The sequence below is a fragment of the Polyodon spathula genome, chromosome 8 (assembly GCF_017654505.1).
Source record: "Polyodon spathula isolate WHYD16114869_AA chromosome 8, ASM1765450v1, whole genome shotgun sequence".
Lineage (NCBI taxonomy): Eukaryota > Metazoa > Chordata > Actinopteri > Acipenseriformes > Polyodontidae > Polyodon > Polyodon spathula.
Genome location: NC_054541.1, coordinates 6,211,100 through 6,340,782, shown reverse-complemented (window position 1 = coordinate 6,340,782; position 129,683 = coordinate 6,211,100). Strand labels below are relative to the sequence as shown.

At 36.7% G+C, this 129,683-nt stretch overlaps 4 protein-coding genes and 1 pseudogene across 7 annotated transcripts; 4 read left to right on the top strand and 1 right to left on the bottom strand.

The window, feature by feature from the left end:
• The first annotated feature begins 14,358 nt into the window (after window positions 1-14,358).
• Window positions 14,359-42,204, top strand: LOC121319250 (stathmin-3-like). Of its 3 annotated transcripts, none has more exons than XM_041256472.1 (6): window positions 14,359-14,566; window positions 26,759-26,815; window positions 31,379-31,474; window positions 33,432-33,610; window positions 38,795-38,986; window positions 39,630-40,025. In XM_041256472.1, the coding sequence occupies exons 1-6, from the start codon at window positions 14,548-14,550 to the stop codon at window positions 39,663-39,665; spliced, it is 579 nt and encodes a 192-aa protein (XP_041112406.1). In that variant the 5' UTR covers window positions 14,359-14,547; the 3' UTR covers window positions 39,666-40,025. The 3 variants fall into 3 exon arrangements, with proteins under 3 accessions (XP_041112406.1, XP_041112404.1, XP_041112407.1); XM_041256470.1 differs by lacking the exon at window positions 39,630-40,025 and adding an exon at window positions 40,184-42,204 and having other exon boundaries at window positions 14,360-14,566; XM_041256473.1 differs by lacking the exons at window positions 26,759-26,815; window positions 39,630-40,025 and adding an exon at window positions 40,184-42,204 and having other exon boundaries at window positions 14,363-14,566.
• Window positions 42,205-44,685: 2,481 nt separating this feature from the next.
• LOC121319249 (glucocorticoid modulatory element-binding protein 2-like) lies at window positions 44,686-57,912 on the top strand. 2 transcript variants are annotated; one of them, XM_041256468.1, is made up of 11 exons: window positions 44,686-44,844; window positions 47,369-47,531; window positions 50,502-50,531; window positions 51,370-51,455; window positions 51,798-51,925; window positions 52,224-52,327; window positions 52,436-52,623; window positions 54,116-54,187; window positions 54,284-54,421; window positions 55,888-56,010; window positions 56,585-57,912. In XM_041256468.1, the coding sequence occupies exons 2-11, from the start codon at window positions 47,401-47,403 to the stop codon at window positions 57,202-57,204; spliced, it is 1,620 nt and encodes a 539-aa protein (XP_041112402.1). In that variant the 5' UTR covers window positions 44,686-44,844; window positions 47,369-47,400; the 3' UTR covers window positions 57,205-57,912. The 2 variants fall into 2 exon arrangements, with proteins under 2 accessions (XP_041112402.1, XP_041112403.1); XM_041256469.1 differs by lacking the exon at window positions 50,502-50,531 and having other exon boundaries at window positions 44,687-44,844.
• Window positions 57,913-65,666: 7,754 nt separating this feature from the next.
• On the top strand, window positions 65,667-76,668 carry LOC121320166 (annotated as a pseudogene).
• A 10,058-nt stretch (window positions 76,669-86,726) lies between these two features.
• Window positions 86,727-90,620, bottom strand: LOC121320287 (proenkephalin-B-like). Its single transcript, XM_041258540.1, has 3 exons — window positions 90,546-90,620; window positions 88,657-88,813; window positions 86,727-87,560 (listed from the first exon to the last, which is right to left on the bottom strand). The coding sequence occupies exons 2-3, from the start codon at window positions 88,783-88,785 to the stop codon at window positions 86,961-86,963; spliced, it is 729 nt and encodes a 242-aa protein (XP_041114474.1). The 5' UTR covers window positions 88,786-88,813; window positions 90,546-90,620; the 3' UTR covers window positions 86,727-86,960.
• A 22,158-nt stretch (window positions 90,621-112,778) lies between these two features.
• On the top strand, window positions 112,779-125,737 carry LOC121319248 (serine/threonine-protein kinase 35-like). Its single transcript, XM_041256467.1, has 3 exons — window positions 112,779-113,493; window positions 116,512-117,256; window positions 125,614-125,737. The coding sequence occupies exons 1-2, from the start codon at window positions 112,983-112,985 to the stop codon at window positions 117,222-117,224; spliced, it is 1,224 nt and encodes a 407-aa protein (XP_041112401.1). The 5' UTR covers window positions 112,779-112,982; the 3' UTR covers window positions 117,225-117,256; window positions 125,614-125,737.
• Window positions 125,738-129,683: the final 3,946 nt, after the last annotated feature.

The following is a 129,683-nucleotide window of genomic DNA, read 5'->3' as shown; positions in this document are numbered from 1 at the left end:
ATTAGAGGCTTTGATAAATGTGATAGTGATCCTGGCCTGGTGTTCTCCTGGTTATCACAGACCTCTTCACATCTCACGTAACCTTCAGCAAGGTTGCCAGCTTGTCAGAATATCCTTTAAGTATTAGATTTATTTTCTGTAGATGCCAAATGTGGGACATAACAGTCACAACCCTGAGTTCTTGATGTTTTATTTGGGGTTGAAGGGCCAGAAGCTCCTGAAAGGAATTGTGTTTTAGCACAAGTTAATGGATAGTGACATCTGAATGCCTACAGATGTATGCAAACAAAGTTCTAGGCTGCAACAACTAGCAGATATGGTGATTATAGTTGACTACTAGTCAGTAGATATCTGACAATTGAAGATGATTAAATGCAGGTAAGTATTGAAAGAAAGAAAACTATTTGTGTTCTAAGTATACAACCATTTTCAGGTAATACCTATATGTTTTAACATGGGCTTTGAAGTCAACAACCTTCACAAATATGTTAAAACGTATTTTTAAACCAAATAGGCAGTCAAAAAGGGGTTTACATGTAATTCATTGTATGGTATAAGAAAATGAGAGGGTAGTGATGTAGACATTTCGAATGGGGAGTGAACACTGCTTCACATTCCAAAGGGCATACACAGGTGGATGTTATTCACAAAACCATATCTTCTTTTGCAACCACTAGCAGCCTCAGCAAGCCTGTGAAGCTGCTTCGAGTCTATAGTTCATAAGACACTAAAAGTCACTACCCATTTTCTTATCATTCGTACATGAGAACTGCAGGCCTAATGGAGTGGGACTGTCCATCAGCTAAAGATTAATCCAGTTATCAAGAAAAATGCAATGAACACACAACCTGTAGGTGAAGCTGCTCTTCACAAAGACACCAAACTGGAATATTCTACATCCATTCTGAAAAGGCCTGGGGACATCCAAAATGAATAAGAAGTAAAACCTAATGAAAATTCTCATTAACTGTCTAGACTGATCCTGAAAAAGTCTGGATGAGAGTTTATAGATATAGTATTTACTAAAGAAAAAACAAAGCCAAACTGAAGCACAAATACAGCCACAGTTTTAAATATATAACATTTTACCTGTACATTGGATTTCAATAGCCATGTTGCATTTCTGACTGCTGCAAATAAAAGGCTATTTTTTCTAAGTTTTAAATCAATGTACTTGAGACAACATTGACTTGTCGTTAAGGTAATATAAGGTTTGTTGAGAACTGAAGATTCAGAAGCATCCTCTGGTGCAACGACTAAGCAAGTTCCCTGTTTTACACCCAGGAACTTAAGTGTGAATGTCAGCTAGCCAATGTGACACTTCCTCTGGAATACCTAATGAAGACTAGTGACTTTGCAGAGCCAGGACACGAACCTATGCTCCCCTGACTGTATGACTCACGCTGCCCACCACATGGCTGTGCCTTTGCCAGGTGAGCCACTCTGTGGTGCCAGATGATTCTAATCTTGATCTGTTGTTTAATACATCACTACTGCATGCTCCAAAAAAAAAAAAAACTCAAAATGTGAACAAAGTTCCTGGTTTAGTTACTCAGGAATACAGTGCTGATGGTAAGAGAAATCAGACAAACGTACTTTATACTGTATGTTTGACAAGACTAGACCTCACTCACTAAAGTAACAGCACTATTTTTCAATCCAGAAAGCTATGGAATGACCTCAATAAATGCATGGACCAGCAGACAGTATAATGTCAAGCAATTACATGGAGAGAAGTACATGGACTATATCCTGCACAGCTGCCCAGAAACATTATTAGAAGGAATGACCTCTCTCAATTAGTGATCACATGGGGGTCATCCTGTCAAAGACAGATGGCAAAGAACAGAAATGTTCTCTGAAATATTGGTGTTAAAAGAGAAACAAGGAGCAAAGAACCGAAATATGATTTTGCTATTTGTAAAGGCATTAAAATCATATTTCTTACCTCATATTAGCACTAAACATTAACATTATCTCTATCAACATCATCACTGCAAAATAAATAAATAAATAAATAAATAAATAAATAATGCAATGCTGGTAACTTCCTGTGCAGTTTTATTACAATGGTTTTGCTGCTGTTGGACCATGGAGCACAGGAAAAGATTGGGTGCCTAGAAGAGCTGTATTATTTGTGGTGGTGGGCAAGCATCAGAATGCTGTCAGCAGGTAATACATAAACTTAAAAAATATGGGTGCAAGACAAGATGGTTAGCCATTAACCTCAGGGTTAGAAGGCCAGCTGATGTCAAAAGTGAAAATGAGTTTAGTGGACTGAACTTAGCCCACTGTCATCCCCACACGTGTGAGGTTCTTTTCTGTCTGTCTGGGAGAGGACCAGGACTGGCCAGAATGATTCATGGAAATGGAGGGTGTAAATGTCAGATAGTCCTGACATTCTAAACTGTTCCTCACGAAACTGCTAAAGTCATTTAAGTCTTGTTTACAGAAGCACGTGTATCGGATGTTACTGTCCGGCACAATGTTTTTATTATGCAAGGGCAAGGCTAGCCTGAAGCAGATAATGGGATAAAGGAGGTGGGGAAAAAACAGAAGCAATTTTCTTAATTCTTCTTTATTTGACCCCCATCTGGCTCGAGCATGCTTAGAAAGCCTTGCAGCTAGCAAGGATTTATTATTCCATGTTTGCTGATGAATACCTGAGAATAAGAAAAAAAACCACTCAGGCACTCTTTAAAGCAAAAACAGTCAACAAGGCCACAGGGTTTTCTGTTTACTCACTGCTGTGGTTACTTACCAAATGTAATTTAACTTTTAGTATACAGATAGATCTACATACATTGCCCTCCTGCAAGTATCAGTATTCATGGGCGGCGTAGAGAAGCAGGCAGACAGATAAATAGAGATGTACACAGATCAAATGTGCTCAATTGAAATGCTGATTTTCCCATATATCAGGTTTTAGACTAACTGTATATGCTGGTGGGGCGGGGGCGGGTTTGTGTGTGTGTGTGTGTGTGCGTGTGTGTGGGAGGGGGAGTGGTTGGTGGAGGGGCTGTCATCCCATGTCGTGGTCAGTCTTCTCTGGAAGATTCTTTCTTTGCTCAGTGCTGAGTGGATACAGGATGTGGTGGGCAGTAAGTGACTAGTTCAGGACTTCTCCATTATGAGGACAAACATTAAAGGAGCGCTAACAAACACTCAAAAATCAATTTTCCAGTTACCTCTTACTGTATTTGCTTTATTACTGTTATTAATACCGGTCCTGATTTTATTGTGCTGAGAATCTTTTGCTTCTTTCTGTTTATTTTTTAACGTTAATTACAGATATGCAAATATTTCAAATACAACACAATAAATATACTGGTGCATCCTGGTATCTTTGGTGTAGTTCACATGGTCTGATTACAGCTAGACCATTGAGTCTGAACTGCAAAACAAAAAGTGATAATCTACCAGGATCATCAACTCATATACTTCACAGACTCACAAACATCTTTAGAGCTGATGGTTTTCACATAGTTCCCTTCTTTTAATAATTTAAACAAACAGCATTATTTAGATTTGCCACCATTTAGATCAATTGAATGGAGTCATCCAATAGTAATTTAAGCCATTTTGTGTATAATGCACAGACTGAGCATTTGATATGAGACCCTATGGCACCTTTGATTGTGCAGTGTACTAAACAATGATAGGTTTCCTTAATACAGAATGTTATGTTGCCTGGTAGAACCTAAACAGAACCAGGTTTACCCCTAAACCAGAAACACACGACTCTATATACTAGAACATAGGGAAACCTTATTTTCTAAGAGGGTAGATTATTCAGTTGTTCCACACAAATGGGCTGCTTGTTCCATGGCTTAGCTTTGAGTTAAGGTGCTCTTCTAAATGTTCTTTTAGATTTAAATGAAGCCTCAGCAGGAAATCAGTAAAGTATGGATTGTGGGAATTGTCAATTATCTTTGCATAATTAATTTTAAAATAAAAGAAAAATGATCAATTATCCAAAGATTGCGATGTTCTAATTGGGGAGTTTGGCATGTTTATGTATGTATTTATTATGTTTGTTTTTCTTGTTTGATTACCAGGATTGGTCCACTGCAATAGATCCCCAATATGTTACATAAAAACATCCCAGGGGAAATATACACTAATTCAAGCACCATCTGATAATAAATGGAGCTTCTTCAAAGAAAGACTGTCCGTCCAATGATAGTTCTTATGTAGAGGATCAGAGATTCTGTGTTAATAAATGCACTGTTAAAATCTGTTAATGAAATCCTTTGTTGGGATCACTTTAAGGACATCATTATTTGCTAAAAGGCTGTGTGGGGCTGTCATAGATTACTCCCTCTCCCCCTGGGGGATATGGAATGTAAATGCATACACTGAACAACCAATTATGATCCAATAGATGAGTTTCAATGCTGCATCTCAATGTCTTGATATAAAGGCTACTGGAGAGATTCATTAAGGCATTTTTTTCAAGGATTTCTAGATAGTTGTCTCATGTTAGCAGCTGATGAAAAAAACTGCTTCCATGTTTTGGCCGCCCCATCAGAAGCAGCATTCGGTAATGAATTCTGTTCTGTGGTGGGTTTCTCAGGTAGGGTAGTAAACTAGTAATTTATGGCATTGATATAGTAAAAGCTAATGGATTCTCACTGCAATCAAAATAGCATTTGTATACCAGAGTGCTGAATAAACAATGCCACTACAACAACTTGTTATTCACAAATAACATGCTAACACTGTAGTACATAATAGTCTGATCAACAAATGTAATTTATTTTTTTTTTTTTTTTTTTTTTAAATCTGAGTGAAAACAGAGTGCATTGTTCTAAAGTACAACGTGTCTTTTGGAAATCCGTTTCATAGTTCTTCAAAGTAACTTTCTGGAATAAACTTTTCTTTTGATTTTATAAGAGCAGTGAAACTGTTTTGTCATACCTGGATTCACAAAGCATTGTTTGAACTGAGTTACTGTGTAAACAAGCGGTATCCATCACTTCCACAAGTTTAATAGAATGTTTCAGCTAGTGTCTTAGCGATGATACACTGACAGCTGAAATAATTGCCTACTCGGCTTCTTTTAAGCTCAAAATGATGTATGTGTTGATCCCCAATGTCTTGGTATTGTTCCATTATTGGAGAGTGACAGATATAGAGAGACATATACAGGTACGATGTTTTCAATTGAAATGCTGACCTCAGGTTTTAGACTAATTATATTAAGTAGGTGTGGGGAGGAGCTGTCATCCCATGTCATGGTTAGTCTTTTCAGGAAGGAAGATTAATGTACTTACTGGTTCAGTTTTCTTTCATTTCTTTACATTTTCTTTTTAACCTCAGTTATGGATTTTCAGATATTTAAAATTCGATGCAATAGATACACTTGCATCCTGTAGTGTATTCATGAACAAGGTGCAGATTGATGTGTATCAAATGGTTTATTCTGCAGTCTAAATTAACTATTACAAACATGGAATACAATAGTAAGTGTTCACCCAGGCCTGCGCTGTTAGCAATACTTTTCTTGGTATTGAATCATGTTTGGGTCATTTTATAAGTTCACCATAAATTGGACTGCTTATAATGGTCCTTCTCCCTCTTTCTCCACCAGACATGTCATTCCTCATGACATACATATGACAAGCAAACCCGTAGCAGAATAGGTTCTTCATTAAGCCTGGCCATTTTCTTACCACACACCCTTGGGCATTTTGCATGAATTTTATACTGACAATGGCAATGCCGATCTGCTCCCACACAAAAGAAATCACTGGAGACACCCAGGTTGCTAGTCTAGCTAAAACCAAGCAAAAGGGGTCATGTCAAGGTTATAGCCAATGACTGAGCGTACAAGTTAATTCCTAAATAAATTAGATATTAGCAAACTCTCAATTCAATTAGGAATACTGTTTAATGTTCAAGAGTGCTCTACATTACAGATATACAATGTACTTATTCAGGAATACGTAATAAGTCCTCTTAATTGAAAATGATCTCTTAACATATGATTATTATTTTTATTGTAAAGCTAATTTCTTATATAATTTGCTTATCTTTTTAAAATTGCATTTGATGCCCAGGGATGCTTATACATAAAAGGTACTTTCGAAATGCATATTCTATTGTATGATATTACTGTATATACTAATGCACTGCAGTGGTCAGGGTTACAGCTGTTTGCTAATTAAGTTTTCAGCTAAATAGATGCTGGCAAATGGTACGCTAATTATTTTAGCATAAGCACATTTGCATATTCATTTTTAGATGTAGTGAATTTACAGTATACAGGATTAGGTCTGTTTATTTTTTAATTTTGAACCCAGGGTGCATTCCCATCTGGAAACCTCAAAAACTAAAAAACAACACAACCGTACCAGACTATGTTTGTTTTGTTCTATAATAAAATCTTTGTTCAACTGTTTCTGAGATTCTGATGTTAAAGGGAAGCTATTAAAAGCCATTCCAATTCAGGTGTTATCTTGGTTCCTGTCTGTGAGCGTTGGCCTAACCTTGCACTGCCAGAATTCACGTCAAAATAGAATATCGTTCTGCATCAGTATGTATTGCACCAGGAGAGCTTGCTAAAATGACCAAATCCCAAGAAGCTGACAGCATTGAGGCTGAATCAGGATTCCAGACGCTGTGGTGTAATGCTCTGAGAATAAATAACAGTGTTCAGGCCTATGCACGTCTTTGCAGTGGAATTAAGACATGTATTCTCAGGAATAGCTTGTTCTTAGATCAGCACAATATATATATATATATATATATATATATATATATATATATATATATATATATATATATATATATATGTGTGTGTGTGTGTGTGTATATATATGTATATGTGTGTGTGTGTATATATATATATATATATATATATATATATATATATATATGTGTGTGTGTGTGTGTATATATTGTAAAGTAGCAGGGAGAGGGGCAGATTCCTCCCTGCCTAAAACAGGTGGAAATGCATGTTTTGTTTAATTTCATGGTGCTGTTTAATTGTCAATTGTTTTATTATTAATTACCCCCTGCAACTGGTGATCATTGTAAATTAGAGCCAGGTGCAGGGTATTTAAAGAAAGCAGCCAGTATGTTCAGGGCTGCTGCAGTGTGAAGAGCCCGGTTGATGGTGTTTTCAACCGTAAGAAGAAAAGATATCGTGTAAAGCCTTGTTGGTGTGTTTTGTTAATTTGGGTTACAGGTAAACAGCTTAGCTGTCCTGTTTTATAGTTTACAATGTTTTTACAAATCTTTCGAGATCATCTTGGCTCTATCCACAAATAAAACAATAATTTTGTTATCGTGCGGCGTGGTATTAGACGTTCTGCAATTCTGTGACCCAGATGCAAAATTTTAAAAGTTTTCAATGAACCGTGTGAGTTGCAGAATCCTTCACTAAGTGATATATATATATATATATATATATATATATATATTATATATATATATATATCTATATATAATATATATATGGTAATTCGCAAGCACCTTCCTTGGTACACTGGCTAAACTTTTGTCTACTCAACTATATTTCTTGTAGTTTTTTCTTCAGCTCAAAACCATAAACAAAAATCCATTACATAATTCAAACTCTATATTCAAGCACCAGAATTCTTAGAATAATTGCAAAATATCATAAAACGCAATGGAAAGGTTAACCAAGAAAACAAAAAAACAAGCATTGAAGTTAAACTCTTTGAGAATTATTTTTATTTGTTAGTTTATAGTTTACAATCAGAGTGCAAGCTTTTAATGCATTAAATGTAATTGCATTATATTAACAGCCAACACAATTATACAGCCTCACATAGATGCAGTACACCAACATTTTATACACCTTTATAATGGACCCGGACAAAAACACATAACAGTATACCATAGTATTGACTTTAATCCTACAGTGCCCATATTTCTCTGTAATTAGGGGAATTAATGGGTTGCATTTTGGGATTGCTATTGAGTAATATCCATATTTATTATCACACTTAAAACAAATTCAATCAGATAAGGATTCACTAAGGTCTAGAGCTCCTCTAATCTCATTTGCCATATGCCCCATGAAAAAGCCATCGAAATTGAACAGGAAAAGATGAGAGGTTACGTGTGCTAGTGCAAATACAACAACCTTGGTTCCTGCCTTAAAGGTGCAGTGTCCCACAATCATGTTCAAGTGTATGCTGAATTGGAATTCCTTGGTTTTTAGCATGCCTTATTTTACTATAAGAAAGCAGGTCTTGCATTCACCAAAGACAGTACGGAAGCAAGCACCCCACCTTCTTAAAATCTGACTTCCACAAACCCCCTTTTGTGAGGCAAATTGGCCTGCTCCACCTTCTAGGGTTCTAAATGTGATTTGCTAGCTCTGCTATAGCTCAACAGATATTGTAAAATGGAGATTGCCTTTTTGAATACAAAGATCACTCAAATGGGCCAATTACCCTCTATATTAGGACCAGCTCTCTTTTAAGGCTATTTTACTCGGCCAGATTTGAGGAATTGTGTGTATATATATATATATATATATATAAATATATAATAGGTGTGTGTGTGTGCTGTGTACCAAAATGATCAATAAGAAAAAAGAAAAGGATATTCTAGGTATTTAAAAAGGTAGAATAATTGATTACAAATCAAATCAGTACTTTAAGACAGTACTTTAAGAAGTTGACAAAAAACAAACAAGTAATCTTTTAAACAAAATTCCAGAATGTTGAAGACGTTGATGATCTCAGAATAGAATATTCATTCCAAATGGCTCCAAAGTGCCCAGTTTGAAAATAAGTTCACATTCTTTTTGTGTCCTGGCAGCATTAGTTCCATAACAATGAACTAGCCCACAAACTGTGATGTCTTCTACAGTCTTCTATGGAATGTAGTTGCAACAAGCTTTGGGATATGAGGAGTCCTATCTTAGATAGGAATGAGAGCCTGTCTCTCCATTCCATACTCCCGATTACTAAGACTGAGACACATTTGCAGTGAAGACAGTGATTTTTTGAATAAAACAAATGACATGTGTGCATTTTTCAAAAACTGTGGGTTTCCAGACACTATACTTAGAGAAGCTCAGTTAAGTGTATCGACATTAAACTGAAAGGATGCTTTGTACAAAACCAAAACACAGAATACCAACAATCGTATTCCCCTTATTCTTACTTATAAGTTAAACTTAAAGGAAAAGTAATAACTTAAAGGAATAGTAGATTGCATTGGCTGCATCAAATGTAACAGGCTATATATTGCGGAAACAAAACGGTGCTTAGCTGATCGCTTTGTGGAACATCTGAGAAGTATACAAATTAACACCTCCACCTTTCCTGTCGCCAGACATTTTAACAGATACGACCACACTATAGAAGACATCACAGTTTGTGGGCTAGTTCATTGTTATGGAACTAATGCTGCCAGGACGCAAAAAGAATGTGAACTTATTTTCAAACTGGGCACTTTGGAGCCATTTGGAATGAACATTCTATTCTGAGATCATCAACATCTTCAACATTCTGGAATTTTGTTTAAAAGACTACTTTTTTTTTTTTATCAACTTCTTAAAGTTATCTTTTTTTGTATTCAGCCGATGAAGGACTTATAGTCTGAAACGTCCTGATAATTGATTGTAATCAATTATTCTACCTTTTTCAAGTACCTAAAATATCCTTTTCTTTTTTCTATTTTCTTTCTATCTATCTATCTATCTATCTATCTATCTATCTATCTATCTATCTATCTATCTAGCTATATATACACACACATACGCTACAAAGAAAGCAGATAGAAATGGATGTTTCTTGTGCAGTGTTTGACTTGAATATGTGTTGCATCCGTCCGCTTTCTCGATCCGAACCGGAGATTTACAACTGTGGTTTTCTGTGTTTGATGCCATTCCAGTAACACCAGGGAGACTGTCTTGATGTTAGTGGATGCACTCACTATGCTGAGGGACAAGCTGGTTGCACATGTCATGTGTAAGTTCATTGAGATCCTTAAGCGTTTGCATAATTGTTGCTGAATAGCTGCACACAACTCTCACACCAATAGGTGTGGTGGATCGCATGAAACAGCCCCCATTATGGTGGTACCAATTACATTAGGTCACAAGATGCTGACATTTCCATGTAATTACAGTTGTTGGCATGTAAGAGCAGGAACCACGGGTAGTTACCTGGTTATTACAGTGTAATGACATGGCTATTTATGTCCTGTAATCTAAAGTGCAACCTCATTTCCAACATTTTACAATACAGTATGTGAACTGGGTACTAGTCTTCACACCTTCAGCAGGGAACCATCCCATCTGCTATCAAGAAGCACCATTGAAAAGCCCATTAAGACCACCTAGGAGATCATTTATCTTCTTAGTAACTTGGGCTGTTTATCATACAACATGCAGTGAGGCAGTATATTTATGATTCACTTTTAACTTTCCAGACCCCCAGTTTGTATATTAAGAAACAGCCTTCCCGACATTCATGTGTAATGTACATGTTTTAAATCATCGTTAAAAGCAATATTTGATTTGCTGCAAGTGGTTAGACCTCACAACTAGGCATATTTATAACTATAACATTTTAGTTTGACACTAAATGCACAAACTAGTATCCCGTCAAGTCCAGCATACTAAATGCTGTACTATAGACAGCCAAAGGCCTAATATATAGTGGAACCAGAAAAATTATGTAATAAACATGTGATCCCCATTTATCACTAGGAGAATCTGTTTCAACTTTGGAGTCACTTAACATCTTGGTAGTTTAATAGCATTAGCGTTTTTATAGTTCAACATGACTAGTACTACGGGCTCCATTATAAAAGCTCTAATGCAAGAGAATTTATTTAAAGAATGTACAAGCAGTGATTTCATTATATTAATTGAATTCACAATTAACCAATAATGGTCATAGTCAACATGTATTTTATTATTTTTTCTGTGATAGATGCTAATTTGTGTTTTACAGATTGACCATGTTTGTTATAAACCTTTTTAATCTCACATTTTGCTGCCATTGTATGCAATCAATATTAGTAATAGACCTGTGGTCAAAAATCCCTTGTAGCACAATATACAGGTCAACAGCTATGAAGCTGCTAGGGTGTAATAAACCGACTCCCATGCCGGCACAGGCTTGTGCAAGTAGAATATCCATATGGGTTATATGCTTCTGACCAGACTCAAAGAGCACCTCTTTCAATCCAGGAAGCAATCAATCAATTCTTTAAAACTGAAGGGTTGTCAACCCTTCACATATCTAGTTAGACCACACCCTGTCTCAGGATTTAAAAAAAATATATATTATTGTAAGGTTTTTGAATGAAGGTAAATTGGAATTAACTGCTTTGTTACGCTAAAAGGATGAGACCAGACCATGTCTCAAATTTGAATAATGCTTGCCATTTATTAGTTCCAAATGCCCCCATTACATTCTGCATTGAATGTTATTGTTTAGATACAATACCTGCCACTAGTATTAACAGAGATAGACAACTGATCGCATTACCTGATCCTCAAGGTATTGAAAAGCTTCTCTGTCTGTGTCTCCTCCATGCCTTGTATTTATATCATAGTAGGCTAAAGACATACATAAATGCAGTCTGTTTTTGTTATCTTGCTAATTATCAATACAATCATTTAGCTGTTACTCCATTCCAGTGCAACCAATCACTGTGTGGTCCATGGTTAAAGAAAGTGGCTTGTAACAAGGAGGTCCCCCGTTCAAATTTCAGCTCACTCATTGTGTGAACTTGAGCAAATCAGTTTAAAAGTTACCGGTACTCCATTATGCCAAAGTCACCTCCAGCAGTTAGTTTTCAGTACATTTTGTTATATGATTACCAATACAATTTATCTCATATGATTACTAATACAATTTCACTCATATGATTACACTATGTAACACAATTTTTGTTCCTGGGTAGTAAGTGTTATTTCCTAATTGCTTATGCCTCAAAAGTATAGAAAATGGCTATTATTCCCCACAAACTTTGCTTTTGTGACCAGGACAGTGATATTTCAAAATATCACTATTTCCAATGGGAAAATGGGCAAATGTGTGTCTTTTCGTTCACATAAAGTCAGAAAAAAACAACATATGAATCCAAATTAACATGTATTTATACTAAAGTAATACAAAGATGACTACAAAAGATTTAGAAGTGAGTAGTTTTTCGAGATTTACAATTATACTGTATTTACTTTATTTGAACTAAAAGACACACATTTGCCCATTTTCCCATTGGAAATAGTGATATTTTGAAATATCACTGTCCTGGTCACAAAAGCAAAGTTTGTGGGGAATAATAGCCATGTTCTATAGTTTTGAGGCTTAAGCAATTAGGAAATAACACTTACTACCCAGGAACAAACATTTTTTTTTTTTTTTTTGTTACACAGTGTTATCAATACATTTTCATCCTACACTATAACATTGTTATTTCACTATGGGTCATTCCAGCTCAATTGAACCAAATTGTTCAGTAATGTGACACATGTAGCTGCATGCAATATAATGCCTGTGTGATGCCCCTTAACGGTTAGAACGTGCTGAAGGTGGTTAAAATGGCCAAGTTGATGACCTTTGACCTATTTTTTCTTAATGTGGAGATTACCAAGGGAAAAAAAAAAAAAAAAACCTGTAACATTTTAAAGCTTGTTTCAGGGCCTTTCCAACAAATAAAAAAATAATTGTAGGAAATTATATGAAAGTGCTATGCCAATAGCCCTGGACTCCATTGGCAATCAGTGTAATATCTTCATCATGCTGTCAGACCACTCCCCCCCAGGATACCACAACTCAGACAAGCTGCTGCAAATGCAAGTATGTTCTACTGTGCATTGTGGCAAGACATGGAAATAGATCCTCATTGATTCCATGCCCAGGCATCATCAGGCACTAAGGACTGTGAAAGAGGGATGGCCAAGCCAGCACTAAGTAATGCATCTGTTATCTTTCTCTAGTCCTGTAATGACTACAGCAGCCCCAGCTATGCCATTTGAACAGCACTGTTCATTCTGGAAGGGAAGCTTATTGTTTGACTATAGACCAGGTTCCTTATGAATGATAGTCACTGTATTCAGATCATGTCTGCCATCACAAAGGGCTACATGTGATTACGTGTTTAATTAAACTCTGCACCAGTCTCTGCCACATAGTATTCTACCCAACACGTTATTTCTAGCTAGGTCGAAATACAGAACACAGAACTGAATCCTAAGTGTCTTTAAAGGGTGACAAAAGGCTGTATTTCTTTGTGACCTCCCCCACCCCACGACAAAATCAATAATATTAATGAATTTAAAAGAAATGCAAATTACACAGTGAGTAAATTCTGTGTGCTGCTAAAACCAAAATGTGCAGATACAAAAAGGCTTTGTAATACTAAATTATATAACACAATTCTTTGAGAATGCTACTGTAGCTTTAAGCATTAATAGCTCAGATGTTTACCAGGAACAATTATATGTAGGTTATGTCTGCTCGAAAATCAACCTGTAATGGTTTAGTGATAAGATCTTTCTGCCAGCACAAGAATAATGTTTCCTAAAACAAGTGAGTTTAATTAAAAAAAATACAGAAAGTCTATCGATGACTCACACACTGTCTCATATATTTCAGTTTCAGGTCTACAAAGCAAAAAGTACAACCCATATTTTAAAGAGTCAGGCCTACAGCAGTATGGCAAACGATCACTGGAAAATAAAGCAGCAGCCAGTATATGAGACTTTGTATTACTTTTGTATTACAGCAACATCCATATCCTTTTCTAATAGCTGTCAAATCATAGAACCGACTTGATTTAAATAAAGACACAGCCCAGCCCTTCTTGTCTCAGACAGATCAACAATATTTCAGCCAAGGAATACCGTGCAAATGCAGGACCAAGAGGGTATGCATTTTACCTTCATACTCGCTTTAACAAAACTCCCTTTCTCCTTGGTAACATGAGATAAGTGCTGCTGATAAATCCTGTGAATGCGACAGAATTTCAGTAGGGCCTAAATACTACTACAATCGCTAGAATAAAAAAAAAAGAGTAGATAATTAAACATTAGCTTTCATTGTCGTGTCGCGTCTGTCATGCTAATAAGATAATTATTGGTGCTGAAAACAAATTACAGTTCAAGCACATACAGCCCCCCTTTATTTTTCAAACACAAAAAGTGTAGGGTGTGGTCCTTCACATCCCCCATCTGTAGTGTTAATGCCATCAGGCTACATATATTTCTCCACCAGGCTGGAGACAGACACTAGCTTTTTGGCATTAAAAACACAGCAGCAAGGCTTGTGATTTGTCAATTAATATTCAGAAAGGACGAGCTTCTCTCTCTCTCTCTCTCTCTCTCTCTCTCTCTCTCTCTCTCTCTCTCTCTCTGTCTTCCCCCACCCTTATTCTTGAGCTGGTTACAGCCCTCCTGAGCTGACCGTGTGTGCCTCATTGTTCATAAGGCAGCACTGCAGCACTTGCAAAGAGACAGACCCACCCCAGCTCTCTTGACTGCCTCACATTCTCTTTTCTCTTCCATCCAGTGACATCCTCCAGATCTCTTCACCACCAGCTACCATGGCTAGCACTATGTCAGGTAGGACAATCAGCATTATTCTGCAGTATTCTATAGCCATGTTAGTTAAAATGTACATACATTTCTTATGTATTTATTTTCGTGTCCATATCTAGCTGCGTACATTATTCTGGATGATATATATATTTATATATACCATAAATGTCTATTGTTTTAGTATGTCATTATTATTTTTTTTAAAGAAAAAAAAAAAAAGCTAGATATTTTAAATTTTGGTTTTTATTTTTTTTCTAATAATATTTTAAAAGCTTCTGCTACTAAAAAGGTTTGATCACGCAGTGCTGGTCTTGATTATGCAGTATTAGTAATTCCCTGATTGCTTTTCCTTAATTAAAATATTAATAAAGCATACAAAATGTGGATTTATATATGGGCTGGGGTCATTGCTGTGATTCATAAATAATGGACTGATTTGAGACAAGACGAATGTTTTCTGCGGTTGGATAATCTAAACATTTTGCTTGTGTATCTATTAAACAGATTTAAAAAAAAAAAAAAAAAAAAACATACTGTATATAGTTTTGATTCAATTATGATTCCAAGCTATTGATTCTCAGCAGTCTTTTAGTCTAAAGATGATTCTGGATGACAGGGCAGACGCAGAGCACAGCGAGCATTGTGAAAGGATTGTGGAAAAAAGAGCTCAAATCAAGACAAATAAATACTTTACTACAGTGAGCTACAGTCAATTACCATGTAATATAATCCAATAGCCAGTTGAAGGGGCCACCTTATTATATCCGATCAGTAATTTTTACATTTTGATTTTAAAAAATATTTGAATTCCCTTTAAAAGGTATATTTTGACACATATTAAATGCCTTAACGTTTTGTTTTTTTTTATATACCAGATGTAAAAATGATTCAGCTAGACTTAAATAAAATCTTATGACTGTAGTTCTAGGGATGCGTGTTATTTGTTGCTGCATTATAAGCCTGGATGTGCGTGTGTGTGTCTGGGTGTGTTTGGGTGTGCGTGTGCCGGTGTGGAAATGCAGAAGGTGTCTGTTCAGCAGCCATCTTTTCCACCCTTTCAGCAAAAGAAAGGGAGCGAGGGGATCAGGTGTCACATGTCACAGTGCAGTTGGTGACAAACCCTTTTTAATAAATCCATCCGAAATATTGACAGCCGCCACGGCAGGAGACTGAAGGGTGTGACTGCAGTCTCAGACAGAGAGCTTGCAGTCTGTACTACAGATGCTGCAGCAACAGACTGCCATGCTCCATCAAAAAAAAAAAAAAAACCTAAGAAAGAAAGAAAGAAAGTGGCACGCAGACTTAATTAAAAGAAAGGATGGATTCAGGCTTTCTATTTTAGAATAGTTCACTTTATTCATTTTTTTTTTTCTCCGTGTTTAAGTTTAAATTCTGGGTATTCTTAGAGGGAGATTCAAAAGTCGGGATTTATGAAAATATATTAACACTGCCCTGCAATGCATCTGATGCTATGGCTTGACTCTCATAAGCCTCACAAGTTAGACTAATGCCTACGCCATCAAATCTGGAGCTAGTGAAAATACACAATACAGTATATCCATTGGCCCAGTGCCCCATATCTTCCTATATCTGAATACATCTGGATGGCAGCATCCCCTGCAGTTTACAATGAGCCACGCCCAAAACAGTATGTGTCTGAGCAACAGTGCTGCTGCCTTTTCTCTATGGGTGAAGCACAATACCACCTGCTTGTGCAATACTTTCAGCCATTTTACTTTCTTTGTCCTCTGAAATCTAGACAGATCTTTTTTTTTTTTTTTTTTTTTTGCAACGATTTGGCTAAAACAAAACATTTTTAGAATTTTCTGAAACTGTTCTTTTCTTACTGCGGCTTGTTGAAAACCTTTTTTTTGCATTTTTCATGAGGGGCTAAAGTGGAGACTCTGATTTAAAGGCCCAGTAACAACCCCTTGACTGCTTATATTTAGGAGGCTAGTTTAATAAATCTGGAATTGTATAGGGACCGTCGATACAAAATATAACAAAGCTTTACTAATCAAATAACAGCGCAACATAATGTTTTTAATGCTGTGTGTACATTTACATAGGGGGCTGCAGTCACCATCTTGGTGCTTGTAATTATTTCAGTATGGGCTTGTCTGATTAGAATTTTTCAGCAGCATTTGGCTGAGGCTTGAAGAGGTTAAGTGGCCTGTCCAAGGTCACACAAGTCAGGCTGGCTAGGCTGTGATGTGAACCCCTATGACCTCTAGCATCTGACCCTGTAATCCAACCATTACCGAATTACCTCAGAGTTAATGTTAGCGCTTAAGCATGCCCAGCGTCAGTCAATCCCGTTAAAGAAGACTGAACAAAATCTTGTCATATTGTATAAATAAAGGCTTAAATGAGTAACCTACACAGTGTCTATTTCCTTTTTGTTTGCTATCTTTTAAATATTTAGTCTTTTTTTCATCCCAAGCTTTAAGACAGGCCCATAATGTTTGATTGAATGCAGGACGATGTAACACTTTACATTTTATTGGTTTAAAAATAGTTGCATATAGAGTGAAAACTGTAGGCTCTGAAGCTGCAAGTAGTGCCCGTGGGCCTGTATATTTCATCACCAAAGCCCCAAGCCATTTATTTGACCTGCTACATAATAGCTTGGATACTAATACCCCCTAGAGGAAACAGAGAGAGAGAGAGAGAGAGAGAGAGAGAGAGAGAGAGAGAGAGAGAGAGAGAGAGAGAGAGAGAGAGAGAGAGAGAGAGAGAGAGAGAGAGAGAGAGAGAGAGCTGCAGCCAATTAGATTGCCAGTTTAAAGCTTCATCAATGGTTCCTACTTTTATAAAGCAGAACACATGAGGAAAGGATGCATTTCAATGAAACTGTAAGATGGAAGGTTGTCAGAGATTTCATCTATACAGGAAGGAGCCTGTCTGTGCAATCAGTCAGGCCTGTGCTGGAGGACTCCTAGACATTAATTACTCATTTCGGTGCAGGATAATTTAGAAGGTCTCTCTGCACAGGAACTGACAATCATTTGATTCCTGGTTAATGACATGGGCTTTCACTTTAAAGGAAAGCCTGTTGATGGCTGCCTAATGATATCAGTGAATGCTTTTCCAAACGAACCTTATTTTTCAATACTCATCTGAAACCATTCTCAGTTTGTCCTTTTGGATTGCATGATGATCTAAGAAGTAGCAAGAGCATACATCACTGAGCAAATCAAATGTAATTATTAATGTTAATAATAATAATAATAATAAATAATAATAATAATAATAATAATAATAATAATAATAATAATAATAATAATTGAATTTGTTTTTACAAATTGATTTATTTGTTATCCAAATTTAATATTGCTGTCTACGTTAAATTATTTTTTGTTAAGAGTATGCATTTTAAAGGGATGTTTTTAAACAAGTCAGATCTACATTTTCTGCACATTCTGCACATTATATATAATGTGATAGACTCGTACAGCCAAAATGACAATCTAATCTAATAGTTTTAATTGAGGTGCGTACACCAATGGCACTCCAGCGCCTTCTGTTGGAGAATTGATGAAAGACCCCTGGTTATATTATTGAGCAGTATACAGTATCTACTGAACTGTGTCTGCTACAGGGTTGCCTTTCAGCTTACTTCACATTGAACTAGCAACTAAATCACAGCAGGTCTTCCGGAGGAACATTCAGAATCATGAAACATATGGGGGGGGGGGGGGGGGGGGTTAAGAGAGGGCAAGAAGAAATACAGAGCTTCATGGGATTCCAGTCAATGTGAAGGTAACTAGCAGACTATCATCCTCCTTTAGCTTAGACTGGAACCCCTGCGGACTGGTGCTACAGTGTTTCCATCTGGATCATTTCTAGTTCAGCAGGCATGGAATATATCTAAACGCACGACCCAATATAATAATCCATTGAAATGTATCATTGCCTGCCAGATGCAATGCTCCAAGTAAAAATGTGCCCTGCAATTACACTGTAGTGTCACATAATTGCAAACATGGTTATGTAGTTACAATGCAACAACATGCTTAATTACAAAATCTAAAATGTTGCCAATTAAATAAGGAAAAACAATATAAATTTTAAGGGGATGTGGTCTTAGAACGAACAATATATGTTTGGAAGCCAATTAATGGTATTAAGGGTATTTGTATGAAAAGAAAATATATAATATGACAAATATTTCTAAGATAATCAGCTTCCCAAACTAAATGCAATAATATTTTATCCAGCCCCTATTTGAACTATACCTTACCATCTCCTGTAACCATGCGGTATTAAATTATCCTTCTTCTCTCCAGTAAGCTGGTGGTTATTATAAAATGAACAGGATTTCACCTCCACTTTATGGGACACTCTCTAATAAAGAGAGTCTTCATTCCTTCATGCATTGCTGCAGTGCTGTTGCAGAGAGTGGACTCAGTGCAGTGAAATGTTGATGAAGCAGCACTGTGCTCTGCAGTCAGCATGTTTCTCAGTTTAGAGGGGGAAGAGTCTGTGCATTGTGCTTGATCAGCCAACCCCATAGCTCCTCTTAGGAATTGTGGCAGAGCACAGCTCTGCTCTTTAGAAATTGGCAGGGATGGGGTTAAATTCCCCTACCTGCCTGGGTTCATTGTGTTCAGGTGGCTGGGGTTGATTAGATGATTAGTTTAATTAACGATCAATCAGCACCCAGCCACCTGACATAAAAGGAGGCCTCTGCTTCCCATTAAAGAGGAGGGAGTTGAGGAAGCAGGTTGGTGGTTTGTTGTGGTATTTTTGAAAGTTTTGAATCCAGTGAAGGCATTGCCCAGCCTGGAAACCTTTATTTTTGTGGATTTTGTCTTTTGTTTTATTTGTGTTTAAGGATTTTTTGTTTCGCCCTTGTGCACCTGTATTTTTGTTTATTTATAATAAAATTAGTTTTTTTTTTTAACAGCAGACTGTTTCTGGGCCTCTATCCACTCGCCAGCCTGCCACAGGAATCTTTTTGTTTTGCCTTTTGTAAAATGACTTGCAAGCATTATTAGTTCCGAATGTTTTTCTTTCATTGGATAAAAAATATATATTATTTTTCTTTGGCAGGATCTCACGAAGGAATGTGCAGTTGCTTGTTTTTGCGCTATAATTAAAGACATTAATTGTCTAAACTGGCCCCTAATCTCATGCCAGTGGCCATCCCAGCTGCGCAGATGATTTTAAAGACCCTGCTTTTTGAAAACTATGGGCCTCATCTGCAATTGAAGGACAGAAACTATTTTAAAAAGGATATAGTCAGATGGGCATAAGCATTTGAATTTCTAGTTACACACAACCATTCCATTTAATTTGTTAAAGCTACACTTAAAGCTACCAGCACTGAACCCATTAAAGACTAACAGGGGTGGGGCCAATGGGCTAAGCAGAGGTTGAATCTGGTGATTCCTACATAGCTACAGTATCACTGTCTTTACTGGGTGAATCTACCTAAATCAGATTTACAGAAAGGACCCTAGATAATACAGTACAATAGAGCTTGGGAGAGCAGGAGAGGGTAGTGGAAGACCTCTAGGGCCATTTCATTCAAATTTTAATGGGTATAATTTAATATGGACCTACTTTAAGATCTGGATAGAGGTTTAATAGGTTTTTAATAGGGTTCCACAAATAATATATAACATGCATGGAAGAGAAACTTGGGTGTCGACCACGCCTTGTCTGCCATCTTGTTATGTGCTGAACGGATCCTCAATATAAAGAGACCGTATTTCCAAATGACAAAACCAAGATGGTATTTCTTTCAACAAGATGAGAAGCGTCATGCTGAGTCAGGATTTTTAAATCAGCAGTGAAGCTGAAAAACTCGACTGGAAATAGATCCCTGAGCAGCGGAACTGCCAATCGATTTGGCTCGGCGCATCCTTCCTTCACGGTTCATGCAAAACAGATTTCAGCTGGAAACCCACCACACTACAGCCCCCTGTACCGCATTCCAGTCCATACAAATCCGTGGCTGGTTTATAGAGCTAATATTCTCGTTAGCAGCTGATAGGATTTCCAGACAGCATTCACGGGCATAAAGCCGTCACACAGTAAACCTCATCTCTTTAATGGGATTTACAAGGCCTCTGTGCTGGTATAGCGTAATGATAAAGCCATCATCTAAGGAAATTGTCTGACTCTGTATTTATTAAATTCCTTGAAGAGTAATCTTTGTTGTTAGACAGTGGGAGCTGAGTGTTTTTTTTTTTTAAGCAATGATAAATTGCATCATCATTCAACTGTGGATTCCATTGATATGGCACTTAGATTAAAAATCTCATTAAGATTTACTATCCAAAGAAAATGTATCTGAAAATAAAATCTGCATTTTAAACTGAGGTAGGTGGTACCCTATGGGAGGTTTCAAGCATGAGGGAGGAGATCCTTACCTACTTGAAAAGGTGATAATTAGTGGTTAAATATTTCTGTTTCTTTAGTCAGCTGGTTATATATAATAAATAACATACCGTAAAAATGATCTGCTCAAACACCAGAGCCCCTAGCAATCAAACCTGTAGTGTTCAAATATAGGAAGAAAGAATGTAGGGGGGTGTGGTTCAAAAGTGGGGGGTATTCAATTATTTCTCTGTGCTAATTTAAATTGTGATACATCGTGCTAGCAAAATAGGCAATAAAAAGACGCCTGTGAACTGCCATATGATTCAATCCTTTTTTGTGAAATAGTATCTGAAAGCCAGAAGTGTTTGTTCAAAGACCTGTTTAGACTACAGAATTTATAATATGCTTTAGGAAAGTGGTTAGTCTTAGCCCACCTTTAAAAAAATGATATAATTTGCATCAGCATCCCAGCATTGGAGAAAAGGGCATTCAAACAAAATGTCCCAGCCAACATTTGAGGTAAGCAGTCTGAAATGTCACCTTGCAAGCAGAAGATGATTGGATTAGATTTTTTAGCTGCATAGAGCCAAACATTAAAAATCCTGCCCTGCTGCAGTCAAAGGGGAGGGAGGGGGAGGGAAGTGATAGTAGCAGTATTGGTGTCTATCTGAGTTTGCAATTTTAACAAGATTGTCCGCTAAATCACTGACATTAGCCGCCTGAAAACTAAGCCAAGAGAATCCCACTCCAATGCACTAAAGAACCATCTGGTTGTCTCTTTTCTTTAAGACTACATTGTGTTTTAAGTCAGCAACATCACTACACTGGATACATGTATGCCTTAATAAATGACAATCACTTTAATTTGGGATTCCAAATTGTATTAACCTGTGATACTGTGACACAGTATCAATAAGCCTGCAGAGGTATGTCTTCAAAGGGACACAATAAATCCCCTCAGTTCTGTATAAACCAGGGTTGACAGTTCTCAATTGAGAACAGCCTCTGAGTGTTATGGCCTAAAAACCTTATTTAACAAATGCCACACTCAGTAATGTCATCAAGTCGTAAATTAGGTACGGTGCTAATGACCTGCAGTGCTCTGGATGATAATACATCTTAAAGCAGATGTAAGAGAAAAGGACAAGTGTCCTTCAGCACTCTGTTACCATCAGCAGGTCTGGCTGGTATCAGTAAAAAACAACAGCGCTGAAGAGTCTCTTAATATCATGCATCATACTAATGTGCTTTCTGTGTTCAATAACAGGATGCTTTACCGGGCAGCTATGAGCATATGAACAGGCTGTCTCTAATTGCCATTTCTGGCAACAATGTATATCGTCCTGGCCACTAAATCAGCTTTTACTAGTTTTTTCACAGTGGCATAGTGATCTGGGGTGATAACAGATGGCTGATAACAGATGAGACTGAAACCTTGAACAGTGAAGGAATGGTGTGTAAAGTCTCTGGAATATGGAGATACATATACTTAGCATATCACTGTGACATGTTGCAGAAACTAGTTGGCCAATGTTGGTCCAGGGGTGAAGTTACATGGTTGAATGTGATCAGAAGGCATAGCATTCTTGGTGGATATTTTAATATGGTTTGTAATTTGTAAGGAATGTTATGGGTGCAGGCCGATCTTTTGGAAGATGTCTTCTAAATACTACTGTAACAGGATTAAGAATGCACTCACGGTTATAGAGCTTTCAACCTCCTCCGGGCAGGCACACAACTCCCTGCTACACTATGCTTGCTTGTCAATACCTTCTGCCCAGGCAGGACCTTTCAAATCGATCTTGGCAGTCATTAACAATTCTGAAAGTTTTTCAGCCTTATTTTTCTGATTTGTCTTTCACTAATAAAACTCAATCACTCAGCTGAACATAGGGAGCAAACAGTGATTTACGACAGTGAACTGGGTCCATACCTTATTAGTGCATGCTTTGCTTCAGGCAAATCTCAAGCTGCCATCAGCAGACATCCATTTGTAACCAATAATAACTCATCTATAATTTTTTCGCTGGGTTAGGGACGATTGATAGGGGAGATGCTGAGATCATCCTAAGCTAAGTGCATTGCTAAGTGACATATTTGATAAAGTGTTCTCCCGTTATAGCATTACAAAAAATAAAAATAAATCTTACAGAACAGTACAGAAAGCATATACTGTAATGCGGTTCTACCGTAGAGAGTATTATAATGAAATGATGTGACTGAAAACCTTCAGCTAGGCTGGGTGCTTCAGTATTTCCCTATTCTCAATGATTAAGATTAACAGCAATAACTTGCATAAAACACATATTGGGGAAAACGCAGCTAATACAAGTAATTTCCATAATGAAGTGTATCGAAGTTAATATAAATCTAATTTAAAGGTAATATAGCCCTGAACACGTATGCGCTCAGGTGCAATTCTTCTTCTGCATATGGTGACACCCTCCCACCATTCTCTCCATCTTTTACAAAATAGCATAAGTTGCTGTGAGCTTTGTAAAGTGAGCCCTTCAAATTTATTTAAATACAGTGTTAAAAGCATTAACTGGTTTGTAGGATGTTAATGCACTTGTTGGTACATTCTTCAGTTTATCCAAGATCACACAGTCTGGGATAACATTTTAACTATGACTCTGCCTTCCTTATGGTAGAAAAGAAAAGTGATAATTATGTTGTGCTAAAACATTTCTATTTACATAATATTTATCACAGTGGTTGTTGTTAGGCATTTCTTTAGAGCCGCTGCAAGGGTAAGTAGACATCACACTTATTGTTTAATCCCAGCCACACTTGGTTATAGCTATTACAGTATGCAATTCATTTCTGTAATTGAACAGTGAGGGTTTAGTGTTTTTAACTGAGGGTGTGATGTAGAATGTGAACTGCAGCTAGGTTTGCTTGATGAGATTTCTAGTTAACTGTAGTCACAGTCTCTAATACTTCTTGACATTTGGTTCTCTTGCCATTCTTATTATTACCACTTGAGTTTGGCAGGTTCTGATTGGCTAGTCCACACCGCATACCAACCATATTCAGGAAATGAATGCAAATGTAAATCAGTTTCAACATTAGACTGATTAATATTGTATGGTGTGCTTGACTGGGGGAATTGGGTTAAAGAGGCGTTATTAAGAATAAGAGAAGGTCTTAATTATGAAGGGAGATCATGATGCACAGGAAAAGCAAAATCAGAACCAAACATTTAACATTATATTAAGGAATGCATGTACATCATAACAGTATACTCACATTATTATTTACAATATCTGCTGATCATTGTTTGGTTACACATCTTGCTTGTCTCTTGTAGGCATTATTAACAAGCATTTTCTTTCTGGTAGACTGGTTTTATGAGTTGATGCTGAGAACTGTTTGTTTCCAAGCATAGCCTTGGTAGCCTGAGACATTGCAACAATGGCTGATTTTACAGCAGCAGATGTCAACTGGAAAGTGCATTGGAACTGATTGTAAAAATTGGTTTCCTGTGTTGGTTAAATCTACTGTGTTTGATTAACAGTAGATTTCACTGTGGTTAAATTTAGTGTGAATGGGGAGTTTTAGGAAGTGGTCAGAAATTAAATTGTGGACGGGGATGTCAACAAACGAAGGGTCATGAATCACACCCATGTTATATACCTTGGCAAGATACATTTACATTTTAAAAAAATTATAATAATCCAGCAATGGGCAGCATTGGCTTAGTTTATGCTGGTTCAGGAGACTGTACTATTGGTTTTCCTAAAACAAGAAAAACAAAATATTTTAAGTGCCTTTACTGTGAAGTCAAGAGGTTGAAATCTGCAGTCAATGCAGTGAACAGGGTTGGAGTTTCATATACTAGCTGTGTATCCAGCAAGAAGCCCTGTGGTCAAAAAGTATCTCTGGTCAGTTTACTGGTCTTAAACTCCCTCTGAAATGCCCTCTGACCCAGAATAACCAACTCTCGAACCAGCAGGACCAGTTGAAAACCCCTGTTTAAAACCAGTCCTTGACCAAATAGGGAGAACTCCTTTTGGGTCCATTGTAAATATTTCAAGGTGTGTTCTCTCTTCCATTCACTTGAGAACTATCTAAACCTGCCTTCTGTCACACTTTGCCCTTTAGGAAACATTAAGCTATGTAATGCATCACTTCATCAGCCCAGCCATGACATTGACAAATGCTCGCCCCCCCCGTTAGGACCTTCCCAATGCAGAGAAATGCATTAGCAATCTGGACACAGCCAGGAATACAAGCCAAAGAAGGTGACTAATAGCATTTGCAGCAGGTTGCTGTTTGTTGACACAGAGCCCCCTATTGACAACGTTAATTAAAGCAACTCTTCAGCAGCCTGATTATACCATTGATTTTTTTTCTTTCCTTGGCTGGTATCCATTTTGAAAAAGGGTGGATCCCTCCTTTCTGTTTGGTTTTAAAGTTAAAACTTTTCATTAATAGGAGTTTCTGAGTATGACCTTTGTTTTTGTGATTTTTATTTTTAAAAACATTGTGTTAAAATCCAACCTTGTTCAGTGTGCTTACATTTCCCACATGCCATTTTATCTGTATGGACATAAAGTTCCTCCCACTTGAGCCAAAAAGACAGGCCCTTGTCACTACTTGCAGTAAAAAAAAAAATTAAATGCTCTGTAATAGTCCAGTAAGCTAAACTAAGATAAAAATGATGAAACCCCTACTTTTCTCATAGCTTCACTGTTCAGAATGTAACAAGCACCTGCAATACAAAAAAGTTATTTAAAAACAAGCACAACATTTTAACATGGGGTCTTTGGTAGAACTCTTACTTGGTGTAGGCTGTCATAATAAATGTGTAAGACTGGACAGAGTGAATCTCAGTGAACCAGAGGTTGTAAATTCACTTTTAATAGAACCAGGCTGATAAAAAAAAAAAAAAAAAAAAGCCTAACTCTTTAAAAGGTTTGTCGGGAAAGATAATAATAAAAACTGACAGAGGTGTTCCAGTATCAGACATACGACAGATTACACACCACCTAATAGCAGGACATGGAAATGGCTTTTGAGAGAGTTGTAGACGTGCTCGAATATTGTTTATTAAAGCATTAAATCAGAGTGAAGAGAATATTTTTGAAAAAATGAACATGCACGTTGGTATTGACTCACTGTAATGTTCAAGATTATACAAGTCTTTGTTTAAAACTAGACAGACAACTGAACGCTCTCTCCACCTGCCACTGGGAGTTAAAAGTGATTTGAATTCCTATGGGCTGCAGAGCAATATCAGCCCTGTTTGAACTGGGGCTCTTGTACAGTGGTATTGATACAGTAGCACATGGTAGGTTCTTAAATGGATTATCAGTGTAAATTAGTTCATTATATTGTTGTATTAATACACACTGCTTGCCATTGCTAAAAATGAAAACAAGTATAATTATAATCCTTACTTATACATCTATTTCACGTTACAAATACAAAAACGTATTTTAAAAACGAATTCTGTGTAGCTTAATGAGGCACACCTGCAGCTAAACTGTTTAACACAGACCAACGAGAGTCACACGTCCAGCTTTTTAATGTGTAGTTCATCGGAAGTGACAGCGCTGATACAGCATCATAGACCAGGTGTAGAATGGTGTAGCTACTCTACAGACACATGTTAGATTTTGCTTGGGAAATGAATACATCATTGTAATGTTGATAGACCAGCTGCAGCAGGAAAATGTCTTTAAGTTGTCAGTTGTTTACCATTTGATTATATAATTGCTGCTTTTATGTGGCCCGCTTCAGTTAATACATTATTTTCTTATCATTTTTAAAAAGCTCTTCAGTTTATCTAACTCTTATTCAATATTCCTGCTTAATATCCGCTCTTTCGTTTCTGAATTGCTCCCTGATAATGATGCTGGCTCTGTGGTGTTTACTTTTCAGTTCACGCTCAGCCTCAGATGTCTGGGAAGGATATGAACTCCAACAGAATTGTGGAAGGTGAAGTAGAGACCTATTACACTTTTAAGCCTGGGCAGAAATGCTGTTGGCATTTCTAATCCCATGCATCAAAAGTAAAAGATTTAAAAAAAAAAAAAATTACAAAGCATCAGTAAGTTAATTATAATCATTTATGAACAAACATATTCTTATTGATTCCTTATAAAGTTAGGACACATTCAGTTCTTACTGATGTTGGTGGTGGTATTTTAAAATGGTTGCTTATTAATAATTCATTATGTTAATGTTAAGGTTAAGTATGAATTATAGTTAACTTCATTTTAATGTTGTAGTTTACTATTATTATTATTATTATTATTATTATTATTATTATTATTATTAATAGCGGTAGCAGTAGCAGTAATAGCAGTAGTATTAGCAGTAGTATTAGCAGCAGTAGTAGTAGTAGTATTTGGAGTAGCAGTATTAGTCATAGTAAAAGTAGCAGTAGTAGTAGTAGTAATAGTAGTAGTAGTAGCAGCAGCAGTAGTAGTTGTAGTAGCAGTAGCAGCAGTATTATTATTATTATTATTATTAGTAGTAGTAGTAATAGCAGCAGTGGTAGTAGTAGCAGTAGTAGTAGTAGTATTAGTAGCAGTAGTAGTAGTAGTGGTAGTAGTAGTAGTAGTAGTAGTAGTAGTAGTAGTAGTAGTAGTAGTAGTAGTAGTAGTAGTAGTAGTAGTAGTAGTAGTAGTAGTAGTAGTAGCAGCAGTAGGAGTGGTAGCAGCAGTATTAGTAGCAGTAGTAGTAGCAGCAGTATTAGTAGCAGTAGTGATAGCAGTAGTAGTAGTAGTGGTAATAGTAGTAGTAGTAGCAGCAGCAGCAGTAGTTGTAGTAGCAGTAGCAGCAGTATTATTATTATTATTAGTAATAGTAATAGCAGCAGTGGTAGTAATAGTATTATCAGTAGTAGTAGTAGTAGCAGTAGTAGTAGTAGTAGCAGTAGTAGTAGTAGTAGTAGTATGAGTAGTAGTAGTATCAGCAGTAATAGCAGTATTAGAAGCAGTAGTATTAGCAGCAGCATTAGTAGTAGTAGTAATAGTAGTAGTAGTAGTAGTAGTGATAGTAGTAGGAGGAGGAGTAGCAGTATTAGTCGTAGCAGCAGTATTAGTAGCAGTAGTAATAGCAGTAGTAGTAGCAGCAGTATTAGTAGCAGTAGTGATAGCAGTAGTAGTAGTAGCAGCAGTATTAGTAGCAGTAGTGATAGCAGTAGTAGTAGTAGCAGCAGTATTAGTAGCAGTAGTGATAGCAGTAGTAGTAGTAGCAGCAGTATTAGTAGCAGTAGTGATAGCAGTAGTAGTAGCAGCAGCAGTATTAGTAGCAGTAGTGATAGCAGTAGTAGTAGTAGCAGCAGTATTAGTAGCAGTAGTGATAGCAGTAGTAGTAGTAGCAGCAGTATTAGTAGCAGTAGTGATAGCAGTAGTAGTAGTAGCAGCAGTATTAGTAGCAGTAGTGATAGCAGTAGTAGTAGTAGCAGCAGTATTAGTAGCAGTAGTGATAGCAGTAGTAGTAGTAGCAGCAGTATTAGTAGCAGTAGTGATAGCAGTAGTAGTAGTAGCAGCAGTATTAGTAGCAGTAGTGATAGCAGCAGTATTAGCAGCAGCAGTATTAGTAGCAGTAGTGATAGCAGTAGTAGTAGTAGCAGCAGTATTAGTAGCAGTAGTAGTAGTAGTAGTAGTAGTAGTAGTAGCAGTAGTAGTAGTAGTAGTAGTAGTAGTGTAAAGTGTTACTTTAGCATTCAACCTTTTAATGTATAATACGATCTGCAACTCAAACTTCTTACCTCCAAATTGTCAATAGTATATTTTTCTTTTTTCAGAAAGCAGAAACACACACTAACCAATTCAGAAAGAAACAAATGAAGACATTTAATTTGGGGGTGTAGCAGTCTATATAATAATCTCCTTTTCATTATAAAACTATAATGTGCTAATGACAATGAAAAGCTTTGAACTATTTTATTAAAACACAATGAACTGCACAACAAAATACATTTTAACTGTTAGAGGGGAAAAACCTCAGTAGCCAACACTTAGGAGCTTACCCTACTGCTCCGCCCTGCCATTGTCTCCAGTCAAACAATGGAGCGAAACATTTGAGCCATTATTTTGAAGCCTTTCCAAGGTACGGCAGTTCTGCCAAGCTAAGTGATATCAGCCACTTGTTCATTCACTCCAACACAATGCTGTTATTATTAAAAAGATAATTCTGTCGCTTTGCAGTAATTTCTTCAATCCTAAAACACCCCTCTGGTGCCTCTCACTGTATTATATTTCTAAGCTGATTTCTTCTTTCCAAACACGCACAACTAAACTAGTCAAGTGTCAAGGAGCTCAACTCAAATGCCACTACCATCATGTAATTGTGCTTAGAAGCTGGTTGTTTCAAATTCCATGCAGAATTTAAAAGGGCGCTGTATCCTATTTTAAATGGTGGAATAAAGAGTTTAATATGTGTGTTTTGTTTCTGGTTAGATCTGTATTTACCAGGCTTAAATAATGTTCTCTAACAGCTGGATTTCTGAAGTGACGTGAATTTGCAATTTGCAATGTATTTGAAAATACATATTATAGAAATGTAGAGGATATAATTACATAATTTGTTCTATGCCATTTAGACGGTGACTTTGCATCAATAAATACTTTAAAGAAAGTGTATTCTATGGATTCCTGTACACATCGGAGGCTGTGTGGTCCAGTGGTTAGATAAAAGGGTCTGTAACCAGGAGGTCCTCGGTTCACATCCTAGCTCAGCCACTGACTCACTGTGTGACCCTGAGCGAGTCACTTCCCCCTTGTGCTCCGTCTTTCAGGTGAGACGCTATTGTAAATGACAGCAGCTGATGCATAATTCACCCACCCCCAGTCTCTCTGTAAGTTGCCTTGGATAAAGCTGTCTCCTAAATAAACAAACAATAATATTTGCAGGTAATCAGCAATATTTTCGTAATGTTGTAACTCCAGTCCAGATAAGCGACTGTCCCAGTTCACAGTTGCCAAGCAGCATTGTTAGAAAAAGAATGCACATTTATTATTACAGCAATACATGGGCCTCACCCTGGCAGCACCAAGTGTGTCTGTCTTTTATTTTATATTGATATACTGCAAGCCTCATCCTTCAAAAAATGATTTATAAACCCCCTTCATAAATATTTCACGTGTTATATGTCTTTGGTACTAGTTCATTATTTAAAGAAATAAGATAGTAACGTTCTTCTGAGAACAATTGTTAACATCTGTACACTGTAAACTTCCTGGACAGAATATTCAGCAGAATGTATTGATAACGACAAAATAAAATAAAATCCATTCCCTTTTCTCTTTGTTTGCTCTGGAGGTCGACATCGATGGTAATGTGATAGCTTAATGCTTTGAAAATGCTGCGTACATGTTTGATGGTGTTTGAGAGCTCTAGTTAGGGTGTGTACTGTATCTGTGCAGTTTCTACCTTTTATATTTCTTGTGTGGGTTTCCATTAAAGGTGCAATCACAAACCAATTTCCAAATTGAATATCAGATAATAATCGACAATAATAAATTAATTAGAACACTTTATTATTCAAAAGCAGAAACTGCACAAAAGCCATCAATAAACTGATGATATGCACCTGTGTATTGTTATACATAGTAATATCATATTTGCAATGAGAAAACTTTATGATTAAGTTGCAAGACATCAGGGGTAGATAGCTTCCTGTAGGGCAACCTGTAGGACAGTTTGGAACAGTTCAGACTTTTCAATTCACCCCAATGCATTCTGTTAAGTGTAATCCTGCTGTGAAAGGTACCTAAGACAGGTAAAACGTACCAGAATTAATTGGGGTGTGACTTAAAAAACCTGGACTGCCCTATGGTAACCCCAGTTACATGTGGCACTAAATAGGAGTCCAAGGTGATTAATCGATCAATAAATGTTTAATTGAGGCTCGCAAAATAAAACACCATAGACGTCAATAACTGATGTATTGTGTGTTGCCTTTGGACTCATCTTCAGTTTGTTGCCTATGTACTCTTTTTTGTTTGTTTGTTTGTTTGTTTTGTTTTTAATTATTTCATTTTTTAACTGATTCTTCCATGGCTTACCAGCCAACAATAATGAAAGCTAGCTCAAGGTTTTATAATATAGCATTCTGTGTTTCCCCACCATTTTTCATAGTTTTATTGCTCCCTGGCTTTTCTCCCTGCCCTGGAAACTGTTGCCATGGAAACCAGGCAATTAGAGATCAGAGAGCTGAGACAAGACCTGTGCATGCACACACAATGAGGGAATAACTGTTGGGGAGAAAATTATAACTGAGCTTTACAAAATGGTCGGTATACTGAACAGGCACCATCAAAATGGCACTTGCTTCATCAGAACAGGAGTACATGTGCACTTGCTTAGAGTCATTAGCATAACAGCAACTCTAATGGGGCCTGGATCTACTGAAGCATTGTAAAATATCTAGCTTGAATCTCTTTGTGTCTGAGGGGAATTGTTTTGCCTTCCATGTCTGCCTGTCTGCTGGTCTAATATGGCTGCCTGGCAGAACCATTGTTCTGAATATCTTATGTTTCTTTTCAGCTTACAAGGAGAAAATTAAAGAGATGTCCATGCTGTCTCTGATCTGCTCCTGTTTCTACACCCAGCCACATCCCAACAGCATCTACCAATATGGGGGTGAGTACAGAACCCTCCTGGAGTATAGGGCTCTTTATCTGAATGACTCCCAGCACTTTGGAGTGAGAAATGTTGTGAGCTGTTTTTCAGTTCAGCTCACAACAAAGACTTAAGTAAAGCAATAATAAAAGATGAGGTGATCTTACTTTGGCATCTAAATTGGAAGCCAGTAGACACAGTTTAATGTAGGCTTAGATTAGTCAGTCATACCCAGGGCCAAACCCCCTTATTCTACTGGGAGCTGTTTAGGGAAGCTCAGTTTACACTAAGTAGAAAGTGTGGTGTAGTTTGCACTGGGGGCTAGTAGTCTGTAATGTATTTTATCTTCTAGAAGTCCTGGTCACAGGAGTTGGATAGTCTTAGCTTTGTCCACACCAGTTGGTACAATTGGCTGTTGATTTATTGCTCTATGTATTAACATTACTACATTCAATAAAAATTACAGTGAAATTAGGTTTATACATTTTAGGGTGGTGTTAAGATTTGGCACCTTTTAGATCAGGAGTGCCAAATTCTGGTCCTAGAGTGCCAGTGTCCCTTTTGGTTTTTGTTCAAACTGTATACTGAATTGCTTGATTGGTCCAATTAAATGATTTAGGGGACAGTTAGAACAAAAGCCAGAAGGACACCGGCCCTCCAGGACCAGGACTGGGAACCCCTGGTTTAGATCATTAACATATGCCCCTCTAGAGTAGGGTGTTGTCTATTGTGGTTTACAGAAACAAAGACAACCAAGAAACAATCTGTTCTTCAGCAGCACCCATACTGAACAAAAATATATATATATTTTAATATATAATAAGACATGTGTGAATCTTATATTTTCCCAACATCATTCTTGAATGAAATAGAATATATAAAAAATATATTATTAATATATTTTATACATTTTTCATACACCAAAATTAGCCCCTTTTCTAGTTATGAAAAAATATGTGATATATGGTAAATATATGTTTTATGTATTTAAAATATATAAATGTGCATATAGGTTAAATATATCATTAATGCTTTTAAAATATAAAGAAATTTTATTAAGAAATAGAAAAAAATGAATATGAGAAAACTACATGAGGTATACATTTGAAATATTTAATTTAATATATGTACTTGTATATGGAGCATAATAAAAAACAAACAACATTGTTGCCAAAAAGGGGACTTAAAATCACCTTCCTGGATTATTAATGGAAGCAACACCTTCAGCTCTTTATAAAACACCAGAGGTGTTTATTTAGAAGAGATTGCTAACAGCAGTGACTTTTCGCTCACTAACACAAATACATCCACAGAGGCACCTCCCCACTCTTGTGGACACACACACCTCTCAGGGTGATTTTCACCAACTAATAACAAATCACAGAAATACTCCCAAATGAGCAATAAACATGTAAAACAATAAGAATTACAAAATATCCCAACCCCCAGCATCCTTTGCAAGCAACTAATTTACATGATTCCACTCAGGCAATATGTATGTATGACAAATACATATTTAATGCTTTGTAGAATAAATTAATATTAAATACATTTTAAAAAAAGGTAAATACATGTTTCAATACAATTAAATATATACTTTGTGTATTGTATGGTATATATTAATGTTTAATCAATGTCTTAGGTCAACATCACATGTTAGCATCATTATACATTCAAAGTTTGGTAAATTTGTTGCAAATATATATTTATAACAATGTACTATAAATATATATTTTTGTCAGTTAAATAAAATGAATTAGTAATGTGTAAAAAATATTGCATTTGGGGTATATTTTAAATATAATTTAATTTGTGAGCCATGTATTTATTGTATTTGCTGAAAATATATGGTAAGGTTATAAATATAATATTTAAATATATTCATTATTCATCATTCATGGTTCCCATTCATAAAAAAACATATATGTTAAAAATATGTTTTCTTTCCGTATCACGTGTGTCTCTATTTCACACCCAGATATGGAGGTTAAGCCCATTAACAAGAGGGCCTCTGGGCAGTCCTACGAGGTGATACTGAAGGCCCCAGCTGACCTGTCTCCAGACCGCCCCCAGCCCCTCTCCTCCCCCCCTAAGAAGAAGGACATGTCCCTGGATGATCTGCAGAAGAGGCTGGAGGCTGCAGAGGAAAGGAGGAAGGTGAGGGTTTACTGGCAAATTTATTTGAAGGTTATTAGTTAGCCCTGAAACTCAAAGATTAAACATATACCTTCCAGTGACCTTCTTTACAAAAATTTATTAAAAAACATGTCATCAAAGCCTCTGCATATTAATACACCAGATACTTATGGGTCCTGTTCCTGTTCCTGCCTAGTCCAGGGAGCTTTGCTGTAGACAGGTCTTCAAATCTTTCATTGAACTAATGATGTTTAAATAGCACTGGCGTGTTTAAAAGTGGTTTTAAATGTGCCAAATTGAAAACTGGGTTATAAAAATATTTTTCTTTACTCTCCAAAACCCTTCATATTTGTTATTGCATTTGAAATTAATGATTAGTTCATAAACAACAGACCCTGTTAAGACTTTAGGAAACTGCTGTGTTTGATTAGTTACCAGAAATCTGTAATGCAAAAGCATACTTAAGTGTAAGAAGGGAACGTGAAATATATGAGGCAGATGGAGAAGAATTAAATACTGAAGTATTGATCACTATAAAATAAGTCTTGGCTTACATTTTGTTACATCTACTTAGCTTCGATAAAACTTACATATTATATAAGTTATATATAAGGTTATAGCATGTGTTTTTAGAAACCAGAAAGACCAGAACATAAATTCAGGAAAATAACAGGTTTCCAATTTCTTAAAACTATAATACTTTTAAATAAACAACATTACTTATTATCAAGCTTGAACCGTCAGTTTAAAGAAAAATTTGAGGAGATTTGTCATAAAAGACGGAATTATCTGAAGTTTTTTTTTAAAACCGTGCTCAAAGGAAATCTTCTGTTTGTTTGACGTTCAGAGCTCTAGTGGAAGCTTGATCCCCCCCGCCACCTTTGCTGCAACATCTTTCTGCTTTAATGAACACATTGACGACCAATTACCCCACTTGTGTGATATTACTGTTCTGCTTTTCTGGATAATAAGCATGGGCTCTGTTTCAATGCACATTGGTTCCCTAGGGGAACACTGCATATTACAACAATTCCAGCTTGAAGAGGCAAAGGCTAAAGATCTCATGTAAAAGGAGATGATCCTACATGAAGGCACCAAAAAAAAGATGTTTTTTCTTAGTTTGTTTCTTATTTATTTAGCATTTAAAAGTGGCCTGTACACGGGTTTGTATATTTACAGACAAAAAATGGTGTGGATTCACTACAAGAAATCTATTAAAATACAGGGAAGAGATTCCCTTGTGGCTTATTTGGTAAAGCACAACTCCATGGTTTAGAAGGTGAGTCATACTGTCAAGGGAGCACGAAGTTGCTGGGGATTCTACAGATCACCACACTGCACCATCACTCCTACAAATTAAATGAGCATATGAGATAAATGTAATAGCCACTTAAAACTAAACTGCAAAATACAAAACAGTGGCTTACGTGGTACTATTTTTCACATTCAATGTGAAAAAACTAAACCTAGACATGTAATTTTATCTACATACCGTAAAAGAAGTTGATCAAGCAGACAATGAACACTGATAAATGGAATTCAAATACAAGGAACATGCATTGATATTTCTGTATCAATTCTTTGTTTTTGCTGCAAAGTTATACAAGAAAAATAAATAATATGAAAGAAAAACAAAACTGTAATTAATTACATTAACTGTATTTTTTTGATACCATAAATCTATAGCGATGCACTTTAAATCACTTCAGATAAAGTGATTGATGAGTTATTTAAATGTGTATGCATCTTCAGTTCAGTTTTAATGAATACAATCACCTGGCTTTCAGCTGTATTGAGCTTGTTTGGAGTGGCACAGTTGAATGGTCACGTTGTAAGAACTCAGTATGAAAAGAACAGACTCCAGAACCACTCACAATGATAACAAACATGTTCACATATTAAGGGGGAATGCAAAAAAATATTTTTTTATAGAACCCATCAGAAAGAACTGAGTCAGATCATTCCTTTACAAATCTTTATTACACACCATTATTAGTCATTAGTAACTCGCTATACAATACCAGACCCACCTACATGACAAATGGCATTTGACAAGGTTTAGAAAAATTATAAAGCCAGGGACAGATTTTAAAGCCTTCATCACATTGACCAGCAGAACAATCTGCATTACATTAAATCCTTATTTAATTCTATGGAAAATAATGGCACATTCTTAGAATACACACATGTTTTTCAATTACACATGCACCCACTTCAGTATTGATCTTTAACACTGAAGACTATTAAAAACTAGTTCAAGGGCTATTGATAAAGATAACTACATTTAAACTAACAAAAAAACAACTTTAAATCCTTCTAAAATCCTTATCCCAAATTAATATTTCATGAAGGAAACCCATCAAATATTCATTCAGTTCCTGCGAGCACTGAGTTGCTCTGCTCTTTTCCCCAAACTCAACAACTGAGATAGAGAACGTTCAGTGTTTAATGGATGCCATTTCCTCCCATGGATTATCCCCAGCAGGATCCGTTTTGGGGGTTTGTCCCATTTGTCCCTTCATTCTTGATGCATTCTCTAGCTCACTTTTTCTAGTCCCTTCTTAGTCATTAGTGTCTATTGGCCCCTTGTGAGGTTTATATCCACAAAGATACCATTACTGTAAACTGTGGCTCTCAAACCACCACTGCCAATGAGAACTCCCAAACCGAATGCCTGTTGTCTAAATAGTGTGTCGCAAACAGAGATGTTCGGTCGACCGTAGAAAACAGTAGTTTATGAAGTGACCTTGGTATATGTTGGAGCACCATGAAACAATGCAGTGTAGTGTATGTCGTAAACAAGCAAATGTTCAAATCCATTGCCTTCCACACCACAATTTACATTTAACTCTCCTCAACTCCTCACATCTGTGTTGCTATTATCATATGAACCTACTTATTAAAGAAAAAACAGCAGCAAGATCATGCTAGAGAGACATATATAATATTGTCAACTTAGTGACTTTCCCAGAAGAGCACCATGCCCTTTTTGTAAATGAGAAAATAACAGCTATACTTGGAAATCACTCATACTGTGTATAAGCTTTTCATATCACACAAGATCATTTTGCAAAATTAATTACAGAAAGAAAACGGAGTCCGTCTAGGGAGAAGCCAGGGGAATACAGGTTTGCAGCCTGGATATGTCAAGTTGCTGATCTTGGCAGGGGATCCCACCTGATGCATTGCAGTGGCACTGACACTGTCATGGGATCTATAAGGTCAAATCTACCAAGCGCCTTCTCTTACTGTGCTACAGTGATCGCTTCTGGCCGGACACCAGTAAGCTCGAGCTGACATCTGCTCTGCAGGTCTTTGTCCTCAAGGTGCCAGTAGCTCAATTACATTTGCTGTTGAGCTCCTGTGTGTACAGTGGCGATTGGCTTGGCAGTGTGATTGGAAGACGCACTGAGCTGCTGTGACAATCATTTATCCTGGTGATACTGCTCCAGCGTACAGTATCATGCAGATTCTGTTATTACCCCAGAAGATTTAGCAGTTTTAGAAGATTCCTCTGAGTGGTACAGTATCTCTGGGCAGAGCCTCACACGAGCCACAACTGGAACTACAAGAAAATGAAAATAAATGAGAGTCCCAGGGAGGAAAAACTACTTCAGCTATGATGAATCTCTTCCATCAATCATAGAACATTTTAGGAAACACTTAAACAGGAGAAGCTTCATCCAAAGAGATTTAACCTGACAAAATAATTTATTTACCATGCTGCACAGGAGGCATGTTCAAAGGTTTTTATATATTGAATGCTTTGTTCTTATTATCGTTATTTATGCTATTGTATTACTCTATATATGAGATTCGTGGTAAACCCCATTTTGAAGACATTAAAAAAGACTGAGTAACCTATGGGGGGGTAAGAGCAAATATACCCTCAGAATGGTATTTGGTGGAGTAAAACCAAAAGTATCTGACTTAAAAACAAAAAAATATTAATTAATTTCAGGCTTCCTGTTCTATACTGGAATTTAAGCAGCACTCTTAAAACAATATTAGGTGGCCCTGCGACAAGTATAATGATATATTATAGACTGTATTCCTTTTATACATTTCCGTTTAATGTTGTCCTTGTAGCAATACAATGCACTTGGTAAAAAACTGGAATTTGTCCTGACGATCTCCAGCTTTGTATTTCTCCATAAACCCAAGTTATAGGATAAATTATTGAACATTTGACCTCTGCACTGTGACAGTTGTAGTATGGCCTGCAGCTTTTTATGAAATGGACAAAAATATCTTCTTGGTTCCAGGCAAATTAACAGGGCTGTCAGTTCTTGCTGGCTGTTTAAATATGAATATGTTTCAGTAAAGCTTTGCACCAAAGCCGTCTGAATCTGTGCTTTTGTCAAAACGATGGGGAAGATTTTTAATTCAAAATGCCATGGAGGATTTTTATTGGTGCCTGTTTTTTTATTAAATAGTCCCATCTTAAATTAAATTTGGAATATTTTTCATACCTTAGTTTTAATATATTTTCTGGCCATAATTTGTACGTCAACACGGAATCTGTTTTTCCTTCAGTTTCCTGCAGCAAACGTTTAATGAAATGTGTGATAATTCTTCTAATGGATACAGATTTAACAAGCCTCCCAATGTCTTTGTGAAACAGAACAATGGTCTATTTTGCCACAAAATCTCCTGGGTCGTTGGAGCAGCTGCCATGTGCTAATGTATTCTGAATAATTTAGACTGGATGGGGGTCATGTCTCATGAGACCAATTCTAGTTTTACAAAACAAATCCTAAATACCATAATTGATAACAGTAGTCAGGGCAAGATAAGTCTAAAGAAGTGTATTGGGTGTCACTTTCACTTTTTTACAAATATGCATTTTTTTTTATTAAAAACAAATACATTCAATTTTTATTAAATCAGATGAGAATTTCAATAGTGTCTGTAATGTACTTGCCACAAAGGGATTACAATGGTATGCAGTAGAAACTATCAATTTAGAAGAAGAATTCACCAGAAGGCCTGTATTGTATTGATATAGTGCTCCAGGTGCTTGAAGACACATCCTCACAGCACTCCTGAGGGGTTGGTTACATGTTTATTATGAGGTTCAGTATTCTACTGTGAGGTCTTTGGACTGTGTTGCCCTGTGAGGGAGTGTGAGTGGAGGCTGGCAGCTCGATCCTGGCCTCAGTCCAGTTTAATGAGAGGCCGGTCTGGTGTGTCTTGTCTCTGTAGTCCCAGGAAGCTCAGGTGCTGAAGCAGCTGGCTGAGAAGCGTGAGCACGAGCGAGAGGTTCTGCACAAGGCCCTGGAGGAGAACAACAACTTCAGCAGAATGGCCGAGGAGAAACTCAACTACAAGATGGAGGTCAACAAGGAGAACCGGGAGGCCCTCCTAAATGCTCTCAAGCAGCGACTCCGTGATAAGGCAAGTGATGCTTGATGACGTTACTCAGTGATGAAATTGTAAAGGCATGCTGTAGATAACACTATCCTGATATGTAGAAAAATAAAATAATAATACTGTACATTTTATACTGTGTATAGAATGGCATCCCATGTATATAACACCTGGCACAATTCTAGTAAACAGCACAACTTTTATGATGTTTAATTCCTGAATATAATCATTTTTTGCGATACATTGTGTGCAAGGTAAAATGTCCTCTAGCCGAAACTGCATGACTGAAATAAGAGAAAAATAAATAAATCTAACCAACATTATAATCTTGCCTCAAAGAAAGAGTAAGAAAGATTGCATAAGCAACAAATTAATATTGAATATGCATTCTGTTGATTCTTTGAATAGAGCTGTTGTAATTTTGATATCAGGCATCTGTTCACAAACAGAAGCATAGTGTGCATGCCAATTCAATTATTGACCTTGACAAAGAAGTCATTTGTGAGTACTGAATTATTGGTATTTTTTAGAATCTATTTCACATTGCCTCCTAAAAGAATGATTTCCTTACTTGCACTTATTAACAGTCTATAACTTGCTATACGCATTAGTGGTGAGCAAGAACCACTAAACACCATTTTATTCATTTGCTCATCTTTGTCTCTTTAAGGTGTCTGCCATCACTGTGAGCCATTCTGGGTTCTGAAGCTCCAAAATTCAATTGTTACTATTTTTCTTAATATCCGTCTTACCAGCCCTGATCTTGTCTAGAGAATTCAAACCGCCCAGCACTAAACAGATTTTCTCATTCCACTCCAACAAATCAATGTGACTTTTCATCTCTGCAGGCCCAACCTACTCTTCTTATACAGAGCAATTGAGTAGGTGGAGCCAGTCAAGGTGAAGGGCCAGTTTGTCACATGACTTGAATGTAATGAGGAAGTCTATTCAAACCTTGGCAGAATTTTCCAGACAAGCCCACAGACTTGACAGATATAGAGAGAAATGACTCAACATTGGATCAGCAGAAGCCAGACCCACTGAACACAATTGCAGCCATCTTAAAAAGGGAAGTGACAGGCGGACAAAGAAATGCAATGAGATTTGAAACGACCTGCTCTTTTGCTCAATCTACTAGGCATCTATGCTATACCTTGTGAGGGGGTTACAGTGGGGCATATCCTAGCATCTTTCTATCTCCCAATTTCACTTGTGTCTTTTCAGGAAAGGCATGCAGCTGAGGTCCGTCGAAACAAGGAACTGCATGCTGACCTCTCTGGATGAAGACATTTTCTACAACTTTATCAAGAAATTCCACATCTCAAGAGTTTTGGCTAGGAAAAAAAAAAACTGCAACTTTTTTTTTTATATTTCTGTATCCAAGCTCCTGCATTGTTCTCCATCTACAATATTATAATTAGAAACAATTGACGATTAGAATATTACTGCTAGTCTATCCACAATTTATTGCTCTGTATTCTGCTTATGAACATTTTCCTAAACTAATGTTGATTTATTAGGTCAACCTTTAGGTTTTTATTATCAAGGAGGTGGTTTTGAAATGTGCATTACAAATATTGCTTCGGAAAAAAAAAAAAAAAAATCAGTCAGGGTGAATGAAATGCAAAACCAAGGTTTAAATTCAATGTGTTTCCCATTTTATTGGATTAGGTTAAGGAAGACAGAAAGTATACGTTTGTGGTTTATGCCTCTCTTTAAAATATTAAACACTGGTTTGATCACACTATATAATGGTTTCAAAGTTTTGTCAATTTAAATTCTGCACTTGCGTAAAGGAAATATTAACATCTGTACTTAAACTGACAAGCAAATTGAAGCACAATATTACTCTTTATACATCTCACAGTAATCCAAAATCTAAAGGTTGAATGTCATGATTATTAAAAAGACTGTCATCGACGTCATTGTATATTATAATTGTGTGTTCCAAATATCTACTGATCTTATGTACGTGTGCAAGAATTGCTTGAGCCAAATTATTTTGTCTTCTTACTGCAGTAGTGGTAGTACGACATAGAAGAGACAAAATCTGCAAGATATTACGCTGTACAAGAGTGTTTGCTTGACGTGGAATTCTGACTTGAAGCTTGTTCTTTCTTTCTGTAAATATCTTTTGTTATTAATATCAGGATTGCATTTTACAAGATAGTACTTAACCTAGTCATTCATTATATTGCATCTCACCGCTGCATCACCTGTCAGGTTAGTCCTGCAGTTTGTATATACCTGTCAGAAATGTTACCACGATAAGGCTGATTATGGTGCTTTGGAGTGCTGCAGTTCCTCTCTTAACCAGGGGAGGGAGTGTATTAACACCAGTACGCTGCAGCTCGCTCACCAGAAACTTACTCAATTAGTCAAAAGGGGGTTTCAGTGGGTTAAATAACAATCCAAATTTAGAAAATATACAGTATTTTGACCAGGGAATTTGAGTTAACAAATTGACAAATTATTCAGCTTTTACACTGAAGGTAGAAAGGAATTTGTGTTTGTCTACATGAGTTTGTTTAATAGTTAGAATTGTTTAATACAGTTAGGATTTATGTTTAGTGTTTAAAGATATGCCTATGGTATTTGAATAATTTGTGAGAGGCTGAGAATAATTTTAAGGAACGCAAAACAGTTCATGGTCATTTTACGAAACATGTAGCAAAGTGATCTGTCTTACATTAATTTTCTGTAGAATGTTTTTATTCTTAAAAGGACATTAATGTATTTAGACTCGTTTTTTGTTGTTGTTTTAGTTAACGCTCCCTGAATTCTTTAAAATAATTATAATAAAAGCTAAATACCACACAAAACATCTAGGTATTAGCTAAGAAGTGCCAGTTTTCATAAAAACCGTAGTAACTTGTCTGTTGGTGGCCAGTTATGTTTATAACCTTGCCTTAACCTTGCCTCCTGTACACTGTTCCTTGTGCTGTATCTTCTTTGTTTGCCGAAGTCTGTGGAAGGCCCTGTTTGACACAGCTTTGGATAATTCCCTGCTGAATTATCCTAAACTCCTTAAAAATACTGATCATAACTTTACCACATTACATTTTGTAGAGGATTAAAATGTGCCATCTTCCATAGTCCATAATGATAACAGTCAAAGGACACCCTTACAGCTACCTGTATAACATATGTTAGGATCTCTCACCTGCAGTTCAGTGTCAACTTGGGTTTGTTATTGTGAACAGAAGTGATAATGAATAATAATAAAGTTGGTAATACACCATGAATCTTTCTGTGTGGCTTTCTTTCATACAGAGGGTTGCCAGTAACATACAGTACTGTACATACTCTCCTCTAGATATAAATAACACACATATATGTGCTCACCCTTACCTACAGTATGTATAATAACTTATTTCTCAAATTTGGAGAAGCGGTTCTGATAATACAGCCTACATAATAAACAAAACAAAACAAAACAAAAAGATTTTGAAAACTGCAACAATATTTACTTAAAAATAATTCAATTCTCATCATCTAAGGGTGCATGGTCCTCAAGATATAGCCAAAATGCAAGGGTGACATATGGTGTATCTGCATATGTAGATACACCAACTTGAGATGTTAGAATTATTTATTTGCCTTTGTTGAGATCAGTTGTTGTCCTGTAGAGCTGTAAAAGGAACCTTGATACAACCCGAGCTGTCCCGAACTGTCCTGGAGAACCAGGACCCAATTGGTTTTGAGACTAACAGAAGTGCTATCTCTAATACTGCCATGGAGGTCATACCAGCAAGTCTGTGTATGTCATAAGTAAACAGTCATAAGATGCAAAATTGTGGCTGGTATTGTGTAAGTACAAATGTCAGCATGGTCTTTAAGATACACTGTAAAAATAAAAACTTGCAGAAGTCTGATTCACACTGAAAGAACTAGTTTCAATGCCCGCAGAAACTAGTAGCATTTTTTGAGAAGCTGAAAAATACTATCATAATTGCTTTCTAAGGACAGCCACTCTAGGAACTAATCTGGACTGTATGTTTCAGCATTAAAGTCCTACTGTACAGAATTGCACACGTCCGGAAATCACAACAGAAACACACAACACACACTATTATGCTTCAAATGTGGCCTTGTTTTTCCTGTTTCTGATATGGGAAAATCATCTTAGCTGTATCTTAACTATTCAAAGCAAGAGGCCAAGTGGAGTGAGAATGGGTTTGCCTTAGACCCTTTGCAATGCCACAGTGACATATTACTGGAGGGCCATGTTGTTTCATTAACTAGATTATTATTATTTTATTTTGTTTAAGTAAACAAAGTTAGATTCCTCAATATCAATTTTTAAGCAGTGTTGGAAATATCTCATATAAATGTATTGAAGAACCAGAGTCTGGCTTCAATATCAATTAAACAGGGAAGGTAATGTTTAAGTCTTACACTACTGTAGATATCAGTGCAGGCATTCAGAAGATGCCATGGCAGGAAATCAGTGCAGGGGAAGCAGTGATATCTGCGTCCTCAAACATATTTTATGGGATTATAGCCACATGCAATCAGAAATGTGATTCGGAGTCTCGGAGTGCATGTTATACATGGTAGATTGGTGCAAAATCAAGCCATGTGACAGGCAGACAGACAGACAGAAACGATCAGCCCAAAATGTTAATGTTAATTTGCCAAACACTGGTAATGAAAGTGTTTAGATCAATGTGTATTGTACTGTACACAAATACCCACCAAACAGGTTTTTTGCTTTGTTTAAAAAAAAACACTAGTCTATTGTGTGGTATTTATTTTCTATTTTAACAGGTGCATTTACATTTAATTTAAGCCCTAGCAGAGTTTCCATTGAAAAGAAATACCACATAACCCCTACATTGTGTGTCTGCCCATAGGGCTCCTTAAAACAGCAACCAGGCTGTTTCAAGGATGTTTTAAATGTTATCTAAAAATGGAAGACCTTATGAGATGTCCTAATCCATAATGACACACACACACACACACTTTCCATGATTCTCTTTTACAAAACACATTCAGTTAAAACCAATCACAAATGAATACTAGTTGTCCTTTTTCCATATCAGTCCCTCCAAGTGTTCTTGCATATTAATTTTTTTGTGTCTTGTTTAGTAATATGTCACTACTATTTTAGGCACATGCATTAAACTAAAAAGCAATGTTTAAAGACAATTTCCCAAGCCCTGTTCTTTTACATTAGGCACCCGTAATTGTAGCATAACAGTAATGATAATTAAACTTCTGATATACAAATCCCAGGGTTACCTATCATAATAGTTTCTAAACAACATAATCCCAGCTGAAGAGTCCTGCCTGGTATACACACGAGTGGTATAGCTACAACCATAGCATCGTTTTTTATTCATTATTATTATTATTATTATTATTATTATTATTATTATTATTATTATTATTATTATTTCTTATCTTTCTGGCTGCAGTAATGTGTCCTCCTGTTGGGATTCTGTTAAAAAAAAACAAAAAACAGTATGGTGAATTTGTTACAGGAACAAATGTTTAAGGACCCTGCAAAGGTTAATTCTTTGGACAATTTCGAACAGAAGTAATTAAATGTGCCGTTGTGGATCTTTATTTTTTTATTTTTCTGTATTGTAATTAAACTTCTTTTCCACAGCTTCGATTTTTAACAATTTACTATTTTACAACGCTATGGCAAAGCACAAATCAGAACCTGCCAATGCAAAACTGCATGGAGGAAGCAAAGCAGCTCCCTGCGACGAGATAACGAGTGACGTTTCAACGACGTCTCCGCCCCCGTGCCTGCTCTCTTTTCAGCTCTGCGTCCCCATTACTGCTTACAGGCGCGCACGTCGCCGCATCTTTTTTCAACCTCTTGCCCACCATTGAAAGTTAAAACCACTTCTTCTCCTTCTCCAAATTCAAAGGTAAGAAAAAAAAAAAAAGCCGTTTATTCAGAACGCCTAGTCTCTCGGTGAAGGGTTGGGGGGTGGTATCAGTGGCAGAGCGTCAGGACGCACACCCTGGAAGTGCCGTACGGACGATACGGCCCACCGCGCCGTTGATTGTTAGGCGTCAACACGGCACTCCTCGGTACGCTTTGCGTCTGGCTGGTGGCGCTCCCGAGGCAATTCACCCTAGCAACTGTGAGCGTGAACGCGCATTTGGACTAGGGCGGAAGAAACCAGCTTTTCATATTGGAAGTTGACCAATGTTTTCTCGTAGTGTTATTTTCTAAAACTGTTTTCCGCTACCACGTTAGCAGACACATCACACGCAATTTTGGTTGTTCGATTTGGCTGATTTAGTGTTCAAAACGTATACATATTTAAAATGTTTTATTCCTGCCAAAGGCGTTTAGTTGTAAACTTGTGAACAAAGCATTTTCGCATCTTCCTGAATACAGTGAGATGTGTTGAACTGTACTTGCACCTACATGTCCTGGGTTTGCCGTCTCGTTTTGTGTTTGTGTGAGAACTATGTAATGCTACTTTTGTACCATTGTATTTTTGATGCACGTGTATACTTAAATGACTTGACAGTGGGATTAAAAAACTTTAGCATAACAAAAAACCTGCGTTTACTTGCATGTATACTGTATATAATAAGGCTTCTTGTCAGCCTAAAATAATAATAATAATAATAATAATAATAATAATAATATATAATAATAATAATAATAATAATAATAATACAAAATAAAGACAAATGCAAGTTAAAGTCCTTTGTTGAGTGTTAGTTGGGGGAAAAAAAAAAGAATGACAAACACCACCACCAACAACACAAAACCTTTTTGTTTGTGATTTGTGAGGCTATTCCCCAGGCCTATTTTTTTAATTTTTTTTTTAATTTTTTTTAATATGGTCAGAATACCTTCTACCCAGAATTGATTAATACAGTGACCCTGGTTACTTACTGCACTAGATTGTAGACTATAATGTAGTCATGGATTGAAAATTACTTTTGGAATTGTACATCTTGGTTCAGTAGATAATTGATTTTTTTTTTTTTTTTTTTTTAGTATGGTTAATAGAACCATTTTTTTATAGTCATAATTAGAATAATATTATTTAATATTTGTCTTCTAAATTAAATGTTTCAGATTATAATACAATATAGATACAGTAGTGTACATGTTGTGTGTTTTAAAAAAATCACAGCGAGGAACAAGAAAACCGCATCCCTTGACATTTGACTTTTTAAAACTAAAATAGTATAATTCTGATGGTTTCTCTTCTACTTCTGGAACATCTTAAAATAGCACAACGCAGTAACACCGATGGGAAATTCCATGTAAATATGTGATATATTTACATATATAACTGTTAAAGTAACTTTTAAAAAGGGTACAAAGTAATCTGGTAGTTTTCGAAGGAGGCTAAAAACAGCTTATGGGGGGGCACATGGGGGGGGGGGGGGGGGGGGGGGGGGGTTGGGGGGGGGGGGGGGGGGGGGGGGGGAATACAACAGAAAGAGGTGAGTGTGACAGCGGCAAGATTTATATTAATACTACCTAGGATCATTGTCACCTGAAGAAGAGACCTTTGAGGTCTTGAAAGCTTGTGGTTATTATTTTTTTAGTTAGTGCATTAAAAGGTATCGCATCTCCTTTGTCTGTTGTCTCTGGACTAATACGGCTACCATTGCATCTATCAACTACTAGGACCATTAAAGTTCACCCTTTTGACTGGTGTCTTGTTATGGTTGGTAGACTTTAACTAGAACTATTTCTCCTGGGCCTGTGTACTGCACTGTACAGTACTGTAGTTAATTTGTCGACAGAGTTAAGATACTTTGAACATCGCTTATGCTGGTTGTGTTGTGTTGTAGCTACAAAACTAAATGAAACAAGTTTAATACTTTTGCTGTGGGGATTATATTCAGTGTATACAAAGGCAAAGTCCAGCCCTTTGCTGTCAGTTGAGCTGATCAGACCTGGCACTCTTCAGTTATTTATATTGACAGTTCTGGTACAGATCAGCTCTTGACAGTGACAGTGGGGTGCATTTTGTATTTTTTTTTATTTTAAGTGGTAGGTTCCAGGGCTAAAAAAACCAAAAAAAACATGAACCGAGGTAACCTGCCCTTTCCGATATTCAGTAGTATTTCAAATTAATTCCAGTAGCCTTGCATTGCAGAAGTTAAATAAGGGGTCCTCAGGCCTATTTTTTTCAGGATTGGGTGGAATTGCCCTCAAGATAAACTTTCAGCCTATCCCAGACTACTTGCTGTCTGGGCTGAGTCATTCCTGTGTACCACTGAGCCCATTGCTTGGTTGAATTGTAATACAGCTTCCCTATAATGAAAAAATAAAATAAAAATAAATACCCTGGCTTTGTCTATTTTTTCTTCAAAATTGCAGTTCCCTTACCTACATAAAGTATTTTGTACCATTCCAATTAACAGTAGTATCAGTGTGACTTATAATGGTTCCTTCTGTTGTCTTCCCAGTGTCTTCGGCGCAGCTCACAGCAGCTCCTGCCATGGCATCTTCTGAAGTCAGTGTGCACGTAGAGGAAGTGGTTGTCGTGACAACGCCTGACACTGCAGCCGATGGCAGTGCCGGGGAGGAAGTAAAGACAGTGCTGGTAACAACTGATTTATCACAGCAGAGGTAGGTGCCACCCTCAAAGAACTCTACAAGAATGCCTATTTAACAGAAGTCGCACCCATACATTCACATACATCTAACACAAAGAATATCCTTTATACATTGCTGTTCCCTTACACAAAATACTATAAACCTTTACAACACAGTTGCTTTGTTGACCGTAAAGCCAGTACATCACACACGGGGGCCTTAAGTTAATTTATACACAAGCATTTTGGGATGATCTCCAAATGGTGTTATTCCTATCGTAGTTTGTTTAGAGCAAGGCCATATCAGACAAAAGATAGAACTGGGGCTTGACTACTAAACACAGCAAATCCTCTGGGAACATTCATTTATAGTTGGGCTTGTGCCCTCTACTTTGTTGTCTTCCTTTGGGGCTCTTTTTAACTGTCTGCTACAGTCTAGTCTGATGGCGCCAGACACAACAGATTCCTCAAAGCAGCCTCCTACACCTTCTTACCATGGCAACATGCTGTGCTTGGAGACGTTCCTGCACATTAGGAGCAAAAGACAGTGGATACAATGTAGAAACTGCATAAGTAAAAACAAAACAAATGGCAGTTTTATTGAATGAAGTTGCATCGTTGCAAATAGATGTTTCAGAGCCTGCACAGCGTAATAAACATGCAAAGTGAAAGATTCAGCTGTAAAATAAGTTTGTAACAGACCCAAGACAGTATATGGGGAGATGTTCAACAATATGAATATAATTTCAAAATATGCATGGTTGGGGATTTCTCACAATTCCTTCATTTATAAGCTAATAAATGTCAGATTCTTTTGTATTGATTACTACTCTCCACTCTCCTAGCAACATGTCAGAATGTCTGTATAAGTATCTCATCAAGGGGATGAAAAGCAGCATAAATGTTTGACCATGTTATGAGGTGACGAAAGACATTACTCGAACATGCATTAATAAAACCTGTGCAAACTAAACTGGTATAAAATGTTGATTTCAATTGATTTTTTAAATCCATTTTTAATCAACTACTTTTTTTGCAGAAAAAATGTATCTGTCATTTTAAATAACATGTAGGTGCATTAACTGAATGTAGTCTGTTTTCAAACAGCCTATTTTTAATTATGATTTGAAAAATATATACAGTACCAGTCAAAAGTATGAGTACACTTGCTGGAAACTAGGTTTTTTTCATAATTGACAATGTTTTACGTTGTATACGTTTTTGTAAACACTTGAAAATGAAAACACATGCTACAGTGTACAAAACAAAACATAAGGAGTATCAAAGCAATGTTCAAGAAAATTGTCTCTAAATCTTGGATTCCTCAAAATAGCCACCCTTTGCCTTAAAAACTCACAAACATGAGTCATTCGGTTAACAGGTTTCGGCAGGAAATCAACGACATGTCTTCCCAGCTCTTTTGCAGCAATTCCAGGAGATGTAGGGCACTTGTGGGTAGCTTTGCTTTGACTCTTCTGTCCAGTTCTTCCCAAACAAGTTCTATAGGATTGAGGTCTGGAGACTGGGCAGGCCAGGTCATTAGATTGAGTTGTCCTTCACTTTCCTTTTTCACCAGATAGTTCTTGCACAATTTTGAGGTGTGTTTCGGGTCATTAGCTTGCTGAAGAATGAAGGACTGCCCAACTAGCCATAATCCTGATGGAATGGCGTGCCTCTGAAGTATGCTATGATAGCCATGCTGGTTGAGCTTGCCATGGACTTGGTAAAGATCACCAACTCTGTCACCAGCAAAGCAACCCCAGACCATGACACTGCCTCCTCCATGCTTGACAGTGGGAACCACACATGCAGAACTCATGCGCTCACCCTGTCTGCGTCTTACAAATACTCGGCGGTTGGACCCAAATATTTTAAATTTTGACTCAGCCGTCCATAAGACCGACTTCCACTCCTCAAACGTCCAGTTTCTGTGTTTTTTGGCCCAGGCAAGTCTCTTCCTCTTATTCTGCACTCTTAACAATGGTTTCTTTGCTGCAATTCTTCCAGTTAGGCCACCTTCATGCAATCTCCTCTGAATAGTTGATGTTGAAACATCTGTACTTCTAGTAGCATTTAGCTGAGCTTGTATTTCAGGGGCAGTTAATCGCCGGTTTCTCAGACTCAAATAAACTTGTTCTCTGATTCTGAGCTCACCCTTGGCCTGCCTGACCTTGTTCGGTCCTCATGAGTGCCAGTTTCTTCAAATCGTTTGATGGTCTTGCCCACAGCAGTAAAAGACACTTACAAAGTTCTTGCGATTTGTCTTGAAGATTGACATTCATTTCTAAAAGTAAATTTTTTCTTTGCTTAACTGAGCATATTTTGCCATTTTCTGCACCCTTACGTTCAGGAATCGCAAGCTTGTGCCTACGCTACCTATATTTATAGTAATCATGGACCCTCACCTATTAACAATAATTGGTGACAAAAGGTTAATTAGGTAACATGCTTGTTAACATAGAGAACATCTAATGAAGACACTTTTATACTTAGGCCAGTGTTCTAAGACTGAAATTCCCTTGCTTTGGATGACCATTTCATTGAAATTGACAAGATTTACATTTTCATTTAAAAATTAAATTTTTGACTGCAATTCACTTAAGATTATCAGCATATAGAAGTACGAATATCATATAATGAAATATTAAGTGTTTATAGACAAGTTTATACAGTTAAAAGCATAGATACAACGTCCTACATGATTTGACCAAAACTTCGTCCAATGATTGAATATATTATATATTATATATGAATATATATATATATATATATATATATATATATACCACCGACAGTATATATTTAATTCAATATGCACTGGGACAGTACATATTTAATTCAATATGCACTGGTTATTAAGAAATCAGATTACTTGGGGATCTGTAGGGGTTAAAGCTGTGAGAAGATCTGACTAGATCATATCTGACCAGATCAATTGGAAACACCAGTAATGATTCACATACAAAAATATTTGGAAATCTGTTTTCTTCATTTCGGGGGACAGAATGAAGACAGGAACTTGTTTCTTTGTATGGTACAGTATGTTTCTTTTTATCAATGTAATTGATTGTATATAAACAAAGATCCCTTGAATAATGCAAAATCGAGAAATTCCTGTGATAGACGTACCTGCACACTCACACTGTTACAGTTCAGATCTTTCTTTTATTTACATGTGGTGGTTTTGTGATTTGGACTAATGTCTTCTGAGGGGGGGTGAGGTTGAGACCAGAATCACTAAAGAATGCTGCTGCTGTTTTCAGATATTATTTAAAAATAAAAATAAATACAAAAATTCTAATATTGAGTGGTATCAGGAAAAAACTAAAACTGTAATATTTGTATGCACATACAGTAGAAATAAATATATAGAGTAAATATATATATAAATATATATATATTATATATATATAATATATAATATATATATATATATATATATATATATATATATATATATATATATATATATATATATATACTAATGGGTTGAGTAAAAAGGGTCAGGGTCTTGGGTCACATATTTAATTTGTTGCTCTAGAAACAAAACCACATACCCTATCTGATTAAGGCAGCTCATTCATGTGCTTTAGCATTGTAATGTATTGGTTTAACTTACTACTACTGAAACACACCTATTGCTGCGCCACAGAAAATATGGGAAACCGTGGGGCACAGTTTCATTCCATGCAGTACAGTGGAGTGTGCTTGCATTGCTCTTTGTATACCTATCCTTTGTTAGTCACTGGTAATGACGGTTTCCTTTGTAATAAATATCATGGCTTTGTAAACACTGTTAGGTGACTTGTACCGCTTATAATAACTGCAGTAAATTTGGCTGTAATAATAATACCTGTATTTTGCTCAAACAGTGAAGGTTTAACCGAAGAGAGCATGGAGGCTGAGACTGAAACCACATTCACAGAATCCACTCTTTTAGAGAAAGAAGCAGTAATAGGTATGCTTCAGACTTATCAAATGTAATAGTGATGTTGTAATGTTCTGTAGTACTTGCCCACAGCCCCGTACCAAAATCTTGAAAACTGTGTGCACATAAAATAATTTTAACTATAAAGCAACTGTCTCTCAGCAAGCCCTATAACTTAAAAATGCTAATAGAGAAGTGTGTTTGATAAAATGGCTAACTGTGAATGATATTTAATACAAAAGGTTAATTGTGTTATGGGAAAAAAAAAACAAAACAGAAATGGTCAGGAAATGCTATCAGAAATAAATGTGATGGTATGATTTCTCATATTACATCTAGTAATAATATGACTTGTGTGCCTGCTCAAAACAGTAAAACTGTCAGAAGAAGTGGAGAATCTGGAGCCTGAAGTTATTTACCCCATAACATGCGGAGACATCAGAGGAAACCTGATCTGGAAGAAGTTTGTTTGTCCAGGGATTAACATCAAGTGTGTCCAGGTGGGTCCAGTGTTTCCATTTGTCATCCCTTCTCATTGTTTTAAAAGTGCTAACTAAATGTTTTAAAAATAAACATTTACCTGAAATAGAGGTAGAGAGTAGACAGGGAGAAACATACTGTGGGTTTTAAGACATTAGTTTTGATTGTCCGTTTTCATACACCCGTGAAAAACAAAAAATCCCATCACAATCTGCAACCCAGTTCCTATGTTTTATGTTCCTTGCAACATATTGCACAGCATATGACATTACTATGAGTGACCCAATATACTGAAATGTCATTGTTTATTTATTGCAGTATAATGAGCACGTGATCAGCCCTAAAGAATTTGTGCACTTAGCTGGGAAGTCCACACTGAAGGATTGGAAGAGAGCAATTCGCCTGAATGGTATCATGCTAAGGTATGTATGTACGAAGCATATTATATGCAATAGTATAATAGTAATGATAATTGTGATGATGAAAAACAACTAGTTTCCCTCTTGACAAACTGCACTCCATTCTTTCAGGAAAATCATGGATTCTGGAGAACTGGATTTCTATCAGCATACAAAGGTGTGCTCCAATACCTGCCGCAGCACTAAAATTGACCTTGTGGGAACCAGGGCCTCTTTTAGCAGCCAGCAGTCAACTGAGTTCATTCCCATTACCCCTGCGTCAGCAGACAGTAACTGCCTTTCAAACTTTCAAGCCCTCCGTGAGTGATTTATTTAAAATTAATTTTGTTCAGATTCAAATCTTTTCAGTCATACAATATATTTTGTCTCTATTATGCTAAACTATTGAACAATTGAATTAAACCCGTGTAAATTAAACCTGAAGGCTTGTTAAAAGATGTTGATTTGTTTTTGCTGTGGTGATAGGGTCTTGATAGGGTCAAGTTGTATTTATCTCGCATACCGTATACAATGCCTATAGAAAGTCTACAGCCCCTTGAACTTTTTTAACATTTTGTTGTGTCAGTGCCTCAGAGTTTCATGCATTTAAATGATTTTTTTAATACTTATCTACACACCATACTCCACACTGTTAAGGGGAAAAAAGTTTTCATTGAGAAAAAAAATTACATATTAAAAGTACACCATGCTTTACAGTAGAGATGGTGTTCTTTGGGTGATGCACTGTGTTGGGTTTGCGCCAAACATATCGCTTTGCATTTAGGCCAAAAAGTTCTATTTTAGTTTCGTCAGACCACAAAACTTTTCACCATATAGCTTCAGAATCTCAGAAGTTTTTTTTTTTTTTTTGCATACTTCAAATGGAATTCAAGGTGGTCTTTCTTGAGTAATGGCTTCCTTCTTGCCACCCTACCATACAGGCCAGATTTGTGGAGTGCTTGGGATATTGTTGTCACATGCACACTTTGACCAGTCTTGGCCATAAAAGCCTGTAGCTCTTGCAAAGTTGCCATTGGTCTCTTGGTAGCCTCTCTGATCAGTCTCCTTCTTGTTCAGTCATTCAGTTTGGAGGGACGGCCTGATCTAGGCAGGGTCTTGGTGGTGCCATACACCTTCCACTTCTTAATAATTGTCTTGACCATGCTCCAAGGGATATTCAAGGCCATTGATATTTTTTATACCCATCCCCTGATCTGTGCCTTTCAACAATTTTGTCCCAGAGTTCTTTTGAAAGTTCCTTGGTGATCATGGTTGAGTCTTTGCTTTGAAATGCACTACCCAGCAGAGGGAACCTACAGGAACGGCTGAATGTATCCTCAAATCATGAAAAACACTACAATTTAACACAGGTGGAGGCCACTTAACTTGGTGTGTGATTTTGAAGGCGATTGGTTACACCTGAGCTAATTTAGGATTGCTAGGAGGGTGGACACTATTTTTGATTAGTTTTCTACAAATCTCTAGAATATTTTTTTCACTTAGAAGTTGTGGGGTAGGATGTGTAGATATATATATGTCTATATATATATATATATATATATTATATATATATATATATATATATATATATATATATATATATATATAATGCATTTTAATTCCAGGCTGTAAGGCAATAAAAGGTAAACATTTTGAAAGGGAGTTTTGACTTTCTATAGGCACTGTATATGTCTCATGTGTTCAGTATTTGCTTTTTTAACTGAAACATTGTTTGATTGTCCTATATGCTTCATATGCATATTATCTGTAATTTCAGACAGCCATATTTACTTATGATTATTCTGTTTACAGTAAATGGTTCGCCTGCTACTTTTACAGTGGAACCATCAGACGACAGTGCTGAATGGATAACTACAATTGGAGGTAGGTGCCTCTGACAGTAGTGTATCAAGTTACACATTACCCAATTGTTGTTGTTCAATAGTCTTTTTCTGTTTTGTTTTTCTGTTTCTTTTGCAGAGGACACTGTAACTTTCTGGCGTGGGCTGAAGGATGCAGGGCTGTTGGATGAAGTAATCGAGGAGTTTCAGAAAGAGGTGAAGGAGAACCTGAAAGGGTTACAAGACAGGATTCAACAGCCTCCCTTACAGATTACTGGTCAGTATCAAACAGGGGTGGCCAAGCTGTGTATGTTCTTGGAAGGAGTTTGTTGTATTACTTTAATATTAACAGGTTCCCTACTTGATTAAGACGAATATCAGAAGTAGGGGATGCTCTCACTGTACTAGCCCATCACTGTGTTGAAAACTGCAGGGGAAAGAAATACAGTCAGCACTCACATATCCGACCCTATAACATTTTTATTTCAGTGACAGTTAAACGCGTGTGACTCATATCTGATTATTTCATTTTGGCCTGTTCCAACCCTTGTATCTTTTTTTGTGTTCTCTGAAAAACTGACAGTTTCAAAAAATATCTGAATGGACTGTGTTTTAAAATAAGTAGGCTTCTATTTAGATATACTTTATTGGTTTTGTTGGTACAGTACTATATTTTTTTGTCAAAATTAGTATTTTAATATAACTAATACAGTAGAAATCCGGTACGTATTGTAGCGGTATGTAAAAATTCCCATTAACGACCTAACAGCAAAATTTAAATCTAAATGTTACCTATGCACAGAACTGCATAACACGTAAAAGGCAATGCAGTTTAGCAAATTCAAAAAATAAAAAATAAGTTTCCAGAATTAACACAGTATCCCAAGTCAGTATTTAGAATTATACAATATAGTGCTCAATAATTCTAATGTCACAGTTCATGTGCAAATGAAAATGCACAAAAGCAACAAAAATCACAGATAAAAGAAAACAAAAAAAAAATACATCACAGTATCTAAAACTGTTTTAATGATTATCTGTTACATTACCCTAGCTTGTTTTGGTTGCATTTTCGTCAGGTGAAACTAGAGGAAGCGCTGTGTAACTGCACAATACAGGACAGACTAGTTTGACACTAGAGAGAATTAAAAAAAAAAAAAAAAAAACATGCAGGCTTTGCATCAAAAAACTGGTGATGGAGTTGTAAATCTTGTATAACAGGTAAGTGCATTATTTTGTTACATGTATATAATGGGGATTGATTTAATTCCTAATACAAGGATGGTAAAAGGCGACCTGAGTAACGAATATCTGAGTGCTGACTGTATTCTCTAAGCAGGACAACAACAGTTTAATATTGGACTTAAGACATTTACAGAATAAGTATTTGACTTGTCCAAACTTCCCTGCAGTAATGTTCCTTTTTTAATCTCTTTAACTGGATTGATAAAAGCAGTTTTCAAGATAGCACTTTCTATTTAGAAAATCAGATACAATTGCAGCGTAATTGCAGTGTACAAGTTAGCTCCGTTAGTCAAAGAAATGTCCCTGTAGCTCTTATAACTCACTTTTTGCTAAGCAATTACTTTTCACCCCCTGCAGGGGACGCACCTTCATGGCATGCAGGTTCCACCTATACGTAATCCAAACATAAGCCTATTACCAAACTTGACTCCATAGATGTAAACCAAGCATTGCACATATTGTAATAATTCATCTGTTTGTTTTTTTGTTTGATTGTAGATGCTGCATTGTTAAATAATATTGTGCAAAACTTTGGAATGTTGGACTTGGTAAAGAAGGTATTAACAAGTCACAAGAGTCAGATGGATCGTTACAGAGAACAGTATACTCGTAGCTTAGTAGGTGAGTAAAATCCACAGGGTCTGTTCGATTGATCTAAACTGTTGTGGATCTAAATACTGCGACAGCTTAGATCTGAGCTAAAAGAACCATGCTGACAAAAGAGCCAGACACAGACACAATTTAAAAAAAAAAAAGAAAATGTAAACACTTTAGACTGAAATACGTTTTGATTTACTAAAACTACAAAGCTGACAAAATGTTGGAAAAATGTTACCAGGTTAAGCCAAGACATGGTCCATTTGTCGTCTTTTGACTGTTCAGCTTATCAAAGACATCGATGTAACCGTGCAGTCCTACTTTGTCTGCATGCCAAACAAATACATTCAATTTCATGACTGTAGATGTTAAAATGGTGGTATTGTTGGTAAATGTCAATCCTGTATAGTTGAGCAGCATTTGGAAATACTTCTAAATGTTATTAATATCAGTCATAGGTAAGCTTTCAGAGTTTAAAATATATCTGTTTTTAATGCTTGTGTACTCCAAGTACCTATTTATGTGTTTCGTTGTTTGAAAATGTAGAGAAGCATGTAGCCTGTGGTTTAATAGCCTATGGTTTAATTTTATTTTGCAGCTTTGGAACAGCAGTGTGATGAGCACCGCAAAAGAGCCAAAGAACTGAAAAGCAAATCTCAGCACCTGAACAATGTTCTGATGACTCTGACTCCAGTCTCTACTACTCCCACTCCCAAACGACCACGGCTAACACGAGCCACGTCAGGACCTGCCTCTGTGGCGGCTCATGTTTCAGCACATCCAACCCAGATTACACTGACTTCCGCTCTGCCAGTGACACAATTAACAAACCTGCCTTTGGGGAAAGTGGTGTCTGCAGTCAGTAACGCCCCCCAACAGACCGCCACATTCACTACCACCAACTCTCCTCTTCTGGGAGGCTATACAGTGCTGGCTTCACCGGGCACAGCCATTCCGAACGCAGTAGAGATCCAGCCAGATGCATCAAACTTGACTGTCCTCAGCACTGCAGCCATCCAGGATGGCAGCACTATTGTGAAAGTGATGAGCCCTTTCCAGTTACTCACATTGCCAGCTTTGGGAGCGACCCTGCAAAACATGGCAGCTGCCGGAGGTACTTTAATGGCTATGCCGACAAGCACCATTGAAACTCCAGTCACCCAGGCAGAGGAGTCTGCTGTGGTTGAAGTGAAGGACGCACAAGGAGAAAAGCAATAGGACTGAAAGAAAAGGGGATTGTTTCTGTTTTTTGAAAACCTTGAATGCTCTGAATTTGCATGGATTGGTGAGCTGATTTTTGGCAAGAAGTCTGAAGCGTCTATGTCATGTTACATATTTTGATGCTGAAAATATAAGCGTGTAGTCCTAATTGTATTGATGCATTGCAAATTGTCTTTTTTTTTTTTTTTTTTGTAACGAAATGCAAATTCTTTAAACATTGACCTTGTTGAGATTGTGTGTGTATATTGCTACTTTTAGAAGATATTACCAAACCATCAATAAGTAATTTGATCTATCCAAAGTCATTTGTTTATCCATCAGTTTAACTGTAGATCAATTCTAAGTACCCTGGCAAATTGCAACATTTCAAATGGAACGGTTCTCATTAATTACTCACTACATTTACTGGCAAAGGTATTCTGAAAACTCCCAAATAAATGCACTCTGTATTCTGTTTGCTAAAACCAGAACACAAGGCTAAGCACATACCCAGAGATACTCAGAATATGATAAATTTGTTCCTAGCTAGAATAAATTGCAATGCAGGAATACTCTTTTGAGGTACTCAGAAATGTATTTCGCACTCAACAACTGTGTGAGTTTATTATTTCATTGTGGTACAACAAACTTCTTAATCTTTCAGACTTTTATTTGTCAGTCCTAAATAATTGTATGTACAGTGGTCATTATTCAGTTTATTTATTTATTTTTAAAACCTTTTTAAAATATATATATATATATATATATATATATATATATATATATATATATATATATATATATATATATATATATATATATATATATATATATATATATATATATATATATTTTTGTAATTTGCGATTGCTAAATAATTTTAGTCACAGCTTTAATACTCTAACTTAAACTTTTAAAAAACCAAATCAAACACCTAAGCACAGGAATTATTTTCAAATGCAGAAACAAACTATAAACCCCAACCCCAAATTGAATTGCAAAAATGTGTCACAAAAGTGGTAACAACCGTTTGTCCTTTTTTCCAATTAATGATTGAACTGATCATCAAAGCTTTGTAAAATGGCACGTTGCTCAGTGCATTGTTGTTCTTGTTTTCACCCCACATCGTTTTTTTCACTAAATAAATTGGTCAATCTTAATTTTTTTAATGATACACATCAGCCCTTTTCAGTGATTTACTATATTTATTTCCACTTTAATATTATTCTAATAAAAACACACAATGGCTACTAAAACTGATAATTAGTAAATATATTAGTACATGTTAAAAGCTTGTTATTTCTTGTGCATAACTGTTCAATAAGTACAGCTTGCTTTACTTTTCAGCTGTGTAACATAGCAAAACTATTAATAAAAATACAGTATTTGCATTTGGTTTACAAACAATGTGTACATGTTACAGCTTATAAAAAAAAAAAAAAAAAAAAAAAAAAACATTGTGCTTCTACAAGAATTGTGTTGTCAAAATGTTCGGAATGCCTTAAAATATGTTTTTAAAAAATGACATTAAAAATGACAAACATTCTTTATTTAATGTAGGCTTTTGTTTTACAGTTTAACAGATAGTGAACAACATTGTGTTTTGTATTTGGTACCAGTTTCACAAAATGGATTAACAAAGTCTGATAATAAACTAGACAGTTCTTACAACATCTTGTATTTGTTTTTTTTTTTTTTTTTTTTTTTTTTTTGTTTTTTTCTCCACAAGAACAAATGCAGTAAATAATATTGGTTAATTTAGATAAGAATATACATGCACTAATCAATAGTTTTGAGGCTGTACAATACAGCAGTGCCTCTCTTATGTGGAGACTGACTGGTTGTCTTATATGACGCGTTGACCGGTTTAAAAAAAAAAAAAAAAAAAAAAGGTTCGTGGCAACTTGGATTGTTTCACATTTATCCCATTTATCTTTTCAAATGATAACACAAATATAACAGTCTCTGCATTCTGAATTCTCTACCTCCCGTCTGTCAACATTCTGTCAAAGATATTGCCTGCTTCTGTTGTCTGAGGAGTAAGAATCAGAACTTCCTGTATGCTGTCTGCCTGTATGACGCTGACAATGGGGGCGTTGACCACAAATGTATGTGGCAAATGTGAGCCGTCTCGGGGGACCTCTGCATTCACAGAACAGACCAAAGCCATCACAGAGCCTGCTTTGAAGTAGGCCCCTATTAGGATGGCTGGACCTGTGCTGAATCTTAGAGTTGGCTTGTAAGTGGCTAGTGTAAATGGGGTATCACAATTGTTTGGCCTACACAATTTTGTGTAGAGATCCATTATTCCAGTTTATTAGAAAGCCCTTTGTTGCAGTCCCAACTTCAATACATTCACAAAAGGTTGAGCTATATGCTTTAATCATACAATACAGTGGGGTATGTGAAAATGGTTTATTAATAGTTACTGATTCATTTAACTAGAAGTCAACGACAACATACTCGGCAGCTTTTAATATTCATGGCTTGTAAAAATTATTTCAATACTATCATGCAGGCAACTTATGTTTGATACCTATGCTGGAAAAACTTTAGTTTAGGGATCCGATATAAGTGATTATAAATCATTTATAAACATGTTATTAATTATGCTATTAGCAGTTATGGAATATGATTAGAAATTATGAGAATATTATTATACACTTTTGTCATTGTATTTTGTGCTATTGTTTATAATCGCTTATAACAGATGTAGTCTGACTTTTCAGGTCTTTTTGTATGCTATGCCTGTCTCACCAATTGTATTCGGTTGCTTTGTTTTTGCTGTACAGTTATTATACACTGTGTGGTGTTTGCAAGATGAGAAGGTTATTCTGCAGGGATGTGATTATTCCTCAGTTACTGCCTCTAATTCCTTTGTGGATGTTGGGGTGGAATTGTTTGCAGTGGCCTGTTTTCCAGAATGGTAAATAGACTCATCGCGTTCAAGGCTGTTTTGTGCAGTCTTGGAGATACAGAAGTACATGCAAACCAAGCACTTACGATATACAGTATACCTGTAAGCTGTTTTGTGTTGAAAACTGAATTGGAACAGGGATATATATGCAGCTTTTATAAACTATAGAATACTCCTGTATAAGCAGTACAAAAAACATTACCTCCACAGCTCACAATATTATTATATATTATTATTACAGTAATAAAAAAATATATTAATAAATCAAAATGGTAAAGTTATGGAAATCTAAGGGAGAGAAATCCAGGTGTGAACTTAGAACATTAATTATGGTAACTGAAACTTCTTGATTTTATTTCATTGTTGTCAGTCCTAGAAAACTGAGTATGTCGAAAAAGACTATATCTAAAATTTCGTGGCTTGAGAATTATTTAAAATATGGTTAGTAAAAAAAAAAAAAAGTACAGTACTATATCACAACAATGTGTGCATCTGAATTGAAGATAAACATGCTTCTGAGCAAGGCTTCAAGTAACGTTAGCTGGTGTTACCTAGCTCTTAAGTTTTGTCAACAGTAATTCAAATGCAATTGATTGTAAAGTATGTGTGGTTCTCATATTAGCGGCACTCTTTCTAGTTTGCAGAAAGTAAGTGGCAGTGACAGAAAGTGTTGTTTGTTTTTTTATTGAACTCAAGCTGTAAGTTACGTGGCCTGTTTGGATGCTTGCCATATAATGACATCAATTTCCTTGTCTCACTTTCACTTTCTACACTTTGATTAGCATTTCGTTTCTTATACTTTTTATTCAAATGCACTGTAAGTCGAATATTCAGTTAAAGGCGTCCGAACCACGTCTTTTTAAATTGGTCCTTACCGTGTGTCGCGATGTATGGTTTTTGCTTGTTTTATATCATTTAATTAAGGATCTTTCAGAAATACATTTTGTGTAATAAAAACTTCCTGGCATTTAGTGACTTCTTATATGTAGGTCACATGGCCTGATTGCCAAGAAGAGCCAGCAGCTTTTACTTGTGTCCCAAATTGAAGTATAAAACGCAATGAACAACTAGATCTTCAATAGAAGGAAATGGGATCTGGTCATAACAGTGCTAATGTTAATAACACAAAAGAGCTTTATTTGGTTAGTACTCCTTTAACGCAGTAACATATGATTAGCTACATAATCAATGGCTGAAGCTAACAAAATTGATAACAAGCTAATAAAATAGATAAGTCCTGTTGTGAGCTTCTTTCTGATCCATCAGTCTCAAATGTTGTAAAATGTTACAGCATGTATGTACTGTATTTTCATTTGTAAACATTATGACTGGCACTGTATTAGGTTTGCTATGTTTTAGAATGTTCCAAGTTTATACAGTGCTCAGTGAGGAAAGCATGGCTGTATGTGGTACAACAATCTGAACTTTAGCAGGTAGCTGCTACTCTGCCCTCTTGTGGTTTGTATATGCATGCACAAGCATGCTGTCAAACAGTCACAAATAAACCAAGTTTCTGAGTCATGTGCAGACAGGGTGGACATTTTACAACCTCAGAAATCAAAACAGTCAACAAGTGTTTTCTGAAACACATGACCATACTTAGAAAGAATAAAACTGTATCAAAACTACTCATTGGTCCAATAATGACAGTACTTTAGATTAGATTAGATAACATTGTACATACTGGTAACTAGCTATGTTTTATCTTACTATATGGTAACTACTGTTGGAATAAGTGTGTATTAAGTAGAAATGACCCATGCTATGGTGTTACCATGTAATTGCATCAGGTAACAAAATGGGCCATGGCTATTTAACTGTGCAGAGTTATACGTTGCTAATTACCAGATTATTACAGTGTAATTACATAGTTATTCATGTCCTGTAAATTAAAGTGCTACACACAAAAATAGTAAAACATAGACTGGGAGATGTTTTATTAAAATGTTAACACACTGCCTCCAAGAAACAACCTTCCCCAATACACTAGACATATGTTTAGATGTTATATGAAGCCAACTGTGAATGTTTAAAAGCATGTAATAATCTATTGAAACATGCAGAATGATAATGCTCTTGTGTGTGCTGTCCATATGTGTAACCGTCTCTGCTAATCATAATGTTGTTTCTTTTTAGAGACCACAAACCGTTTTTTAGCTCAGGGATCAAACTGAATTTTCACCCTCTGCTTTATTTGATAAAATCAGTGTTGAGATCAACAGCCAAAACAACATATTTCTGCAACTGAACCAACCTGCCTTCCTTCGACATTTTTATTTTTTCTTTCTGCAGTAGGTGCATGATTAAGTACGGGCTTCTCTCCTACCAGGACAGCTTACTGAAGGAGTACAGGACTTGCTGCAGTGAGGTTCTCATTGTAAGTCATGTGCTGTTTAGAGACAACCATGTGCACACTTTTACAACACAGCTTTATCCTTATGTGCAATGAATGTTTACCCTGCAGTCTCACTTTGGTGTGTTTTATCAATTGTGCTGCATCAGTTTCTACAAAAAGGTAAAATGACCAGATTTAAAAAAAAAAAAATTAAAAGTTCAAAGAAAAGTAAAGTTTGGGACGCTTATAAGCAACAACTCGTTTATATGTGTCCATCCAAGTTAAATTTAGGATTTGTTTGTTCATAGTTTTGACATATTTACAGGCTCAGAGCTCCAAATTGTCATTTGCACAGTGTTTATAAAGTCACCAAACTACAAATACATTTGTGTATGTTTTAGCAGTGTAATTGATTTATGTTTCCTTTCTAAAAGAAACAATTTGAAGTAAATAATATATATATATATATATATATATATATATATATATATATATATATATATATATATATATATATATATATATATATATATATATATATATGCACTATGTAACACAATTTTTGTTCCTGGGTAGTAAGTGTTATTTCCTAATTGCTTATGCCTCAAAAGTATAGAAAGTGTCTATTATACCCCACAAACTTTGCTTTTGTGACCAGGACAGTGATAGTTTGAAATTTACCTATTTCCAGTGAGAAAATGGGCGAATTTGTGTCTTTTCGTTCACATAAAGTCAGAAAAAAACAACATATGAATCCAAATTAACATGTATTTATACTAAAGTAATACAAAAATGACTACAAAAGATTTAGAAGTGAGTAGTTTTTCGAGATTTACGATTATACTGTAAATCATTTTCACGAATCAGCCCCCATCATGTTCTCGTTATACTGTCCTTGGTAGCGGCATTCAAAGTCCAGTATATCCTGGTGGAAGCGCTCGCCTTGAACCTCCGAGTACGCTCCCATGTTCTCCTTGAATTTATCAAGATGAGCATCAAGGATATGGACTTTGAGGGACATCCTACAGCCCATTGTGCCGTAGTTCTTCACCAGAGTCTCAACCAGCTCCACATAGTTTTCGGCCTTGTGATTGCCCAGGAAGCCCCGAACCACTGCGACAAAGCTGTTCCAAGCCACTTTCTCCTTACAAGTGAGCTTCTTCGGAAATTCATTGCACTCCAGGATCTTCTTTATCTGTGGTCCGACGAAGACACCGGCTTTGACCTTTGCCTCAGACAGCTTAGGGAAGAAGTCTTGAAGGTACTTGAAGGCTGCCGACTCCTTATCTAGAGCTCTGACAAATTGTTTCATAAGGCCCAATTTGATGTGCAGTGGTGGCATCAGCACCTTCCGGGGGTCCACCAGTGGCTCCCACTTGACGTTGTTCCTCCCCACAGAGAACTCGGTCCGCTGTGGCCAGTCCCACCTGTGGTAGTGCGCCTTGGTGTCCCTGCTGTCCCAAAGGCAAAGATAGCAGGGAAACTTGGTAAAACCGCCTTGGAGACCCATCAGGAATGCCACTATTTTGAAGTCTCCTATGACCTCCCAGCCATACTCATCATACTTCAAGGTGTCCAGCAAGGTCTTGATGCTGTTGTAATCCTCTTTGAGGTGCACCGAGTGAGCCAGGGGAAGAGACGGGTACTTGTTACCATTATGGAGCAGCACGGCTTTGAGGCTCCTGGATGAGCTGTCAATGAAGAGGCGCCACTCATTCTGATTACAGGCGATTCCGATTGCCTCGAACAGACTGGTCACATTGTGGCAGAAGCAGAGCCCATCTTGACGGGTGAAGAAGCTGGAAAAAGGTTGGTGACGCTTCCTCTGATCTGCGACTTGCACACTTTCATCCAACAAGTTCCATTGCTTGAGCCTAGACGTCAAAAGCTCGGCATTGGACTTGGTGAGACCAAGATCTCTAATCAAGTCGTTGAGGTCTTTTTGGTTGGGGTAGTATGGGTTTCTCTCCTCAGCTCCACCTCTGAAATTGTCATCTGGATCTACAACGTCTTCCTTGCTCTCTGACTTGCTGCTCTCTTCTAAAGACGGCTGCTCTCTCTCCGGAGGAGTGGGTACGGGGAGCTCATGGCAGTGTGGCACCGGGGCGATGGATGAAGGAAGGTCCGGATACATGATAGCTGGTGCATTCTTGCCAGTCCGACGTTTGGAAGGGTCCACCATGCAAAAGTAGCAGTTGCATGAGTGGTCAGTGGGTTCCAGCCAAATTCTTGGGATAGCAAACTTCATGGCTCTCTTTTCCCCTCTGTACCATCCTACAAAAATACATTTATTTCACCCATGACTAATGTGTAAGAGATTCTCGCAACATTTTTCATATATGATATATTTTTTCAATAACATTGAAAATTGTAAAACATTGTAAAATTAAAAACTTTTATAATTTTAAAAATTTTAACAAATTTTATAACATAAAATTCCGAGCAGCATTTGTCCATCTTACCTTCCAGAGTTTTTTTGCAGTGTTCGCAGGTGAAATGAGGTGCCCAGGGTTTGTCTTGATCTCCGACAGGCATGCCGAAATATGCCTTGTAGGCCTCACACATCTTAGCAGATGCTTCCACGGAGTACTTTTTCGCTCTTGTCTTGATAAATTGACCGCAGACATAGCAAAATGCGTCTGCCAGATGCTTGCAGCCTCTTGATGCCATCTCAGAAAAATGCAGATATGTATCCACTTAGGCAGCTGGAACTAAACTGAACTGGTGGGCTTAAGGCCCCTGTATTTATACTACTATTTATATTACTGGAAAGTTCTAGAAGTTATTTCAAGTTTACTCAGCACTGAATCTATCTGGAATGTTCTGGAAAATAGGTAAATTTCAAAATATCACTGTCCTGGTCACTAAAGCAAAGTTTGTGGGGAATAATAGCCATTTTCTATACTTTTGAGGCATAAGCAATTAGAAAATAACACTTACTACCCAGGAACCAAAAAAAAAAAAAAAAAAAAAAACTTTTACACAGTGATATCGATAATAGATCATAGATTTCTGTTTTTGTAAGGCTACCAAAGGAAACATGTGGCAAATATTTCTTGAGCTGCTAACACTGTACGTCTGCCAATTGACATGTAACAAAATCTGGCAGCCTTGATCATCCAATGAAAGCACGATTCAATTCACCACACTGATGATCTGTATGCTGTGTTTTACTATATGATGGTGTATTATTTTGCTACTGTCTCACCATCCAATGTGTACTTGCAGATGTCACAGCAAATAGAGTGTGTGTCCATCACATGTGACAAGGAACTGATGGTTCAGTGTGAGGAGAGACAAGCACAGCAGAAATGGAACTTTAAGGTTCAATCTGAGGTAATAATATACATTTATTAAGCTTTATTGCAACTGTAGATCCCATTAAAATGAATGGTCTCTATTTTTGCAGTTGAATAGTTTTTGCGTCTTGCAATTGCATCAGGACTGCAAATGGAGGAGTAATAAGGAACCCCATTCACAAAAGTTTCAGGACTCCTTAAAGGAATGCACTGTTAAGGACACATTAGATTAATGTGTTTGAAGTTTTTTTTTTTTTTTTCACATTTTCCAAAGCAGTTTTATTTATTTATTTATTTATTTTTTAATGTCTTTGATGTTTTGTGAATAGGGCCCATGGTGTGTAAATGCCAGATTTAAATGCTTTGCAGTGTCACTTAATGAACCACAGATGGTGCCCTAACACCAGTGTTACCAATACAGTCTTAGGGCAAGCAAATGAAAAAGCTGAATGTCATCACTTTATTGCACTCAAACTAATTAGCCTTAGTAAAATGATACGCAAAAATAAGTTTGCACTGAGAGCTTTGTACAGTGTATTTGTGACAGTATTTTCCTGTCAAAATTGTTCTAGTAATAAGAAGCCATATTAAATCAAGTTGACTTTCTTAAACAGTGATCAGGTACCTTTTTTTAGATAAAAAGCAGGAGTTTTAATTTAATAAAGATGTATTTCACAACAAAACTTGAATGAATGTTTTTGTTCATTGGTTCAGCCTGAATTAAATACCATGTGATAAGGATAATCAGTAAGTCATCTTTTAATGTGCAGTTTTTTGTCCACATCAACTTATTCTCAGAGGCCACAGGTGCATGTTGCATTGCTGAAACAAGAACCTGGGGCCACATTTACTCTGACTCAAGATGGTTCACCACAGGTCCGCTCTTACGGTTTTTCTACCTCGGACCGGACCTTTCTGATTGAAATCTTCTTTGAATCTGTCAACTCTGGGATCTACGAACAGTGGGTTGTCTTTGATATGACTTTGAGACCAGTTCTGGTCCAGAAGATTCAGGTGAGGGTTGGTCAGCAGAACTTTGTCCAGCCAGACACGTGCTTGGATGGGAAGGAGTCCAGTTTTGCAGAGCTGGAGTGCTGGAACAGTGGAATCCAAATGATCATCCCCTGTTTGAGAAGACAGAGGCAGAGCAACAACTGCTGAAAAAGTACAAAGCCCCAGTGCTGACCCTGCAGTACAAACAGAGGACAGGGGAGAAGACAACCATCACACAAATGAACTACAAGGAGCAAATGCACAGCTTCCTCAACTGAGAAGAACAGGCAGAAGAGGAAGTGCTTTCCAAGTATGTTTCAATACATTTTTCATGGCTTTTATATTTTTGAAAAATACAACCAGTTTAATAAAATGTCTAGTTACAGAAACATGTTACACAATAAAGCCAAATGCATTACTTCAAAGTGAAATTTGCACATTTTTATTATGCAAGTGAAATCTGTTCAGACCAATAAGAATTTTATCCCTCAGGTAGAATAGCTGTTGCAATACCACAGAACATGATTTAGAGAGGCATACTAGGCTATCCCACTTAAGAGTAAACGATCCACTGTCTGTTGTTCTGCCTCATTCATGATTCATTAAGACTGATGGTTTTAAATAACTTACATTTCATTTTGTATATTTCCCTATCACAGACTCAGTCAGAAAGTGGCCATCTCAACGACTGAAGTGATGTTTGATCCTCTTTCTGGGATGAAGATCGCACCTTGTGGAGACCTCTTTGCGAAGGTCCCTGTGGCTTATGCCTTGACCCCCGACACCAAAGAGGGGTATCTGCTGAAGACAGCAGTCCAGCTAGCTCTTTTTGCCCCCAATCCTCTGATGAAGAACAAGGTATATGCCAATGCTGAGAAAAACATCTGTCTCCAGTTGTCTAAAAGGTGCTGTTCAGATCTTGACCTTCAGAAGGACAAGAAATATGATGTGGGGGTTCAGTTTCAGATGCATCGTCTCTTGACATCTGACTGTGGACCTCCTTCCAGAGGTGAAGATAGTGCTGCCAGATTTTGCTGCCTGTTTCGTTCCTGTGTCCGGTGGAACATTTCCCAAAGGAAATGCAAAGTAGCAAACAGCCATTTCCTTCATTGTTGGGGACATCATTGGATCATGACGAGTTGCGCCACTGCTGATTTATGGACCATTTGGGACAGGGAAAACTTTCACACTGCAAACGCAGCCATGGAAACTGTGCGGCAGCCAGGCACCAGAGTACTGATCTGCACTCCAACAAACAGGTAGGCAGAATCAAATCATTGTGTGTTTTCAGAAAACAACACATTTCTGAACAGTGTATTTCTTTTTTTAAAGCTTTGAGTTAGTTTTGGAATTTACACCCAGAAAAATTTAACAATATCTCAGGCAATAATTTGATCTCAATGAATAATTAAATTATACCAGTTAACCATGTTACAAAAAACAAATAAATAAATAACAATGGTTGGAATAATATTTGTTTTGCATAAAGAAAGTGTATTAAATCTTGTTTTGTTTTAGTGCAGCAGATTTGTATGTGAAGGAACACCTTCACCTCTATGTCTCTTCCAGACACCCTGAGGCAGTACCTCTAAGAATAAAATATGAAACACTTTCTCTAAACTCCACTGATGTCATCACACTGCAGTACTGTCATCTCTCTGAAGATCTATTTTCATTCACCTTCCCAGACAGGGTGACATTGGATTCCCTTAGGATCATAATAACAGCCACTGTGATAGCCAAGCATTTCCACGACCTAAAGCTCCCACGAGGATACCTCACCCATATACTGATCGACGAAGCTCCACAGATGCTGTTGTGTGCTGCTGTAATGCCCTTCAGTTAACACGAGCACCACAAGGTTTTTGCTTGCTGTGTATCACATGCAGATGTCACCAAAGCTCTTTTCGGTCGGGGGCAGCCGGTGCTCTGACTACACTTTGCTGAACCGCCTGTTCCACTTCTACCAGAAAGAAAAGCATGAAATAGCTAAACAAAGCAGAGTCATCTTCAATGAAAACTATCGTTCCACTAAAGGCATCATTGATTTTGTGTCTACTCATTTTTATATTAAGGGGGATCCCATCAGTGCAAGTGGGAATGTCCCCTCTCATCCTTGGTTCCACCCGTTGATGTTCTACCATGTCCGTGGGACCTACACTCCCTACATATTGACCATGTCTGAGGAGATTAATCAAGTAGCAGAAACAGTGCAGGGCCTGCTTAAAGATTGGCCTACTGAATGCGGAAATCCTGACCAAAGGACAATTTGTGTTGTTTCTAATGGGCCCCAGGTAAAAATAAAAAAGCCTTGCTTTTTTTCTTTCCATTTTGGTTCAATAACTCATAAAAAAAAAAATAATAATTTAGACTATAGCATTCTGAAAAAAATTCTCTTAAGATACTGTACTTTTTTCTTGTTTGTCTTTTTTATTGTTTATTGATTTCGGTGATATAATTACTGTAATTATAACACTTTTTAAATGATAATTGGCTACTAATTAGTCATGGATAATTATTTATTTTATGACATTTTAATATCAGGTAACCCTTATAAGGACTGAGAAATGGGAACTTGGGTAAAGTGACAGTGGAGATATAGAAAAGGATTGCATTCCCCTGAGATGTCAGAGTTATCCAGATTGTCAGCTAGTTAGCCAGCTAAAGAGCAAATACAGACTCCTAATACCTTTGTCTGTCCACCTTACCTACCGATGGTTTGGTGGCCAAACTGGGAATGACTTTGAGGACTCCTTCCAGCAACAGGAGCAATCTGCAACTAACAACACATTCTCTATACTGACCTCCGTATGGAAGGAACCTGGCATTCGCAGCTGAAGACAGACATTTCCAAGATGATCGGCCTGATTTCTACTGATGACATTCATCCACAATTGCCGCCCATAGTTTCAGAGTTCAGGAGACTGCTTAACAAGTCATATACTATTCGCTCCAGCTCATCACCCCAGTCAAATGTTGGCCACTATTCCTTGCAGCTCGAATTGTACACCTTGTACAGTGTCAAGTGCAGTTCTCTCCCAGACAACAGTTCAGTACTCTATCCAAGAAACGGATCATGTTGTGCATGGAGTTTACACCAAAGAGTGGGAACTGATCAGCATACGAAAAGAAAGCTCACATGCTGAGTCTCGACTCAAAGCTGAAAAAACAAGGCATGCAAAAGCTTGCATTTGTACTTATTGTTCAACCAAAGGGGGGAGGTTTCATGGTCTCTTTTCCTTTCAATAAACATACATTACCAGAGTCACACTTTATAAACTACAGGCATATGCAGTTAGTGGACCAACCGTTGTTTGATGAGGAGATGAAGTGTATGATTCTGAAATGGAGATGAAGAGTGTATTCCATGGAAACCTCCAAAACCAACATGGAGCTAAGAGGACCACAGTGTAATCCGTACACCACCCCTGTACAGATAGATACATGGCAGCACATTGTGACAGCATTAAGTGAAGAAGATTGGGACAGAGTAACTGATATCTTCAGCAACATTTTTCCAGTTGAGAGTAGTAGTGACCAAACTTCAAAATTAGTGGTGGATCACAAACCTATCCAGAAAACTATCAGCCAAACTATAGAGTCCTGGTCCACCCAGAAGAATGCCTGGAAGAGCACTGATGGAAGATCAGAGAATTTCTTCAAGGATAAAACTAACTTTGATCACTATGTTAATCTTTCCCTAAATCTTAAGGCTGGAGATACTTTGCAAGTGCAAATGACTACAGATATAAATTGTGGGTTGCTGGTGCCAGCCGTGCAGCTGCTGAACATACATCCTAAATTTGAGGTGTGTTCAGACCATGCAAAGAATCCTGTTGTCTGCTTTTTCCAAGTATGCGGTACGTGCGTCAAAAAAGAGTGGCAAGAATATCAGATCTGGAAATCATTGTGTGAAATGGAATAAGCCTCAAGTGCTGTGGGAGAAAATGATAGCATAATCATTGAAGATATGAATCTAACATGTTTAAAGGAGAAAGGTGGAAAGCAGAGTGGCACTTTTGAAATTCAAAAAGCAATGGTCTATTGAATGTGATCTCAACAAATGCTTTTTATGTATTCGATGCAGAAAGCTGGAAAACTGAAAACTTGAAAGAGGATCCTTACTGCTCAGAATATGTGGATCCCAACAAGTTTACACGGGTAGCTCACAGAATAACTACTGGCAAATTGGACCAATCTAAGCTGAAGAACCCTCGTCCTATAAAAGTGCAATTGTACATCAATCACATGTCAGTGGAGAATACCCCAGTGTGTGTTTTTCAAGCAGACACAGAGTTCACTGTGGAGCTGATCCCATAACTTCTACCTGACACATGAGTGCAACAGTACAGCCCATTTTAAAATATACCTTTGGTAATCGACCCACCACTAGGCAGGACTGAAGAGTTAAACATTTTGTGTAAAAGGCCATTTAACATTGTGTCATGCACAGTCAATAATAATAAAAAAATGACACAGCATTCACTTAGCATTAAAGTACAATAGTGTGCAATACATTATTTGTAGATTCAATAACATTTAAATCAACGTGAATTCTTCACAACACATTTTCCATTTAACCTTTCATAAGAAACGTGAATGTTTTTTTTTTTTTTTAATTTACATCTTACAAAGAGATGATGCATTTGCTATTTTAATGCTAGCAGAGGAAACCTTGTTATTTCCATTTTTCACAATCATTATGATCACATTTTCAGATGCAAGGAAGATGCCATCGCCAGCCTTATGGGAGCCAATGAACTGGTAAAGAACATAGCAGCTGGACACACAGTCTCTCCTCAGGGTAAGACACTTGGGGAGTTCAAACTGTTCATTTTGCATGACAGATTTTAGGGAAAGGAACCATTACAGCATAACAGCATTAATGTTGTACCCAAAGCCATCGCTGGTCCCGACAAAGGAGCACATGAATATTGCAATGGATAACCAGTATATATTGGTTTCTCCCATTTTGATACCACTTAGTGCTGCTTGTGGGCTTAAGCAGGTCACAGAGGATTAGGGACTGTGTTTTCACAGGCTTTCAGTTAACATCTTATTGAGAACAATCATGTAAAAAGTACACGAAAGTGTTAGTGTGGGTGGAAGCTTCCTGTATGTACTTCTACAGCAGATTTTCAAAAGAACCATTACTTCATTCTTAAGGTAAAATAGTTGATGCATTTTTTACTGTTGCTCGCTGCAAAGCATAGAAATATATTCATTTTACAGCACAGCTGACCTTGGAAAAGAAAATATATATATTTTTTATGCTGTATCTTTTTAATCCTATTTTATAGCTTCAAGATCTGCAATTTCAAGATACAGGACTTTCATCATTCAGAGTCCTGGGCTCCCGCAAATGAATGAAAGTCAAAACAATGCAATAAGACAGGCCTTTAAAAATTATTTTGCGGTAATCCAGGGCCCACCAGGTAAGAGAAAAAAAAAATCATTCTTGAACATTAGATCTGACACAGAGTACAATTGGTACAACATCTGTGCAAATTAGAGATAACGATAACACATGTGGAATGAATACTGTAGTATCTTGCTGGGAGATAATGCATTGGAGTTATAATTTAGGGTAACCTTTGAGAACTAAAATAACATTACTGCCCTTATAAAAGTGAAGTGCAGTATAAGTATAGTCTAGTCAATCTAGATAAAGCACATTATTATAAAGCAGGCTGTCTGCTGAGAATGATGGTTATAGAGGAGGTGCTTGAGTGATGTGAGCTTTAAACTTATATCCAGGGACTCTTCAGAAGACAGATTCATTACATTGTATTACAGTTTAAATGATGCCACTGGATAGTATGGTTCAGATTTTTGACTGTCTTTACACCAAAATGCAATTTGTACCTATTTTTTGTAAATGAAAATCACTGAAACTGTTTATCATACAAAACCGGTAACAAACTACTCAGGCCTACTTTTGAGTCATTAAATTAACCTGTTACTCTACTATTCACACAAAATGGAGCAAATTGCATGTTGGTGTAAAGACTTTGCTTAAACTATGTGTGCGTTAAGCCATTTTTAAAGATGAATGTGCTGTGTGCTTGTTTTTCAGGAACTTGGAAGACTGTGGTTGGAGTTCACATTGTTTATTGGTTCTATAAGCTGGATTTAAAGGAGAGCAAAGCCAAAAAGCAAGAGAGACGAATGAAGCTGATGAAACAAAGTAAATGTGAATCCTTTACTGGGGGCTTCCAACAAATCTGTTGATGTTGTTGCTGGTATGTTATTATGTGCTGTGCCAGTTTAAAGGCTGGTTCATTCCACTAGGAGACGGTCGTGATCAAATTGAGCTGTGGCTACAAGTCTCCCTTAGATCGCCATTCTAGAAATGTTCCTCAGGGACGGTGGCAACATTGAAGTATAAACCCACCACAATGTATTTATTTAGGAATTGTTAAATATTTGGTCCATCAATCAGTTGGTTTGCGCTGCAGAGTATCTGAGGAGATTCACAGAGACCTTGCGGCCTCTCAGGGTGTATAGTGAGCAGATGGAGATCATTGAGTTCCCATACCCTGGCAGCAACTTACAGCTCTCCCGCAAATCCATCAGAGAGGGGAAACCAAAGGCAGGGCTCAGGTATTCCTTCCAAAACTCTTACCTGCAGGGCTTCACCTTTTACCACGCGCAGGAGCTTTCTGTTCTTAGATTGCATTCATGTTCTGAGACTGCAGTCATGTTCTGAGATTGCATTCATGTTCTGAGATTGCAGTCATGTTCTGAGATTGCACCCATGTTCTGAGATTGCATTCATGTTCTGAGATTGCAGTCATGTTCTGAGTTTGCACCCATGTTCTGAGATTGCAGTCATGTTCTGAGATTGCACCCATGTTCTGAGATTGCATTCATGTTTGGATATTGCATTCATGTTCTGAGCTTGCAGTCATGTTCTGAGATTGCATTCATGTTCAGAGATTGCAGTCATGTTCTGAGATTGCAGTCATGTTATTTTTAAGTGCGTTCTGAGAACTCTATTGAGGCCTCGGGGAGGTGTATATATATATATATGCTATAGTTAACATAACTGATAATTCATACTCATACAAAGTTGCCATTAAAAGTATTGCAAGTATTACAGTAAATGTATGGCTAGATGAGGCAGCATTAGTTTTTCTTATCTATTCCAGCAATACATTTGTGATCTTACCCATAACGTGCGAGCAGTGCACCTCTGTATTCTACATTGGGTGATTTTCCTATCCCAAACGTATATTTCAGTTTTATTCAAGAGAAGAAATTCCCACAAAAATCCTGCAAGCGTCTCTTTTAAGAGGTGAGAAGGTGAGATCCTATTCACAGATGTGTTTGCATAGGACTACACATACACCTCACTAACAGGTAGAACATTATAAACATAGTTGTGTTTGGTTAGTCTAGTAATAAAGTGTAAGTTTTCATTTCAGGTCCATAACCCTCCATCACAGAATCAGAATGCCTGAAAATCCACTCTCAACTAAGCTTTGAGACAATAATTCAAAGAGAAGAGGACTTCACAGATGAAGAAGTTGAACAGTAAGTAGAAATTAAGCCTGTCTTGTCATTGCTAAAGATGTATTATATAAGAATGTAGAAGATACACTCACAAACTGTATCATTTCTGCAGTAAGACTGAATATTTCAGAACAAAAATACCCAGTGCTGTGTATGCTATGGTCACAGCTTTCTTTAATTCTCCAGATACAAACAGACACTGAGTAAAGCCTGCAGTATGAACTGGAACCGCATGATGTCATCCTTTGCACCTACACTGCAGCTGCCAGTCCCAGCTTGAAACTCAAAGTGAACCCCAGGGAGATTCTCATTGAGGAGTGCGCCATGGCAACCGAGCCGGAAGCCCTCATACCTCTTGTCAGCTATAAACCTGAAAAGGTCAGTTCTTGAATTTACAGTTTCATTTACAGTTCTTGAGTATACAGTGCCGCTGGTTTGCGATTGAAATTATTTTAAAATTATTTCTGTATCTGAACTTCTTGATATTGATAATAATAATTGGTATTTGAAAAGTGTTTTAAAATATGTTCCAATGGTAACTCATTATGGTGCTGTCTTTTTCAGTAAAATCTGCAGTTCTGAATTGTCCTGTAAGTAGCGCAGGTGGCTTGGCTGGAGCATGAGTCTAGCACTGTGTTACTGACATCATGTCTACGTGTGTATTTAAGATAATACAAATAGCTCCAGTGGTTAGGGGTAATTTATTAATTTCTCACCTATTATACATTCTCTTAAACCTTTAATGAAAAAAAAAATGTAATTTATGAGATATGAGGCTCTATTCAGTGTATCAAAATAGCAGACACTGAGTGAGATTATATCATTTTGAGTACCAAGGTTATGAACATAATAATAATAATAATAATAATAATAATAATAATAATATAATAATAATAATAATAATAAACCAAATAAAACTGTGCTTGTGAGGCTCTTAGTACATTTATCTCTTATTGAAGGCAGGGGGTTTATCTTTCAGTGATTTAAAGGAAGGCTGCATTTAGATCTACCAATATTTAGATTAATTGAATAGCTCTCCAGGGGTCTATTTTAATGATCTAAATGTGCCAGCTTCAGAAAACAAATCCTGCAGCGGATTTGGGACTGATTTTGTTTTTTATTAAATAACTAACATCATAAACACTGAATATATCTCTAATTAAATACCTTGTAGTACATTTGTAATTAGAAATAGTAAAGCTATGGAATAAACACATAAAGTGGAATAAAACCTGTTGAATAATGCTATGTTAAAATATTGAATTACATACCGCTTTGTAGTTGTCCATATACTTAACCATAAACTGACAAAGAAATGAAAAAATGTGACATTTCAAAATCTAACATGAAATACTGTACTCTATTATGGCTTCTGGTAGACTTTTGCCATATCATTTTGTAGTTTCTTATATTTGTATTTTTATTTATTTGTTTGTTTATTTATTCTTTAACCAGGAAAAAAAAAAAAAAAAAAAAAACATTGCGACTGAGGCCTCTTACAAAAGTGTCCTGGCAAGACGAGTAGAAACAAACAGCAGTAAAGTCACTTCCTTAAAAATAGCATCAAATATAATTAAAATCAAAACATGGATTAACTTATATATATATATATATATATTTTTTTTATTTTTTTTTTTTTTTGTCTCAATCCTAAAATTCTAGGTAATTCAAATCATTTTGCTATAGATGTTGTCCATATCACTGGTGGTGCATTTTTTCTTTTCAGATTGTTTTGTTAGGCAACCATAAGCAACTATGCCCTATTGTACAGAATGAACTACTTCGGAAGCTGAGCATGGAGAAAGCCCTGTTTGAATGCTATATGGACCAGGCTGCGATGCTTGATACACAGTACCGTATGGTATGGATCTACTGCTGGTGAATTAGGGGAGAGTGGGAATGCATTAGGTTCATTTACTGCTTACTTGTGACACTAATTCCAGGATCAGTCACTGACAGCCACTTTGGAATGTGCCACCTTGAGAAAGTCTTTATTAAGTCATTCATTCATTCATCCATTCATATTCCCAACCTTGATGATTTAAATTGCAGGTCTTGGCTTTCAATAATTTTTAAATAAGTGACTTCTAAAACAGATTTCTTAAAGCCTGATATTGTTCCTGTACAATTCACATAGAATGGATCATAACTGCATTTCACCTTGGCATGAAGAGATTTGTGCCTTTCCTTCAGTGGAGTTTTATAAAGGCCGCCTGAAGACGGATGTTATTTGCCCGACGAGTGTCCTGCATGCAGAATGGAAAAAGTGCACCCCAATACTTTTTGATCACGTCGTAGGAGAAGAAAACAACCTGGTGGTTTCTTCCGAAAAGGGGAATGAAAACTCCAAGGCAAACATGAAGGAAGCTAAAATGACTGTAAGTGTGATTGTTAAAGGGGAGCTAGTCGCCATTTTTAAATGAGTTTTCAATAGATAGATAGATAGATAGAATTTAAGTTCTATTTGAAATTTTAGAATTGTGCAATAAAACCATCAGTGCAAGTCCATTTTGAGGTATCAATGTCCTAATTTAAACATTAGGCACAGAACTGAGGTTTAAGTGACCATTGGCAGACTTTGTCCTGTGGTTTAAAAATAAATAAATAAATAAATAAAACTGCTTTTCCCCCCTGAATTGTCGTCTCCTCTTTCTACTTAAGAATGGGAATGTGTTGCAGCATGATTATTTTGTGAAATACCAGTAATTAAGCCTTTTTTGGTTTTAATATACTCTAAACCTATAGATTCTGATTTTAGGATGAGTGCTAATAATTCAGACCTGTTCATGTTGCAGTTGACTGTATTTTGTTGCTAAAGCAGCACACTATGATTCCCATCTCTGTTATTTGATTTGAACAGTTATCAACAATACTAGAAAAAAACAATTCATTAAACTAATTATAAAATATTTTTCAGCATTAAAATAATAAATAAACTCTGCATAAGAAAAAAACACATAAAAACAGAAGCCCTGTGTATCCCTAAATACATGTACAATACAGAGCTGGCAGGAGGAAGAGGAGTTAGGGTTTACAATACAGAGCTGGAAGAGGAGATAGGGTTTACAATACAGAGCTGGAAGAGGAGATAGGGTTTACTTGCTTGTGGTAACTGTCATCCTGTTTCCCTCTCCCACCCAGGAAGCGAGTTTGGCTATGTGATTCCTTCCACCGTGCGCTCTCTTCCCTGTTCAGAGATTGAAACAGAGCCTACCAAGGCATGGATCATGAAAAACCTGGGATTTGTTACTGATCCCAACCAAGTCAACGTGGGGATAACAAGAGGTCAGGAAGGACTGCATCATAGGTAATAGACAGTTAATCTAGACCACCACATTGTTATAGGAGTTTTACAAGGTATTGCACCTCAGTTGCAGAAGTGTAAATGTTACAATTGTGTTGCTGCAATGCAATGACAAAGGAAACAAGGTGATATGTCACAATAAAACAATGGGCTTCTTATTATCCGGGGTCCAAGGACATGCCAGTTTTTGAAAACCGAGATAAAATATATGCTTTATTGGATATGCGATCCAGATGTCATGCACGTTGAACTTACTGATTTACATGTCTTAGTTAACAAAGTTAACAAGGTGGACATATCCCATTTTGCTTTGTTGACATTCCCAGTTGGAACAGAGTAATAGCATGGAGGTTTTACATTAAATTAAAATGTTACCTAATAAAATAAAAGCTGAAGCTGAAATAAATCATTTGACAGAACAAGTAAAAGATAGATGGAGACAATATCGTTTCATAAGTAAAAAAAAAAATAATAATTAGCTAAAAGTAAAATAGAGAGGCTTGGGTTTCTTTAGTGCAAAAGAAACACATAGCATATTGCTCCATTTTAAAATGAGGTACAAATCTAGCCTTAAAACAATGCGGGGTGCGGGGGGCTCCCGAGTGACGCAACCGGTAAAGGCGCTCCACGTGGAGTGCAGGATGCTCTTCTGGAGGTTGCCGCTTCGAGTCCAGGTTATTCCACTGACGACCATGGACAGGAGTTCCCAGGGGGAGGCGCAGAATTGGCCAAGAGCCACCTGGGTGAGGAGGGCCTAGGTTGGCCAGGGTGTTCTCAGCTCACCGTGCACCAGCGACCCCTGTAGACTGGTCGGGCATCTGTGGGCCTGCCTGTAAGCTGCCCAGGGCTGCGTGGTCCTCTGGAGCTGTAGCTCTGAGGTGGCTGCATGGCATCCAGAGTGAAAATAAGAGGATGGCTGATGGCACACATTTCGGAGGACGTGTGTTTCCATCTTTGTCTCTCCCGAGGCAGCGCTGGGGTGGCAGCAGTGAGCCGGGTTGAAAGAAAAATAATTGAACATTTCAAACTGGGGAGAAAATAAGAAAAATAATTGGCGTTTCCAAATTTAATTAAATAAATAAATAAAGCAAGGTGAAATATGTTGATTGTATTTATTTGTTCTACACCTGCAGATACAACATTGACTGTAACTGTTTTGTGTTCTCCAGGGAACCAGCATTTGTTAAACTGCAGTTCCTTGTGGAAGAAGCTACTGAAACATTACACTGCTAAGAACTGCGTAGTAAATGCAAAAGATATTACCGTACAGAAGCCACGAGCATGCTAACCAACTCCTGCTGCACTAGCACTGGCTGAAACAGTAGACTCAGTGAACATACTAGCTTATTGGATCTGGCCATCTTGGGGGACACTATGGCAGAGTCACGGTACAGCCTGCGGCACTGGAAGTGCTTTGTCTCAAAGTGTATTTCTTTCAAACAAGGAAAATTGTATTTATTCTTTTCCTGTAGGGAATAATGCCAAGTTTATCAGATACACTTTCCAGCACTGCAAGTGGCTTGAGGGTTTTTAATTTTTTTATTTGGAAAGCTGGTAAAAATTGATTGCAAGTGCTGTGGCCATTGCCACCATTTTGATATCCTGTCTGCTTGTGTTGTCTACAGTGACAGAGTTTATTATTCTGATAGTAGTTGGCGCATGTAAGGAATGCTGCCTCGAGTATGCTCCTGGGAGCTCCTTGTGTTGTGATTGGATGTGACTCATCAATCGGAACTCTCAGAGGCTGATTTTGAACCTCACATCTAAACAAACTGACCAAAGCACTGCTTTCAATCTTAATCTATTTCAGATAATGAAACCAGCAACAATTGAGAGCTAACCATTGCACTGAATACATGTGCTCTGAATGTATAATAAAATACTGGAACCACTTGGGTCCTTTTATTAATTAAATGTTTTTATTTTTGCATTTATGGCAGTTTTACTCGATTACATTCCTATTTTTAATGCAAATTCGTACGACAATTTATAATACAGGTGTTTTATCAAATATTCCATAGTACGCTATTTTTTTAAATTATTTTTTTATTTTTACACATCCCGACCATTTTTATATTTAAGAACGTTTTAAACAGGTTTTAAATTCTGAATGTTAAAAATATGTTTTTGTTGAATTTAAAAATGTAAAGCTTAACGGTATAATCATAGGTGTTATTAATAATTTACGTGATTTATACTTTATACTTTTAAATCAAAACTAGATTAAAATGAAGCAATTTCCAATTGCTGGTTTTCACAAGTTTAGAGTAACAAATAAAAGTGATCGCTCGATATGTACCTGCCCTTAGAGATGCACGAGTGTTTTATATCTTTGAATAAAATAGAATTTTTATAAGTATTTATCAACTCTAATAAAACCATTTCTGTTTAATGTACATGTCAGGCATTTGCCAGTTTTTATACAAGTGAAATATATTTGGTCAGTTCTTACTATTAAGTTTTCCATCAAATTAGAGCTGACAAAAAACATTTGAATGACGATCTCATTTTCAGCACGTGTTTATGATTATTATTTATGTGTTTATTGTTGTTTAAATAATGTGGGGGAAATGAAATCTTTACTCTGCTATGCTGCCACTTTTTAAATAAAAATAAACACACATTTGATTGATGAACTTGGAAATGACCCATAATGTGCACAGGATGAACACCACATCTATAGTGAATCTGGACCAGGGGAGTGTAAATGCACACTGTGTAATGTTCACTGATTCAGGAATAAAACCTCTACATTAATCCTATAATTATGTAATTACTGTCAGTACTATGGCACATTATTAAAAAAAAAAAAAAAAAAACTTTAAAAATTGTTTTAAAGATGTTTTTAAAATCATCTTTAAAACAGACAAGATGTTTTCTGAGGAGTGTTTATAAACATTCTTTTAGTTAAACAGTGCCTTGTAAACCAAGAATAAACTTCTAGCCTTCTGTAAAACAGTTTAAAAGGTTTTGTGAACAGCAAACTGGATGAATAAATCAAAATCAGTTTTTTTAAAAAAACACAGTACCATTCTGTAAAATGTTTATTATGTAATTTTTGCAGTTAATTATTATTATTTATTTTTTTCTTCCTAAACTTCATCTTTTTTTTATTTTTGTGTTGTATATGTAGATTTTTGTATTGAAACTTGATCATTGGTAAATGTCTGTTCCATAAGGTGAGGCAATTTGGATGAGAAAGTCAGTATGAGAGAGAAATACAGAGATGCTGCATGGAATTAAACTGCTGTATTTTGTATTTTGATTTCATAGTACAATTTTTTTGTGTTTACATAAATATCAGATTGGTTACTGAAACAGCATGTTGAATTTTGTTGGACCACATCCATACTCCATTCTCGGCAACATTACGATAAAATTGTTTAATTTATATAAACACTACAGTTTAGGACATATCTTCACATTCCACACGTTAGGGTTCTTAATATATTTGCACATTCAACATGTCTGCTTTTAAAAAATACCTTGTTATTCACTTTGAATAATTGAATGAATTGTAGAATTATCAGGTTAGTCAGTACCTAAGCATGTTTCAACATCTGTTCTATTTAATTCTCTTCCTTCTTGATACCTGTTGCTTCAGTTGTCAACTAAAAATATTTTTTAATAGCTGATGAACCAAATACATCAAGTCATTGCACTTAAGAATAGTCTCAACGATGGTGTAGTTTAATCTATAACACTCATAACCTAATTAGAAAATACAGACGTGTTCAAACTGGCCATACTCCAAGCAGTGTTAACTTTTAATATCAGTTAAATCTCAGTTTTATAGCATCTATTTAAAACAACATTATCTCAGGAGGCTTAACTAAAATCCTATTGTACCTGAAATGACTTAAGTTTGGCTTCTCCAGATTCAATTAAATTGTTATCCAATTTCACCACAAGGGGGGGCCTACAGTACTATTAGATTTCAAGCAGCTTCAATCAATCTCATGGTCAACTAAAAGTATTCATTGATATATTTTATAATGTACGCTTCTTTGCATTCTTTTTCATCAAAAACATAATTGCTTTCCAGTGTGTTTACTGCCTCCCTCCTTTCACCTTGTCGCTCTGTCAGACTCCTGATATTACCTGCAGCAGTAGGTGGTTATATATATATATATATATATATATATATATATATATATATATATATATATATTATATATATATATATATATAGCGCAAGTTCAATACTTCAATACGTTTTCTGTTACAACTGACAACACTGTAAATCTGATTAATTTCCGTGGACTGATCACAGGAGCGAGGTACATGCTTCAGTATAAACTAAACTAATCAATCATTGGAAACTGAATTTTTTGACTAGTGATCATTCTGCAAAACAGGCATTTGCTGCTGAAAATGTCCTTGGATATACAGACTCATTGTTTGACTCTAGTCTGAGTGAAGTTAAGCTGGTCTCAGCTTGAATAAACATCTTTATAACTGTCACTTAAAGATAACTGGCCAATAAAATATTCTGGAATGGGTTCTGTGATTGTCTACTGCAGTCAATCCAGTTTGATTTGCTTTGCATAGCAGTACGGAGCAAAGCTTTAACCCAAGCTTTGCTTAAACACTGTAAACATTTCTCAGAGTTTGAGTATTTAGAAACTCAAACACAGACAACAGAATTTGAATTACAAAGTAAATTCAGTCTTTAAATAAAGTGTGTGCTCCGCTGTTTTGTGAATAAAACTCAACACGTGCTTTTTTTTTTGGTTGCAAACAAACATGTGTTGGAAGAATTTAATTAGAATCTGTTTTCTGTGCCTAATCGGAAATGTGTATAGCTCACCAGAATCTAGCTGGGGCTGACACTGACCCCACCTCAGGCAGTCCTTCTCAACATACGCCTCTTCCATTTTAACTTAATTGCTGTCAGATTACAAAACACATTACCAGGGTGGTACCGGAGTTAGTGCAAATCCCCACGAGCCATACCATGGTTAAGGTATGAATGAGGATTACTGCGGGAAACATCTATTGACTTATTATTAGATAGAGTGCCGTGAGAAAGTATTTGCCCCTGTCTGATTTTCTACATTTTTGCATATTTTTGACACTGAATGTTATCAGATCCTCAACCAAAATCTAATGATAGATAAAAGGAACCCTCAGTGAACAAATAACACACACTTTTGATACTTATTTATTTATTAAAGAAAGTTATGCAACACCCAATGTCCCCGTGTGAAACAATAATCACCCCCTTAGACTCAATAACTGTTTACCCCACCTTTAGTAGTAATAACTGCAACCAAACGCTTCCTGTAGTTATTGATCAGTCTCTCACAGCGCCCTGGAGGATTTTTGGCCCACTCCTTCATGCAGAACTGCTTCAACTCAGTGACATTTGTGGGTTTTCGATCATAAACTGCTTGTTTCAGGTCCTGCCTCAACATCCCAATGGGGATTAGGTCTGAACTTTAACTAGGCCATTCCAAAACTTTAAATTTCTTGTTCTTCAACCATTCTGATGTAGCTTTGCTTGTGTTTTTCGGATCATTGTCTTGCTGCATGACCCAGCTGCACTTCAGTTTCAGCTCATGGACGTATGGCCTGACATTCTCCTGTAAAATTCTCTAATACAGAGCAGAATTCATGGTTCCTTCAATGATGGCAAGTCTGCCAGGTCCTGATGCAGCAAAGCATTCCCAAATCATAACACTACCACCAACATGCTTGACCATTGGTATGAGGTTTTTACTATGGAATGCAGTGTTTGGTTTTTGCCAGACATACTGGGGCCCATGTTGGCCAAAAAGTTCCACTTTTGACTCATCTGTCCATAGAACATTGTTCCAGAACTCTTGAGGATCATCCAAGTGCTTTTTGGCAAACTTGATGAGCATTAATGTTCTTCTTAGTGAGCAGTGGTTTCCGCCTTGCTACTCTGCCATGAAGCCCATTTTTGTCCAGTGTCTTTCTGATGATGGAGTCATGAATACTGAGGCCTGCAGATCCCTCAATGTTGTTCTAAGGTTCTTTGTGACTTCCTGGACGATTTTACACCTTGCTCTTGGAGAGATTTTGGCAGGTCGTCCACTCCTGGGTAGATTCACTACTGTCCCAAACTTTCTCCATTTGGACAATATGACTCTGACTGTGGTTTGGTGGAGCCCCAGAGCTTTAGAAATGGCTTTGTAACCCTTTTCAGACTGATAGGCATCACAACATTTTTTTCCGGAGGTCTTCAGGAATTTCTTTTGATCATGGCATGTTGTGCCTCTAGAACCTGTGTGCTGACAACTTCACTCTGATGGTAAATGCCAAAGTTAGTCAGATTTATATTGTGCAGGACTGGCCCAAATCAGGCCTCATTGTTAACCAAAGTATTCAAACAGCTGACCCAAACTATCCCTTTAATTGGGTTGAGTTAACTAGGGGGCCAATAACTTTCTCTCACCTGAAGATTGCATGTTTGATTACCTTGCACACCAAATGCATACCTTGAATAAAAGAAGCACCAAACTTTGGTGTCATTTTTTTCTCTCAGACTTCCTCTATATATTACTACAACCCACAAAAAGATGTATTTATTATGCGCAAATGTCTAAGGACAAAGCAAGTATTATTGCAATATGTGTGTGTGTGTGTGTGTGTGTTTTTATATATATATATATATATATATATATATATATAACAAAAAGCTCATCTAAATAAAACTAACAAGCAGCGCTACTGAACGAGTTATGGAGCTGATACAATTATTTCACCACCACGGTGATCATATCTTTCTATGCTCTAAAAAGCTTGAAACCAACTAAAGTTCATTGCATATTAAAATGATAATGATCTCCTTGAGAAAGGTTGTTTGTAGAACATGAAGAGCTTGGGGCTAGAAAATGGTAACGCTTTTAATTAACATTGATATAATAATATCACTAACAGGCTATGCCGTTGTACTTTAACCAATCTTGTGACAAAGTTTAGCTCAGGTGGTGATATTCCATGAAATGCTTTTCATTTACAATGTGGATGTTGTTTGCAGCTACACAATGCTACCCAACACAAAGAGCACTATCCATATATACTATTTATAGGTATGTGTTTGGGTAAAATGAACATTTTTGTTTTATTCTATAAACTACTACAACATTTCTCCCAAATTCCACATAAAAATATTGTCATTTAGAGCATTTATTTGCAGAAAATGACAACTGGTCAAAATAACAAAAAAGATGTAGTGTTGTCAGACCTCGAATAATGCAAAGAAAAGAAGTTCATATTCATTTTTAAACAACACAGTACTAATGTTTTAACTTAGGAAGAGTTCAGAAATCAATATTTGGTGGAATAACCCTGATTTTCAATTACAGCTTTCATGCGTCTTGGCATGCTCTCCACCAGTCTTTCACATTGATGTTGGGTGACTTTATGCCACTCCTGGCACAAAAATTCAAGCAGCTCGGCTTTGTTTTATGGCTTGTGACCATCCATCTTCCTCTTGATCACATTCCAGAGGTTTTCAATGGGGTTCAGGTCTGGAGATTGGGCTGGCCATGACAGGGTCATGATCTGGTGGTCCTCCATCCACACCTTGATTGACCTGACTGTGTGGTACGGAGCATTGTCTTGCTGGAAAAACCAATCCTCAGAGTTGGGGAACATTGTCAGAGCAGAAGGAAGCAAGTTTTCTTCCAGGACAACCTTGTACATGGCTTGATTCATGCGTCCTTCACAAAGACAAATCTGCCCGATTCCAGCCTTGCTGAAGCACCCCCAGATCATCACCAATCCTCCACCACACTTCACAGTGGGTGTGAGACATTGTGGCTTGTAGGCCTCTCCAGGTCTCCATTTAACCATTAGATGACCAGGTGTTGGGCAAAGCTGAAAATTGGACTCATCAGAGAAGATGACTTTACTCCAGTCCTCTACAGTCCAATCCTTATGGTCTTTTGCAAACCTCAGCCTGGCTCTTCTTTGCTTCTCATTGATGAAGGGCTTTTTTCTAGCTTTGCACGACTTCAGCCCTGCCCCTAGGAGCCTGTTTCGAACCGTCCTCGCTGTGCACTTCACCCCAACTGGCGTTTGCCGTTCTTTTTGTAGGTCACTTGATGTCATCCTACGGCTGCTGAGTGACATTTGAATGAGTTGTCGGTCATCCCGGTCAGTGGAGAGTCGTTTTTGCCCTCTGCCAGTCTGTAGCTTTGTTGTCCCCAATGTGTGCTGCTTGACCTTGTTCTTATGAACCGCCGTCTTTGAAATTTTAAGGATGGAAGCAACCCGATGCTCACTGTATCCCTCTGCCAGTAAAGCCAGAATTGAACCCTTATTTTCCTCACTCAAAACTTTCCTTTTCAACTCTTTGGGCATGGCCAATAGTTATTTTTTATTCCAATTACTTTTGAGGTACTACTAGCACTGTTTTGCCATCCAGCTGGTCCTATTGCAAGAGGATAGTGATGACCATAGGAGTGTTTTTTATGCTTTTCCTTGTTAATTAAGATTTGGTTCAGGTATTCCCCTAATCAGTACCTCATTCAGTAGAATGAGGTATGCCTGTGTTGGAATTCAACAGACACTGGAATGGAATGGCTGCCATACATGTAGAGATGCTGATTTAAGAAAAATTTGAGGTGGTCTCTTAATTTTTTCCATATATATATATATATATATATATATATATATATATATATTACAGATATATAGAGAATAGAATAGCTATATATATATATATTATAATATATATATAGATATATTGTTAACACTGTGGACATATGGATTCAACAAGTTTAATGCTCAATCAATTTGATCTCTTTTTCAAGTTCTTGGAACCATACGGCTCTATCGATAACAGTATTGTAACATCTAAGCGTCAAAGTGAAAGAAAAGAAAGTCTTTTGATATAGAACACATAGGAAGGTTTTTTTTCAAGGCTTAATGTTTTAATGAGATGCATAATCATTAAGCTTCCTGTCATGAATACCTCAAGTCTATGCTAATGTGATTCAGATTCAGATGTCAAAGTGTTAAGGTGCTATTTTGAAAGGAGTGTTCTTTAAATGCAGTTCTAAAAAGTTAAAAAAAAAAAACACACCAGACACACATACATTGTCTTTGCAACTTGAACACAGAAGTAATTGCATTTATTTTGATTAAACAAGCATCACTGAATTTGTTAATTTTTCTTAACAATATACAATAAGTAATATTTTGCAAACATATTTGTTACACTTGTCATTTTTACAGATACAATGAAAATGTCCCTGGAGTCTCATTCTTTAATGCATGTCTTAAAATAATACTGTCACAGGCAGATAAAGTGGTGTACAATACCTGCTCTTTTAAGCAAAAGCATAAAAACCTTGAACATTTCAGTGCATCTGTATTGGAAGTCTTAGTGCCAACAGTGATAGTGCCTACAATCTATAGATAATAAACTTCATCTGACTATAAACCTGGTTCATCATCTGACTGAACTGATTTTTTAAAATGGCGCCTCAGAAAACCACCATATCTCTTCTGGTTGTCCCACTTGAGTTTTGGCCTCACTCTTCGCATGAATCCTCCATATCTCTTTTGCAACTCTTTTTCACTGCTCTCTTTCCCAGACTCGAGGCTTCTCTTGGGTCCAAATTTACGCAAGAAGCCTTCATAACGTTTGACTTTGTTTACAGTGGTGGCGTCTTCAAAGACCACATCCTCATTTTCCAATGCCCCGCCCCTCACTTTTGTACCTTGTAACATATCCGGGATGTCTCTTTCACCAAACTTTCTTAACAAATATAAGTATTTCTTAGCAAGCAGACTTTTGATGTTCGAGTTCTGTTCAGGGGAGCTGTTATATTTGCTCTTGTCAACTTTCTTTAGGAAGCCCCCATATCGCTTCACTGGGTTGCTGAATGGCGGTTCTCTTGGTTGGTCTTCCTTCTCGGTTTTGGCTTTATCGTTGACGGCGAACAAACGAGCAGAGTACATCTGAAGAACTTTTTCACATTTCTGTAATTCAGTGGAGGATGATAAAGCCCCCTCGCATTCTAAAGTGCAGACCTGAGGGGAAAGAAATTAATTAAAAGTGATTCAAAAAACATATCTTATATTATGCCAGAGCAGACTATTATTATTATTATTATTATTATTATTATTATTATTATTATTATTATTATTATTATTATTATTATTATTATTGTTATTATTATATTGCATTCAATTTAAACATCAGCCTTTTTTTCTTAAGGGCAAACATCTAAGGAGGTTACAGTTAGCTATTTTATCCTGCAAAACTGCCAATTCAATAATACCACATGCAAAATATCATCTCTCTATTCCTGCCACAGTAAGAAATGTCTTTTCCAGAGGTCAATGAAATGATAAGGTCTTACTCGAGTATTCACGAAGATTATGAGTCTTCATGAAGATCACATGTGCGGTGGGCTTAGATTTTTGAGTCATAAATAACTTCAGTATTTGTAAACAGCTGGAAAGTGGAAATGTCATGAATCACGATTGATTTGTTTCTTCACTGAGCGCTGACCCCTTTTAGATAGGTGGAGGACAAAGTTGTTGGCTGTTCGTAGTATTCTCCATAATATTCCTACTTCTTCAAAACTGACCTTTGATCCAGCTAAAAGGCTTTTGAAACCGAGCTATGCATAGCCACGAATCAAACACTCAATTCTTGTGTAAATAATAAAGTAATATATTTTAGTAAGAGTTTAACTTATGCTTTACTCGATAAATGGCAGTTAATGTTAAAAACTCTAACTACTTTTTATGGCCATTGAATGATTTCCTAATTGCGCCATCAAATGGTTTACCGCGCGGTGTAAAAATATGAGTTACTCTCCATGGTACTGAAACTGAGACCGAGGCGTGTGGCGGGCGATTTTATTTATTTATTTATTTGTTTTTAAAGAACCTTGAAAAAGCAAGTTGCCAAGGGCAATAACCTTTTAACAATATGTTATGCTCCTTCGTGTTGGTAAATTGTTTCTTTTAACACCTTTACAGTTGTTTTTATAGTTCATTCTCACGTTCTTCAAAGCTGCGCGCTGTTTGTTTGTTTAGCTGAATCCCAGTACAATAAAGTATTTAAAAGTATTAACAGTACGTAACATGCGTTTCGTTTTTCAGTAGTGTCTCTTACCAGACTGTTGATCTGGGTGACTTCATTCTGGGATTGTTGAGCGCACTTTACACACTGCAAGGAGCAATCATCCTGGATTGAGGATGGCAAACTCAGATAGAGAGCCAGCATCAAGACATGCCACTCCATTCTTTGTGTGTACTCAGTATCCTGACAGCTGAAACAACAAAGCGCAGACACATTAGCGATTATGGACTGGCTGATGATCCCTTTGAGTGGACTGTTTAAAGCAATGAATATTTACCTTTGATAATTCACCATTGAACAGATGTAAAACTTGATGAACGATCGTTATCATGGTTTCAAGTTAAATGAACAATTTTGAAATATGAAAGGGGGAGTGTAAGGAAATGATGACAGGTGTCACCAGCGAATTAAAACTTAAAGTGACGCCACCATTATAACTACGTAGAATATATATATATATATATATATATATATATATATATATATATATATATATATATATATATATATATAGATATATATATACATACACACACACACACACACACACACACACACACACACACACACACACACACACACACACACACACACACACACACACACATATACAAGCACAAGCCACACGGGGGGCTAACTTTTCTACTAACATTAAATGCTATTTCGTTGTTGTCGCGAGCGGTGACACATAGCTACTGTGTGAGCTGTCAATATAGTGGGCTACATTATGTATACTTGGATCTATATTCCTAAATATAATTCCTTTACAAATCCTCCCTTCACTTACACTTTTTTTTTTTATCCACACACTCTAACAGATTTGCCTCTCATATTATTAATCCTTCAAGATATACTGCTGGAGCCGCTGATAATTTACTGTGCGGTTTCGTGTAGCCAATTATACGGTGTGCAATATATGTGCAGTATAAGCATAGCTTGAGGAAATGTCTTTGATTCAACCGCGTGCTTCATTAATTCAACACAATTAGCACTCTATATGGTATATAAAGCGATTCCTCTAGTTTTAACTTAATATATCACAAAACCGTAATACAAACAGCGCTACTATGCTACTACTACTACTACTACCACTACTACTACTACTACTACTACTACTACTACTAATAATAATAATAATAATAATAATAATAATAATAATAATAATAATAATAATAATAATAAGCACTCTCGGGTGCTTTACTTTTCATTGTGTAACGTTAAACTATACTATATATATATATTTATATATATATATATATATATATATATATATATATATATATACACACATATATACACACATGCCCTCACGTATAATTTTATTTTATTTATTTTTTTATCTCCAATACGCAGTAGTACGACACAACTTGAAGCAACTGTCACTTTAAAACCTCTACAGTCTATCTGCAGAGGCAAATAACCCCAATTAACAGCTCAAGAGCACGACTAAATGATGTGTGAATGATCGTGGGCTTTCTTCCAAGGCGTCTGCTCTGAACATTGAACACCGCACAGTACTTTGCACTATAGGGTTTTAAAATACTCTTTACGTCCACTATTACGTTATTATTAATTTTAACTATAAAAATGCCTGTTTGTTAACTTTCTAAGATTTTTATACTTGTTAAATGGTATTTTAAATCATACCATTTTTGGTAGTTTCAATAATACAAATCAAAACAATCGCTATATTAATTTCAAATACAATTAAGTAAGGAATGATATATATATATATATATATATATATATATATATATATATATATATATATATAGTAAATTATAGTTATAGTAATTTCGCAATATAAACAGAATTCAATACAGTTATTAAAATACAAAAATAACTTAGAAACCCAACAATAACTTATTACAAGCGTACACCTGTAACAATCAAATGCTTTGATAAGAAATCAGCTATATTACCTTACAATAGCAAAATATGATGTTTCTAATCTGTCTTTTCCAACTGCAAAGTGATGAGACTGAAGTTGTGTTTGATCCGGTAGAAGATCTCCTCTGGTTTTGTATTAAACCTTCTCATGCATCTTAGACTGTTAAGTTATGCCGAGATACGGGTCTTTCCTTTCTCATGAATATATTACCTGTCCGTGACACACACACACGCACGCACGCGGGCACACACACACACACACACACACACACACACACACACACACACTGATACTGCAGCATTTGTATTTTTTCCTCGCGTGCATCAGAAATGGTTTAAAAACATTGCCATTAACTATAATCAGGATGGATTTGAAATTATTGAATTTATTGAAATCCCTTGAAATTTAACCACTGAGGAGGGAACAGGTGGTTATTAGGTTTACAATGCAAATTAATCCAAGGACCTATTTCATAGAAACGTTATACGATCAGGCAATTTTAGAATACAAAAATAACATATTGAATTCAATGTTTATTAGTATGGTCCCGCCAAATATATTTTAAAGTGTTGTAACCTCGCACAATGTCATTGGGTTAAGTATTCATTATAACTGGTCAGATCATTCTACTCATTTAAAAGAAACTGGTCGAACAAATAATCGAAAACAATTGAACCACAAGACATAAGGACCTTTAGTGAACTAAACAGAGTGGCTGCGTTTAAAGAATATCAAGAGAAGTGGCGACACAGCAGTCCACGAACTGTTAAATTAATGATAAGACGAAAAAACATAAAACTATGCTTTAATTAGCGTGGACTCGACGGTTTGGGTACGCACACACACACACACACACACACAGCTCTGGAAAAAAATTAAGAGACCACTGCAAAATTATCAGTTTCTCTGGTTTTACTATTTATAGGTATGTGTTTGGGTAAAATGAACATTTTTGTTTTATTCTATAAACTACTGACAACATTTCTCCCAAATTCCAAATAAAAATATTGTCATTTAGAGCATTTATTTGCAGAAAATGACAACTGGTCAAAAATAACAAAAAAGATGCAGTGTTGTCAGACCTCGAATAATACAAAGAAAATAAGTTCATATTCATTTTTAAACAACAAAATACGAATGTTTTAACTTAGGAAGAGTTCAGAAATCAGTATTTGGTGGAATAACCCTGATTTTCAATTACAGCTTTATTATGATAGATGCTCTTAGAAATGCAATTACTTCTCCCGGTTAAATAATAAATAAGAATTTTTCATCTTTGATTTTTTTGAACATTTTAAAATGATCATCAACATTTAAACTCCTCCTACCCCTCTCTGGTTTTTTGCTATAGTAAAAGCATAGAAGATGTAATAAAGTGTAGTGAATGCATGATAAAGCGTAGGTAAGCATTGCAAAGCCCAAAGAGGTATAGTAAAAGCATTGTAAACAATGGTAAATGGACAGTATTACCATGGGGAAATGATGGCAAAATTACCGTGCAAATTCCCTGTAGTAAACACTTATAAGAGTTGTTTGTCAGAAGTGATCATAATACCTGTTCACAGTGCAACAGGTTGTAGCTTCACTACATAATAAACTGTTTTATTCAGCTCGAATACTGATTGGCTGGGTGTTACCAGGTCGAGCGTAAGCAAACAGAGGGATGTCGTCTCAACTCAGAACCAGGTGAAGGAAAGGTTGGACCAATGTTCTCTTTAGGGAACTTGACTGTTTTATTTGTAAGGCCTTTTATGACAACATCAAGTCATATTAGTCATTAACGGCAGTCCATGTCACACATAAAAGGTTTAACGTTTTGATATACTGTACATTTGAAAAAAGTAAGTCAGTGCCACAGATGTTGTTGTGCCCTGTACGGGGATTGTTAATGTTTAGATCTCATCTTTCTCTAGGCATGACAGTGTTTTACGAGCTGACTGTCAGCCTTGACGCTGGTACTCCATGTGGATTGTTATTGCTTCTCAAAGACTTACAATATCTTTACGTGTCACAGGGCGATCTCTTATCATTATAAAAGTCTCTCGCATCCTCCAGCGTCGCGGGTCTTACACACAAACAATGCACAAGCTGTTATTCTTAAAACTACTAGATATTATCACAAAAGTTAGTTTTAATATTTTTTTTTTTTATCGTAAAAGGTAATGATCTCTACAACTTGCCTTTAGTTTTCCTCTATTTAAAATGGAAGTGTTTCATTTGCATTGCAGTAAAAGCAGAGTAATTCTGGCCCAAAATGTGTTTGATTAGACACAGTTTGTGTTAAATAAATGTTTAGACAACACAGCGGGCCACATCAGTCAATGTCGTTATGCCAGTGCAATTTGCACTTTTTTTGTCAAAGGAAAATGTGGTTGTTAATATTATTAAAACAGCAACAAACGTCTACTATACAATTCATGCAATTTCCATACTGGAGTTGGGTTATCTGGCTGTCAAATCTAAGACAGGCTGAACCCTTCTTAATCAAATACATTAACCTATTAACACTAAAGAGAAAAAAGCATTTTAGAACATTTCTTTTCAAGTAAGGACAATAAACAGCTCAGAGCCATTACCTTGAAGAGCAGATGAAGTAAAAAAGGTTCTTCTTTTGTCATTGACATTTTGACCCCTCTTCCCACTTGCAATACTCGGATTGTATAGGCAGCTGGACAGAAGGTGTTCCAGCTTTAAAGCAGCTGCTCAGTCAGGGCCCGAGACTAGTGCATTTCCATTTGATGGCCTTTAAGAGTGTTGTAAAAAGAGTTAAGTTGATCTTAATGGATTGTATCATACCAGCTGTTTTTTTTCACTGCTATAATGTTTGAGTTGAAAATGTGTTGACTTATTTAGAAGTTCAGAAATGCAATAATTAAACAATAGAACTCTGATAAGAGTGCATTGCAGGCTGGTAATTGACTGAGTCAGTAGGTCATACAGACAAGGTCAATTATAAGGGTTATGGGTTTTTATTGCGATTGGAAAGTCTCAAATACACAGGTATTGTTTTCATTGTATTTTGCTTTTTTAAAGCTCTGTGTTCTCTCTGAAGGTTCCGCAGTCATCACTGTGAGGTAATGCCCTGCAACGGTACATCCTGATTGGTGAACGAAAGATGGGCGGTTTCTAATATTTCTTAAACTATTAATTTCGGTATATTTACAGTATTAAAAGTCATAATAGCGACTGCTAGCAGCTGCTCTATTTCAGAAATCAATGAAGAAGAGAAATAAAAAGCCATCAGGAACTGATGAACAAAACAAGATATCCAAAGTGCTTCTAAACACCAGTAACACATTAGTTAATAGATAGGCCAGATCTACCAACCTCTCCACGGCCTGAATGATGATATATGATCTTTTAAAACTAATAAACCTCACAGCTAGAATGATGATTAAAATAGCCATACAGACTGTATTTACCACTTTAACATCACATATGGAATACAAACTTCCTGCACATGAGCATTTTTCAGGGACAGAGAGCATATTTTCTTAAAGTGGGAAATGTGCTATTTCAAACCCAAAATGTCAAATTCGGAAGTGCTTTGATGCAAAGAAGTCTGCAAAGATCATTGTTCAAAAGATGATGGAACGCACAAAGATTTGACTTTCATTGTCAAGCAGTCAAACTCCAATTCATTTTTACCTACCATTATCAATTCAGAGCACACACTATGTAGCCAACTGATAAAAGTCAAAAGATTTATGACAGCAAGCTCAGTCTGATTATTATTACGGAGAGGAATGGGTTTATTGTACCTTGAATATGTGCTGAATGAATTGTACAGGCAGTTTTAAGAATGAATAAGAGCAGACCGTTTTAATTAAAGAATGCTTAGATTCAGTTTTATTTCTTTTTTCCTCTGAAGCCTTGCTAAAACTAATTATTTAACTGTCAAATGTTGCTTTCATGAAATAATTTAGTTTGTTTTTTATTTTATTCGACCATAAAGTCTGTCAAATAGAAGCAGGTGGCACTTATTCATGGCAGTGTCATTAGGTGCAGTAAATATGGATTCTTCACCAGGGAAACAGAATTCAGGTGAGATAGTACAAACAAGACTTTAACTTGGTCATGAAACAAACTGTTAAAGCTGTAGACCATTCCAACTTAATCAAAAATCAGCCTTCAAAAGACAAAAAAAATAACACGTTTACAAATATTTTTCTTTTTAATGAGGCAGTTAGTAAGAGATATGCAATTTTAATTTACTTGACCTCGCAGTACCTCAGTCAGCTAAAATTAACAATCAGTGTCACGGTTTGAAGAATCGTCTCACCCCAGGATTCTGCTGAGTCAACGTTCTAGTTTGAGCAATCGCCCCACCCGAGGATTCTGACGTTTCAAAGCTCCGGTTTGAATGATCTCCCTACTCTGCCGTGTCAACACTCTGGTTTGAGCAATCACACCGCCTCAACTTTTGAAAATCTAATTTTCATCATTCATTTCTGTTTTTTAATAGCCATGCTCAAATAATGCCCGAAGAGAAATATCACAACTCATCTGAAAAAGTGCTTACAAGTAGTTGCTCTGTGCATTCGGGGTTATCTTCGGTTCAGATATGAAGGAGTTCTGAGGTTTCGGATCAGATGATAAAGACTCTACAGCTTTCCTATTTTTAAATGTAGCGACTTTTATTTGAGAATTTTGAGAGAGAGAGAGAGAGAGAGAGAGAGAGAGAGAGAGAGAGAGAGAGAGAGAGAGAGAGAGAGAGAGAGAGAGCTAACAGGAACATAGCATTTTTACTCTAACACTGAAATGGTTCTCAGACAAAGCCTTTCTGCAGCACTGTGCATCAAGAAGAATTCTTCTGAGGGGAGTGAACAATATCAGCACATTCATATTACTGTAGTGTAACGGTTCCATTCATTTTGACCCATTAAAGAAAGTAACTATGCACAGTATTGTAATGGCATTGTGAGTCCTGTCACTACTTCAAATTGTGCTACCTTGAAGAACTGCTAGAGCTTTAAGATGTGTTTCAGCAAACTATTAACAGGTCCTTTACCCAATGGATTCAAACCACTAGCTGCATTATCTCTTTGGATCTTTGCTCAGTATACTATACTTCTGAAATGCAGATATAACTCAAACAGGTTTAGATATCTATTATAAGTGATTATATGAATTATGTAATATTATAGATAACATTCTTGTACTATGTCACAGAAGTAAATGCGGATTGCTATTTGTGTTGTTGTTTCACAATCTGTTAATAGCATTATTAATAACATGTTCATAGCTTGTACAGTGTGCAACCCCTTATAAGGGATGCCTAAACTAAAGTGTTGCATTTTATTATAGCTCCTGTATTATATAACAGGCATTCAAAATCCAGTGCCAGACCTTTAAGCACAGTATAGAAACCAGTACTAGAGGAGAGCTGGAAAAGATGGAGACAGACTTGGGACAGGGTAGGAGAGGTTACTTGACCAAGTTTTGAGATCAACCTTCTACTAGGAACTGGCATTCATGGGCAGAATAACTACATTAATTTGCTTTTTATTATACATATACTGTTTCTCATTGTTGCTTTAAAATCTGTGACAGAATTATTTCAGATCTCAGAAAGCTGTGATACATATTTAGAACTGCTTATTTTGCTTACGCAAGCCTGATTAATCATTCATTTTATTATAACCTTGCTACATCTGCTTTTTTATTAACAGAAATCAGAATTACATTGGAATGAGAAACCCCAGATGGAATGCAGCCTGTCCTCTGGGAATTACGTAAACATTTGTTTTCTGGTGTAGATGTATGAAACAGGCAAGGAACAATTTACAAACCAAGGACTTTGAACTGAAATAATGAACATCAAGGAGCAACAATTACCACTTGTCACCATTTTGAGAGTTGAAAGGCACCATTGTGCCTACAATCACTAGTGAAGAAAAAAAAAAAAACGTCTTATATTATTTTGTTTTGCAGAATGAAGCTGTGCATTCTGTAAATAAATAATGTTATCATCAAAATCATAATTGGAAATAGGATAAACATAATTTCAGTTTCAAATGTCACTGCATTCTAAAATATATATGAGTTACAGGTTGCATTTTATTAAAATTTGTATTAAACATTTACCACCAATGAAATAAATAACTCTGGAGGTATGAAATAATTTTAATTTTATATATATATATATATATATATATATATATATATATATATATATATATATATATATATATATATATATAGATATACAGGTTTGTTTGTATATACATATATGCTGGCTTACACCTAGTTAGAGTAATGCACATACTGTATCATGTTTTATATTATCACTAACAGTATACATTGACATCTCTCCAAGCAAAATGTAACTTAGCTGATTTCCAATCTATTCTCAGTTTAACGTCTCAATTGAATTTTGTAATGCCCTGGAAGAAAAGCTATTATTATGTAATTAGATGCCATTCCTTTTAGCAAATCCAAAATTGTAGATATCCAACTGTGGCAGGAAATGGCGTTGCGGTGACTCAGACCAGAAGGAGGGACAACAACAGATGGGTATGGTGCAATGGCGAGTGCGCAGTTTTATTTAAAGAATACAAAAATAAATAAAATATTTAAACAAAAATAAACACTGCTCACAGAGCAAAATAAAACAATTAAACAAAATATTCTCGAACACAAATTAAATGCTAAGGTCAGGCTGAGCAGCTGCCTTCACTGATCCTTATATTCTTTTAGTTTTAAATTTCTCTCTTGCCTCTCGATCTCCCTTTCCGAACACCCACCCAGAGCAGGGAGAGCTGCAGGCTTAAATACAGTAGCCAAGGGGTTTAACTAGTTTGTAATTATTCTATTACCCCCTCGGCCACAATCTGCACAAGCTTATTAATATGTGTGACTGCCAGCTAGTTTACCAATGCACTAGCCGACAGTCACACGTTCACACGAGGTTTTTAAATATAATACAGAACAAAACAAAAACGCACGGCCACGCCATCATATATACAAATACAAACTAAACAAAACACACAGTTCACCGACATCTATAAATACACAAAATAAACAAATACAATAAATCATAATACATAAATAACACAGGAGTGGAATGGGAGACCCCATTCTAAAAATAAACAAAATGTATTAAACAGCAGGGTTCTCCTACCACCCTGCTACACCAACATATACTACCTTAGTTATGAAAATGTTGACTTTGGAGGCTGGATTGTAAACTCAATATACTGCAGAGATGGGCAAAGTATTGTCTCATATGGGATAGACCAAAAGGACATTGCCAGCTTATCAGCATGGCTCCATTCAGGAAACAAGCTTTTCTGTCTTTCTTCTCAAAGTAAGATCCATGAGGCATCAATTTGGATGGTAAGCAAGGCCACATGTATGCAGTTTATACAGAAACACAAAACTGCTTCTTTGACAAACACTGACAATGCAGAAGCCTTGAAGTGAATCTGCTTTCTGTGTTATTGAATGCACATAAAACCATAGACCTCAGTCATATAACAATTGCTAAGATGGGTTCTTAAGAATCCACATACCCCTCCAGTAATATATATGGCATAGAAACTCAGGTCTGCTACTATGGTAACTACAGATAAACATTAATCCTACACGATTCAGTGCCATGAGTCCCCACCTGGACTGATTATGCAAAAAGCATGCCTGATATATTTGTAATAGCTGACAGCATTCTGTATTACAGTGCCTATAGAAAATCTACATCCCCTTTCAAAATTTTGCCTGCAAAAGTTTCACCTTTTGTTGCCTTATAGCCTGGAAATAAAATGCATTTAAAAAAATGTTAATTTTAAATTTTAAAAAATAAATTAAAAATAAAAACTGAAATAGCTTGGTTGGTTAAGTGTCCACCCCCCTTGTAATAGCAATCCTAAATTAGCTCAGGTGTAACCAATCACCTTCAAAATCACACCCCAAATTAAGTGGCCTCCACCTATGTTAAATTGTAGTGATTCACATGATTTCAGGATAAATTCAGCAGTTCCTGTAGGTTCCCTCTGCTGGGTAGTGCATTTCAAAGCATAAACTCAACCATGAGCACCAAGGAGCTATCAGAAGAACTCCGGGACAAAGTTGTTGAAAGGCACAGATCAGGGGATGGGTATAAAAAAAAAAATATCAAATGCCTTGAATATCCCTTGGAACATTTTCAAGATGATTATTAAGACGTGGAAGGTGTATGGTATTGATCCTGCCTAGATCAGGGGAAATCCCTCCAAACTGTATGACCAAGCAAGAAGGAGACTGATCAGAGAGGCTACCAAGAGACCAATGGCAACTTTGCAAGAGCTACAGGCTTTTATGGCCAAGACTGGTCAAAGTGTATAATATCCCAAGCACTCCACAAATCTGGCCTGTATGGTAACCATTACTCAAGAAAGCCCACCTTGAATCCCATTTGAAGTATGCAAAAAAAACACTCAGGAGATTCTGTAGCCATGTGGCAAAAAGTTTTGTGGTCTGCAGAAACTAAAATGGAACTTTTTGGTCTAAATGCATTATGTTTGGCGCAAACCCAACACAGCGCATCACCCAAAGAACACCATCCCTACTGTGAAGCATGGAGGTGGCAGCATCATGTTATGAGGATGTTTCTCTTCAGCAGGGACTGGGGAACTTGTCAGGATAGAAGGGAAAATGAATGGAGCAAAGTACAGAGAAGTCCTAGAGGAAAACCTGCTGTCCTCGGCAAGAAAAGTGAAACTGGGACAGAAGTTCACCTTTCAGCTTGACAACAACCCAAAGCACACTGCCAAAGCTACACTGGAGTGGCTAAGGAACAAAAAGGTAAATGTCCTTGAGTGGCCCAGTCAGAGCCCTGACCTAAATCCAATCAAAAATTTGTTGCATGACTTGAAGATTGCTGCCCATCAACGCTCCCCAAGGAACTTGACAGAGCTTGAACAGTTTTGTAAAGAAGAATGGTCAAATATTGCCAAATCTAGGTGTGCAAAGTTGGTAGAGACCTATCCCAACAGACTCACAGCAGTAATTGCTGGCAAAGATGTTTCCACCAAGTATTAAGGAGAGTGGAGACTTATCCACTTATGATCTTTCAGTTTTGTATTTTTAATATATAATTTTTTTCTCAATAAAAACTTTTTTCCCCTTAACAGTGTGGAGCATGGTGTGTACATAAGTGGAAAAAAAATCCTCATTTAAATGCATGAAACTCTGAGGCACTGACACAACAAAATGTGAAAAAAGTTCGAGGGGGTGTAGACTTTCTATAGGCACTGTATATAAAATCTGCCTTTGGTTTTCAGACTTTTTGGATCAGTATTTTTTTTTTTTTTACTTCATTTGAAATGCAACCTATTCCCTCAGCTCTGCATCCCACCCACTGATCAGAGTATTAAAGATGAACAGCCTAATCTGTGCTCCTGCTGTCAAGCCATTTGCCTCTTTGGGTATAGATGTGTTACCAAGCTGCTGGACCCTGGAGGGGGTTGCTGAACTATGACTTGCTAATTTTATATCCAAACACACGGGAGAGCAGTGTGGTGTAATAGGGCCTTGTTCACATTTATTTTATATGTGTATGTTATTATTATTTTTATAATGTTATCCACAATTTGATTAGTTATGTTGGCTTTTCCACCTGGTTTCCTGGATCTGCCTTATTGGGCACCGACTAAAAGTGTAATTCATCAATTTATTCACCTGAATATAAATAGCCCATGTTTTTACAAACGGGGTGGCCATCCTAGGGTTTGTAACGGTCTGTCTGTCTGTCTGTGTGTGTCTGTCTGGCTATCTGTCTGTGCCAGAGTGGGAAAGCAGAGTCTAGAGTATGGAACGACGAGCAAAGCCTCTTTCACACTGTCATGCTCTACCCGGGTCAGGACCTGGTGTCATCCGGGTTGGGTACGCGATTTCACACTGCTTTTGATAAAGCAGGGTTGACCTGGGTGACAAAAGCAAACACCTACAGGGCTGGCCTTGTCGTCCAGAGGTCAATAGCTCGCTGACATCCACACTTGAGTTACTGGGTGTAAAGGAGGAAGCTGGCTTGGCTTATTCATTGGATCGGAGGACACCCGTTGAACCTTCAGGTCTCCTGACCTGTGTGGGGAATTTCTGCAGTTAGGGGAAAAAATTATTGGACATTCCAGTGGCGGTGGCAGGATTTAATTCCTGGCTGGGCCCCAAACTTTCATTGACGGGCTGTTTATGACTTAATAACTAAACAAACGACCTAATTACCAATATGCGTACTGAGGACAAACTATACTGTCAGAAATAGCACCATACTCTCCAAGAACACAGACTCTACTAAAACATTTTGACAGTCGGACATCTGATTTACCGCCAACAGTCATAGCAGCACAAATTCTGCAACATTAGCGAGCTGCAAGCCACTATCACACATAAAGAAAATGATTCTGACAAAAGCTCTCAAACGTGTATTCGACTTCCCAAAGTGAGCTTAAATTTAAAAAGCTCTCATACAGTGACTAAAAGTGAATGTCAATACTTCCGTTTGAGCTTTAGAAAAGTGTCAGTTACATGTGAACAAAAACAAAACAGGAATAGAGGCATGAGTTGAGCATAACACACAGTACATCTCAGCTGCATCAGTCAACTGAATTCAAATTGATAAAATTAAATGTAGGTACTTACATTATTGGCACATTTGTTGTTCGTCAGCTCGTTTTCTTTATACAAAATTTGTCGGGACATAGCTAATGCGTAAGACACAAATATAGCTCGGGCCTACTGCAAAGTTGGTTAAACGTTCTGTTATTATACCTTAGCAGACACCATTATCCAGGGCAACTTATATTTGTTACAAGATATCACATTATTTTGTACATACAATTACCCGTTTATACAGTATAAATAACTAGACAGCAGCTGCACAACCTGGTTGCTTGCGTGCCTTGCAATGAAAGAAAAGTTCCGTATGTTTGCTGCCGACGCGCTTAATTTCGATACTATACTATCGAAGACGCAAGATCTCATATCTCAGCCGTCCAATCACCAATCTTTTTTTCATAACCATGACAGCAGTACTGAGGTGGGTGGGACGGATGTATTTTTTGAACCACGAGGATGAGCTAGACTCGCCGCAGCGGATTACAGTCTGAGAGCTCTATTGAGGCCACAAGTGCTTTAAACTTCTTGGTTTAAAACTGGCTGAAAAAGAAAATTGAACAAAGTGACTGAAAACAATAAGAAGCATATGTCACTGTAATATGCCTGTGCCAAGCTGATCTTTATGTTGCACTTGGCATATTGAAGATGGAGTGCCATCTTAACCAAGCAGCTGGCTGAGGGATTGTACTGAGCGCCAGTCACCAAACTGTCAGAACAGTTAATTAGAATTTAAGGCAATTGCTAAACAGAGATTTTTAAAAGTAGGCGTCTGACTGTGCTAGCACTTCAACTTTAATTCCATGTACACGCTGGAGAAATGTAACTGCTCTCCTGAGATCTCCTTGCATCTTTTGCTATCAAAATTGTTTTTTGTAGAGACACGGTAAATGCTGAATAGGGCAGTAGTGAAATATTATCAGGTTTCCACAGTGATACTAGGGCCAAACAAAAAATGTAAAAATGTACTGCAGCATGAAACACATATGGGTCGCAAGTGAAATTATGGGTAGTTTGGTGGTCTTAAATTGATCCTTGACAGTCAGAATCACAAAACCGTTGCTTACTTCGACACAATAGGCATAGGTTGTGTAAAAAAATAGTTCAGTTTTGTATGAGCGAGGCAGGGTAAATATGTTATCGTAGTATAAAGATAGAAATGTAAAGAAATAGAATAGAAATTCTCACATCTGAATTGTAAGACACACACACACACACACACACACACACACACACACACACACACAAACGCACATTTGGTCCTTGTTTCACACCGTAACATCATAAAATATTGTGCCACATATAGAGGCACTGGGCAATGGTTTCACACAATGAACTTTATACCAGTTCAAACTGCATGCGTTATTATGACAACATTACAATTTTCAAACGAATATAATATATATATTATATATATATATATATATATAATATATATATATATATAATATATAATATATATATTATGATACACTCTGCAGATTACCAATGGTTCAAAATATTGTAGGAGTGAAAACTTTACTAAACTGAACATGATTTTACTTAAACATTACAGATAATAAACCCTATTCGAAAATGTTCACTGTTAAAGTATAAACCCTATTCGAAAATGTTCACTGTTAAAAATGCTACAAAAATAAAAAAAGATAAAATTAAAAAAAAAAAAACACATAAAAATTGCATGTTTTAATAGGGGCACTAACATGTGTGTCTTTCTAGGTTTCATAAACACACACACACACACACACACACACACACACACACACACACACACACACATATACCATTCACCTTAGTAAAGTAAACACTACTGTAAAGTTTCCAATTATAGCCAGTCAAGAAAGGCTAGGTTTGGGTATTGACAACCTACTAAATGTCTTGATATGTAGTTGTGATTCTTTGCTTAATGTTAGCATTACAAGGGAAATACTGATTATTTTGTCATTAGTACATGACCCCAACATTAAAAGATGTTTCACAGTGTTATATATAGTATAGTATGTTTCACATTGGTATATAAAAAGAGAAACTTAACTAAGTATACCCATGCTAAACCAAGCATTAGGAGATGAAGATGATGTAGTTTTATTAGCCCACAATCTAGAAATCAAACAATACATCAGATGTAATGTTGTATATTTATGGATGCTTATGTCATTAGGTACAAGTGCATCATTGTATGCTGGTATGATGACTTCATATTGGCAACCATGGTAATGAAAATACATAAACATGCAAAAACAGATTCCAAACCCTTCAGTACGTATCCAGTTTATAATATGAAAAAAAAAGACATGCAAGCTAGTATAAAAAAGTGCATTCAAATACTTATGGTTACACAACAGTTTGTACTTGTGAGATACTGGAAATAAATCACCTTTATTAAACATAAGCTATTGTATTAGTAAAGAGTAAGTATGTCATATTAATTTCTTTTGTAAGTTTACTGTACAATGTATAGTGCTTGCATAGGTGGGTCTAGTTATTAGGATAAGTACCTATGAAGCTATTTAAGTATTTATTTGTTGTTTTATTTTCTCTTTATTTTTGCTGTCATTAAGAAGCACGTGTCAGGGTTGGCGTTTTACATCTCTAAAGATAGCTTTTCCTAATTTAAATAAATAAATAAATAAACCCTCTAACATTTGAACAACAATTCTCTGTTAATCCTTCTTGTTCTTGAAATACTGACGGTGGTCCTTTGTGTTGTCATAGAAACCATAGAAAATAACATCTTCAAAACCGCAAACAGACAAATGAGTCATGAGCAAGTGTTACGTCCTTGAACCTTGTTAAATATTGAATTTATAACAGAACAAAATGTGCCCTGGTTAACCTTGAAAAGAAAATAAGAAAAGAATTGACAACATTTATTATTATTATTATTATTATTATTATTATTATTATATTATTATTATTATTATTATTATTATTTGCCTCAGACATTCTCCAAGTAGGTCAATATTATCAATGTTTGTATCAACCAGAAATGACATGTGCCACGAAGAAGCATCAGTGTAATGTTATTGTCTTGAATTATTCTTATTGTTCCGGGTTCCTTACTTTCAAACAGTGACATCTGCTGGTAGGGGAGTTATAGTGCATTTTTTAAGATAATTCACAGCCACTTTTACCATGATCTCCGGCTGGCTCTTAGCAAACCCACTTGAGACTCAAAGAGTTGCACGTAAAACCCAGTGAGATCTTGAACAAAACACTTGGCTTTATTACACAATACATTGTTGGTAATATAAATCTACACAAAGTAAAACTAAAGAGTTAACAGATTATTGTGACATCGTGTTATCAGCAGAGAAAATAATCAACTGACAAACAAATCACAGCAGGCACTTTTCAAATGGGTTTTGGGGCACAGAACCGCTTAGACTTTCCATTCACTCTTCTTTTGCCCACTCAAAGTGCTGACAAGAAGGGTTTTTTCCATAAGAGGTATGGTTAACTGCACAAATGAACATACTAAGTAAGCATTTTGACTATATAGGTCTCTTTTTTTTTTTTTTTTTAAAGAAACATATGTTGATTTCCATGTGTAACACTTCTTGAGCCATTTTGCCACAGCAGTGTCTTCTGGATCAAAACATGTTATTGGCTGAACACATGGCAGCCATTAGGCGAAGTGTTGTAGGGAGGAGATAATTGCATTCTCCAGCAACATAGCCAAGGAAGTACAACACTACCTGAAAGCTATCCAGATATCCTGTTTTAAAATGACATGCTCAGTATAACATATGCATCTTTCCATACTGCACATTTGAGATCAATATAGTGAATGAAAGTGACAACAGTTAAGGTTTATGAATATTTATATTAGCTAAAGCCATGTTAAACAGTATTAACCCAATTGAACAATAACGCATTAGCAAACCAGATGTACTATTCGGACCAAGTTTCAGGAAGATTAAATGTTTGTTTTACCCCTGGTGCCTATTGAAACTGAAACTGTTATAATAGTAATATCTTTATTTTTATATAGCGCCTTTCATAGTGGACCACTATCACAAAATGCTTTACAGATCATATGCAGTCACTTAAATTGATTTAACATCTCAGTGACTTGCTCAGGGTCACACAGTGAGTCAGTCAGTGGCAGAGATGGGATTTGAACCGTTGACCTTACAAGCCCTGGACTTTCACCTCTGGACCACACTGCCTCCTAAATTGATGTTATGATGATGTTGTGTATTATTGGACCCAAGAATTGGACAGCTTTATAAGAATGTAAGCATACAATGGATTGGTTTTGAATTTCCCAGCCTAGTTCACTGGCGACACAAGCTTGTGCTTGCCAGCATTCAAGACAATTCTGCTTATTTCTTTATCCACTCACCTTTTTGGAAAAGGTGTCTGTTTGAATCTCTCAGACATTATTTGAATGTGTTTTTCCACTTTACTATTTACTTCTATTTTGGTAACTAAATCTGGAGATCCAGGTTGCAATAAGATTTGATGCGGCTGTTAACATGCAGCACATGGATTCAGGAAAATAATCCTCAAGAAATCAATGAGCCCAATACAGACATATGTGTTCCTCTCCTTTCAAAGCTAATTTAAGACTAGAGAACATGCTTTGAACCTGTACCTCTAAGTTAAGTAGATAATCAAGCATCTAATGGGGATGACTTTTGACTCTAGTTTAATCCTGCTAGGGCTCCCTACTAGATTTATTGATTCCCTTTATCAGTAATCCAATATACATACAAGGATTCTGCCTCACTTCTCCCATGCTACTTCACTGCTCCGCTCACAACACTGGCTCCCGATCACCGCTCGCATCCAGTTCAAGACTTTTGTACTCGCCTACCGATGCCTTGACCAGACTGCACCCAGCTACCTCCAGATCCTTATCTTTCCCTACAGTCCCACCCAACCTCTCCGAGCACTAGAAGGCTGGCTGTACCTCCTCAACACTCCCCTGCCTTCAGAGCCTGCTCCTTCTCCACCATCGCCCTGCAGTGGTGGAACAACCTTCCTGCAGATATCAGGACTGCCCAGTCCCTGACTACCTTCCAGTGCATCCTCAAGACATACCTCTTCAGACAACACCTTTAAAACTCAACTCTTCCCTTCTGGACGATATAGCACTCTGCCTTAGTGAACTTTAACTTGTACAGATCTGCTCCGCATTTTACTGTATTTAATCCTGCAATTAACCCAATCTGTAGTATCTTGTATTTCACCTGCACTCGTATCTAACCCTGATGTAACTATCAACACTGTTATCTGCTCTTGAACTGCCCCAATATCAAATCATATTGTGTTTTGTATTAGCTCTTATTAGGACTGAAGTCATTGTATTTTGTATTTTGCTCTTAATTGTAGTGTAATTCCGTGTATGTATTTTTTTTTGTATACAACTGTAAGTCATCCTGGCTAAGGGCATCTGCTAATAAATAAATAATATAATAGACATACAGTGGGATGAAAGCAGGTTTAAAGGGCGATGGTATCGAGCTTTGAGCGTTTAAAATTCAGGAGGATATCAAATCATTCCAAAACTATTCATATTATATCAGATAATGATTTTTGGTCATTTCTTGAGCTGTGCTTCAGAGTGCAAAAACGTTGTTACCGGGATACTACGTGACTGAGGGCCATGCAGGAAAATAAATAAATATATATATATATATATATATATATATATATATATATATATATATATATATATATATATATATATATATATATATATATATATTTCCTGGACCAAAGACTGAACTGCAGGGGGAGCTCCAAAGCATAAATAACATGTACTTAAAGTGACAGTTTAAAATAATAATAATAAAACAAAACTTGATCCCTCTTTTCCCCAGTTCCTTTCAGAATTAATTTCCACGCACTTAAACAAGATACACTACTGCACTAATTAATTTATATAATTGCATGTTATAAAAAGTCAATTAAATTCAACCCCATTCACAATGTGCTTTAATCTATCTATCTATCTATCTATCTATCTATCTATCTATCTATCTATCTATCTATCTATCTATCTATCTATCTATCTATCCAAGCAACTAAAAGATCCCAGTGCCTATTAATGACAATTATTCAGTTTTGGAGATTAATTATTTATTTTATTGAATGAAAATGCAATGTGTTAATTAATTTGCCTTCTCTGGTGGCTCTTGCATTGAAGAAAAAGCTATGTTTTGGAAGAAAACAGGTCAATAAAATAACATTTTTAAACGCCCTGTTCATGTAACATTAGAGATTGCCTTATAGTAATACATACAGGGGTTGGATTATATATATAACTACCCGCCATATGTAGAGCACACTTCTGTAATGCAAAGCCTGTCCCTTACATGAATGAGTTTGAAAGCATTTCAAAGCTGTATCACCTTGCTGCCATTCAGCAGACCTGAATCCCACCCCCACCCCACCTTTAATCAGGTGTGTTGTTAAAAAATGCTGGTGCTATCAAAACTAGTCAATCATTTTGTTTAGCAGTTTTTCCAGCTCCTATTATTCTTTATTGTTGCAGTCTAGTATTACATTTTTAATATATTGTTAAGCTTAGAGAGTATACATGTAATCACTTTAAGTCACAAAAATGCGTTTTTTTTTTCTTTTGCTGCATGTATTTACAATTGTCTACAATATCAATCAATTTGAAAATTCTAATTAAACACGACAACGTTCACACTGCATGCCAGAAAAAGAAAAAAAAAACTGCTTTCGTCCTGCCAAATACCCTGTAGGTGCCTGTCTGAGCCTTTAGTGCATCATATGCATGTTAGAACAAACAGAAAAATGTTAGTATCTTGTGAGCACGACACAGTATCTTGACTACAGCAGACACCTGGTGTTCTTGTGGATAGGTTAAGGAGACAGTCATAGTGTTTTCCTGCTCCTGGCACAACAACTATGCAAAACTGGTGTGTTTTTAGAGATGCAATTTGAACAAAAATAAATGATGTACTGTATCCAATTGTATTCCCTTACTGTCTGGAACATTTAATGCGGTTACAAAAGCAAATGCGAAAGGATTAATTTGAGTCATATTTCAATTATAACTTATTTATCTCGATTTATCATAACGAAAAACCTGCACATATATGCCCTTTATATTATAGAGGAGGTTACGTCATACAACTGCAAAGCAAAATGATGGCTCATCTACCAGAATGGCAGTATTGCAAAGACTGAGAGAAATCACATGAGGTTATCACAATCCCTTACAAGTAGAATTAACTCGTGCTCACCAGTTACCTACCTTTTGTTTATTTCCCATCCTATCCCTTTAGGGGTTCCGTATCGTTTCACTCTGGGAACTTTAATTAACTTTAGCAGGATACAGCAACATACTTCCCTCATAGTGGCTGTAAATTCAAAATGAGAGCTAACGGTTTGAGCTAGCAGTTCTGTAATGTGAATTGGGAACATGTAAGAACACGTTGAGATAGAGAACATAATATATGTTTTATAAAATAAACTTGCTGCTTACTGGAACATTCTTGTTTGCTTTCTTTATTACTTGCTTTATTGTTTTACTTTCGTTTTATGACTTTTGTCCTGTTGCAACAAGACAGAAATAACATTAAGAGTTTCTTCTCTATGTTATCTTTTCTTTTTTCTTTTTTTTTTTTTTTTTACTCTGATCTAAAATATATTGGACTGTCACATAGAGACATGAAAAAAAACATCACACATCAACATTTGTTCTGCTGCAGAATATACTGCAAATCTGGTTTAACCCTTTAAGGCACAGGACACACACACACACACACACACACACACACACACACACACACACACACACACACACACACACACACACACACACAAAACTAACTTTCTTATTGTTACAATGAGGTGCATGAAACAGGGTTTAAAATGTGCTGATGGGTTAGATCTGGTCATACTTGTGATTCTAGAGCTGCTCTCAAATGTATTTTAAGAAGAAACCATTTAAACAGCCATTCAATTCCTTATGTACCTTAAGGGGTTCATTATAAAACCAAAGTAAAATGAATGAATGTAGGATGAATGACACACAGTGGAACTTCTGTGTTGTCCTGGCTTTAACAATGAGCTGCACATAGCGCAATTAGCATTAACCTCAGACTACCTTACCTTAGGGGTTAGGGGCTGTGGAGGTATATGTCTCTATCATCGTTTGTGCCTCACCAAATCATGAGTATTCATCCAATAGGCTTATTCATTTCTTTATAGAGTCAAGCTGGAATCTGTTATAGAACACATTAAAACACCTATAGAATTTGCATGTGGTTGACTTTCGATGGAACAGAAACTATGAACTAGCTCACTATGGTAATATACATATGCAGGTATAATAACATAGAAAAAGCATTATTCAAGTGTCAGTAACATGTAATCTTGTTACCATGACTTGCATTCAAAGCATATATTATAACATTGTACATGTTATTCAATTAAGCCTGCTGAGTTTGAAGATCGTCAGTATTTACAGTGCCAAAAAAAGTGTGAACCCCTTAAGATTTTCATTTATTTCACATATTTCAAACCTAAAATGTTATTAGATCTTAATCTAAGTCCTAATAGATAAAGAAAACCTGATTAAACAAATGACACAACAACATGATACTTTTTCAACATTTGTTTATCCACAAAAGATTCAACATTCAATATCCATGTGTGAAAAAGTATGTGAATCTTTAGATTCAGTAACTGGTCACCCCCTTGAGCAGCAAGGACTACAACTAAGTGTTTCCTGTAACTGATGGTCAGTCTCTCACATCGGTCTTGAGGAATTTTGGCCCATTCCTCCTTATAGAACTGCTTCAACTCTGTGACATTTGAGGGCTTCCTTGCATGGACAGCTCGCTTCAGGTCCTGCCACAACATTTCGATGGGGTTTATGTCAGGACTTTGACTAGGCCATTCTAAAACACAAAATTTCTTCTTTTGCCACCATTCTTTTGTAGATCTGCTTGTATGTTTAGCATCATTGTTTTGCTGCATGACCCACTTTCGGTTCAGCTCATGGATAGATGACCTGACATTGTCCTCTAAAATCTTTTGATACAATGCAGAACTCATGGCTGTGTCAATGATGGCAAGCTGTCCAGGTCCTGAGGCAGCAAAGCAGCCCCAAACCATCACACTCCCACCATCACACTCCCACCACCATGCTTGACGGTTGAGATGAGTTTCTTCTGTTTGAACGCAGTGTTTGGTTTTCGCCAAACATAACGTTTCTCATTGAGGCCAAAAAGTTCTACCGTTGACTCATCTGTCCAGACAACATTGTTCCAGAAGTCTCGAGGATCATCTATGTGCTCTTTGGCGAACTTCAGACGGGCAGAAATGTTTTTTTTAGAGAGCAGTGGTTTCCTCCTGGCCATCCTTCCATGAACACCATTCTTATTCGGTCTCTTTCTAACAGTTGAGTGATGTACGCTCACATCAGTGAGAGTGGCCTGCAGATTTTTGGATGTTACTCTGGGGTTCTTTGTGACTTCCTTGATGATTTTATGGTTTGTTCTTGGAGAGATTTTAGTAGGACGACCGCTCCTGGGTAGAGTGATTGTGGTCTTGAACTTTTTCCATTTGTAGACTAGCTGTCTGACAGTGGATTGGTGGGGCCCCAAATCCTTAGAAATGGTTTTGTAACCCTTTCTAGACTGATGAGCATCAATAATTGTTTTTCTGAGGTCCTCAGAGATTTCTTTTGATCGTGGCATGACATGTTTCCACACATCTGTATGGTGAAGATCAAACACAAAGTTGGTAATCTTTATATAGGGTGGGGCCTCCCAAACTCAGCCCTGAAGATCTGCCTAATTATTTAAACACCTGATGCTAATTATCCCCTTAATTGAGCTTATAAAACCAGGGGTTTAATTACTTTTTCACATACCCTGAATCTTAATTACTCATTGTTTGTCTACTTCATTCCTCACTTTGTTTCAAAAGACATGGAATTGGTTAATATAAACCCTTTTGGATATTTAAGAAAAGACTGGTTTTGAATTAAGAAGGCTATCATGGTAAAACTATGGAATTTTCATAATTATCATTAGGGTTCACAAACTTTTTCTCGGCACTGTAGAGCAGACACTAAATACCCCACTGCTGTAGATACTGAAGATAAAAAAGTACTACTTGATCAGATTAATATTCATTACATTTTTAGACATGTTCAGATATAGAACCTTATATTTTATATGGTCCCTTTGATTTGGGCCATGATTTGGGATAATGAGCCAAAAAATATATATATATATATATATATATATATATATATATTAATATATAATAATATTCTATATATATATATTGTAACATGTGTAACTTCCGAAGGCATTTGAAAAAGTTTTTTTTTTACATGTCTTGTTCGAATTTCTAAAATTTTACACATGTGAAAATTTTAAACTTTTTCTGTACATTTAAAATTTTATGTTCATATATATATATATATATATATATATATTATATATATATATATATATATATAGATATATATATATATATAATATATATATTATATATGATTACAAGTTTTCTACCCCTTTCTTTCCACACTTCTGAAGGGCTTTTGTCCGAAATGTCCTTAAATAAATGCATTTTTAATCATTTAAAACTTGTGTCATGCATATACAGCCAATTCTTGTTAATATGAATTAAAAAAAAAAAAAAAAAAAAAAAAAAAAAAAACTATTATCAATGATTCATATTCAAGTCTAAGCCATGTGCATAGGGTCAGTTTATACTGACGTTACAGTAACAATGAAAAGTATCATAGATTTAAAAGTGATGTGTATTGTATTGAAAATACAGCTGTGAGTGAACTTTTAAAAAGTCTACATTGTAAATTGCATTGAAACCTGCATGTCCCGTTCGGATCACGAGCATTTTATAACCAGAAAGGCAAGGCGTTTTGAGCTATACTTGAAAGGACTAATGTTTGCCATGTGTGCAATCTAAAACTGCACAAACCCAGCTGATGAGAGTTCGCCTGCTTTCTGTACACTTGCCCCCTCCCCCCCAACAGTCGCAAGTCAATCACATAAATACAAGAATTCTGCACAAGGACTTAAAAGTTAATTTGAAAAAAGGACAAATAAAATAACATATAGTTTAAACTTATTAAAACGTAGAAATAGCATCCACAAACATAAGCAATTTCTTGGTTTGCCAAACCATAAAGACATTCTGAAACATACAATTACAAAAACAAAAATTCAAAACACTGCTCCTTCTCGGCATCCCGGCGGAACACTGAAAGAAAGAATGGTGGTGGGGGGAAATATGTTGGAAACAAACAAAATAAATGCTAAAGAAAACTTTTGTCTATAGATCAGTGTCAAAAGTAGATGTTATTTACATACAGGCTGTTATTTTATATATGGCTTACTTTCTCATTACAAATGATATTACATGTTTCAGAAAAATATCTCCACCCCACGAGCAACAGTGGAATTTACCAAGAGATACTGTTGGGGAAGTACAACGTATCAAGAAACAAACCACCTTAATCCACAAACAGAAGGTGTTTAGAGGGTTATCACTATGGAATAAAATCACTTTTTAAAAATATAAATATTTTTAAAAAATGCGCTCTTCTAGCTAAAAGGTTTAAATGATATTTTACAGTATCCAAACCCCCCTTCAAAATGAGTGGAATATTCCATGCAGCCCCGCCCCCTCCATTCAATGGTGAGGCTCACCATGTTTATCTTGTTCAAATTAGTTAGGGGTTGGAAAGCGTGAAGAGGATGTAAAGGTTTGATTAATACAACTTAAGAAAAACAATATTTAGTTTAGCGAAAGATAATATATTACATAACACATATTATACAACCGCTAACTAAGTAATGAGGAGAGGCAAACCAAATCTTTTGATACAGTCGGTTTTAACGAAAAGAAAGCCATGGATACAGTGGGTGACGGGGAGAGGAGAAGGACAAAAAGTATGCGAGCCTGCAGGAGAAATGGGACTCCAAATGCAAAGTTGAAAAGGGACGTTGGTAAAGTTTTAAAGTCTTTGACTGGGGGGGACGAGGAGGATGAGGAGGTCCCCATGGAAGAAGACTGTTTGCCTAGTACTGTTATTAGAACCGACAACCCTGGACGGAGAAGACTTGGCCCGCGTTACAGCCTGTTGCGTGAGGTCGGCAGGGGTAGCTACGGCGTGGTCTATGAGGCCTTATCTAGGAGGTGTGGTACACGGGTAGCTGTAAAGAAAATCCGCTGTGATGCCCCCGAAAACGTAGAGCTGGCCCTCGCCGAGTTCTGGGCCCTGGCTAGTCTGGAAAAGCGGCACGAGAACGTGGTGAAGCTGGAGGAGTGCGTTCTGCAGAGGAACGGCATGGCGCAGAAAATGAGCCATGGCAACAAACGATCTGAGCAATACCTCAGACTGGTGGAGACTTCACTCAAAGGTATAATGTAGTAACTGCGGCTTAATAGGTTTGGGGCTGCCTGTGCTGTTTTAGATCCCAACCCCCTCCCTTCTACCACTGTGGTACCATTGCTATTGTTGGCGTGGTCTGTTGTGCAACACCATTTTTTACATGTATACCAATGAACAAATCTATATCCTTGTTATCACACACACCTAAACATTATAGTGTACAATGTGTGGGGCTTGCATCACCTCGGACTGAGAACTGCATCTGTTTTTATGGCCGCTAATTTTAATTGTATAGCTAGTAGCCTTAAGTTAAGACGATTTGCAGGTCTTTCAAGAAAGTAATGAGTTTATACAATAATAATAGACAGAGTAGTGTGTAAATGCAACTCTACTAAAAGTTTGACTACTACAATTGACTGAAAAAAGGAAGACTGTTCCTCCTGGCATTACAAGTCCAGTGTTATGTGTTTTACTTTTTTATTGTTATCCAAGTCAGGTCAGTTGTACTGGTATAGACTGGACCCCAAACAATTGGATTTGTGTTCTAGGTACCGTATTTTTGTGTGATCTCAGACATGGTTGGTATTCATCTTGCAACAAACACTGCATTCGTGTCGTTGTTTTAGGCTGGCATTCTAAGCACCTGCATGGGATTATGCAGTACTCCTCCTTATGTGTTGAAGGGGGAGGTTTTTTTTTGTCAGGATTCTGCGCAGAAGTTGACATCACGTTCAGGCAGAGCGAGTAGCGTTTCATTTTTTTTGAGTCCTGGAGCTTTCTTTCCCAGAATTTATGCAACTCTTACATTTTAGGCCAAGTCACAGATGACCTGTTGATGTTGACCATTGTTATCCCAGGGTTGGTTGGAAATGGACGGACATTCTCCTAGTCTGCACGTTCCAGGCAAATCATCACAGGGCGCAGATTGCTGTAGCAACTAGGGCATGTTCAGCATGGCTATTTATTTTAATAATCAGATTCAAGCTACAGAAGAAAGTTTAATCTCTTAATGACACTGATTTTATTTCTAGTTTGGCTATTTGTTCATATGCAGTTTGCAACTGCAATTTATATTTTACCAGATAAAAAGATATAAAGGCACAGTAGCTATCTCCTTTAACAGGTGACCCTGGAGGCTATGGCACATGCAGGTAGTTGCCATGTGCTCTGTGGCTTTATCACCTATAATTTTTGGATTGAGACATTATATATAAAATTAATGATTTTATTTAACATAATTTAATCAAACTATTAAATGGTATCCCAAAAGTCTTCAATTTGTCAGTTTTGTATAAGTATATGTAAAATTACAAAGCGATTGTAATTCAATATGTTAACGTAACATTATTCAGCAGGTTTAATTCGACCTTTATGAAGCAAAATTAATTAATTCTAGAGGGTGATGTAAAACATTTGACCATAGCTGTGCTCCCCTTCCTAATCTCTGTTAATAGGAACTTTTTCCTATAACCACAGCAGTTCCAATAAACGTGGAGTGCACATTTCTCAAAACAATTTTGGGACCAAAAAAAAAAAAAAAACTCTTAACTATTTCTTTGTTTGTTTAGTTTTGAAAAGTCCTACTAAATATTCTTTACATTCATTGAGTATTTACACTATTTGATATTTTTAGATTGAAACAGCCAACAGTTGTTGGTGAGAAAAATCACAGAATGTAATGTCTTTATTGATTATTACAAAGTCAAATGTATTCATTCGGTTTTAGCTGCTGAAAAGATGTACTGTAGCCTAAAGCTGGCATTTTTCCAGGAAACCAATTAACTCTACTTTTCTATGACATAGTGCCATGAGATTTAATATCCACAAACTAGACGTGGCATCTGTTCATGTTGGTACCTTCAATAGTGTCATATCCTCTAGAATGTTGCGTCAGTCCTGATCTGGAGACTTCTCCCCTTTAAGCCAACAAACTGAGTTCCTTTAAAACCTGTCATACAAGTGCTGATCAAGAATGTCCCTTCCAGGTTTCAGTCACCGTGTCATAAACCAGTCCCATATGAGACTGGTTTTGTCTCATTATTATTATTATTGCTGGTGTTTGTTTCTCAAGTGTGAAGTTGAGAGGTAGGGTAAGACACCAGAACTGCATCATATGAGAAAGGCCCCTGAGGTGTGAGGTAAGTACTCATCATCTTTCATTTGGCTTTTATTAGGTTTAAGGTGCACGTTATGGCCCATAAAAACTTTGTGGCTGCCCCCGTCCCTAGTTGCTTGGTAAGCTTGAAGTTCATTGCAGTGGGTAAGGTAACTGGAAATGTTAAGTACCTATGGAAGGTGCAACTCTCCAGGGAGGAGACCTTTCTCTGGGGGACAGTTCTTTTTTTAAAGTCAATTAAATGGACCTGTTTTTCCTTTCACTGATCTTATGCTTTCAGTTTGTTTGGAGACGGGTTATGATGCAAATCTTATGTGGGGATTGCTGAGCTTGAGGCAATTAGCAGCACTCCTTTCATGGTCACTACCAAGGGATAACTGAGCTGCTTTAAACTGGTTCTTCCTGAACTGTTTGGATTGCTGTGTCCTTTTTGAAAATGTTTCAGCCAGCTCATTATTCACACCTTCAAAAATAAATAAATGCTTATGTAGATTTATTATCACATGGAACTTTGATAAAGTAATCCAAATGAATTATTTTGAATTAAACAATGTCTCTAGCAACACTGTAAATAAATCATGCAATTGTAATTTGTGTGGTTAGAAATGGTTAACCTTCTGTGAAAGGTAATATCTGCTGTGTTTGTGATACTGATCCTTGCATAAAATGGACGTTTTGATGCTTGATATTCTGTTGGCTGCAGTCTGTGTTGTCCCTGTCAATCCCCCCCCCCCCCCCCCCCCCCCCCCCCCACACACACACACACACACTCTCTGCATAATCAACCATGCTTAAAATAGCTCATCAGGTTAATATGATTACAGTACCAGTCCTTCAATACTGTTATAGGTTAAAAAGCATGCTCTGCTCATTTGGTATGGTAACTAAATCAAACTTTTTTTTTTTTATTTTATTTTTTTTCAATTTCAGGTGAGAGGGTATTGGGATACCCTGAGGAGCCCTGTTACCTCTGGTTTGTTATGGAGTTCTGTGAAGGCGGGGATCTAAATCAGTTTATATTGTCCCGGAGACCCGACCCAGTGACCAACACTAGCTTCATGCTACAGCTTACCAGTGCTGTGGCCTTCCTGCACAAAAACAACATTGTTCACAGGGACTTGAAACCAGACAACATCCTCATCTCGGAGAAGTCAGGGGTCCCTGTGCTTAAAGTGGCCGACTTCGGGCTTAGCAAGGTCTGTGCCGGCTTCGGTGGGCGAGAGAAAGCAGGGCAAAATGGGAACAAAAACGTCAATGTGAACAAGTTCTGGCTCTCGTCTGCCTGTGGCTCTGATTTTTATATGGCCCCGGAAGTATGGGAAGGTCACTACACCGCTAAAGCGGACATCTTCGCCCTTGGTATTATAATGTGGGCCATGATTGAGAGGATCACATTTATCGACTCCGAGTCGAAGAGAGAGCTTCTTGGCACATACATCAGACAGGGTACTGAGATCGTTCCTGTGGGAGAAGCACTGCTAGAAAACCCAAAGATGGTACTGCACATCCCTCAGAAACGGAGGACGTCCATGTCGGATGGAATCAAACAGCTGCTAAAGGACATGCTAGCGGTCAATCCACAGGACCGGCCGGACGCCTTTGAGCTGGAGACCAGAATGGATCAGGTTACATGTGCTGCTTGAATCTTAGATGCTGAGAAGATTACTTATTTCAGGTACTGGTACATGATTTTCTCTCTGAGACACTTGCAAGGGGGTGGTTTAAACAGTATGAGATTAAGTGTGTGTATTAGAACAAGTGGTTTAGAATGAGGCTGGACTTTATGGTCAGATTTATTGTTATTATTTTTTTCATCCAGTCATATAACATATAACAAGTCAAGCTAGTAAGTAATGACGAAAGCACAAGCCAAAACACTTTGCGTTTAAAAATAAAATGGCTAAAAGTGTGCATGTTTTATCAGTCTCTGGTCTTAAATTAAGAAATGTCCCCATACATTTATTCCAGTAATTTAACTTGCCATTCAAAGGATTGTTTTTCAGTTGTTTTAAATACTGCATAATTTAGCCTTTATTTAAATAAATTGAAATATATTGACTTGTGTATTACCTGAACAACATGACTGTCCCTTTTTTTTTTATCTGATGTTGGCAAACATTCTGCTTGCGCTCTCTCTTCCTTTTGGCCAATCCAAACCCCACCTGCTTATGTTTTCATTCGGCAGTGGTACGGTAGTCTACGGCTAAGAGAACACCCCTCAGGAAACAAGAAAAGCGATCTCTTTGCCGAAGTATTCTCCAAGATGCAGTTGACCAGACAATAATAATAATAATAAACTGTCAAACTAATTTAACACAGCACCCTTACACATGTTAAATACGGTAGCAGCTCTACATTAATTATGAATATATGTATAGGTGCAATATTCAAGATTCTCATGGTTTTATTTAGCAGAATGGGGAAACATCATATTGCTCAGCAGCTTGTGCCTGATTCAGGTTTTTTTCAGGAGCTTGAACAATTTCCAACTTTCTGTAGCGAGAGAAACAGCGGCGGGCTTTGCTGTTTTGTTTACATGCCAGTTTGTAGCGATGAGATGCACTTGTGGAAATTTAGAATACGCAGTGATCAGTTGAAAGATTGAATAAACCAATCCATGTTCCTTAGACACTCTTGCAGTAAGTCGGTAGATCAAGTAGGCAGATCCACACAATTTCATTGTGTTCATTTTCAGTTAAGTAAAAAGTTAGAAGGAAGGATAGTGAGTCGGTTTTTGCAGCAGACAGTCGCTTGTTGTAGTAGACTAATGAAAAGCTCCCAGTAGGCCATAGTGGTAACTGTACGTAATGCCTTTCGGTGCACAATCTTAATTCCTTCACTGAAGAACATCCATCTGTTGCACCCCCCACCCTATTCCATCTCCCCATTAGCCTTGGTCCCGATAAGTCTCCTAAGGATGCCTTATCCAAAGTGTCCCTGTGTATTGTACTGCTCGAGTACTATATCCCTAGTTTTTGTTTTAACCCTTGTAAATCCTGTCTGTGGCTGTCCTGGGTGCAATGGAAATATACGGCATAGTCGCAACTAAAAAGTCTGTGGCTACAAAGATTTGAATTTTAAAAATATTTATTCAAGTAATCATAGTGCTGGGACAAATATGACTATTCAATTTTTTTTTTTTAACATTTATTCTAATACAAAAATCAGATGTTCTTATTCGCTAGAAATGACAAAAAATCATTGCAGTTATTTACCACCTCGCCAGAAATTGCACGACAGTTTCGAAAATGGCAAATGAAAGAGAGTTCTTTGTGATGTGAGATTAATATATAAAAATACAGGATCAACACATCAGCTCTTGAATCTCTATTTAAAAGTTTTAGACAGCAAAAAGTAAACAAATCAGATTATGCGCGTGCACCCATTGAAATCAGTGACATTTTAATGTGAGCTGTTATTTGGCATCCTTTATTTTGTAGTTCATTCACTGGGGTAAAGTAAGTCCTGCATAGTCTTTGTCTATTTTACACATCTGTGGTTTTGGTATTACAAGATGTACAGGAAAAGATTAGAAGGATCGTTCTGCATTTACACTGTTGACAGGTTAAGCAACTCTGAACGACTGCAGGATCCTCAAAGCGGGGTGTATGTTTCTGCAGAACTGTAAACCGCCCTCCCTTTTAGGCTTTGCATTATCAAGTGTGTACAGAGGTAGATTTTCTGCAAAAAAGGCTTTGGTTAATTTGAAGTTTGTTTTTTTCTAAAAGCTGCTTCCTCCGCTTCTGATTTTAGTTGTTTTGAACTTCATTTCGCACCTACCTTTTTTTTTTTTTTTTTAATAGTTTAAGTATTGTCCTTTTTATTTGACATTTCCTACATTTTAACTTTGCACTCTAACCAGTTCAAAAGACATGAACTGCTCCTTTCCTATTTTCACTTGAGTGGAAACAAATGTCAAAATTCATGGGTTCCGTGACCACCGTGACAATCACATCCAGAGTAATAATTGGTTACAGTCAGTCTTCTGATTTTGTGTATTGCTGATGTACAACACTATAGTAGTGGTTTGAGTTTACTCTTGTCAAATGGTGTGCCAATACTAGTGTTAGGCCCACTAGCATATTGCCTTACTGGAATGGCTGGCTTGAATTTTTTTTTTTTTTTTTTTTTTTTTTGAAGGATTTTTAATTTAATGAACCACATAGTGCTTCAACTCCTTTTAAGGTCTAATTTATTAATTTACTGTCAACTGCAGTAGTTACAATGAAGACATAAGCAACAAGGTTTACGGTACAGTATCAAGGCTATTAAAATGCATTCAGTGTGTTCATAACAACTGTCTTAACCTTGTATTGCATTCTGAGTGGTGTTTGAAAAAGGCATGAGCTCTGCTTCTACAGAGACAGGGCGCTGAGATTGCAGTGGTTATGTAACCGTCCCGTATCCTGCAAGGGAATCAATCATCTGTCAAAGAAGCAGATTAAGGGTCAGATGCATGCCGAATGGTACGCAAGTGCCCTGAGGACATTGTCTTGCTAAATATACCAAATTGTGCACATACTGTAGTTTTTAATCTTAAATATTTTTGTGTAAATGAAGCCTCTTACTAAGCTTGTGAAACTACATTTGGGTCTTTCCAGAAGTGTATGGATCAGTGGCTCCCTGGCTGTGTGCAGTAATACAGACTCTGGCATCTGCTAGTTCTTGCGCAGCAGCCTTCATTCATGATGTGCACCCCTCACCCCCACACTCATGTGCACGTAAACAAGTCTGTGTTTTACTCCTTGGTATTGCAGGAATTGTACTGTGTGTACAGTAAGGGGTCAAGTGACAGCAAGAACAGCCCTTGATAGGATGACCTCATAGGGTTGGTTTCACAAATAATTTATTTTGATCCTGTTTCCATATTCACTTAGGAAAGCTCTGCAGGTTATGGCATGTGGTTTCTGTAATGTAGGGTGCTGTTGTTATGCTGTGTGTGTGTGTGTGTGTGTGTGTGTGTGTGTGTGTGTGTGTATAATATATAAAGACCTGTACAGCCCATTACAAACTCCATTTCAGCCTGTGGCGGTTCGTGATTTTGACTGGTCACAACATGCGCCAATGACACTGCTGTACTGCAACTTTTCCACCGGTGCCTCACAGACCATGGTTACCGTGGCAACACCCTCATTGAGTGACTGTGGTGAGTGGTAAGTTGCCATGGTGACCAGGCAGCTTCATCAGGCACTACGCGCTCCGTGCTTCAGTACTGCAATCTTTCGGCTTGCTGCGCTTTCACAACCTGTGAGGACGAGTTCAACTCGCCAAATTGAGACATCTAAACATTGCGTTAACTTATTCATATACACGACTAACTGTCCTTAAACATGTATCAAATATATTTATTATTCAAATCTAAAAGAATACGCAATTATTGTTCTACATAGACAAGGATTTTAATCACAATCGCTATTCTATCCTGCTTCATTGAAGCCAGTAGTTTAATTCCAGTCATAACCTATATATGGCAGTATAACACCACAGCTTTCTAAGCCGGTTTGCTATCACTGCGACTCTCGCGCACACCAACTTTTCTATCCATTCCTGCTGTTCATTGTCAGTCATAGGGATTCACAGGAGTTGCCCTCCTGCCTCAACCTTTTACCTATCTATATCAACTGACATTCTTCAATTTCAACTTTTCCCCTCTTCAAGGACCTGGTCATGAAACAACGTGCTCAGCTGCTTTTTGAGATGCTCAGAATCTACCATCACATTAACGTCCAGCTTTCCTATACCCAGAATCCATTCCTGTGATTTCCCCCCCCCCTGCTCTCTACAGCAGACCACTGCACACTACTGACAGCACTCCATAGTTTACTTCCTCAGACCGCTCTGTTCAGCAGATCCCGCCCTCTACTGTTATTCGCACCTCACTACAGCAGATCTCTGCTCCCTATTCATATCTGCTCACTACTGCAGCATGAAAAAGTTGCTTTAGTTTACTTTTTAAATCTGCGACTGCACTTCTCCAGAGCTTCCAATGCTCTAGCTTTACTCCAATACACAGATCGTGGCAGCATTTCCACAATCAAGGCTAACGTTAATCCCCTTCTAATCATATACAGGGCAAAAAAATAAACTGAAAAAAAGAAACTAGGACCAGGGGTCACATATGGAGATTAGACAAAGGGGCATTCAGAATAGAAAATAGGAGACGCTTTTTTACACAGAGAATCGTGAGGGTCAGGAATCAACTCCCCAGTAATGTTGTTGAAGCTGACACCCTGGGATCCTTCAAGAAGCTGTTTGAGATTCTGCGATCAATAAGCTACTAACAACCAAACAAGCAAGATGGGCCAAATGGCCTCCTCTCATTTGTAAACTTTCTTATGTTCTTATCTCTGTGGTGCATGGGGCTATCGGATACACCCTTTTTTTCAGCTTCATTCGGCTCCTTTTGGTCTCGGCCATTGAAAGGTTTTCTCGGCTTTTTCCAGAGAAAGAATGACTGGAGACCTGTGCGCTATGTCTTTCCGATGTCATTTGTATTGGAGAATATCACAGGAGAACGTAGTTATGAAATAAAGGACATTGGTTCTATTTCTGAGAACCATTTGTTCCTGTTTTGAGGATACATATCCCCACGTAAATGTCTTTACATAATGTACGGTCTGTCACATGTTTAAGTGATGCATACATTTCAAGATGTATGGATAACAATTGATGTACAGTTGTGATCTCTGTAAAGTGGTTCATTTACCTGTAACACAGGAACGATTAGGCCTAGTTAGTGAACACTGAACAGACTAATGATTTCAGAGGTGCTGCCCTTTTTTTATTGTTTTAACCAAAGTAGTTTTCTGCAATCTAATGGATGGTGCCCTGGCAAGTAGTCTCTAATGAGCTTTTAAAGCTTATGCAAGGTGTTTAAAATTTTATTTTATTGGTTTGATGAAAGCAGAGCGATTCACTGGCAGTTACTCTCACTTTAGCCAGGATTTACAATCTGTCTTAATTAAGTTTTTGGATTTATCTAAAGGAGACCCATGAGCAATCGTTTTTGTGGTGTTTTTTTAGTTGATTTTTTTTTTTTTTCCTTTAACAGCGTCAACCCAAAGTGTTTAATCCGAGCAAGCAGATTGTTTTTATAAAAACACACAAAAAAAAAATCACCTTTTGTGTGGTATGCCACTTCCTGGCTGCTGAGTACTGTTCTTCTTATGTGCCAAACTATTTAGTAATGGTTTTATTTCCTTTAGCATGAGGCTCGAGTTAGAAATCTCAATAACCATTAAAACATAATCATTTTGGGAGCCATTTCTGGGGTTTAATATCCACCCAACAAAAGTACTGTACCATGTTTCTCTTGTAGCCATAATTGCACTTCAGGGCTGCTATTGTCATGACTGTATAATCTTAATATTGGACTAATTCCCCTTTTATAAATCTTCACCTTCAACTCGACATTCTGCCATTTGCATTTGTATTATTAATACTTTGAACTATTCCCAAGTCTAGCAACATTGTCGGCTTTAATAAAAGTAAGATTTTGATTTGCAGCTTAAGCAGAGTTAAGTGCCACCCTCCCAGAGAAACCTCTGAGAAGCTTGTAAATAAGGCCCATATCTCCACATTTGGAGCATCAGTCAGGCTTTTGGGGGTACAGTATACTGTATTCCCAGGTTGAAATAAAGTATCCACCCTAAGAAATTTTGTTAAAGCATAGGCCAGAATCATAGATTGATCCTTTTTTAATTAATGTTCTGGCTGCTTACCATTTGAACAGAAACTTGTCTGAAGTCAGTGGAATCCTAGCCTAACTGGAGGCTACTGAGATATAGGAATCTATGCTCTTAATACTTTTGCAAACCACAATTAATTATTTTTTTTGTGTTAATATTAAGAGGGTATACAGTGGAACTTGACTTACAGCCATATTTTCAAAGAGTTTACCTCCTATTCTTTGAAAGGAGAACAAGCCTATTAAGTTTAAACTGCTTGTATAGAATTAATGTCACCTGAAGGTCTCTTAAGCAAACACAGGTTGTTTTTCCCTGTTTTGCACATTTTTACTGTTTTTGAATTTTCATTTTCATTAAAAAAAAAAAAATAGGAGTTAGACAAGTACATGTTTTGAAAATCTTGCCCTTTTAGGTTTTTCTTGGGTTTCTATATCGGGGACAGGCCTAGTTTAATTTCCTATTGCTACCAGTTACTGATTTTAATTAAGCTGTTAAACTCTAAGCACACAAAAAAAGAAGGTGTCATCTTGACTGACTTTATTTCCAAAAAATAAAGATTGCTGTTTACATGTTTCATTATATAGAGGAGCGATTAGCCCTTGTCTGGAAAGCAGTCTGTTCTGGTATTCATAAACAAGCCCTTCATTCTGGTTAGGTAATGCTGCCTGTCTCCAAGTAGGGTGGGTGGAGGCGCACAGTAAGGCTCTGTGAGCAGCTGTTGATGTAACCTTTGCCTTCGTTTTATTGCAGAAGTGGTTCTTGCATGTTCCATACTCAAATGTTTTATTCGAAGTTTTGCTAAATCTAAAAAAAAAAAAAAATAATAATGAATTGTGAAAGGCAAAAAAGCAATAGTGAATCACTTTTCTGTCTGCTGGCATTGTTTCTTACTCTTCAGCCCTTTTTGGTAATATATATATATATATATATATATATATATATATATATATATATATATATATATATATATATATATATATATATATATATATAACATAAATACTATTTTTTACATATACAAGATAACGTGCCACGAAAAGCCTTTAAGAGTGACGTGGCCCGAGATGCTCTTGAGATTTCTCCCCAGCACAGTGCCTGTTTACCGGCACAAGTTGCTTGATAGGAATCCATTCAAAGTCCAGCAATACTGTCGGCTTTAATAAAAGTAAGATTCTTATTTACAGTAGCCATTAGTCTGGTTTTGGGGGTGCAATATTATTAGTGTAATATTCTACCAAGGACTTGATTGCCTGTTTAAGTGCACTATACAAAAATGTGGTTCGTCTGTAGGGACTGCATTGAGTTGATGAATTCACAGTGCCGGGTGGTGCCATGGGAAATGCATTATGCTGTACCACAGGGGGTTGGACAGTGATATTTTGTCCGGATTGAAAGCACCATACAATTTACTTGGTTTAAAACCTGTTGCCAGAGTGCTCATATGCCCCACATAACAAAAGAACCATCTATTTCCATATCTATTTGTGAGCGAGTGTGTATGGTTTCAGAAGATACAAGCAACAGGCTTTGTCTGAAGTTGAATGATTAGTTTATTGCGTTTGCTGTATGATTGAGTGTTGGTATTAGAGTCGTTGATGCACATATTGAGATTCGGTACAATGTGCTGCAGTACAGTTGTTATCCCTTGCAGATCCAGACGCTGATTACAAATTTCTATTTATAAACCACTCCACTGGTTAAAGTTCTTTTAATTGCATGCGTCGCTTTTTTTTTTCTTCTTCAACATGGTAATCAACCTCTGCAACCTTCAATAATTTGCAATTTTTAGCTAATTGCAAGATGAAAAATATGAATGTGTGTCTTTTGTGCAGTGCAAATATTTAGATATGAAGCTTTGCAAAGTCACTCGGTTGTCCTTTCCACTTTTCTGCTACAAAACGGGTCCAGACCCACCAGCAAGCTTTGAAAAATGTAATCTTGTAGTTTCTGTCTATAAATCTGTGCTGCTGCTGTGACCGTTGTATTATGCCCTGTCAATAAATCCCTCCAGATGTCGTAACTTTATCCTTAATGGCACTTTATCTTGATTTTTACTTCACCTCCTGAAGTTATTTATTCCTAGGAATAGTGGTAAACTGAAGAATTAAGGCTTTAATCCATTTCAATAGAAAGCCTTACCAACAGGTCTACTGTAACCTTTTCTGGATATCTTATGGGTGGAAGAGTAGGCTTTATAGTTTACCAGGAAATTGACTGGGGAGGGGGCTTGGGTTGATATTTAGGAATTCAATATTTCAGTAGATGTTGAAATTCCTGTTATGCTGTTAAAAAAAAAAGTCAACCACAATTTATATCTAACATTTTGTTTTTTTTTTCTTCCCAGAATTACTTACTAAGGACCTGGTATTCCATGTATTACTGCGATGGCGTGGAGAGAGCAAGCAAGAAAGAGTACTCTTTGTCACCTAACTGTTGAAGCCTCCATAAAAAAGCTGTAACGTGAAAAAGAAAAAAAAAGTTTAACAAATGCTTAAATTGAAATGAAAATACAGGAACGCTATGCAATACACTATGCACAGGTCGAGATGTGTTTTATTTTTTCCACCCTCCAAACCCTTCAATATAAATTATTATGCAATTGTGTGTTTTTAATCCTTGTTTACAAGTTGACAACTTCAACCTGGTGATCTTGGGGCCACTGGGTCTCACTTGCTACCTTTTAAAACCTAATATATATTATATTATATATATATATATTATATATATATATATATATATATATATATATATATATATATATAAATATATATACTTGAAACATATGAACAGTGTAACGGGTGTCACTCACCACCTGTTAAATATAATATATAGCTTCTGTTCAAGAGTGCTATTTTTTTTTTTTTTTAAAAAAGGGTTTTTTTTTGTTTGTTTTCATGACTTAAGAGTTTGGCTACTGTTTGGTAAGGATTTTACTTTACACTGACAATTTTGCTCAGGTTGGTTGTTTGTGTAGCTTTGATTTTTGGCCTTTTGCGCAACAGCAGCGAAGCAGTGAACCTTTTGGAGCAAACACATTTCAGGAATGAGAAATAAATCTGCCTTTTTAAAATTTAAAAATGCCTTCCTTAAGTTGTCCCAGTGTACAAAATGCATGCCTGATGGCAACTTTTAACTTATAGTCAAGAAATATTGGAGATTTCGTCCAGGTTTGGCCCTGGCAACATCAGTCATTTTTAAAGTTAAACTTGGTGATTACACTGAAGACAACACCCATATGATTTTTGTCTGTATGTGTAATTCTATTTAAACCATTAAAGGTGCTTATTTGGTGTAGATTCTTGGGCTGGAGTGCAGCCACTACAGTAGCTAGTGGTTAAAAAGGGAACTTATCCCCTCCTCCTTTTGCTTTAAGCATGAAAGTGCCACAGATGATTCACAGAAATATGTTGCCTTATGTATGGGAGCAGTTGCCCAAGAAGTTCATCTTTATGCAAGGAGCAGCTTGAATAAAAATACTCTAGGTCATGATCCCAGGGAGTGACCTTAGTGCCTTATGCATTTATTTGTATGTACTTTTATTGGTTGGATGTTTGAGTGATGCAAGTAGGTTCTATTGAAAAAGATTTAGTACCCCCCTTCAAAAAACATTATTGTTGTGTTTTTTTTTTACAGTAAACATCACATTATTTGAGAGGATATACATGCATTAAAAAAACTGTCATTAGATCAAAAAAAATGTCTAGATTGTTGAGTGACAAAATAGCCTTTGATCTTTACCACCTTCTTAAATTGGACCAGATTTAGTTTTTAACATTCCAGCCACTGAACAGTACCTATGTAAGGCTACTCTGGGTTCAATACACAGGTCATTTTTGCAGATTAGATTGCATTTAGGTTTGTTAGGTTGGGGTTAAAAATAAATCAATAAAAAAATGTACTCTTACATAAACACTATGAAAAACCTCAAGAAAGTATATTTGTCAAAAGTAATATGTAAAAGTTTTCTCTTTGTCATGGCTTTCATGCAAATATATGTTCACAGGAGTTTCAGTAACAGGAGTTTCTGGATGGGTAATGGATAATTCACTGTTTTAGAAACCAGGTCCTGTTTTTCCTTTGGCATGTGTGATGATGCTGGAACTCACAAATTGAAGGACACTACGTCGAGTAATTTACAGACGTCTTGCAATCCAAAAAAATGCACCTTTTGTGAAAGTGGGGCGATATCTTTTTTTTTGTTTTATAAGTCCTATAATATATTTGGTTGATCTGCAATTTTTTACTGAACAAGTTGCCCTTGTGTTTAAGTTGATGAAAATGCCATATTTACAAAACCTTTACATTAAGTTTATTTATTTGTGTAGTGTGCTTTTTGAGTTTGGACCATCATGTCAGTAATGTTAAGGCTTGTGACCTGATATCGCCTAATCTGTAATGCTGAAAATATGCAACGTTTGTGTTGGTCTGTCTAGGTAGCCCCATCACCAGTCTTGCGTCAAAGAAAAAGTCACCATTATTGTGTAGTTTTGTTCCAAAGCAATTACAAGGTTTTCTTGTAATATGATGAACATTGATCATGTTGTATGGGCAAAAAAAAGCAAAGGTTTTTAAATGTATGTAAGGTTTTGAGAATTCAAAAGTGGAACATGTAGACTATATAAAATGAGAAGTTTTGCTTCTAAACATTAAAATAAAGGAAGTAACAAAATCCTGCAGTCCATCACAATGTAATGTGCCACTATTTGCTTTCAGAAACTAAAAGTGAAACTCATGATATTGGAAAATAAAAGAAAATGCTCTCTTCTGGCATACAATGTGTTTGTGCTGAAGTCCAAATGTACATCCCATTGAAAGAAAAATTGACCATGGCTAACCAGCATTAGATGAGAACTCCATGGCGGCACCATTGTGCTGGTCTGAGTTTGCACTGCAAAGGAGCCGAAGAGCGTTAGTTGCACAAGGGATAGACTTGTAGTGGCTGCTAGTTAAATATGTTGCACCATGATTTTGATGCAGCTCTACAATGTAAACAACTAAAATATTGTCATCAAGCACATTGTACCAGCCTCAGTCAGTGATACAATCTGCTGTAAATGCAACCAATGTTCTTCATGCAGCTGATTTGTATAGTGTATCACTTAATATTCCCTTTAAAGCAGCTTTTACAGTTCCATGCCTTTATACCACGTTTAGTTATGCAAACTAATATTAACAGCAGTTTTTACCAGTATTGATGGGTGTTCAATTCAGTCTTCATCTATTAGATAACACAAATAATGTATGTAACTTTTGCATTTTACAACTACAACATGATATGTTAGTTTGTACGAGACAGAAGTACGTCTCAAATTGCACATTTACTACAGTTGGGAGTTGCAAAGACTGGTGTAGCACTTTTACATATTTACTCACTCCAATATGTGTTGGGAACAAGTAATAGGTCAATAGAGGGTTTCAAATGTCACTCCTAATTATTTTGGTTTGTTTATGGATGAAAAGTGGACAGAATTCATTTTTAGTGCATGTGTTTTGTTTTATTGGGAAATGCAGTGCTCATTAAACTGGGAACAAAAACCGATTGCAAGTATTATACGCTGGACTTGGTGCTCTGCATAATAGCTGAAGCAGCAATTTATTTCAAATGTATTGATGTTCTGTATTTTCAGCCTGGCTGGAGTTAAACAAAATATTAGTGTGTTTTGCATTTTATAGATCAGCCTCCAGGTGTGTGTGTGTGTGTGTGTGTTTTTTTTTTCCTCCCTTTTCAGAGCAACTACTGTTTGCTGTAAAACAATCTGATGAGGGAGTATTAACTCTACTGTCGAAAGGGTCCACTGTGTTTTCAGGGGGATTTGAACTGTTTTAGGACCTTATACTGATCTCTTATTGCCAAAAATGCATTGCAAAATCTTCTTTGGTGCTACCTCATGCTTAGAATGCTTGTAAACTGGATAACTCTAATTGATCACCCCCCTTCCAGATCTTGGTGACTTTGATGCTTCCTTCTGGGTTAATCATTTGATTTGGATTCATAGGATTGTTCATTTTTAATACTCCAGCCTACTTCACTGAAGAATCTCAGACAGAATATCTTTTGCCAGATATTTTAATACAACTGAAACACTGTCTTTGTTACAAAGAGAAACGTTTCAGCTGTCTGCTTTTAGACTGAAAAACAACCATTTATCAACTGGACTAAAAGACGAGAGAATAGACGTACTCCGTTCAGGTGTTAGTGTGTCAAGGGCATGTTTTAATTTGAATCCTGCTACAAATTTAAAACTTACAGGAACAACATGACATATCAAAAAGACAAAAATCAACCTTCCTGTCGATTTTGTCATTTGCTAAATGCAAAGAAATCCTAAAATTGGTAACGTGACAAACTATTTGAGACAAATTTGTAATCTAAAGAAATTTAAATAATAAATACACTGTCAAATGTTGGTCAGT

Bases quoted from the DNA above. Each gene is read 5' to 3' on its own strand.
- LOC121319249 (XM_041256468.1), top strand. From the start codon at position 47,401: ATGGCATCTTCTGAAGTCAGTGTGCACGTAGAGGAAGTGGTTGTCGTG. The intron at 50,532-51,369 runs GTACAGTATGTT...TTGCTCAAACAG, and splicing joins GGAACTTGTTTCTTTGTATG to TGAAGGTTTAACCGAAGAGA. The intron at 56,011-56,584 runs GTGAGTAAAATC...TTTATTTTGCAG, and splicing joins GTATACTCGTAGCTTAGTAG to CTTTGGAACAGCAGTGTGAT.
- LOC121319248 (XM_041256467.1), top strand. From the start codon at position 112,983: ATGGATACAGTGGGTGACGGGGAGAGGAGAAGGACAAAAAGTATGCGA. The intron at 113,494-116,511 runs GTATAATGTAGT...TTTCAATTTCAG, and splicing joins GGTGGAGACTTCACTCAAAG to GTGAGAGGGTATTGGGATAC.
- LOC121319250 (XM_041256470.1), top strand. The intron at 26,816-31,378 runs GTGAAGTAGAGA...GTTTCTTTTCAG, and splicing joins CTCCAACAGAATTGTGGAAG to CTTACAAGGAGAAAATTAAA. The intron at 31,475-33,431 runs GTGAGTACAGAA...TTTCACACCCAG, and splicing joins CAGCATCTACCAATATGGGG to ATATGGAGGTTAAGCCCATT.
- LOC121320287 (XM_041258540.1), bottom strand. From the start codon at position 88,785: ATGGAGTGGCATGTCTTGATGCTGGCTCTCTATCTGAGTTTGCCATCC. The intron at 87,561-88,656 runs GTAAGAGACACT...CTTTCCCCTCAG, and splicing joins TCACCCAGATCAACAGTCTG to GTCTGCACTTTAGAATGCGA.